A 144,179-nucleotide genomic window follows, 5' to 3' on the forward strand; every position below is an offset into this window, starting at 1 on the left:
AGTTGAAAAATTTTTTTTTTTTGGACGTTGTCATTTTTCGGCGTTTATCAGACTTTCAGATAGGGGAAATGTCAGTGAGTGTTCCGATTTCAGTTCCCGAGCGATTCGCCCAATGAGTCCTTGATATTTAGTCGTTTTCAGCCAATATTTTGGATTTTTGAAAATTTCACTTTTTTGTGAAAATATCCACTAAATGAGGGAATAATATGTGTGAGGATACCCCAGGAGAGTTCCAAATGTGTGTGGGTAGAATATATATCACACGGGGGTAAAATTGAAAAAAGTTGAAAACATTTTTTTTTTGTACTTAGTCATTTTTCCAGCGTTTATCAGACTTTCAGATAGGGGAAATGTCAGTGAGCGTTCCGATTTCAGTTCCAGAGCGATTCGCCCAATGAGTCCTTGATATTTAGTCGTTTTCAGCCAATATTTTGGATTTTTGAAAATTTCACTTTTTTGTGAAAATATCCACTAAATGAGGGACTAATATGTGTGAGGATACCCCAGGAGAGTTCCAAATGTGTGTGGGTAGAATATATATCCCACGGGGGTAAAATTGAAAAAAGTTGAAAACATTTTTTTTTTGGACTTAGTCATTTTTCCGGCGTTTATCAGACTTTCAGATAGGGGAAATGTCAGTGAGCGTTCCGATTTCAGTTCCAGAGCGATTCGCCCAATGAGTCCTTGATATTTAGTCGTTTTCAGCCAATATTTTGGATTTTTGAAAATTTCACTTTTTTGTGAAAATATCCACTAAATGAGGGAATAATATGTGTGAGGGTGCCCCAGGAGAGTTCCAAATGTGTGTGGGTAGAATATATATCCCACGGGGGTAAAATTGAAAAAAGTTGAAAAATTTTTTTTTGGGGACTTAGTCATTTTTCCGGCGTTTATCAGACTTTCAGATAGGAGAAATGTCAGTGAGCGTTCCGATTTCAGTTCCAGAGCGATTCGCCCAATGAGTTCTTGATATTTAGTCGTTTTCAGCCAATATTTTGGATTTTTGAAAATTTCACTTTTTTGTGAAAATATCCACTAAATGAGGGAATAATATGTGTGAGGGTACCCCAGGAGAGTTCCAAATGTGTGTGGGTAGAATATATATCCCACGGGGGTAAAATTGAAAAAAGTTGAAAAATTTTTTTTTTTTGGACGTTGTCATTTTTCGGCGTTTATCAGACTTTCAGATAGGGGAAATGTCAGTGAGTGTTCCGATTTCAGTTCCCGAGCGATTCGCCCAATGAGTCCTTGATATTTAGTCGTTTTCAGCCAATATTTTGGATTTTTGAAAATTTCACTTTTTTGTGAAAATATCCACTAAATGAGGGACTAATATGTGTGAGGATACCCCAGGAGAGTTCCAAATGTGTGTGGGTAGAATATATATCCCACGGGGGTAAAATTGAAAGAAGTTGAAAACATTTTTTTTTTGGACTTAGTCATTTTTCCGGCGTTTATCAGACTTTCAGATAGGGGAAATGTCAGTGAGCGTTCCGATTTCAGTTCCAGAGCGATTCGCCCAATGAGTCCTTGATATTTAGTCGTTTTCAGCCAATATTTTGGATTTTTGAAAATTTCACTTTTTTGTGAAAATATCCACTAAATGAGGGACTAATATGTGTGAGGATACCCCAGGAGAGTTCCAAATGTGTGTGGGTAGAATATATATCCCACGGGGGTAAAATTGAAAAAAGTTGAAAACATTTTTTTTTTGGACTTAGTAATTTTTCCGGCGTTTATCAGACTTTCAGATAGGGGAAATGTCAGTGAGCGTTCCGATTTCAGTTCCAGAGCGATTCGCCCAATGAGTCCTTGATATTTAGTCGTTTTCAGCCAATATTTTGGATTTTTGAAAATTTCACTTTTTTGTGAAAATATCCACTAAATGAGGGAATAATATGTGTGAGTGTACCCCAGGAGAGTTCCAAATGTGTGTGGGTAGAATATATATCCCACGGGGGTAAAATTGAAAAAAGTTGAAAAATTTTTTTTTTTTGGACGTTGTCATTTTTCGGCGTTTATCAGACTTTCAGATAGGGGAAATGTCAGAGAGTGTTCCGATTTCAGTTCCAGAGCGATTCGCCCAATGAGTCCTTGATATTTAGTCGTTTTCAGCCAATATTTTGGATTTTTGAAAATTTCACTTTTTTGTGAAAATATCCACTAAATGACGGAATAATATGTGTGAGGGTGCCCCAGGAGAGTTCCAAATGTGTGTGGGTAGAATATATATCCCACGGGGGTAAAATTGAAAAAAGTTGAAAAATTTTTTTTTGGGGACTTAGTCATTTTTCCGGCGTTTATCAGACTTTCAGATAGGGGAAATGTCAGTGAGCGTTCCGATTTCAGTTCCAGAGCGATTCGCCCAATGAGTCCTTGATATTTAGTCGTTTTCAGCCAATATTTTGGATTTTTGAAAATTTCACTTTTTTGTGAAAATATCCACTAAATGAGGGAATAATATGTGTCAGGATACCCCAAGAGAGTTCCAAATGTGTGGGTAGAATATATATCCCACGGGGGTAAAATTGAAAAAAGTTGAAAAATTTTTTTTTGGGGACTTAGTCATTTTTCCAGCGTTTATCAGACTTTCAGAGAGGTGAAATGTCAGTGAGCGCTCCGATTTCAGCTCCAGAGCGATTTGCCCAATGAGTCCTTGATATTTAGTCGTTTTCAGCCAATATTTTGTATTTTTGAAAATTTCACTTTTTTGTGAAAATATCCACTAAATGAGGGAATAATATGTGTCAGGATACCCCAAGAGAGTTCCAAATGTGTGTGGGTAGAATATATATCCCACGGGGGTAAAATTGAAAAAGGTTGAAAAATTAATTTTTTTTGGACTTTGTTATTTTTTCGGTATTTATCAGACTTTCAGAGAGGTGAAATGTCAGTGAGCATTCCGATTTCAGCTCCAGAGCGATTCGCCCAATGAGTCCTTGTTATTTAGTCGTTTTCAGCCAATATTTTGGATTTTTGAAAATTTCACTTTTTTGTGAAAATATCCACTAAATGAGGGAATAATATGTGTGAGGGTACCCCAGGAGAGTTCCAAATGTGTGTGGGTAGAATATATCACACGGGGGTAAAATTGAAAAAAGTTGAAAACATTTTTTTTTTGGACTTTAGTCATTTTTCCGGCGTTTATCAGACTTTCAGAGAGGGAAAATGTCAGTGAGTGTTCCGATTTCAGTTCCAGAGCAATTCGCCCAATGAGTCCTTGATATTTAGTTGTTTTCAGCCAATATTTTGGATTTTTGAAAATTTCACTTTTTTGTGAAAATATCCACTAAATGAGGGAATAATATGTGTGAGTGTACCCCAGGAGAGTTCCAAATGTGTGTGGGTAGAATATATATCCCACGGGGGTAAAATTGAAAAAAGTTGAAAAATTTTTTTTTTTTGGACGTTGTCATTTTTCGGCGTTTATCAGACTTTCAGATAGGGGAAATGTCAGTGAGTGTTCCGATTTCAGTTCCAGAGCGATTCGCCCAATGAGTCCTTGATATTTAGTCGTTTTCAGCCAATATTTTGGATTTTTGAAAATTTCACTTTTTTGTGAAAATATCCACTAAATGACGGAATAATATGTGTGAGGGTGCCCCAGGAGAGTTCCAAATGTGTGTGGGTAGAATATATATCCCACGGGGGTAAAATTGAAAAAAGTTGAAAAATTTTTTTTTGGGGACTTAGTCATTTTTCCGGCGTTTATTAGACTTTCAGATAGGGGAAATGTCAGTGAGCGTTCCGATTTCAGTTCCAGAGCGATTCGCCCAATGAGTCCTTGATATTTAGTCGTTTTCAGCCAATATTTTGGATTTTTGAAAATTTCACTTTTTTGTGAAAATATCCATTAAATGAGGGAATAATATGTGTCAGGATACCCCAAGAGAGTTCCAAATGTGTGTGGGTAGAATATATATCCCACGGGGGTAAAATTGAAAAAAGTTGAAAAATTTTTTTTTGGGGACTTAGTCATTTTTCCGGCGTTTATCAGACTTTCAGAGAGGTGAAATGTCAGTGAGCGCTCCGATTTCAGCTCCAGAGCGATTTGCCCAATGAGTCCTTGATATTTAGTCGTTTTCAGCCAATATTTTGTATTTTTGAAAATTTCACTTTTTTGTGAAAATATCCACTAAATGAGGGAATAATATGTGTCAGGATACCCCAAGAGAGTTCCAAATGTGTGTGGGTAGAATATATATCCCACGGGGGTAAAATTGAAAAAGGTTGAAAAATTAATTTTTTTTGGACTTTGTTATTTTTTCGGTATTTATCAGACTTTCAGAGAGGTGAAATGTCAGTGAGCATTCCGATTTCAGCTCCAGAGCGATTCGCCCAATGAGTCCTTGATATTTAGTCGTTTTCAGCCAATTTTCTGGATTTTTGAAAATTTCACTTTTTTGTGAAAATATCCACTAAATGAGGGAATAATATGTGTGAGGGTACCCCAGGAGAGTTCCAAATGTGTGTGGGTAGAATATATATCCCACGGGGGTAAAATTGAAAAAAGTTGAAAAATTTTTTTTTTTTGGACGTTGTCATTTTTCGGCGTTTATCAGACTTTCAGATAGGGGAAATGTCAGTGAGTGTTCCGATTTCAGTTCCAGAGCGATTCGCCCAATGAGTCCTTGATATTTAGTCGTTTTCAGCCAATATTTTGGATTTTTGAAAATTTCACTTTTTTGTGAAAATATCCACTAAATGAGGGAATAATATGTGTGAGGGTGCCCCAGGAGAGTTCCAAATGTGTGTGGGTAGAATATATATCCCACGGGGGTAAAATTGAAAAAAGTTGAAAAATTTTTTTGGGGGGACTTAGTCATTTTTCCGGCGTTTATCAGACTTTCAGATAGGAGAAATGTCAGTGAGCGTTCCGATTTCAGTTCCAGAGCGATTCGCCCAATGAGTTCTCGATATTTAGTCGTTTTCAGCCAATATTTTGGATTTTTGAAAATTTCACTTTTTTCTGAAAATATCCACTAAATGAGGGAATAATATGTGTGAGGGTACCCCAGGAGAGTTCCAAATGTGTGTGGGTAGAATATATATCCCACGGGGGTAAAATTGAAAAAAGTTGAAAAATTTTTTTTTTTTTGGACGTTGTCATTTTTCGGCGTTTATCAGACTTTCAGATAGGGGAAATGTCAGTGAGTGTTCCGATTTCAGTTCCAGAGCGATTCGCCCAATGAGTCCTTGATATTTAGTCGTTTTCAGCCAATATTTTGGATTTTTGAAAATTTCACTTTTTTGTGAAAATATCCACTAAATGAGGGAATAATATGTGTGAGGATACCCCAGGAGAGTTCCAAATGTGTGTGGGTAGAATATATATCCCACGGGGGTAAAATTGAAAAAAGTTTAAAAAAATTTTTTTTTGGACTTAGTCATTTTTCCGGCGTTTATCAGACTTTCAGATAGGGGAAATGTCAGTGAGCGTTCCGATTTCAGTTCCAGAGCGATTCGCCCAATGAGTTCTTGATATTTAGTCGTTTTCAGCCAATATTTTGGATTTTTGAAAATTTCACTTTTTTGTGAAAATATCCACTAAATGAGGGAATAATATGTGTGAGGGTATCCCAGGAGAGTTCCAAATGTGTGTGGGTAGAATATATATCCCACGGGGGTAAAATTGAAAAAAGTTGAAAATTTTTTTTTTTTGGACGTTGTCATTTTTCGGCGTTTATCAGACTTTCAGATAGGGGAAATGTCAGTGAGTGTTCCGATTTCAGTTCCAGAGCGATTCGCCCAATGAGTCCTTGATATTTAGTCGTTTTCAGGAAATATTTTGGATTTTTGAAAATTTCACTTTTTTGTGAAAATATCCACTAAATGAGGGAATAATATGTGTGAGGATACCCCAGGAGAGTTCCAAATGTGTGTGGGTAGAATATATATCCCACGGGGGTAAAATTGAAAAAAGTTAAAAAAAATTTTTTTTTGGACTTAGTCATTTTTCCGGCGTTTATCAGACTTTCAGATGGGGGAAATGTCAGTGAGCGTTCCGATTTCAGTTCCAGAGCGATTCGCCCAATGAGTCCTTGATATTTAGTCGTTTTCAGCCAATATTTTGGATTTTTGAAAATTTCACTTTTTTGTGAAAATATCCACTAAATGAGGGAATAATATGTGTGAGGGTACCCCAGGAGAGTTCCAAATGTGTGTTTGTAGAATATATATCCCACGGGGGTAAAATTGAAAAAAGTTGAAAAATTTTTTTTGGGGACTTAGTCATTTTTCCGGCGTTTATCAGACTTTCAGATAGGGGAAATGTCAGTGAGCGTTCCGATTTCAGTTCCAGAGCGATTCGCCCAATGAGTCCTTGATATTTAGTCGTTTTCAGCCAATATTTTGGATTTTTGAAAATTTCACTTTTTTGTGAAAATATCCACTAAATGAGGGAATAATATGTGTCAGGATACCCCAAGAGAGTTCCAAATGTGTGTGGGTAGAATATATATCCCACGGGGGTAAAATTGAAAAAAGTTGAAAAATTTTTTTTTGGGGACTTAGTCATTTTTCCGGCGTTTATCTGACTTTCAGAGAGGTGAAATGTCAGTGAGCGCTCCGATTTCAGCTCCAGAGCGATTTGCCCAATGAGTCCTTGATATTTAGTCGTTTTCAGCCAATATTTTGTATTTTTGAAAATTTCACTTTTTTGTGAAAATATCCACTAAATGAGGGAATAATATGTGTCAGGATACCCCAAGAGAGTTCCAAATGTGTGTGGGTAGAATATATATCCCACGGGGGTAAAATTGAAAAAGGTTGAAAAATTTATTTTTTTTGGACTTTGTTATTTTTTCGGTATTTATCAGACTTTCAGAGAGGTGAAATGTCAGTGAGCATTCCGATTTCAGCTCCAGAGCGATTCGCCCAATGAGTCCTTGATATTTAGTCGTTTTCAGCCAATTTTCTGGATTTTTGAAAATTTAACTTTTTTGTGAAAATATCCACTAAATGAGGGAATAATATGTGTGAGGGTACCCCAGGAGAGTTCCAAATGTGTGTGGGTAGAATATATATCCCACGGGGGTAAAATTGAAAAAAGTTGAAACATTTTTTTTTTTTGGACGTTGTCATTTTTCGGCGTTTATCAGACTTTCAGATAGGGGAAATGTCAGTGAGTGTTCCGATTTCAGTTCCAGAGCGATTCGCCCAATGAGTCCTTGATATTTAGTCGTTTTCAGCCAATATTTTGGATTTTTGAAAATTTCACTTTTTTGTGAAAATATCCACTAAATGAGGGAATAATATGTGTGAGGGTATCCCAGGAGAGTTCCAAATGTGTGTGGGTAGAATATATATCCCACGGGGGTAAAATTGAAAAAAGTTGAAAAATTTTTTTTTTTTGGACGTTGTCATTTTTCGGCGTTTATCAGACTTTCAGATAGGGGAAATGTCAGTGAGTGTTCCGATTTCAGTTCCAGAGCGATTCGCCCAATGAGTCCTTGATATTTAGTCGTTTTCAGGAAATATTTTGGATTTTTGAAAATTTCACTTTTTTGTGAAAATATCCACTAAATGAGGGAATAATATGTGTGAGGATACCCCAGGAGAGTTCCAAATGTGTGTGGGTAGAATATATATCCCACGGGGGTAAAATTGAAAAAAGTTAAAAAAAATTTTTTTTTGGACTTAGTCATTTTTCCGGCGTTTATCAGACTTTCAGATGGGGGAAATGTCAGTGAGCGTTCCGATTTCAGTTCCAGAGCGATTCGCCCAATGAGTCCTTGATATTTAGTCGTTTTCAGCCAATATTTTGGATTTTTGAAAATTTCACTTTTTTGTGAAAATATCCACTAAATGAGGGAATAATATGTGTGAGGGTACCCCAGGAGAGTTCCAAATGTGTGTTTGTAGAATATATATCCCACGGGGGTAAAATTGAAAAAAGTTGAAAAATTTTTTTTGGGGACTTAGTCATTTTTCCGGCGTTTATCAGACTTTCAGATAGGGGAAATGTCAGTGAGCGTTCCGATTTCAGTTCCAGAGCGATTCGCCCAATGAGTCCTTGATATTTAGTCGTTTTCAGCCAATATTTTGGATTTTTGAAAATTTCACTTTTTTGTGAAAATATCCACTAAATGAGGGAATAATATGTGTGAGGGTATCCCAGGAGAGTTCCAAATGTGTGTGGGTAGAATATATATCCCACGGGGGTAAAATTGAAAAAAGTTGAAAAATTTTTTTTTTTTGGACGTTGTCATTTTTCGGCGTTTATCAGACTTTCAGATAGGGGAAATGTCAGTGAGTGTTCCGATTTCAGTTCCAGAGCGATTCGCCCAATGAGTCCTTGATATTTAGTCGTTTTCAGGAAATATTTTGGATTTTTGAAAATTTCACTTTTTTGTGAAAATATCCACTAAATGAGGGAATAATATGTGTGAGGATACCCCAGGAGAGTTCCAAATGTGTGTGGGTAGAATATATATCCCACGGGGGTAAAATTGAAAAAAGTTAAAAAAAATTTTTTTTTGGGGACTTAGTCATTTTTCCGGCGTTTATCTGACTTTCAGAGAGGTGAAATGTCAGTGAGCGCTCCGATTTCAGCTCCAGAGCGATTTGCCCAATGAGTCCTTGATATTTAGTCGTTTTCAGCCAATATTTTGTATTTTTGAAAATTTCACTTTTTTGTGAAAATATCCACTAAATGAGGGAATAATATGTGTCAGGATACCCCAAGAGAGTTCCAAATGTGTGTGGGTAGAATATATATCCCACGAGGGTAAAATTGAAAAAGGTTGAAAAATTTATTTTTTTTGGACTTTGTTATTTTTTCGGTATTTATCAGACTTTCAGAGAGGTGAAATGTCAGTGAGCATTCCGATTTCAGCTCCAGAGCGATTCGCCCAATGAGTCCTTGATATTTAGTCGTTTTCAGCCAATTTTCTGGATTTTTGAAAATTTAACTTTTTTGTGAAAATATCCACTAAATGAGGGAATAATATGTGTGAGGGTACCCCAGGAGAGTTCCAAATGTGTGTGGGTAGAATATATATCCCACGGGGGTAAAATTGAAAAAAGTTGAAACATTTTTTTTTTTTGGACGTTGTCATTTTTCGGCGTTTATCAGACTTTCAGATAGGGGAAATGTCAGTGAGTGTTCCGATTTCAGTTCCAGAGCGATTCGCCCAATGAGTCCTTGATATTTAGTCGTTTTCAGCCAATATTTTGGATTTTTGAAAATTTCACTTTTTTGTGAAAATATCCACTAAATGAGGGAATAATATGTGTGAGGGTATCCCAGGAGAGTTCCAAATGTGTGTGGGTAGAATATATATCCCACGGGGGTAAAATTGAAAAAAGTTGAAAAATTTTTTTTTTTTGGACGTTGTCATTTTTCGGCGTTTATCAGACTTTCAGATAGGGGAAATGTCAGTGAGTGTTCCGATTTCAGTTCCAGAGCGATTCGCCCAATGAGTCCTTGATATTTAGTCGTTTTCAGGAAATATTTTGGATTTTTGAAAATTTCACTTTTTTGTGAAAATATCCACTAAATGAGGGAATAATATGTGTGAGGATACCCCAGGAGAGTTCCAAATGTGTGTGGGTAGAATATATATCCCACGGGGGTAAAATTGAAAAAAGTTAAAAAAAATTTTTTTTTGGACTTAGTCATTTTTCCGGCGTTTATCAGACTTTCAGATGGGGGAAATGTCAGTGAGCGTTCCGATTTCAGTTCCAGAGCGATTCGCCCAATGAGTCCTTGATATTTAGTCGTTTTCAGCCAATATTTTGGATTTTTGAAAATTTCACTTTTTTGTGAAAATATCCACTAAATGAGGGAATAATATGTGTGAGGGTACCCCAGGAGAGTTCCAAATGTGTGTTTGTAGAATATATATCCCACGGGGGTAAAATTGAAAAAGGTTGAAAAATTTTTTTTGGGGACTTAGTCATTTTTCCGGCGTTTATCAGACTTTCAGATAGGGGAAATGTCAGTGAGCGTTCCGATTTCAGTTCCAGAGCGATTCGCCCAATGAGTCCTTGATATTTAGTCGTTTTCAGCCAATATTTTGGATTTTTGAAAATTTCACTTTTTTGTGAAAATATCCACTAAATGAGGGAATAATATGTGTGAGGGTATCCCAGGAGAGTTCCAAATGTGTGTGGGTAGAATATATATCCCACGGGGGTAAAATTGAAAAAAGTTGAAAAATTTTTTTTTTTTGGACGTTGTCATTTTTCGGCGTTTATCAGACTTTCAGATAGGGGAAATGTCAGTGAGTGTTCCGATTTCAGTTCCAGAGCGATTCGCCCAATGAGTCCTTGATATTTAGTCGTTTTCAGGAAATATTTTGGATTTTTGAAAATTTCACTTTTTTGTGAAAATATCCACTAAATGAGGGAATAATATGTGTGAGGATACCCCAGGAGAGTTCCAAATGTGTGTGGGTAGAATATATATCCCACGGGGGTAAAATTGAAAAAAGTTAAAAAAAATTTTTTTTTGGGGACTTAGTCATTTTTCCGGCGTTTATCTGACTTTCAGAGAGGTGAAATGTCAGTGAGCGCTCCGATTTCAGCTCCAGAGCGATTTGCCCAATGAGTCCTTGATATTTAGTCGTTTTCAGCCAATATTTTGTATTTTTGAAAATTTCACTTTTTTGTGAAAATATCCACTAAATGAGGGAATAATATGTGTCAGGATACCCCAAGAGAGTTCCAAATGTGTGTGGGTAGAATATATATCCCACGAGGGTAAAATTGAAAAAGGTTGAAAAATTTATTTTTTTTGGACTTTGTTATTTTTTCGGTATTTATCAGACTTTCAGAGAGGTGAAATGTCAGTGAGCATTCCGATTTCAGCTCCAGAGCGATTCGCCCAATGAGTCCTTGATATTTAGTCGTTTTCAGCCAATTTTCTGGATTTTTGAAAGTTTAACTTTTTTGTGAAAATATCCACTAAATGAGGGAATAATATGTGTGAGGGTACCCCAGGAGAGTTCCAAATGTGTGTGGGTAGAATATATATCCCACGGGGGTAAAATTGAAAAAAGTTGAAACATTTTTTTTTTTTGGACGTTGTCATTTTTCGGCGTTTATCAGACTTTCAGATAGGGGAAATGTCAGTGAGTGTTCCGATTTCAGTTCCAGAGCGATTCGCCCAATGAGTCCTTGATATTTAGTCGTTTTCAGCCAATATTTTGGATTTTTGAAAATTTCACTTTTTTGTGAAAATATCCACTAAATGAGGGAATAATATGTGTGAGGGTATCCCAGGAGAGTTCCAAATGTGTGTGGGTAGAATATATATCCCACGGGGGTAAAATTGAAAAAAGTTGAAAAATTTTTTTTTTTTGGACGTTGTCATTTTTCGGCGTTTATCAGACTTTCAGATAGGGGAAATGTCAGTGAGTGTTCCGATTTCAGTTCCAGAGCGATTCGCCCAATGAGTCCTTGATATTTAGTCGTTTTCAGGAAATATTTTGGATTTTTGAAAATTTCACTTTTTTGTGAAAATATCCACTAAATGAGGGAATAATATGTGTGAGGATACCCCAGGAGAGTTCCAAATGTGTGTGGGTAGAATATATATCCCACGGGGGTAAAATTGAAAAAAGTTAAAAAAAATTTTTTTTTGGACTTAGTCATTTTTCCGGCGTTTATCAGACTTTCAGATGGGGGAAATGTCAGTGAGCGTTCCGATTTCAGTTCCAGAGCGATTCGCCCAATGAGTCCTTGATATTTAGTCGTTTTCAGCCAATATTTTGGATTTTTGAAAATTTCACTTTTTTGTGAAAATATCCACTAAATGAGGGAATAATATGTGTGAGGGTACCCCAGGAGAGTTCCAAATGTGTGTTTGTAGAATATATATCCCACGGGGGTAAAATTGAAAAAAGTTGAAAAATTTTTTTTGGGGACTTAGTCATTTTTCCGGCGTTTATCAGACTTTCAGATAGGGGAAATGTCAGTGAGCGTTCCGATTTCAGTTCCAGAGCGATTCGCCCAATGAGTCCTTGATATTTAGTCGTTTTCAGCCAATATTTTGGATTTTTGAAAATTTCACTTTTTTGTGAAAATATCCACTAAATGAGGGAATAATATGTGTCAGGATACCCCAAGAGAGTTCCAAATGTGTGTGGGTAGAATATATATCCCACGGGGGTAAAATTGAAAAAAGTTGAAAAATTTTTTTTTGGGGACTTAGTCATTTTTCCGGCGTTTATCTGACTTTCAGAGAGGTGAAATGTCAGTGAGCGCTCCGATTTCAGCTCCAGAGCGATTTGCCCAATGAGTCCTTGATATTTAGTCGTTTTCAGCCAATATTTTGTATTTTTGAAAATTTCACTTTTTTGTGAAAATATCCACTAAATGAGGGAATAATATGTGTCAGGATACCCCAAGAGAGTTCCAAATGTGTGTGGGTAGAATATATATCCCACGGGGGTAAAATTGAAAAAGGTTGAAAAATTTATTTTTTTTGGACTTTGTTATTTTTTCTGTATTTATCAGACTTTCAGAGAGGTGAAATGTCAGTGAGCATTCCGATTTCAGCTCCAGAGCGATTCGCCCAATGAGTCCTTGATATTTAGTCGTTTTCAGCCAATTTTCTGGATTTTTGAAAATTTCACTTTTTTGTGAAAATATCCACTAAATGAGGGAATAATATGTGTGAGGGTACCCCAGGAGAGTTCCAAATGTGTGTGGGTAGAATATATATCCCACGGGGGTAAAATTGAAAAAAGTTTAAAAATTATTTTTTTTTGGACGTTGTCATTTTTCGGCGTTTATCAGACTTTCAGATAGGGGAAATGTCAGTGAGCGTTCCGATTTCAGTTCCAGAGCGTTTCGCCGAATGAGTCCTTGATATTTAGTCGTTTTCAGCCAATATTTTGGATTTTTGAAAATTTCACTTTTTTGTGAAAATATCCACTAAATGAGGGAATAATATGTGTGAGGGTACCCCAGGAGAGTTCCAAATGTGTGTGGGTAGAATATATATCCCACGGGGGTAAAATTAAAAAAAGTTGAAAAATTTTTTTTTTTTGGACGTTGTCATTTTTCGGCGTTTATCAGACTTTCAGATAGGGGAAATGTCAGTGAGTGTTCCGATTTCAGTTCCAGAGCGATTCGCCCAATGAGTCCTTGATATTTAGTCGTTTTCAGCCAATATTTTGGATTTTTGAAAATTTCACTTTTTTGTGAAAATATCCACTAAATGAGGGAATAATATGTGTGAGGGTGCCCCAGGAGAGTTCCAAATGTGTGTCGGTAGAATATATATCCCACGGGGGTAAAATTGAAAAAAGTTGAAAAATTTTTTTTTGGGGACTTAGTCATTTTTCCGGCGTTTATCAGACTTTCAGATAGGAGAAATGTCAGTGAGCGTTCCGATTTCAGTTCCAGAGCGATTCGCCCAATGAGTTCTTGATATTTAGTCGTTTTCAGCCAATATTTTGGATTTTTGAAAATTTCACTTTTTTGTGAAAATATCCACTAAATGAGGGAATAATATGTGTGAGGGTACCCCAGGAGAGTTCCAAATGTGTGTGGGTAGAATATATATCCCACGGGGGTAAAATTGAAAAAAGTTGAAAAATTTTTTTTTTTTGGACGTTGTCATTTTTCGGCGTTTATCAGACTTTCAGATAGGGGAAATGTCAGTGAGTGTTCCGATTTCAGTTCCAGAGCGATTCGCCCAATGAGTCCTTGATATTTAGTCGTTTTCAGCCAATATTTTGGATTTTTGAAAATTTCACTTTTTTGTGAAAATATCCACTAAATGAGGGAATAATATGTGTGAGGATACCCCAGGAGAGTTCCAAATGTGTGTGGGTAGAATATAAATCCCACGGGAGTAAAATTGAAAAAAGTTGAAATTTTTTTTTGGGGTGACTTAGTCATTTTTCCGGCATTTATCAGACTTTCAGATAGGGGAAATTTCAGTGAGCGTTCCGATTTCAGTTCCAGAGCGATTCGCCCAATGAGTCCTTGATATTTAGTCGTTTTCAGCCAATTTTCTGGATTTTTGAAAATTTCACTTTTTTCTGAAAATATCCACTAAATGAGGGAATAATATGTGTGAGGGTACCCCAGGAGAGTTCCAAATGTGAGTGGGTAGAATATATATCCCACGGGGGTAAAATTGAAAAAAGTTGAAAAAAAAATTTTTTTGGACTTAGTCATTTTTCCGGCGTTTATCAGACTTTCAGATAGGGGAAATGTCAGTGAGCGTTCCGATTTCAGTTCCAGAGCGATTCGCCCAAGGAGTTCTTGATATTTAGTCGTTTTCAGCCAATATTTTGGATTTTTGAAAATTTCACTTTTTTGTGAAAATATCCACTAAATGACGGAATAATATGTGTGAGGGTGCCCCAGGAGAGTTCCAAATGTGTGTGGGTAGAATATATATCCCACGGGGGTAAAATTGAAAAAAGTTGAAAAATTTTTTTTTGGGGACTTAGTCATTTTTCCGGCGTTTATCAGACTTTCAGATAGGGGAAATGTCAGTGAGCGTTCCGATTTCAGTTCCAGAGCGATTCGCCCAATGAGTTCTTGATATTTAGTCGTTTTCAGCCAATATTTTGGATTTTTGAAAATTTCACTTTTTTGTGAAAATATTCACTAAATGAGGGAATAATATGTGTGAGGGTATCCCAGGAGAGTTCCAAATGTGTGTGGGTAGAATATATATCCCACGGGGGTAAAATTGAAAAAAGTTTAAAAAAAATTTTTTTTGGACTTAGTCATTTTTCCGGCGTTTATCAGACTTTCAGATAGGGGAAATGTCAGTGAGCGTTCCGATTTCAGTTCCAGAGCGATTCGCCCAATGAGTCCTTGATATTTAGTCGTTTTCAGCCAATATTTTGGATTTTTGAAAATTTCACTTTTTTGTGAAAATATCCACTAAATGAGGGAATAATATGTGTCAGGATACCCCAAGAGAGTTCCAAATGTGTGTGGGTAGAATATATATCCCACGGGGGTAAAATTGAAAAAAGTTGAAAAATTTTTTTTTGGGGACTTCGTCATTTTTCCGGCGTTTATCAGACTCTCAGAGAGGTGAAATGTCAGTGAGCGCTCCGATTTCAGCTCCAGAGCGATTTGCCCAATGAGTCCTTGATATTTAGTCGTTTTCAGCCAATATTTTGTATTTTTGAAAATTTCACTTTTTTGTGAAAATATCCACTAAATGAGGGAATAATATGTGTGAGGGTGCCCCAGGAGAGTTCCAAATGTGTGTGGGTAGAATATATATCCCACGGGGGTAAAATTGAAAAAAGTTGAAAAATTTTTTTTTGGGGACTTCGTCATTTTTCCGGCGTTTATCAGACTTTCAGATAGGAGAAATGTCAGTGAGCGTTCCGATTTCAGTTCCAGAGCGATTCGCCCAATGAGTTCTCGATATTTAGTCGTTTTCAGCCAATATTTTGGATTTTTGAAAATTTCACTTTTTTGTGAAAATATCCACTAAATGAGGGAATAATATGTGTGAGGGTACCCCAGGAGTGTTCCAAATGTGTGTGGGTAGAATATATATCCCACGGGGGTAAAATTGAAAAAAGTTGAAAAATTTTTTTTTTTTGGACGTTGTCATTTTTCGGCGTTTATCAGACTTTCAGATAGGGGAAATGTCAGTGAGAGTTCCGATTTCAGTTCCAGAGCGATTCGCCCAATGAGTCCTTGATATTTAGTCGTTTTCAGCCAATATTTTGGATTTTTGAAAATTTCACTTTTTTGTGAAAATATCCACTAAATGAGGGAATAATATGTGTGAGGATACCCCAGGAGAGTTCCAAATGTGTGTGGGTAGAATATATATCCCACGGGGGTAAAATTGAAAAAAGTTGAAAAATTTTTTTGGGGGACTTAGTCATTTTTCCGGCGTTTATCAGACTTTCAGATAGGGGAAATGTCAGTGAGCGTTCCGATTTCAGTTCCAGAGCGATTCGCCCAATGAGTTCTTGATATTTAGTCGTTTTCAGCCAATATTTTGGATTTTTGAAAATTTCACTTTTTTGTGAAAATATCCACTAAATGAGGGAATAATATGTGTGAGGGTATCCCAGGAGAGTTCCAAATGTGTGTGGGTAGAATATATATCCCACGGGGGTAAAATTGAAAAAAGTTGAAAAATTTTTTTTTTTTGGACGTTGTCATTTTTCGGCGTTTATCAGTCTTTCAGATAGGGGAAATGTCAGTGAGTGTTCCGATTTCAGTTCCAGAGCGATTCGCCCAATGAGTCCTTGATATTTAGTCGTTTTCAGCCAATATTTTGGATTTTTGAAAATTTCACTTTTTTGTGAAAATATCCACTAAATGAGGGAATAATATGTGTGAGGATACCCCAGGAGAGTTCCAAATGTGTGTGGGTAGAATATATATCCCACGGGGGTAAAATTGAAAAAAGTTTAAAAAAATTTTTTTTTGGACTTAGTCATTTTTCCGGCGTTTATCAGACTTTCAGATAGGGGAAATGTCAGTGAGCGTTCCGATTTCAGTTCCAGAGCGATTCGCCCAATGAGTCCTTGATATTTAGTCGTTTTCAGCCAATATTTTGGATTTTTGAAAATTTCACTTTTTTGTGAAAATATCCACTAAATGAGGGAATAATATGTGTGAGTGCAACCCAGGAGAGTTCCAAATGTGTTTGGGTAGAATATATATCCCACGGGAGTAAAATTGAAAACAGTTGAAATTTTTTTTGGGGGGGACTTAGTCATTTTTCCGGCATTTATCAGACTTTCAGATAGGGGAAATGTCAGTGAGCGTTCCGATTTCAGTTCCAGAGCGATTCGCCCAATGAGTCCTTGATATTTAGTCGTTTTCAGCCAATTTTCTGGATTTTTGAAAATTTCACTTTTTTGTGAAAATATCCACTAAATGAGGGAATAATATGTGTGAGGGTACCCCAGGAGAGTTCCAAATGTGAGTGGGTAGAATATATATCCCACGGGGGTAAAATTGAAAAAAGTTGAAAAAAAAATTTTTTTGGACTTAGTCATTTTTCCGGCGTTTATCAGACTTTCAGATAGAGGAAATGTCAGTGAGCGTTCCGATTTCAGTTCCAGAGTGATTCGCCCAATGAGTCCTTGATATTTAGTAGTTTTCAGCCAATTTTCTGGATTTTTGAAAATTTCACTTTTTGTGAAAATATCCACTAAATGAGGGAATAATATGTGTGAGGGTACCCCAGGAGAGTTCCAAATGTGTGTGGGTAGAATATATATCCCACGGGGGTAAAATTGAAAAAAGTTGAAACATTTTTTTTTTTTGGACGTTGTCATTTTTCGGCGTTTATCAGACTTTCAGATAGGGGAAATGTCAGTGAGTGTTCCGATTTCAGTTCCAGAGCGATTCGCCCAATGAGTCCTTGATATTTAGTCGTTTTCAGCCAATATTTTGGATTTTTGAAAATTTCACTTTTTTGTGAAAATATCCACTAAATGAGGGAATAATATGTGTGAGGGTACCCCAGGAGAGTTCCAAATGTGTGTGGGTAGAATATATATCCCACGGGGGTAAAATTGAAAAAAGTTGAAACATTTTTTTTTTTTGGACGTTGTCATTTTTCGGCGTTTATCAGACTTTCAGATAGGGGAAATGTCAGTGAGTGTTCCGATTTCAGTTCCAGAGCGATTCGCCCAATGAGTCCTTGATATTTAGTCGTTTTCAGCCAATATTTTGGATTTTTGAAAATTTCACTTTTTTGTGAAAATATCCACTAAATGAGGGAATAATATGTGTGAGGGTGCCCCAGGAGAGTTCCAAATGTGTGTGGGTAGAATATATATCCCACGGGGGTAAAATTGAAAAAAGTTTAAAAATTTTTTTTTGGGGACTTCGTCATTTTTCCGGCGTTTATCAGACTTTCAGATAGGGGAAATGTCAGTGAGCGTTCCGATTTCAGTTCCAGAGTGATTCGCCGAATGAGTCCTTGATATTTAGTCATTTTCAGCCAATATTTTGGATTTTTGAAAATTTCACTTTTTTGTGAAAATATCCACTAAATGAGGGAATAATATGTGTGAGGGTACCCCAGGAGAGTTCCAAATGTGTGTGGGTAGAATATATATCCCACGGGGGTAAAATTGAAAAAAGTTGAAAAAATTTTTTTTGGGGACTTAGTCATTTTTCCGGCGTTTATCAGACTTTCAGATAGGGGTAATGTCAGTGAGCGTTCCGATTTCAGTTCCAGAGCGATTCGCCTAATGAGTCCTTGATATTTAGTCGTTTTCAGCCAATATTTTGTATTTTTGAAAATTTCTCTTTTTTGTGAAAATATCTACTAAATGAGGGAATAATATGTGTCAGGATACCCCAAGAGAGTTCCAAATGTGTGTGGGTAGAATATATATCCCACGGGGGTAAAATTGAAAAAGGTTGAAAAATTAATTTTTTTTGGACTTTGTTATTTTTTCGGTATTTATCAGACTTTCAGAGAGGTGAAATGTCAGTGAGCATTCCGATTTCAGCTCCAGAGCGATTCGCCCAATGAGTCCTTGATATTTAGTCGTTTTCAGCCAATTTTCTGGATTTTTGAAAATTTCACTTTTTTGTGAAAATATCCACTAAATGAGGGAATAATATGTGTGAGTGCAACCCAGGAGAGTTCCAAATGTGTTTGGGTAGAATATATATCCCACGGGAGTAAAATTGAAAACAGTTGAAATTTTTTTTTGGGGGGACTTAGTCATTTTTCCGGCATTTATCAGACTTTCAGATAGGGGAAATGTCAGTGAGCGTTCCGATTTCAGTTCCAGAGCGATTCGCCCAATGAGTCCTTGATATTTAGTCGTTTTCAGCCAATTTTCTGGATTTTTGAAAATTTCACTTTTTTGTGAAAATATCCACTAAATGAGGGAATAATATGTGTGAGGGTACCCCAGGAGAGTTCCAAATGTGAGTGGGTAGAATATATATCCCACGGGGGTAAAATTGAAAAAAGTTGAAAAAAAAATTTTTTTGGACTTAGTCATTTTTCCGGCGTTTATCAGACTTTCAGATAGGGGAAATGTCAGTGAGCGTTCCGATTTCAGTTCCAGAGTGATTCGCCCAATGAGTCCTTGATATTTAGTAGTTTTCAGCCAATTTTCTGGATTTTTGAAAATTTCACTTTTTGTGAAAATATCCACTAAATGAGGGAATAATATGTGTGAGGGTACCCCAGGAGAGTTCCAAATGTGTGTGGGTAGAATATATATCCCACGGGGGTAAAATTGAAAAAAGTTGAAAACATTTTTTTTTTGGACTTAGTCATTTTTCCAGCGTTTATCAGACTTTCAGATAGGGGAAATGTCAGTGAGCGTTCCGATTTCAGTTCCAGAGCGATTCGCCCAATGAGTCCTTGATATTTAGTCGTTTTCAGCCAATATTTTGGATTTTTGAAAATTTCACTTTTTTGTGAAAATATCCACTAAATGAGGGAATAATATGTGTGAGGACACCCCAAGAGAGTTCCAAATGTGTGTGTGTAGAATATATATCCCACGGGGGTAAAATTGAAAAAAGTTGAAAAATTTTTTTTTGGACTTAGTCATTTTTCCGGCGTTTATCTGACTTTCAGAGAGGTGAAATGTCAGTGAGCGCTCCGATTTCAGCTCCAGAGCGATTTGCCCAATGAGTCCTTGATATTTAGTCGTTTTCAGCCAATATTTTGTGTTTTTGAAAATTTCTCTTTTTTGTGAAAATATCCACTAAATGAGGGAATAATATGTGTCAGGATACCCCAAGAGAGTTCCAAATGTGTGTGGGTAGAATATATATCCCACGGGGGTAAAATTGAAAAAGGTTGAAAAATTAATTTTTTTTGGACTTTGTTATTTTTTCGGTATTTATCAGACTTTCAGAGAGGTGAAATGTCAGTGAGCATTCCGATTTCAGCTCCAGAGCGATTCGCCCAATGAGTCCTTGATATTTAGTCGTTTTCAGCCAATTTTCTGGATTTTTGAAAACTTCACTTTTTTGTGAAAATATCCACTAAATGAGGGAATAATATGTGTGAGGGTACCCCAGGAGAGTTCCAAATGTGTGTGGGTAGAATATATATCCCACGGGGGTAAAATTGAATAAAGTTGAAAAAAATTTTTTTTTGGACTTAGTCATTTTTCCGGCGTTTATCAGACTTTCAGATAGGGGAAATGTCAGTGAGTGTTCCGATTTCAGTTCCAGAGCGATTCGCCCAATGAGTCCTTGATATTTAGTCGTTTTCAGCCAATATTTAGGATTTTTCAAAATTTCATTTTTTTGTGAAAATATCCACTAAATTAGGGAATAATATGTGTGAGGGTACCCCAGGAGAGTTCCTAATGTGTTTGGGTAGAATATATATCCCACGGGGGTAAAATTGAAAAAAGTTGAAAACATTTTTTTTTTGGACTTAGTCATTTTTCCGGCGTTTATCAGACTTTCAGATAGGGGAAATGTCAGTGAGCGTTCCGATTTCATTTCCAGAGCGAATCGCCCAATGAGTCCTTGATATTTAGTCGTTTTCAGCCAATATTTTGGATTTTTGAAAATTTCACTTTTTTGTGAAAATATCCACTAAATGAGGGAATAATATGTGTGAGGATACCCCAGGAGAGTTCCAAATGTGTGTGGGTAGAGTATATATCCCACGGGGGTAAAATTGAAAAAAGTTGAAAACAATTTTTTTTTGGACTTAGTCATTTTTCCGGCGTTTATCAGACTTTCAGATAGGGGAAATGTCAGTGAGCGTTCCGATTTCAGTTCCAGAGCGATTCGCCCAATGAGTCCTTGATATTTAGTCGTTTTCAGCCAATTTTCTGGATTTTTGAAAATTTCACTTTTTTGGGAAAATATCCACTAAATGAGGGAATAATATGTGTGAGGGTACCCCAGGAGAGTTCCAAATGTGTGTGGGTAGAATATATATCCCACGGGGGTAAAATTGAATAAAGTTGAAAACATTTTTTTTTTGGACTTAGTCATTTTTCCGGCGTTTATCAGACTTTCAGATAGTGGAAATGTCAGTGAGCATTCCGATTTCAGTTCCAGAGCGATTCGTCCAATGAGTCCTTGATATTTAGTCGTTTTCAGCCAATATTTAGGATTTTTCAAAATTTCACTTTTTTGTGAAAACATCCACTAAATGAGGGAATAATATGTGTGAGGGTACCCCAGGAGAGTTCCAAATGTTTGTGGGTAGAATATATATCCCACGGGGGTAAAATTGAAAAAAGTTGAAAACATTTTTTTTTTGGACTTAGTCATTTTTCCGGCGTTTATCAGACTTTCAAATAGGGGAAATGTCAGTGAGCGTTCCGATTTCAGTTCCAGAGCGATTCGCCGAATGAGTCCTTGATATTTAGTCGTTTTCAGCCAATATTTTGGATTTTTGAAAATTTCACTTTTTTGTGAAAATATCCACTAAATGAGGGAATAATATGTGTGAGGATACCCCAGGAGAGTTCCAAATGTGTGTGGGTAGAATATATATCCCACGGGGGTAAAATTGAAAAAAGTTGAAAAAAATTGTTTTTTTGGACTTTGTCATTTTTCCGGCGTTTATCAGACTTTCAGATAGGGGAAATGTCAGTGAGCGTTCCGATTTCAGTTCCAGAGCGATTCGCCCAATGAGTCCTTGATATTTAGTCGTTTTCAGCCAATTTTCTGGATTTTTGAAATTTTCACTTTTTTGTGAAAATATCCACTAAATGAGGGAATAATATGTGTGAGGATACCCCAGGAGAGTACCAAATGTGTGTAAGTAGAGTATATATCCCACGGGGGTAAAATTGAAAAAAGTTGAAAACAATTTTTTTTTGGACTTAATCATTTTTCCGGCGTTTATCAGACTTTCAGTTAGGGGAAATGTCAGTGAGCGTTCCGATTTCAGTTCCAGAGCGATTCTCCCAATTAGTCTTTGATATTTAGTCGTTTTCAGCCAATATTTTGGATTTTTGAAAATTTCACTTTTTTGTGAAAATATCCACTAAATGAGGGAATAATATGTGTGAGGATACCCCAAGATAGTTCCAAATGTGTGTGGGTAGAGTATATATCCCACGGGGGTAAAATTGAAAAAAGTTGAAAACAATTTTTTTTTGGACTTAGTCATTTTTCCGGCGTTTATCAGACTTTCAGATAGGGGAAATGTCAGTGAGCGTTCCGATTTCAGTTCCAGAGTGATTCGCCCGATGAGTCCTTGATATTTAGTCGTTTTCAGCCAATTTTATGGATTTTTGAAAATTTCACTTTTTTGTGAAAATATCCACTAAATGAGGGAATAATATGTGTGAGGGTACCCCAGGAGAGTTCCAAATGTGTGTTGGTAGAATATATATCCCACGGGGGTAAAATTGAAAAAAATTGAAAAATTTTTTTTTGGGGACTTAGTCATTTTTCCGGCGTTTATCAGACTTTCAGATAGTGGAAATGTCAGTGAGCATTCCGATTTCAGTTCCAGAGCGATTCGCCCAATGAGTCCTTGATATTTAGTCGTTTTCAGCCAATATTTAGGATTTTTCAAAATTTCACTTTTTTGTGAAAACATCCACTAAATGAGGGAATAATATGTGTGAGGGTACCCCAGGAGAGTTCCAAATGTTTGTGGGTAGAATATATATCCCACGGGGGTAAAATTGAAAAAAGTTGAAAACATTTTTTTTTTGGACTTAGTCATTTTTTCGGCGTTTATCAGACTTTCAGATAGGGGAAATGTCAGTGAGCGTTCCGATTTCATTTCCAGAGTGAATCGCCCAATGAGTCCTTGATATTTAGTCGTTTTCAGCCAATATTTTGGATTTTTGAAAATTTCACTTTTTTGTGAAAATATCCACTAAATGAGGGAATAATATGTGTGAGGATACCCCAGGAGAGTTCCAAATGTGTGTGGGTAGAGTATATATCCCACGGGGGTAAAATTGAAAAAAGTTGAAAACAATTTTTTTTTGGACTTAGTCATTTTTCCGGCGTTTATCAGACTTTCAGATAGGGGAAATGTCAGTGAGCGTTCCGATTTCAGTTCCAGAGCGATTCGCCCAATGAGTCCTTGATATTTAGTCGTTTTCAGCCAATTTTCTGGATTTTTGAAAATTTCACTTTTTTGGGAAAATATCCACTAAATGAGGGAATAATATGTGTGAGGGTACCCCAGGAGAGTTCCAAATGTGTGTGGGTAGAATATATATCCCACGGGGGTAAAATTGAATAAAGTTGAAAACATTTTTTTTTTGGACTTAGTCATTTTTCCGGCGTTTATCAGACTTTCAGATAGTGGAAATGTCAGTGAGCATTCCGATTTCAGTTCCAGAGCGATTCGTCCAATGAGTCCTTGATATTTAGTCGTTTTCAGCCAATATTTAGGATTTTTCAAAATTTCACTTTTTTGTGAAAACATCCACTAAATGAGGGAATAATATGTGTGAGGGTACCCCAGGAGAGTTCCAAATGTTTGTGGGTAGAATATATATCCCACGGGGGTAAAATTGAAAAAAGTTGAAAACATTTTTTTTTTGGACTTAGTCATTTTTCCGGCGTTTATCAGACTTTCAAATAGGGGAAATGTCAGTGAGCGTTCCGATTTCAGTTCCAGAGCGATTCGCCGAATGAGTCCTTGATATTTAGTCGTTTTCAGCCAATATTTTGGATTTTTGAAAATTTCACTTTTTTGTGAAAATATCCACTAAATGAGGGAATAATATGTGTGAGGATACCCCAGGAGAGTTCCAAATGTGTGTGGGTAGAATATATATCCCACGGGGGTAAAATTGAAAAAAGTTGAAAAAAATTGTTTTTTTGGACTTTGTCATTTTTCCGGCGTTTATCAGACTTTCAGATAGGGGAAATGTCAGTGAGCGTTCCGATTTCAGTTCCAGAGCGATTCGCCCAATGAGTCCTTGATATTTAGTCGTTTTCAGCCAATTTTCTGGATTTTTGAAATTTTCACTTTTTTGTGAAAATATCCACTAAATGAGGGAATAATATGTGTGAGGATACCCCAGGAGAGTACCAAATGTGTGTAAGTAGAGTATATATCCCACGGGGGTAAAATTGAAAAAAGTTGAAAACAATTTTTTTTTGGACTTAATCATTTTTCCGGCGTTTATCAGACTTTCAGTTAGGGGAAATGTCAGTGAGCGTTCCGATTTCAGTTCCAGAGCGATTCTCCCAATTAGTCTTTGATATTTAGTCGTTTTCAGCCAATATTTTGGATTTTTGAAAATTTCACTTTTTTGTGAAAATATCCACTAAATGAGGGAATAATATGTGTGAGGATACCCCAAGATAGTTCCAAATGTGTGTGGGTAGAGTATATATCCCACGGGGGTAAAATTGAAAAAAGTTGAAAACAATTTTTTTTTGGACTTAGTCATTTTTCCGGCGTTTATCAGACTTTCAGATAGGGGAAATGTCAGTGAGCGTTCCGATTTCAGTTCCAGAGTGATTCGCCCGATGAGTCCTTGATATTTAGTCGTTTTCAGCCAATTTTATGGATTTTTGAAAATTTCACTTTTTTGTGAAAATATCCACTAAATGAGGGAATAATATGTGTGAGGGTACCCCAGGAGAGTTCCAAATGTGTGTTGGTAGAATATATATCCCACGGGGGTAAAATTGAAAAAAATTGAAAAATTTTTTTTTGGGGACTTAGTCATTTTTCCGGCGTTTATCAGACTTTCAGATAGTGGAAATGTCAGTGAGCATTCCGATTTCAGTTCCAGAGCGATTCGCCCAATGAGTCCTTGATATTTAGTCGTTTTCAGCCAATATTTAGGATTTTTCAAAATTTCACTTTTTTGTGAAAACATCCACTAAATGAGGGAATAATATGTGTGAGGGTACCCCAGGAGAGTTCCAAATGTTTGTGGGTAGAATATATATCCCACGGGGGTAAAATTGAAAAAAGTTGAAAACATTTTTTTTTTGGACTTAGTCATTTTTCCGGCGTTTATCAGACTTTCAGATAGGGGAAATGTCAGTGAGCGTTCCGATTTCATTTCCAGAGCGAATCGCCCAATGAGTCCTTGATATTTAGTCGTTTTCAGCCAATATTTTGGATTTTTGAAAATTTCACTTTTTTGTGAAAATATCCACTAAATGAGGGAATAATATGTGTGAGGATACCCCAGGAGAGTTCCAAATGTGTGTGGGTAGAGTATATATCCCACGGGGGTAAAATTGAAAAAAGTTGAAAACAATTTTTTTTTGGACTTAGTCATTTTTCCGGCGTTTATCAGACTTTCAGATAGGGGAAATGTCAGTGAGCGTTCCGATTTCAGTTCCAGAGCGATTCGCCCAATGAGTCCTTGATATTTAGTCGTTTTCAGCCAATTTTCTGGATTTTTGAAAATTTCACTTTTTTGGGAAAATATCCACTAAATGAGGGAATAATATGTGTGAGGGTACCCCAGGAGAGTTCCAAATGTGTGTGGGTAGAATATATATCCCACGGGGGTAAAATTGAATAAAGTTGAAAACATTTTTTTTTTGGACTTAGTCATTTTTCCGGCGTTTATCAGACTTTCAGATAGTGGAAATGTCAGTGAGCATTCCGATTTCAGTTCCAGAGCGATTCGTCCAATGAGTCCTTGATATTTAGTCGTTTTCAGCCAATATTTAGGATTTTTCAAAATTTCACTTTTTTGTGAAAACATCCACTAAATGAGGGAATAATATGTGTGAGGGTACCCCAGGAGAGTTCCAAATGTTTGTGGGTAGAATATATATCCCACGGGGGTAAAATTGAAAAAAGTTGAAAACATTTTTTTTTTGGACTTAGTCATTTTTCCGGCGTTTATCAGACTTTCAAATAGGGGAAATGTCAGTGAGCGTTCCGATTTCAGTTCCAGAGCGATTCGCCGAATGAGTCCTTGATATTTAGTCGTTTTCAGCCAATATTTTGGATTTTTGAAAATTTCACTTTTTTGTGAAAATATCCACTAAATGAGGGAATAATATGTGTGAGGATACCCCAGGAGAGTTCCAAATGTGTGTGGGTAGAATATATATCCCACGGGGGTAAAATTGAAAAAAGTTGAAAAAAATTGTTTTTTTGGACTTTGTCATTTTTCCGGCGTTTATCAGACTTTCAGATAGGGGAAATGTCAGTGAGCGTTCCGATTTCAGTTCCAGAGCGATTCGCCCAATGAGTCCTTGATATTTAGTCGTTTTCAGCCAATTTTCTGGATTTTTGAAATTTTCACTTTTTTGTGAAAATATCCACTAAATGAGGGAATAATATGTGTGAGGATACCCCAGGAGAGTACCAAATGTGTGTAAGTAGAGTATATATCCCACGGGGGTAAAATTGAAAAAAGTTGAAAACAATTTTTTTTTGGACTTAATCATTTTTCCGGCGTTTATCAGACTTTCAGTTAGGGGAAATGTCAGTGAGCGTTCCGATTTCAGTTCCAGAGCGATTCTCCCAATTAGTCTTTGATATTTAGTCGTTTTCAGCCAATATTTTGGATTTTTGAAAATTTCACTTTTTTGTGAAAATATCCACTAAATGAGGGAATAATATGTGTGAGGATACCCCAAGATAGTTCCAAATGTGTGTGGGTAGAGTATATATCCCACGGGGGTAAAATTGAAAAAAGTTGAAAACAATTTTTTTTTGGACTTAGTCATTTTTCCGGCGTTTATCAGACTTTCAGATAGGGGAAATGTCAGTGAGCGTTCCGATTTCAGTTCCAGAGTGATTCGCCCGATGAGTCCTTGATATTTAGTCGTTTTCAGCCAATTTTATGGATTTTTGAAAATTTCACTTTTTTGTGAAAATATCCACTAAATGAGGGAATAATATGTGTGAGGGTACCCCAGGAGAGTTCCAAATGTGTGTTGGTAGAATATATATCCCAGGGGGGTAAAATTGAAAAAAATTGAAAAATTTTTTTTTGGGGACTTAGTCATTTTTCCGGCGTTTATCAGACTTTCAGATAGTGGAAATGTCAGTGAGCATTCCGATTTCAGTTCCAGAGCGATTCGCCCAATGAGTCCTTGATATTTAGTCGTTTTCAGCCAATATTTAGGATTTTTCAAAATTTCACTTTTTTGTGAAAACATCCACTAAATGAGGGAATAATATGTGTGAGGGTACCCCAGGAGAGTTCCAAATGTTTGTGGGTAGAATATATATCCCACGGGGGTAAAATTGAAAAAAGTTGAAAACATTTTTTTTTTTGGACTTAGTCATTTTTCCGGCGTTTATCAGACTTTCAGATAGGAGAAATGTCAGTGAGCGTTCCGATTTCAGTTCCAGAGCGATTCGCCCAATGAGTCCTTGATATTTAGTCGTTTTCAGCCAATATTTTGGATTTTTGAAAATTTCACTTTTTTGTGAAAATATCCACTAAATGAGGGAATAATATGTGTGAGGATACCCCAGGAGAGTTCCAAATGTGTGTGGGTAGAGTATATATCCCACGGGGGTAAAATTGAAAAAAGTTGAAAACAATTTTTTTTTGGACTTAGTCATTTTTCCGGCGTTTATCAGACTTTCAGATAGGGGAAATGTCAGTGAGCGTTCCGATTTCAGTTCCAGAGTGATTCGCCCAATGAGTCCTTGATATTTAGTCGTTTTCAGCCAATTTTATGGATTTTTGAAAATTTCACTTTTTTGTGAAAATATCCACTAAATGAGGGAATAATATGTGTGAGGGTACCCCAGGAGAGTTCCAAATGTGTGTGGGTAGAATATATATCCCACGGGGGTAAAATTGAATAAAGTTGAAAAAAATTTTTTTTTGGACTTAGTCATTTTTCCGGCGTTTATCAGACTTTCAGATAGGGGAAATGTCAGTGAGCGTTCCGATTTCAGTTCCAGAGCGATTCGCCCAATGAGTCCTTGATATTTAGTCGTTTTCAGCCAATATTTAGGATTTTTCAAAATTTCATTTTTTTGTGAAAATATCCACTAAATGAGGGAATAATATGTGTGAGGGTACCCCAGGAGAGTTCCTAATGTGTGTGGGTAGAATATATATCCCACGGGGGTAAAATTGAAAAAAGTTGAAAACATTTTTTTTTTGGACTTAGTCATTTTTCCGGCGTTTATCAGACTTTCAGATAGGGGAAATGTCAGTGAGCGTTCCGATTTCATTTCCAGAGCGAATCGCCCAATGAGTCCTTGATATTTAGTCGTTTTCAGCCAATATTTTGGATTTTTGAAAATTTCACTTTTTTGTGAAAATATCCACTAAATGAGGGAATAATATGTGTGAGGATACCCCAGGAGAGTTCCAAATGTGTGTGGGTAGAGTATATATCCCACGGGGGTAAAATTGAAAAAAGTTGAAAACAATTTTTTTTTGGACTTAGTCATTTTTCCGGCGTTTATCAGACTTTCAGATAGGGGAAATGTCAGTGAGCGTTCCGATTTCAGTTCCAGAGCGATTCGCCCAATGAGTCCTTGATATTTAGTCGTTTTCAGCCAATTTTCTGGATTTTTGAAAATTTCACTTTTTTGGGAAAATATCCACTAAATGAGGGAATAATATGTGTGAGGGTACCCCAGGAGAGTTCCAAATGTGTGTGGGTAGAATATATATCCCACGGGGGTAAAATTGAATAAAGTTGAAAACATTTTTTTTTTGGACTTAGTCATTTTTCCGGCGTTTATCAGACTTTCAGATAGTGGAAATGTCAGTGAGCATTCCGATTTCAGTTCCAGAGCGATTCGCCCAATGAGTCCTTGATATTTAGACGTTTTCAGCCAATATTTAGGATTTTTCAAAATTTCACTTTTTTGTGAAAACATCCACTAAATGAGGGAATAATATGTGTGAGGGTACCCCAGGAGAGTTCCAAATGTTTGTGGGTAGAATATATATCCCACGGGGGTAAAATTGAAAAAAGTTGAAAACATTTTTTTTTTTGGACTTAGTCATTTTTCCGGCGTTTATCAGACTTTCAGATAGTGGAAATGTCAGTGAGCATTCCGATTTCAGTTCCAGAGCGATTCGCCCAATGAGTCCTTGATATTTAGACGTTTTCAGCCAATATTTAGGATTTTTCAAAATTTCACTTTTTTGTGAAAACATCCACTAAATGAGGGAATAATATGTGTGAGGGTACCCCAGGAGAGTTCCAAATGTTTGTGGGTAGAATATATATCCCACGGGGGTAAAATTGAAAAAAGTTGAAAACATTTTTTTTTTTGGACTTAGTCATTTTTCCGGCGTTTATCAGACTTTCAGATAGGGGAAATGTCAGTGAGCGTTCCGATTTCAGTTCCAGAGCGATTCGCCCAATGAGTCCTTGATATTTAGTCGTTTTCAGCCAATATTTTGGATTTTTGAAAATTTCACTTTTTTGTGAAAATATCCACTAAATGAGGGAATAATATGTGTGAGGATACCCCAGGAGAGTTCCAAATGTGTGTGGGTAGAATATATATCCCACGGGGGTAAAATTGAAAAAAGTTGAAAAAAATTGTTTTTTTGGACTTAGTCATTTTTCCGGCGTTTATCAGACTTTCAGATAGGGGAAATGTCAGTGAGCGTTCCGATTTCAGTTCCAGAGCGATTCGCCCAATGAGTCCTTGATATTTAGTCGTTTTCAGCCAATTTTCTGGATTTTTGAAATTTTCACTTTTTTGTGAAAATATCCACTAAATGAGGGAATAATATGTGTGAGGATACCCCAGGAGAGTTCCAAATGTGTGTGGGTAGAGTATATATCCCACGGGGGTAAAATTGAAAAAAGTTGAAAACAATTTTTTTTTGGACTTAATCGTTTTTCCGGCGTTTATCAGACTTTCAGATAGGGGAAATGTCAGTGAGCGTTCCGATTTCAGTTCCAGAGCGATTCTCCCAATTAGTCTTTGATATTTAGTCGTTTTCAGCCAATATTTTGGATTTTTGAAAATTTCACTTTTTTGTGAAAATATCCACTAAATGAGGGAATAATATGTGTGAGGATACCCCAAGATAGTTCCAAATGTGTGTGGGTAGAGTATATATCCCACGGGGGTAAAATTGAAAAAAGTTGAAAACAATTTTTTTTTGGACTTAGTCATTTTTCCGGCGTTTATCAGACTTTCAGATAGGGGAAATGTCAGTGAGCGATCCGATTTCAGTTCCAGAGCGATTCGCCCAATGAGTCCTTGATATTTAGTCGTTTTCAGCCAATATTTTGGATTTTTGAAAATTTCACTTTTTTGTGAAAATATCCACTAAATGAGGAAATAATATGTGTGAGGATACCCCAGGAGAGTTCCAAATGTGTGTGGGTAGAATATATATCCCACGGGGGTAAAATTGAAAAAAGTTGAAAACAATTTTTTTTTGGACTTAGTCATTTTTCCGACGTTTATCAGACTTTCAGATAGGGGAAATGTCAGTGAGCGTTCCGATTTCAGTTCCAGAGTGATTCGCCCAATGAGTCCTTGATATTTAGTCGTTTTCAGCCAATTTTCTGGATTTTTGAAAATTTCACTTTTTTGTGAAAATATCCACTAAATGAGGGAATAATATGTGTGAGGGTACCCCAGGAGAGTTCCAAATGTGTGTGGGTAGAATATATATCCCACGGGGGTAAAATTGAAAAAAGTTGAAAACAATTTTTTTTTGGACTTAGTCATTTTTCCGGCGTTTATCAGACTTTCAGATAGGGGAAATGTCAGTGAGGGTTCCGATTTCAGTTCCAGAGCGATTCTCCCAATGAGTCCTTGATATTTAGTCGTTTTCAGACAATATTTTTGATTTTTGAAAATTTCACTTTTTTGTGAAAATATCCACTAAATGAGGGTATAATATGTGTGAGGATACCCCAGGAGAGTTCCAAATGTGTGTGGGTAGAATATATATCCCACGGGGGTAAAATTGAAAAAATTGAAAAAAAATTTTTTTTGGACTAAGTCATTTTTCCGGCGTTTATCAGACTTTCATATAGGGGAAATGTCAGTGAGCGTTCCGATTTCAGTTCCAGAGCGATTTGCCCAATGAGTCCTTGATATTTAGTCGTTTTCAGCCAATATTTTGGATTTTTGAAAACTTCACTTTTTTGTGAAAATATCCACTAAATGAGGGAATAATATGTGTGAGGATACCCCAGGAGAGTTCCAAATGTGTGTGGGTAGAATATATATCCCACGGGGGTAAAATTGAAAAAAGTTGAAAACAATTTTTTTTTGGACTTAGTCATTTTTGCGGCGTTTATCAGACCTTCAGATAGGGGAAATGTCAGTGAGCGTTCCGATTTCAGTTCCAGAGTGATTCGCCCAATGAGTCCTTGATATTTAGTCGTTTTCAGCCCATTTTCTGGATTTTTGAAAATTTCACTTTTTTGGGAAAATATCCACTAAATGAGGGAATAATATGTGTGAGGGTATCACAGGAGACTTCCAAATGTGTGTGGGTAGAATATATATCCCACGGGGGTAAAATTGCAAAAAGTTTAAAAAAAATTTTTTTTGAACTAAGTCATTTTTCCGGCGTTTATCAGACTTTCATATAGGGGAAATGTCAGTGAGCGTTCCGATCAGTTCCAGAGCGATTCGCCCAATGAGTCCTTGATATTTAGTCGTTTTCAGCCCATTTTCTGGATTTTTGAAAATTTCACTTTTTTGGGAAAATATCCACTAAATGAGGGAATAATATGTGTGAGGGTATCACAGGAGACTTCCAAATGTGTGTGGGTAGAATATATATCCCACGGGGGTAAAATTGAAATAATGAATAAAATTTTTTTTTTAACTTAGTCATTTTTCCGGCGTTTATCAGACTTTCAGATAGGGGAAATGTCAGTGAGCGATCCGATTTCAGTTCCAGAGCGATTCGCCCAATGAGTCCTTGATATTTAGTCGTTTTCAGCCAATATTTTGGATTTTTGAAAATTTCACTTTTTTGTGAAAATATCCACTAAATGAGGGTATAATATGTGTGAGGATACCCCAGGAGAGTTCCAAATGTGTGTGGGTAGAATATATATCCCACGGGGGTAAAATTGAAAAAAGTTGAAAACATTTTTTTGGGGGACTTACTCATTTTTCCGGCGTTCATCAGACTTTCAGATAGTTGAAATGTCAGTGAGAGTTCCGATTTAAGTTCCAGAGCCATTCGCCCAATGAGTTCTTGATATTTAGTCGTTTTCAGCCAATTTTCTGGATTTTTGAAAATTTCACTTTTTTGTGAAAATGCTCACTAAATGAGGGAATAATATGTGTGAGGGTACCCCAGGAGAGTTCCAAATTTGTGTGGGTAGAATATATATCCCACTGGGGTAAAATTGAAAAAAGTTGAAAATAATTTTTTTTGGACTTAGTCATTTTTCCGGCGTTTATCAGACTTTCAGATAGGGGAAATGTCAGTGAGCGTTCCGATTTCAGTTCCAGAGCGATTCGCCCAATGAGTCCTTGACATTTAGTCGTTTTCAGGCAATTTTCAAAAATTTCACTTTTTTGTGAAAATATCCACTAAATGAGGGAATAATATGTGTAAGGGTACCCCAGGAGAGTTCCAAATGTGTGTGGGTAGAATATATATCCCACAGGGTTAAAATTGAAAAAAGTTGAAATAATTTTATTTTTGTACTTAGTCATTTTTCCGGCATTTATCAGACTTATAGATAGGGGAAATGTCAGTGAGCGTTCCGATTTCAGTTCCAGAGCGATTCGCCGGGTGAGTATTTGATATTTCGTTGGTTTTGGGCAATTTTCTGAATTTTTGAAAATTTCACTTTTTTGTGAAAATATCCACTAAATGAGGGAATAATATGTGTGAGGGTACCCCAGGAGAGTTCCAAATGTGTGTGGGTAAAATATATATCCCACGGGGGTTAAATTGAAAAAGTTGAAAAAAAATTTTTTTTGGACTTAGTCATTTTTACGGCGTTTATCACACTTTCAGATAGGGGAAATGTCAGTGAGCATTCCGATTTCTGTTCCAGAGCGATTCGCCCAATGAATCCTTGATATTTAGTCGTTTTCAGCCAATTTTCTGGATTTTTGAAAATTTCACTTTTTTGTGAAAATATCCACTAAATGAGGGAATAATATGTGTGAGGGTACCCCAGGAGAGTTCCAAATGTGTGTGGATAGAATATATATCCCACGGGGGTAAAATTGAAAAAAGTTGAAAACATTTTTTTTTTTGGACTTAGTCATTTTTCCGGCGTTTATCAGACTTTCAGATAGTGGAAATGTCAGTGAGCATTCCGATTTCAGTTCCAGAGCGATTCGCACAATGAGTCCTTGATATTTAGACGTTTTCAGCCAATATTTAGGATTTTTCAAAATTTCACTTTTTTGTGAAAACATCCACTAAATGAGGGAATAATATGTGTGAGGGTACCCCAGGAGAGTTCCAAATGTTTGTGGGTAGAATATATATCCCACGGGGGTAAAATTGAAAAAAGTTGAAAACATTTTTTTTTTTGGACTTAGTCATTTTTCCGGCGTTTATCAGACTTTCAGATAGGGGAAATGTCAGTGAGCGTTCCGATTTCAGTTCCAGAGCGATTCGCCCAATGAGTCCTTGATATTTAGTCGTTTTCAGCCAATATTTTGGATTTTTGAAAATTTCACTTTTTTGTGAAAATATCCACTAAATGAGGGAATAATATGTGTGAGGATACCCCAGGAGAGTTCCAAATGTGTGTGGGTAGAATATATATCCCACGGGGGTAAAATTGAAAAAAGTTGAAAAAAATTGTTTTTTTGGACTTAGTCATTTTTCCGGCGTTTATCAGACTTTCAGATAGGGGAAATGTCAGTGAGCGTTCCGATTTCAGTTCCAGAGCGATTCGCCCAATGAGTCCTTGATATTTAGTCGTTTTCAGCCAATTTTCTGGATTTTTGAAATTTTCACTTTTTTGTGAAAATATCCACTAAATGAGGGAATAATATGTGTGAGGATACCCCAGGAGAGTTCCAAATGTGTGTGGGTAGAGTATATATCCCACGGGGGTAAAATTGAAAAAAGTTGAAAACAATTTTTTTTTGGACTTAATCGTTTTTCCGGCGTTTATCAGACTTTCAGATAGGGGAAATGTCAGTGAGCGTTCCGATTTCAGTTCCAGAGCGATTCTCCCAATTAGTCTTTGATATTTAGTCGTTTTCAGCCAATATTTTGGATTTTTGAAAATTTCACTTTTTTGTGAAAATATCCACTAAATGAGGGAATAATATGTGTGAGGATACCCCAAGATAGTTCCAAATGTGTGTGGGTAGAGTATATATCCCACGGGGGTAAAATTGAAAAAAGTTGAAAAAAAAATTTTTTTGGACTAAGTCATTTTTCCGGCGTTTATCAGACTTTCATATAGGGGAAATGTCAGTGAGCGTTCCGATTTCAGTTCCAGAGCGATTCGCCCAATGAGTCCTTGATATTTAGTCGTTTTCAGCCAATATTTTGGATTTTTGAAAACTTCACTTTTTTGTGAAAATATCCACTAAATGAGGGAATAATATGTGTGAGGATACCCCAGGAGAGTTCCAAATGTGTGTGGGTAGAATATATATCCCACGGGGGTAAAATTGAAAAAAGTTGAAAAAAATTGTTTTTTTGGACTTAGTCATTTTTCCGGCGTTTATCAGACTTTCAGATAGGGGAAATGTCAGTGAGCGTTCCGATTTCAGTTCCAGAGCGATTCGCCCAATGAGTCCTTGATATTTAGTCGTTTTCAGCCAATTTTCTGGATTTTTGAAATTTTCACTTTTTTGTGAAAATATCCACTATATGAGGGAATAATATGTGTGAGGATACCCCAGGAGAGTTCCAAATGTGTGTGGGTAGAGTATATATCCCACGGGGGTAAAATTGAAAAAAGTTGAAAACAATTTTTTTTTGGACTTAATCGTTTTTCCGGCGTTTATCAGACTTTCAGATAGGGGAAATGTCAGTGAGCGTTCCGATTTCAGTTCCAGAGCGATTCTCCCAATTAGTCTTTGATATTTAGTCGTTTTCAGCCAATATTTTGGATTTTTGAAAATTTCACTTTTTTGTGAAAATATCCACTAAATGAGGGTATAATATGTGTGAGGATACCCCAGGAGAGTTCCAAATGTGTGTGGGTAGAATATATATCCCACGGGGGTAAAATTGAAAAAAGTTGAAAAAAAATTTTTTTTGGACTAAGTCATTTTTCCGGCGTTTATCAGACTTTCATATAGGGGAAATGTCAGTGAGCGTTCCGATTTCAGTTCCAGAGCGATTCGCCCAATGAGTCCTTGATATTTAGTCGTTTTCAGCCAATATTTTGGATTTTTGAAAACTTCACTTTTTTGTGAAAATATCCACTAAATGAGGGAATAATATGTGTGAGGATACCCCAGGAGAGTTCCAAATGTGTGTGGGTAGAATATATATCCCACGGGGGTAAAATTGAAAAAAGTTGAAAACAATTTTTTTTTGGACTTAGTCATTTTTGCGGCGTTTATCAGACCTTCAGATAGGGGAAATGTCAGTGAGCGTTCCGATTTCAGTTCCAGAGTGATTCGCCCAATGAGTCCTTGATATTTAGTCATTTTCAGCCCATTTTCTGGATTTTTGAAAATTTCACTTTTTTGGGAAAATATCCACTAAATGAGGGAATAATATGTGTGAGGGTATCACAGGAGACTTCCAAATGTGTGTGGGTAGAATATATATCCCACGGGGGTAAAATTGCAAAAAGTTGAAAAAAAATTTTTTTTGAACTAAGTCATTTTTCCGGCGTTTATCAGACTTTCATATAGGGGAAATGTCAGTGAGCGTTCCGATTTCAGTTCCAGAGCGATTCGCCCAATGAGTCCTTGATATTTAGTCGTTTTCAGCCCATTTTCTGGATTTTTGAAAATTTCACTTTTTTGGGAAAATATCCACTAAATGAGGGAATAATATGTGTGAGGGTATCACAGGAGACTTCCAAATGTGTGTGGGTAGAATATATATCCCACGGGGGTAAAATTGAAATAATGAATAAATTTTTTTTTTTAACTTAGTCATTTTTCCGGCGTTTATCAGACTTTCAGATAGGGGAAATGTCAGTGAGCGTTCTGATTTCAGTTCCAGAGCGATTCGCCCAATGAGTCCTTGATATGTAGTCGTTTTCAGCCAATTTTCTGGATTTTTGAAAATTTCACTTTTTTGTGAAAATATCCACTAAATGAGGGAATAATATGTGTGAGGGTACCCCAGGAGAGTTCCAAATGTGTGTGGGCAGAATATGTATCCCACGGGAGTAAAATTGAAAAAAGTTGAAAACATTTTTTTGGGGGACTTACTCATTTTTCCGGCGTTCATCAGACTTTCAGATAGTTGAAATGTCAGTGAGAGTTCCGATTTAAGTTCCAGAGCCATTCGCCCAATGAGTTCTTGATATTTAGTCGTTTTCAGCCAATTTTCTGGATTTTTGAAAATTTCACTTTTTTGTGAAAATGCTCACTAAATGAGGGAATAATATGTGTGAGGGTACCCCAGGAGAGTTCCAAATTTGTGTGGGTAGAATATATATCCCACAGGGGTAAAATTGAAAAAAGTTGAAAATAATTTTTTTTGGACTTAGTCATTTTTCCGGCGTTTATCAGACTTTCAGATAGGGGAAATGTCAGTGAGCGTTCCGATTTCAGTTCCAGAGCGATTCGCCCAATGAGTCCTTGACATTTAGTCGTTTTCAGGCAATTTTCAAAAATTTCACTTTTTTGTGAAAATATCCACTAAATGAGGGAATAATATGTGTAAGGGTACCCCAGGAGAGTTCCAAATGTGTGTGGGTAGAATATATATCCCACAGGGTTAAAATTGAAAAAAGTTGAAATAATTTTATTTTTGTACTTAGTCATTTTTCCGGCATTTATCAGACTTATAGATAGGGGAAATGTCAGTGAGCGTTCCAATTTCAGTTCCAGAGCGATTCGCCGGGTGAGTATTTGATATTTCGTTGGTTTTGGGCAATTTTCTGAATTTTTGAAAATTTCACTTTTTTGTGAAAATATCCACTAAATGAGGGAATAATATGTGTGAGGGTACCCCAGGAGAGTTCCAAATGTGTGTGGATAGAATATATATCCCACGGGGGTTAAATTGAAAAAGTTGAAAAAAAATTTTTTTTGGACTTAGTCATTTTTACGGCGTTTATCACACTTTCAGATAGGGGAAATGTCAGTGAGCATTCCGATTTCTGTTCCAGAGCGATTCGCCCAATGAATCCTTGATATTTAGTCGTTTTCAGCCAATTTTCTGGATTTTTGAAAATTTCACTTTTTTGTGAAAATATCCACTAAATGAGGGAATAATATGGGTGAGGGTACCCCAGGAGAGTTCCAAATGTGTGTGGATAGAATATATATCCCACGGGGGTAAAATTGAAAAAAGTTGAAAATATTTTTTTTTTGGGACTTAGTCATTTTTACGGCGTTTATCAGACTTTCAGATAGGGGAAATGTCAGTGAGCGTTCCGATTTCAGTTCCAGAGCGATTCGCCCAATGAGTCCTTGATATTTAGTCGTTTTCAGCCAATATTTTGGATTTTTGAAAATTTCACTTTTTTGTGAAAATATCCACTAAATGAGGGAATAATATGTGTGAGGGTACCCCAGGAGAGTTCCAAATGTGTGTGGGTAGAATATATATTCCACGGGGGTAAAATTTAAAAATGTGAAAAAAAAATTTTTTTTGTACTTAGTCATTTTTACGCCGTTTATCAGACTTTCAGATAGGGGAAATGTCAGTGAGAGTTCCGATTTCAGTACCAGAGCGATTCGCCCAATGAGTCCTTGATATTTAGTAGTTTTCAGCCAATTTTCTTGATTTTTGAAAATTTCACTTTTTTGTGAAAATATCCACTAAATGAGGGAATAATATGTGTGAGGATACCCCAGGAGAGTTCCAAATGTGTGTGGGTAGAATATATATCACACGGGAGTAAAATTGAAAAAAGTTGAAAAAAATTTTTTTTGGACTTAGTCATTTTTCCGGCGTTTATCAGACTTTCAGATAGGGGAAATGTCAGTGAGCATTTCGATTTCAGTTCCAGACCAATTCGAACAATGAGTCCTTCATAATTAGTCGTTTTCAGCCAATTTTCTGGATTTTTGAAAATTTCACTTTTTTGTGAAAATATCCACTAAATGAGGGAATAATATGTGTGAGGGTACCCCAGGAGAGTTCCAAATGTGTGTGGGTAGAATATATATCCCACGGGGGTAAAATTGAAAAAAGTTGAAAAAATTTTTTTTGGGTCTTAGTCATTTTTCCGGCGTTTATCAGACTTTCAGATAGAGGAAATGTCAGTGAGAGTTCCGATTTCAGTTCCAGAGCGATTCGCCCAATGAGTCCTTGATATGTAGTAGTTTTCAGCCAATTTTCTGGATTTTTGAAAATTTCACTTTTTTGTGAAAATATCCACTAAATGATGGAATAATATGTGTGAGGGTACCCCAGGAAAGTTCCAAATGTGTGTGGGTAGAATATATATCCCACAGGGTTAAAATTGAAAAAAGTTGAAAAAAAATTTTTTTTTGCACTTAGTCATTTTTCCGACGTTTATCAGACTTTTAGATAGAGGAAATGTCAGTGAGCGTTCCGATTTCAGTTCCAGAGCGATTCGCCGGATGAGTCCTTGATATTTAGTCATTTTCAGCCAATTTTCTGGATTTTTGAAAATTTCACTTTTTTGGGAAAATATCCACTAAATGAGGGAATAATAAGTGTGAGGGTACCCCAGGAGAGTTCCAAATGCGTGTGGGTAGAATATATATCCCACAGGTTTAAAATTTTAAAAAGTTGAAAAAAAATTTTTTTTGGACGTAGTCATTTTTCCGGCGTTTATCACACTTTCAGATAGCGAAAATGTCAGTGAGCGTTCCGATTTCAGTTCCATAGCGATGCGCCCAATGAGTCCTTGATATTTAGTTGTTTTCAGCCAATTTTCTGGATTTTTGAAAATTTCACTTTTTTTTGTGAAAATATCCACTAAATGAGGGACTAATATGTGTGAGGGTACCCCAGGAAAGTTCCAAATGTGTGTGTGTAGAATATATATCCCACAGGGTTAAAATTGAAAAATGTGGAAAAAAAATTTTTTTTTGCACTTAGTCATTTTTCCGGCGTTTTTCAGACTTTCAGATAGGGGAAATGTCAGTGAGCATTCCAATTTCAGTTCCAGAGCGATTCGCCGGATGAGTCCTTGATATTTAGTCGTTTTCAGCCAATTTTCTGGATTTTTGAAAAATTCACTTTTTTTGTGAAAATATCCCCTAAATAAGGGAATAATATGTGTAAGGGTGCCCCAGGAGAGTTCCAAATGTGAGTGGGTAGAATATATATCCCACGGGGGTAAAATTGAAAAAAGTTGAAAAAAATTTTTTTTTTGTACTTAGTCATTTTTCCGGCGTTTATCAGACTTTCAGATAGGGGAAATGTCAGTGAGCGTTCAGATTTCAGTTCCAGAGCGATTCGCCCAATGATTCCTTGATATTTAGTCGTTTTCCGCCAATTTTCTGGATTTTTGAAAATTTCACTTTTTTGTGAAAATATCCACTAAATGATGGAATAATATGTGTGAGGGTACCCCAGGAAAGTTCCAAATGTGTGTGGGTAGAATATATATCCCACGGGGGTAAAATTGAAAAAAGTTGAAAAAAATATTTTTTTGGACGTAGTCATTTTTCCGGCGTTTATCAGACTTTTAGATAGAGGAAATGTCAGTGAGCGTTCCGATTTCAGTTCCAGAGCGATTCGCCGGATGAGTCCTTGATATTTAGTCGTTTTCAGCCAATTTTCTGGATTTTTGAAAATTTCACTTTTTTTGTGAAAATATCCCCTAAATAAGGGAATAATATGTGTAAGGGTGCCCCAGGAGAGTTCCAAATGTGTGTGGGTAGAATATATATCCCACGGGGGTAAAATTGAAAAAAGTTGAAAAAAATTTTTTTTTGTACTTAGTCATTTTTCCGGCGTTTATCAGACTTTCAGATAGGGGAAATGTCAGTGAGCGTTCAGATTTCAGTTCCAGAGCGATTCGCCCAATGATTCCTTGATATTTAGTCGTTTTCCGCCAATTTTCTGGATTTTTGAAAATTTCACTTTTTTGTGAAAATATCCACTAAATGAGGGAATAATATGTGTGGGGGTACCCCAGGAGAGTTCCAAATGTGTGTGGGTAGAATATATATCCCACGGGGGTAAAATTGAAAAAAGTTGAAAAAATTTTTTTTTGGGACTTAGTCATTTTTCCGGCGCTTATCAGACTTTCAGATAGGGGAAATGTCAGTGAGCGTTAAAATTTCAGTTCCAGAGCGATTCGCCGGGTGAGTCCTTGATATTTCGTTGGTTTTAGGCAATTTTCTGAATTTTTGAAAATTTCTCTTTTTTGTGAAAAAATCCACTAAATGAGGGAATAATATGTGTGAGGGTACCCCAGGAAAGTTCCAAATGTGTGGGTAGAATATATATCCCAGGGGGGTAAAATTGAAAAAAGTCGAAAAACATTTTTTTTTGGACTTAGTAATTTTTACGGCGCTTATCAGACTTTCAGATAGGGGAAATGTCAGTGAGCATTCCAATTTCAATTCCAGAGCGATTCGCCTGGTGAGTCCTTGATATTTCGTTGGTTTTAGGCAATTTTCTGAATTTTTGAAAATTTCACTTTTTTGTGAAAATATCCACTTAATGAGGGAATAATATGTGTGAGGGTACCCCAGGAAAGTTCCAAATGTGTGTTGGTAGAATATTTATTCCACGGGGGTAAAATTGAAAAAAAATTTTTTAGGGACTTAGTCATTTTTCCGGCGTTTATCAGACTTATAGATAGGGGAAATGTCAGTGAGCGTTCCGATTACAGTTCCAGAGCGATTCTCCGGGTGAGTCCTTGATATTTCGTTGGTTTTAGGCAATTTTCAGAATTTTTGAAAATTTCACTTTTTTGTGAAAATATCCACTAAATGAGGGAATAATATGTGTGAGGGTACCCCAGGAGAGTTCCAAATGTGTGTGGGTAGAATATATATCCCATGGGGGTAAAATGGAAAAAAGTTGAAAAAATTTTTTTTTGGACCTAGTCATTTTTCCAGCGTTTATCACACTTTCAGATAGGGGAAATGTCAGTAAGCGTTCCGATTTCAGTTCCAGAGCGATTAGCCTAATGAGTCCTTGATATTTAGTCGTTTTCAGCCAATTTTCTGGATTTTTGAAAATGTCACTTTTTTATGAAAATATCTACTAAATGAGGGAATAATATGTGTGAGGGTACCCCAGGAGAGTTCAAAATGTGTGTGGGTAGAATATATATCCCACGGTGGTAAAATTGAAAAAAGTTGAAAAAATATTTTTTTTTGACTTAGTAATTTTTCCGGCGTTTATCACACTTTCAGATAGGGGAAATGTCAGTGAGCGTTCCGATTTCAGTTCCAGAGTGATGCACCCAATGAGTCTTGATATTTAGTCGTTTTCAGCCAATTTTCTGTATTTTTGAAAATTTCACTTTTTTGTGAAAATATCCACTAAATGAGTGAATAATATGTGTGAGGGTACCCCAGGAGAGTTCCAAATGTGTGTGGGTAGAATATATATCCCACAGGGTTAAAATTGAAAAAAGTTGAAAAATACTTTTTTTTTGCAATTACTCATTTTTCCCGCGTTTATCAGACTTTCAGATAGGGGAAATGTCAGTGAGCATTCCGATTTCAGTTCCAGAGCGATTCGCCCAATGAGTCCTTGATATTTAGTCGTTTTCAGCCAATTTTCTGGATTTTTGAAAATTTCACTTTTTTGTGAAAATATCCACTAAATGAGGGAATAATATGTGTGAGGGTACCCCAAGAGAGTTCCAATTGTGTGTGGGTAGAATATATATCCCACGGGGGTAAAATTGAAAAAAGTTGAAATAATTTTTTAGGGGGACTTAGTCATTTTTCCGGCGTTTATCAGACTTTCAGATAGGGGAAATGTCAGTGAGCATTCCGATTTCAGTTCCAGAGCGATTTGCTAATGAGTCCTTGATATTTAGCTGTTTTCAGCCAATTTTCTGGATTTTTGAAAATTGCACTTTTTTGTGAAAATATCCACTAAATGAGGGAATAATATGTGTGAGGGTACCCAAGGAGAGTTCCAAATGTGTGTGGGTAGAATATATATCTCACGGGGGTAAAATTGAAAAAAGTTGAAAAAAAATTTTTTTGGACTTAGTCATTTTTCCAGCGTTTATCAGACTTTCAGATAGGGAAATGTCAGTGAGCATTCCAATTTCAGTTCCAGAGCGATTCGCCCAAAGAGTCCTTGATATTTAGTCGTTTTCAGTCAATTTTCTGGATTTTTGAAAATGTCACTTTTCTGTGAAAATATCCACTAAATGAGGGAATAATATGTGTGAGGGTACCCCAGGAGAGTTTCAAATGTGTGTGAGTAGAATATATATCCCGCAGGGTTAAAATTGAAAAAAATATTTTTTTCCACTTAGTCATTTTTCCGGCGTTTATCAACTTTCAGATAGGGGAAATGTCAGTGAGCATTCCGATTTCAGTTCCAGAGCGATTCGCCCAATGAGTCCTTGATATTTAGTCGTTTTCAGCCAATTTTCTGGATTTTTGAAAATTTCACTTTTTTGTGAAAATATCCACTAAATGAGGGAATAATATGTGTGAGGGTACCCCAGAATAGTTCAAAATGTATGTGGTTAGAATCTATATCCCACAGGGTTATAATTGAAAAAAGTTGAAAAAAAAATTTTTTTTGCACTTAGTCATTTTTCCGTCGTTTATCAGACTTTCAGATAGGGGAAATGTCAGTGAGCATTCCAATTTCCAGTGCGATTCGCCGGATGAGTCCTTGATATTTAGTCGTTTTCAGACAATTTTCTGGATTTTTGAAAATTTCTCTTTTTTGTGAAAAAATCCACTAAATGAGGGAATAATATGTGTGAGGGTACCCCAGAATAGTTCAAAATGTATGTGGTTAGAATCTATATCCCACAGGGTTATAATTGAAAAAAGTTGAAAAAAAATATTTTTTTGCGCTTAGTCATTTTTCCGGCGTTTATAAGACTTTCAGATACGGGAAATGTCAGTGAGCATTCCAATTTCAGTTCCAAAGCGATTCGCCCAATGAGTCCTTGATATTTATTCGTTTTCAGACAATTTGCTGGATTTTTGAAAATTTCACTTTTTGGTGAAAATATCCAATAATTGAGGGAATAATATGTGTGAGAGTACCCCAGGAGAGTTCCAAATGTGTGTGGGTAGAATATATATCCCACAGGGTTAAAATTGTAAAAAGTTGAAAGAAAAATATTTTTTGCACTTAGTCATTTTTCCAGCGTTTATCAGACTTTCAGATAGGGGAAATGTCAGTGAGCATTCCGATTTCAGTTCCAGAGTGATTCGCCCAATGAGTCCTTGATATTTAGTCGTTTTCAGCCAATTTTCTGGATTTTTGAAAATTTCACTTTTTTGTGAAAATATCCACTAAATGAGGGAATATTATGTGTGAGGGTACCTCAGGAGAGTGCCAAATGTGTGTGGGTAGAAGATATATCCCACAGGGTTAAAATTGAAAAAAGTTGAAAAAAATTTTTTTGGGACTTAGTCATTTTTCTGGTGTTTATCAGACTTTCAGATAGGGGAAATGTCAGTGAGCATTCCGATTTCAGTTCCAGAGCGATTCGCCCAATGAGTCCTTGATATTTAGTCGTTTTCAGCCAATTTTCTGGATTTTTGAAAATTTCACTATTTTGTGAAAATATCCACTAAATGAGGGAATAATATGTGTGAGAGTACCCCAGGAGAGTTCCAAATGTGTGTGGGTAGAAGATATATCCCACAGGGTTAAATTTGAAAAAAGTTTAAAAAAAAATTTTTTTTGCACTTATTAATTTTTGCAGCGTTTATCAGACTTTCAGATAGGGGAAATGTCAGTGAGCATTCCAATTTCAGTTTCAGAGCGATTCGCCCATAAGTCCTTGATATTTAGTCGTTTTCAGCCAATTTTCTGGATTTTTGAAAATTTCACTTTTTTGTGAAAATATCCACTAAATGAGGGAATAATATGTGTGAGGGTACCCCAGGAGAGTTCCAAATGTGTGTGGGTAGAATATATATCCCACAGGGTTAAAATTGAAAAAAGTTGAAAAAAAAATTTTTTTTGGACTTAGTCATTTTTCCAGCGTTTATCAGACTTTCAGATAGGGGAAATGTCAGTGAGCATTCCGATTTCAGTTCCAGAGCGATTCGCCCAATGAGTCCTTGATATTTAGTCGTTTTCAGCCAATTTTCTGGATTTTTGAAAATTTCACTTTTTTGTGAAAAAATCCACTAAATGAGGGAATAATATGTGTGAGGGTACCCCAGGAGAGTTCCAAATGTGTGTGGGTAGAAGATATATCCCACGGGGGTAAAATTGAAAAAAGTTGAAAAAAATTTTTTTTGGGACTTAGTCATCTTTCCGGTGTTTATCAGACTTTCAGATAGTGGAAATGTTAGTGAGCATTCCCATTTCAGTTCCAGAGCGATTCGCCCAATGAGTCCTTGATATTTAGTCGTTTTCAGCCAATTTTCTGGATTTTTGAAAATTTCACTTTTTGGCGAAAATATCCACTAAATAAGGGAATAATATGTGTGAGGGTACCCCAGGAGAGTTCCAAATGTGTGTGGGTAGAAGATATATCCCACAGGGTTAAAATTGAAAAAAGTTTAAAAAATTTTTTTTTTTGCACTTAATCATTTTTCCGACGTTTATCAGACTTTCAGATACGGGAAATGTCATTGCGAATTCCAATTTCAGTTCCAGAGCGATTCGCCGGATGAGTTCTTGATATTTATTCGTTTTTAGCCAGTTTTCTGGATTTTTGTAAATTTCACTTTTTTGTGAAAAAATCCACTAAATGAGGGAATAATATGTGTGAGGGTACCCCAGGAGAGTTCCAAATGTGTGTGGGTAGAAGATATATCCCACAGGGTTAAAATTGAAAAAAGTTGAAAAAAAAATTTTTTTTGCACTTAGTCATTTTTCCGGCGTTTATCAGACTTTCAGATAGGGGAAATGTCAGTGAGCATTCCAATTTCAGTTCCAGCGCGATTTGCCAGATGAGTCCTTGATATTTAGTCGTTTTCAGCCAAATTTCTGGATTTTTGAAAATTTCACCTTTTTGTGAAAAAATCCACTAAATGAGGGAATAATATGTGTGAGGGTACACCAGGAGAGTTCCAAATGTGTGTGGGTAGAATATATATCCCACAGGGTTAAAATTGAAAAAAGTTGAAAAAAAATTTTTTTGCACTTAGTCATTTTTCCGGCGTTTATCAGACTTTCAGATAGGGGAAATGTCAGTGAGCATTCCAATTTCAGTTCCAGAGCCATTCGCCAGATCAGTCCTTGATATTTAGTCGTTTTCAGACAATTTTCTGGATTTTTGAAAATTCCACTTTTTGGTGAAAATATCCACTAAATTAGGGAATAATATGTGTGAGGGTACCCCAGGAAAGTTCCAAATGTGTGTGGGTAGAATATATATCCCACGGGGGTAAAAGTTAAAAAAGTTGAAAAAAAAATTTTTTTAGACTGTCATTTTTCCGGCGTTTATCAGACTTTCAGATAGGGGAAATGTCAGTGAGCATTCCAATTTCAGTTCCAGAGCCATTCGCCAGATCAGTCCTTGATATTTAGTCGTTTTCAGCCAATTTTCTGGATTTTTGAAAATTTCACTTTTTTGTGAAAATATCCACTAAATGAGGGAATAATATGTGTGAGGGTTCCCCAGGAGAGTTCCAAATGTGTGTGGGTAGACTATATATCCCACAGGGTTAAAATTGAAAAAAGTTGAAAAAAAAATTTTTTTTGGACTTAGTCATTTTTCCAGCGTTGATCAGACTTTCAGATAGGGGAAATATCAGTGAGCATTCCAATTTCAGTTCCAAAGCGATTTGCCAGATGAGTCGTTGATATTTAGTCGTTTTCAGCCAATTTTCTGGATTTTTGAAAATTTCACTTTTTTGTGAAAAAATCCACTAAATGAGGGAATATTATGTGTGAGGGTACCCCAGGAGAGTGCCAAATGTGTGTGGGTAGAATATATATCCCACAGGGTTAAAATTGAAAAAAGTTGAAAAAAAAATTTTTTTTGGACTTAGTCATTTTTCCAGCGTTTATCAGACTTTCAGATAGGGGAAATGTCAGTGAGCGTTCTGATTTCAGTTCCAGAGCGATTCGCCCAATGAGTCCTTGATATTTAGTCGTTTTCAGCCAATTTTCTGGATTTTTGAAAATTTCACTTTTTTGTGAAAAAATCCACTAAATGAGGGAATAATATGTGTGAGGGTACACCAGGAGAGTTCCAAATGTGTATGGGTAGAATATATATCCCACGGGGGTAAAATTGAAAAAAGTTGAAAAAAAATTTTTTTGGGACTTAGTCATCTTTCCGGTGTTTATCAGACTTTCATATAGTGGAAACGTTAGTGAGCATGCCGATTTCAGTTCCAGAGCGATTCGCCCAATGAGTCCTTGATATTTAGTCGTTTTCAGCCAATTTTCTGGATTTTTGAAAATTTCACTTTTTGGCGAAAATATCCACTAAATGAGGGAATAATATGTGTGAGGGTACCCCAGGAGAGTTCCAAATGTGTGTGGGTAGAATATATATCCCACGGGGGTAAAATTGAAAAAAGTTGAAAAAAATTTTTTTTTTGGACTTAGTCATTTTTCTGGCGTTTATCAGACTTTCAGATAGGGGAAATGTCAGTGAGCATTCCAATTTCCAGTGCGATTCGCCGGATGAGTCCTTGATATTTAGTCGCTTTCAGACAATTTTCTGGATTTTTGAAAATTTCACTTTTATGTGAAAAATCCACTAAATGAGGGAATAATATGTGTGAGGGTACCCCAGGAGAGTTCCAAATGTGTGTGGTTAGAATATATATCCCACAGGGTTAAAATTGAAAAAAGTTGAAAAAAAATGTTTTTTTGCACTTAGTCATTTTTCCGGCGTTTATAAGACTTTCAGATAGTAGAAATGTCAGTGAGCGTTCTGATTTCAGTTCCAGAGCGTTTCGCCCAATGAGTCTTTGATATTTAATCGTTTTCAGACAATTTTCTGGATTTTTTAAAATTTCACTTTTTTGTGAAAATATCCACTAAATGAGGGAATAATATGTGTGAGGGTACCCCAGGAGAGTTCCAAATGTGTGTGGGTAGAATATATATCCCACGGGGGTAAAATTGAAATAAGTTTAAAAAAATTTTTTTGGGGACTTAGTCATTTTTCCAGCGTTTATCAGACTTTCAGATAGGGGAAATGACAGTGAGCATTCCGATTTCAGTTCCAGAGCGATTCGCCCAATGAGTATTAGATATTTAGTCGTTTTCAGACAATTTTCTGGATTTTTGAAAATTTCACTTTTTTGTGAAAATATCCACTAAATGAGGGAATAATATGTGTGAGGGTACCCCAGGAGAGTTCCAAATGTGTGTGGGTAGAATATAAATCCCATGGGGGTAAAATTTAAAAAAGTTGAAAAATTTTTTTTGGGGTACTTAGGCATTTTTCCGGCGTTTATCAGACTTTCAGATAGGGGAAATGTCAGTGAGCGTTGCGATTTCAATTCCAGAGCGATGTGCCCAATGAGTATTAGATATTTAGTCGTTTTCAGCCAATTTTCTGGATTTTTGAAAATTTCACTTTTTTGTGAAAATATCCACTAAATGAGAGAATAATATGTGTGAGGGTACCCCAGGAGAGTTCCAAATGTGTGTGGTTAGAATATATATCCCACAGGGTTAAAATTGAAAAAAGTTGAAAAAAAATTTTTTTTTGCACTTAGTCATTTTTGCGGCGTTTATCAGACTTTCAGGTAGGGGAAATGTCAGTGAGTGTTCCAGTTTCAGTTCCAGAGCGATTCGCCCAATGAGTCCTTGATATTTAGTCGTTTTCAGCCAATTTTCTGGATTTTTGAAAATTTCCCTTTTTTGTGAAAATATCCACTAAATGAGGGAATAATATGTGTGAGGGTACCCCAGGAGAGTTCCAAATGTGTGTGGGTAGAATATATATTTCACGGGGGTAAAATTGAAAAAAGTTGAAAAACATTTTTTTTGGACTTAGTCATTTTTCCGGCGTTTATCACACTTTCAGATAGGGGAAATGTCAGTGATCGTTCCGATTTCAGTTCCAGAGCGATTCGCCCAATGAGTCCTTGATAGTGTTGAGCGAACATGCTCGACACTGCTCGGTACTCGCCCGAGCATCACGCTACTCGGGATATTCGGCGAGCACCGAGCATTTCCGGGTTACTCGGTCGGGAGCTCAGGTCTCCGCCCTACATGTTTGGCGCTCTTTACAGAGCCAATGAACATGCAGGGATTGCCAGCCAGTCACTGTAATGCCGCAGCCATGTTGTTTGTGGGCATTACAGTCATTGGCTGGCCGCACAGCGTCACCTCGAGTATTTAAAATCGGGCGCCGCCATCTTGGACACAGTTGCTCCGGATCAGACAGTGTAGGGACAGCGCTGCTGATTTAGGGAGAGATATATCCTGCAAAATAGTTAGAGTAGAGTCTGTAAAGGCTGCCAGATCAAACAAACAGTCCTTCTCAGGACTAACATCCATCCCAGGTATATCAGGCAGGCAGGCAGGCAGGCTGTATAGGAGACGCAGTGGTTATACCAGCAAACGCTGCATTACAGTCCTGTGTACTGCTCCTGTTGCTGAAATTGCTGGACTTAGCTCCAGGTCCCGGGGGCCAGGAAAAATCCTTTTTTTTTATCCTCCTTCACAATGTACAAATACCCATCTTATTAACCTTTTGGTGTCCCCCCCCACCCAAAAAAAAAAGTGTGCCTCTGATTTTTCAGACACAAATATATCTGTTGAAAATAGTCTGGTGTAGGCCAGAGAAACAGAAGTGTGGTTTTACAGTTCTATGGGCCATTTGTATCTAAAAAAAACAGTTTGAGTGTGTCGCTCACTGTTCAGCCGCAAATATATATATATTTTAAAAAGCCTGGTATACACCAGTAAATTATTACTGTGGTTTTGATGTTCCACGGTAAAACATCTCTATTATCCTGTTTTTGGCATTTTTTTGCTGTATTAAAATAATAATAGTGTCTCCCTGATTTTTCAGACACAAATATATCTGTTGAAAATAGTCTGGTGTAGGCCAGAGAGACAGAAGTGTGCTTTTGCTGTTCCACGGTAAAAAATCTCTATCATCCTGCTTTTTGCATTTTTTGCTGTAAAAAAAAAAAAAAAATAGTGTCTCCCTGATTTTTCAGACACAAATATATCTGTTGAAAATAGTCTGGTGCAGGCCCGAGAAGTACAAGTGTGGTTTTGCAGTTCCACGGTACAAACCTCTGTATTATCCACTTTTGGGCCATTTGTATCTAAAAAAAACAGTTTGAGTGTGTCGCTCACTGTTCAGCCGCAAATATATATATATTTTAAAAAGCCTGGTATACACCAGTAAATTATTACTGTGGTTTTGATGTTCCACGGTAAAACATCTCTATTATCCTGTTTTTGGCATTTTTTGCTGTATAAAAATAATAATAGTGTCTCCCTGATTTTTCAGACACAAATATATCTGTTGAAAATAGTCTGGTGTAGGCCCGAGAAATACAAGTGTGGTTTTGCAGTTCCACGGTACAAACCTCTGTATTATCTACTTTTGGGCCATTTGTATCTAAAATAAACAGTTTGAGTGTGTCGCTCACTGTTCAGCCGCAAATATATATATATTTTAAAAAGCCTGGTATACACCAGTAAATTATAACTGTGGTTTTGCTGTTCCACGGTAAAAAATCTCTATTATTCAGGTTTTGGTAGTTTTTTCCGTAAAGAAAAACAGTAGTGTCTCCTGACTGTTGTGACACAAAAATATATCTGTTGAAAATAGTCTTGTGTAGGCCCGACATCCCAGTGTGGTTTCGCAGTTCCACGGGTCAAATCGCTGTACTATCCAGTTTTGGGCCTTTGGTATCTAAAAAAAAAGCAGTTTGAGTGTGTCGCTCACTGTTCAGCCGCAGATATCTCTATTTAAAAAAGTGTGGTATGCCCCAGTAAACAATAACTGTGGTTTTCCTCTTCCACGGTTCTAATCTACTCTTTATTACCCTTTTTCCATTGATAGTGCAAGTGTAAGCTATTTTACTTCATTTACAATGGGCAAGGCGCGTGGCAAGTGACGTGGAAGTGGACGTTCTGATGATGGTTCGTGCAGAGGACGGGGCCATGGCCAAGGTGAAAATGTGCCACAACCAACAACCACATCTTCTCGCTCCCACTTCTTGACCGAATTACTAGGGAAGCACAGAACAACACCAGTATTGAGAACTGATCAGTGTGAACAGGTTATTAATTGGATAGCAGACAATACTTCCAGTTACCTGGGCACCACCACCTCCGGTCTGTCTTCCACACGGTCAACTCTTAGTAGCCGTGAATCTCGACCGCATACTCCTCCTCACCCTGATGCTCCTTCCTCCCACCATGCCGAGTGTCGTCAGACAGCAAGTGATCCCACACTTGGACACTCTGAAGAGCTGTTCACTGGTCCATTTCCATATTTGGGCCCCTCGCCTGATACGCTTGAAGTGGTGGCAGAGGAGATCCCATGTTGCGATGCCCAAATATTTGAACAGCCACGGCCACAGGAAGTCGACGTTGGCAATCTGTCACAAGAGGTGGACGATGACGAGACACAATTGCCAGGAAGTGAGGAGAAGGATCGTGGTGCGCAAGTGGAAGAGGAGGAGGTGGTGGATGATCTAGTAACTGACCCAACGTGGAAGGAGGACATGCAGAGTGAGGCCAGCAGCACACAGGGGGAGGGAGGCAGAGAACCCCAACAGGCAGGAAGAAGCAGTGTGGTGGCCGCAGACAGAAGGCAGGCAACCGTTCCCCGTAACACCAACACGAGGGACGTTGCCAGCACAAGCGGTAGGTCTTCCAGAGTCTGGAATTTTTTTAAAGACTCTGCTGATAACCCCAAAAAGGCCATATGTTCAACCTGCCATGCTAGCATCAGCAGGGGTGACAAAACTACCAGCCTGACCACCACCAGCATGATCAGGCACATGGCAGCAAAGCACCCGACTTTGTGGGGCGAAACCCAGGGTCCACGACCAGTGTCAGCGGGTGTCACCACTGCTTCTTCCACTGTTGTGCGTGCAATAGAACCCCCTGTTGTGTGTGCAAGGCAATCCCCTGTCCATACTGCATGTAAAAATGCCCCCTCCTCTCAGTCTTCACTTGTTATGGCAGTTTCTCAAGAAACAGCATCAACGTCCACGTCCACGTCCCACCGCAGCGTTCAATTGTCCATATCCCAGACCTTTGAACGAAAGCGGAAATTTGCAGCTAACGCCCCACAGGCCACAGTCCTAAATTCGCACATTTCACGACTGCTTGCATTGGAAATGCTGCCTTTTAGGCTGGTGGAGACGGAATCCTTCCGCAATCTTATGGCGGTGGCCGTCCCTCGGTACTTGGTCCCCAGCCGACACTATTTTGCCCGGTGTGCCATCCCCGCACTACACAAGCACGTGTCCCAAAGCATCTGCCGTGCCCTCAGCAACGCAGTTACTGGGAGAGTCCACCTGACAACGGACACATGGACAAGTGCTTGTGGCCAGGGACGGTACATTTCTCTGACGGCACACTGGGTAAACATAGTGAAAGCCGGGACCCAGTCGGACCTTGGGACGGAACACATCCTCCCCACACCGAGGATTGCGGGCCCTATGTCAGTCAGAGTTGCCCCCACAGTGTACAGCTCCTGCGCATCCTCCTCCTCCTCCTCATGTTCAGCCTCCATCTCAGATATCACCACATCAGTTACAAGCTGGAAGCATTGCAGTACTGCCTCCGCCAAGCGGCAACAGGCTGTGCTGAAACTCATAAGCTTAGGTGATAAACCTCACACTGCTTGTGAGTTGTGGACAGCTGTGAAAGAGCAGGCAGATCTGTGGCTGAGACCGCTGAACCTACATCCCGGCATGGTCATGTGTGACAATGGCCGTAACCTGGTGGCGGCTCTGAGGCGAGGTGAGATCACACACGTACCATGCCTGGCTCATGTGCTTAACCTCGTGGTTCAGCGGTTTCTTAAATCGTACCCCGAGTTGCCAGATCTGCTCGTGAAAGTACGCCGCCTGTCAGCTCATTTTCGCAAGTCAGCTACAGCTTCCGCCGCCCTTGCTGTGTTGCAGCAGCGTTTGCAGCTTCCGGCACACCGACTGGTGTGTGATGTCCCCACACGTTGGAACTCTACCCTCCACATGTTGCAAAGGATTTGTGAGCAGAAGAGAGCAGTTGTGGAGTACCAGCTGCAACAAGGCCGTCGATATTCAGGTCAGACTCCACACATAAGACCTCAGGAGTGGACCTGGATGTCTGACATATGTACCATCCTGACAAACTTTGAGGAGGCCACCAACATGGTGAGTGGCGATGACGCCATCATTAGTGTCAGCATCCCACTTGTCTGTCTTTTGCAACGCTCTCTGCAGAGAATTAAAGAGGAGGCATTGCAGCCAGAGTATGATGAGATGGATCAAGAAGCTGTAGCGGGTGATTACACACAGCCCAGCCTCATCTCATCCCAACGTGCATTGGGGGACAATGAGGGAGAGGAGGAGGAGGAGGAGGAGGAGGAAGAACAGGAGCTGCTATCATGCGTTGTAGACGGTAGTACCTGTACAAGTGTCATACCGTCGGTTCAGCGTGGGTGGCCTGAAGACAGGGGGGAGGAAGAAGAGGAGGAGGAGGAGAGCATGGTCAGTTGTCATCTTTGTGAGGACACGGAAATCTTGCCCGTTACCAGTCTGGCACGCATGGCTGACTTTATGTTACGCTGCCTTAACCGTGACCCTCGCGTTGTCAAAATGTTGGGTGACAGTCATTACTGGTTGGTGACACTTGTAGACCCCCGCTACAAGGAGAACTTTCACTCTCTTATTCCTGAGGTGGAGAGGTCTACAAAAATGGGGCAATACCAGAAGGCCCTTGCTGCAGAACTCTTAAAAAAATTCCCATCTGAACACGCTAGCGGCAGAGGTTACAGTTCGTTGCCCAACCAAGGCGTACAGGCGAGAGAGATGCAACTCCAATCCAGCAGAGGCAGGGGAACACTGTCAACGTTCTGGGACAGTTTTCTGAAACCCGCCCAGCTTACAGGCCCTGAGGCGCGGGGTACTCTCACAAGGAGTGGAAAGTTTCAAAAGATGGTGAGGGAGTACCTTGCCGATCGTACCAGCATCCTCCGTGTTTCCTCTGTGCCTTTTAATTATTGGGTATCCAAGCTGGACACTTGGAATGAACTCGCTCTGTACGCCTTGGAGGTCCTGGCCTGCCCTGCCGCTAGCGTGTTATCTGAGCGTGTTTTTAGTGCCGCTGGGGGAATTATAACTGATAAGCGCACTCGCCTGTCAACTGACAATGCTGACAAGCTGACCCTTATCAAAATGAACAAGGGCTGGATTGGGCCAGACTTCTCATCACCACCAAATGACAGCAGAGCAACATAAAGTCAAATACATTGTGTTATTTCGGGAGGTGTATTCACATGCACCCCTTCACACCCACACATGGGTATACGCTTCCTCATTTCGGCTGCTTAATCTTCTTCTCCTTATCCTCAGCCCTCACCACCACTATATCACCAGGGTGCCAGCATTGCAAGTTCCTCCGTCCTAATTTTTGACAGCTTTTGCTGGGAAAGCATAAGCAAATACTATGGGAGACCCACTCCCCAATAATGGGACTTATGTTTGTAATATGCTGTACTGCATGGCTCCTGTCCTGTAAGGGGCATTGCAAGTTGCTCCGTCCTAATTTTTGGCAGCTTTTGCTTGCAAGGCATAAGCAAATACTATGGGACACCCACTTCCCAATAATGGGACTTATGTTTGTAATATGCTGTACTGCATGGCTCTTTTAAGGGGCTTTGCAGTGCAGTTCAGGGTCTTTACTGATGATTATAAGGTAGACCCTCCCGGGAGTACTGGCTAGTATAAGAGGCCTGGTCAGTCTGTGAGCAAGCAGGAGTTCCCCTGGCCAGGTGGAGTTGTAGGCCTCCCCGTCTGTCTGCACTCTTCCTGGCTACCTTGCTGTAAGCGGGTAGAAGTAGCCCACGTCCCTGAGTGTACCGTGTAGTGCTCACCCGTATGGCTGGTGACTTGGGGCCTTCTGTTAGCCTCCGCTCCACGACAGCGGTGCTGGTCCCTTGCTTGTGACTGAGCCTCCGGGCTTCTATGGCCAGAGGACCTGAAATCCCCTGCTGGCTGGTTTCTGCTGCTGGATATATAAGTCCTCACAGCTTCGCACTCCTGTGTCCGGTTCCTATTGTCTTCTGCCAGGGCGAGCTCTGCTCAGCTTCCAGCCCCTCGTCTTTAGCTCCTAGCTCCTACAGAGCTCCTTGCTGTTACTTTCCCTTGCTCTCACTCGGACTCTGACTGTTCTCTGTTCTCTGACTCACTCAACCCCACCCCAGATCCAGTTTATAAGGGCAGAGTTCTCCCCTCCCAGGACTGGGGCATGAGGATGTTGCATGTTTAAGGGATCCTGACCAGGAAACCTCCCACTTGCTCTCCGACGTAATCTGTATTACTGTGGTGACCAGACCCCTGGGGTGCCACACATGGCTCTTGTAAGGGGCATTGCAGTACCTCATAATTTTTGGAAAGCCTTCCATTCACTGCTTAGGCCAACAGTGCACAGGAGACCCAGTTGCTATAAATGGAAAAAAAGGTTTAGTTAACGCCCTCTGACCTCCATGTCATTTCCAAGGGGCATTGGAGTGCCTCGAAATTTTTGGTAGGCATTGCACTCACTGTATGCCCTATAACTGTGTAGCCGAACCGCTCCTTTTGTTACAGAAACATATCCTACAAGACATATCTGGTTGACTGGCCTGATATTGATGTGAATGGTCCCTGTTCCTCCTGCTCTTTCTCCTTTGCCACTACCCCATCCATCATTTATCACCTGAAGCTTTGTTTTAACGGGAGTCATAGAACTTGGATAGTAGCAGGAAAACATCCAGCAATCCTCGAAGGAGGTAGGATATGCGCCAAAACGCTGACCTCCTCAGGCCTAGCCGCTACTACATACATGCGCTTGCATTACAACAAAACAAAGCAGATGCTAACTTCTATCATCCTCATGATGCTCCTTACCTTGGCACTTTCAACTCCCCTGATGGAGAAGCCAGGGCCCACCGGAAGAGTCTGATAGTCCGGTGGGCTCAGCCAATGCTGCCCTAAAGCAGGCCAGGCTAAGAAAAGTGTGGGAAAGGTTACCGGTACAAATAGGGATGGCTGGGGACCGAGTATGGACACCCGGCCACCCCCTGGAGGCTGGGGAGCAAGCGGGGACACCCGTCCACCAGTCGGCTGGGGACTGAGTATGGATACCAGGCCGCCGACACAGCCATGGCGTGGTGGCCAGATTCCGCCTCCACATGCCTAAAAGGCCCAATTTAAAGTGCAAGCAAGCAAGCAGTATGGTATTGCAGCCTGGGGGTGGGTGGGTGGCAGGCTGCATACTTGCGCTTGCATTGCAAGGAATGGGAGAGGTACAATTGAACACTGCCCTGGGACAAGGACTTGAATGGGGATAGTTGCAAGTCTGCAACGACAGGTGCAAGGTGGGAGGCATCTTCGCATGTACCATGAACAGGGGTTTGGCATGCACACACTACAGCGGAATAGGCTCTCCTTCCCACTAAATGCACTGGGGAGGGCACAGGTAATGTTTTGGTATACGCGCTTAATCTTATGTATAAGGCACACCAGGACAAATAGGGGCGGCTGGGGACTGAGTATGGATACCTCGCTGCCGAAAGCAGCCATGAGGTAGTGGCCAGCTTCGGCCTCCTCTAAACTAAAAGGCCCCATTTCAAGTGCAAGCTAGCAGTATGGAATTGCAGTCTAGGGGTGGGTGGGTGGCAGGCTGCACACTTACACTTGCATTAAAAGAAAACATAGCAGATGCTAACTTCTGTCATCATCATCATGCTCCTCACCTTGGCACTCTCAACTCCACCGATGGAGAAGTCAGGGCCCACCGGAGGAGTCTGGTTCTCTGGTGGGTTCGTCCAATGCTGCCTAAAGCAGGCCGGGCTAAGAAAAGTGTGTGGGGGATGTTCCAAGGAGAAATGGGGGCGGCTGGGGACCGTTTATGGACACCCGACTGCCCCCAGGCGGCTGGGGACCGTGTGGACACTCGGCAGCAGGGCGGCTGGGGACAGAGTATGGACACCCGGCCGCCGGGCGGCTGGGGACTGAGTATGGATTCCAGGCCGCCAACACAGCCATGACGTGGTGGCCAGATTCCGCCTCCACATGCCTAAAAGGCCCAATTTCAAGTTCAAGCAAGCAAGCAGTATGGTATTGCAGCCTGGGGGTGGGTGGGTGGCAGGCTGCATACTTGCGCTTGTATTGCAAGGAATGGGGGAGGTACAATTGAACACTGCCCTGGGACTAGAACTTGCATGGGGATAGTTGCAAGTCTGCATCTTCTGATGCGGCAAGGATCACTTATGATGGGTACACTTTTAAACAGTGACCTGGGAGTCAGAGATGCTGGGGTCTTCCCCATGCTGTTCCCATGTCTTTTCAGCACTTTATGCATGTGTCACACAACACAGCACATGGCCAGATAAGGTTGTAAAATGTTAAAATGACATTTCCCGGTGAATGCATTTGTCATAGTTGAAAGCAATACAAAAGAGCAAAAACGCATAAAAAATGCTACTTGTGAACATAGCCGAAGGTGTGCAGGAGTATTTTTGTTTTTGGTCATTTATTTTAACTTATACACAAGTCTTTTCCCTGGAAAGAATGTTCCTTAACATATTTCACAGGAAAAAAGTTTCACTTTCGTTTTATTGTGAGCCTGTAAAAGTGGCTTAATACCTCTGACCACGTTGTTGACAGCAGTGACCTGGGGGTCAAAAATGCTTCCTGGGGCGATCCCCATGCTGTCCCCATGTCATTTGAGCACTGTCACTATCGTTTTGGGCACTTGTTAGGCTTTTAAAAGACTGCCGGGGGTGCCACCGCAAAAATGCTCGAGTCTCCCATAGACTAACATTGGGCTCGTTGCTCGGGTCGAGCACCCGAGTATCACGGCGAGCTCGGCCCGAGCTTCGAGCACCCGAGCATTTTAGTGCTTGCTCAACACTAGTCCTTGATATTTAGTCGTTTTCAGACAATTTTCTGGATTTTTGAAAATTTCACTTTTTTGTGAAAATATCCACTAAATGAGGGAATAATATGTGTGAGGGTACCCCAGGAGAGTTCCAAATGTGTGTGGGTAGAATATAAATCCCACGGGGGTAAAATTGAAAAAAGTTGAAAAATAATTTTTTTTGGACTTACTCATTTTTCCGGCGTTTATCAGACTTTCAGATAGGGGAAATGTCAGTGAGCGTTCCGATTTCAGTTCCAGAGCGATGCGCCCAATGAGTCCTTGATATTTAGTCGTTATCAGCCAATTTTCTGGATTTTTGAAAATTTCACTTTTTTGTGAAAATATCCACTAAATGAGGGAATAATATGTGTGATGGTACCCCAGGAGATTTCCAAATGTGTGTGGGTAGAATATATATCCCACGGGGGTAAAAATGAAAAAAGTTGAAAAAAATTTTTTTTTTGCCTTAGTCATTTTTCTGGCGTTTATCAGACTTTCAGATAGGGGAAATGTCAGTGAGCATTCCGATTTCAGTTCCAGAGTGATTCGCCCAATGAGTCCTTAATATTTAGTCGTTTTCAGCCAATTTTCTGGATTTTTGAAAATTTCACTTTTTTGTGAAAATATCCACTAAATGAGGGAATAATATGTGTGAGGGTACCCCAGGAGAGTTCCAAATGTGTGTGGGTAGAATATAAATCCCACGGGGGTAAAATTGAAAAAAGTTGAAAAATAATTTTTTTTGGACTTAGTCATTTTTCCGGCGTTTATCAGACTTTCAGATAGGGGAAATGTCAGTGAGCATTCCGATTTCAGTTCCAGAGCGATTCGCCCAATGAGTCCTTGATATTTAGTCATTTTCAGCCAATTTTCTGGATTTTTGAAAATTTTACTTTTTTGTGAAAATATCCACTAAATGAGGGAATAATATGTTTGAGGGTACCCCAGGAGAGTTCCAAATGTGTGTGGGTAGAATAAATATCTCACGGGGGTAAAATTGAAGAAATTTGAAAAAATTTTTTTTTGGACTTAGTCATTTTTCCGCCGTTTACCAGACTTTCAGATAGGGCAAATGTCAGTGAGCGTTCCGATTTCAGTTCCAGAGCAATTCTCCCAATGAGTCCTTGATATTTAGTCGTTTTCAGCCAATTTTCTGGATTTTTGAATTTTTCACTTTTTGCGAAAATATCTACTAAATGAAGCAATAATATGTGTGAGGGTACCCCAGGAGAGTTCCAAATGTGTGTGGGTAGAACATATATCCCACGGGGGTAAAATTGAAAAAAGTTGAAAAACATTTTTTTTTTTACTTAGTCATTTTTCCGGCGTTCATCATACTTTCAGATAGGGGAAATGTCAGTGAGCGTTCCGATTTCAGTTCCAGAGCGATTCGCCCAATGAGTCCTTGATTTTTAGTCGTTTTCAGCCAATTTTCTGGATTTTTGAAAATTTCACTTTTTTGTGAAAATATCCACTAAATGAGGGAATAATATGTGTGAGGCTACATCAGGAGAGTTCCAAATGTGTGTGGGTAGAATATATATCCCACGGGGGTAAAATTGAAAAAAGTTGCAAAAATTTATTTTTTGGACTTAGTCATTTTTCCGGCGTTTATCAGACTTTCAGACAGGGGAAATGTCAGTGAGTGTTCCGATTTCTGTTCCAGAGCGATTCGCCCAATGAGTCCTTGATATTTAGTCGTTTTCAGCCAATATTCTGGATTTTTGAAAATTTCACTTTTTTGTGAAAATATCCACTAAATGAGGGAATAATATCTGTGAGTGCAACCCAGGAGAGTTCCAAATGTGTGTGGGTAGAATATATATCCCACGGGGGTAAAATTGAAAAAAGTTTAAAACAATTTTTTTTTGGACTTAGTCATTTTTCCGGCGTTTATCAGACTTTCAGATAGGGGAAATATCAGTGAGCGTTCCGATTTCAGTTCCAGAGCGATTCGCCCAATGAGTCCTTGATATTTAGTCGTTTTCAGCCAATACTTTGGATTTTTGATAATTTCACTTATTTGTGAAAATATCCACTAAATGAGGGAATAATATGTGTTAGGGTACCCCAGGAGATTTCCAAATGTGTGTGGGTAGAATATATATGCCACGGGGTTAAAATTGAAAAAAGTTGAAAAATTAATTTTTTCTGGACTTTGTTATTTTTTCGGCATTTATCAGACTTTCAGAGAGGTGAAATGTCAGTGAGCATTCCGATTTCAGCTCCTGAGCGATTCGCACAATGAGTCCTTGATATTTAGTCGTTTTCAGCCAATTTTCTGGATTTTTGAAAATTTCACTTTTTTGTGAAAATATCCACTAAATGAGGGACTAATATGTGTGAGGATACCCCAGGAGAGTTCCAAATGTGTGTGGGTAGAATATATATCCCACGGGGGTAAAATTGAAAAAAGTTGAAAACAATTTTTTTGGGGATTTAGTCATTTTTCCGGCGTTTATCAGACTTTCAGAGAGGGGAAATGTCAGTGAGTGTTCCGATTTCAGTTCCAGAGTGATTCGCCCAGTGAGTCCTTGATATTTAGTCGTTTTCAGCCAATATTTTGGATTTTTGAAAATTTCACTTTTTTGTGAAAATATCCACTAAATGAGGGAATAATATGTGTGAGGATACCCCAGGAGAGTTCCAAATGTGTGTGGGTAGAATATATATCCCACGGGGGTAAAATTGAAAAAAGTTGAAAAATATTTTTTTGTGGACTTAGTCATTTTTCCGGCGTTTATCAGACTTTCAGATAGGGGAAATGTCAGTGAGCGTTCCGATTTCAGTTCCAGAGCGATTTGCCCAATGAGTCCTTGATATTTAGTCGTTTTCAGCCAATATTTTGGATTTTTGAAAATTTCACTTTTTTGTGAAAATATCCGCTAAATGAGGGAATAATATGTGTGAGGGTACCCCAGGAGAGTTCCAAATGTGTGTGGGTAGAATATATATCCCACGGGGGTAAAATTGAAAAAAGTTGAAAAATTATTTTTTTTTGGACGTTGTCATTTTTACGGAATTTATCAGACTTTCGGAGAAGGGGAAATGTCAGTGAGCATTCCGATTTCAGTTCCAGAGCGATTCGCCCAATGAGTCCTTGATATTTAGTCGTTTTCAGCCAATTTTCTGGATTTTTGAAAATTTTACTTTTTTGTGAAAATATCCACTAAATGAGGGAATAATATGTTTGAGGGTACCCCAGGAGAGTTCCAAATGTGTGTGGGTAGAATAAATATCTCACGGGGGTAAAATTGAAGAAATTTGAAAAAATTTTTTTTTGGACTTAGTCATTTTTCCGCCGTTTACCAGACTTTCAGATAGGGCAAATGTCAGTGAGCGTTCCGATTTCAGTTCCAGAGCAATTCTCCCAATGAGTCCTTGATATTTAGTCGTTTTCAGCCAATTTTCTGGATTTTTGAATTTTTCACTTTTTGCGAAAATATCTACTAAATGAAGCAATAATATGTGTGAGGGTACCCCAGGAGAGTTCCAAATGTGTGTGGGTAGAACATATATCCCACGGGGGTAAAATTGAAAAAAGTTGAAAAACATTTTTTTTTTTACTTAGTCATTTTTCCGGCGTTCATCATACTTTCAGATAGGGGAAATGTCAGTGAGCGTTCCGATTTCAGTTCCAGAGCGATTCGCCCAATGAGTCCTTGATTTTTAGTCGTTTTCAGCCAATTTTCTGGATTTTTGAAAATTTCACTTTTTTGTGAAAATATCCACTAAATGAGGGAATAATATGTGTGAGGCTACATCAGGAGAGTTCCAAATGTGTGTGGGTAGAATATATATCCCACGGGGGTAAAATTGAAAAAAGTTGCAAAAATTTATTTTTTGGACTTAGTCATTTTTCCGGCGTTTATCAGACTTTCAGACAGGGGAAATGTCAGTGAGTGTTCCGATTTCTGTTCCAGAGCGATTCGCCCAATGAGTCCTTGATATTTAGTCGTTTTCAGCCAATATTCTGGATTTTTGAAAATTTCACTTTTTTGTGAAAATATCCACTAAATGAGGGAATAATATCTGTGAGTGCAACCCAGGAGAGTTCCAAATGTGTGTGGGTAGAATATATATCCCACGGGGGTAAAATTGAAAAAAGTTTAAAACAATTTTTTTTTGGACTTAGTCATTTTTCCGGCGTTTATCAGACTTTCAGATAGGGGAAATATCAGTGAGCGTTCCGATTTCAGTTCCAGAGCGATTCGCCCAATGAGTCCTTGATATTTAGTCGTTTTCAGCCAATACTTTGGATTTTTGATAATTTCACTTATTTGTGAAAATATCCACTAAATGAGGGAATAATATGTGTTAGGGTACCCCAGGAGATTTCCAAATGTGTGTGGGTAGAATATATATGCCACGGGGTTAAAATTGAAAAAAGTTGAAAAATTAATTTTTTCTGGACTTTGTTATTTTTTCGGCATTTATCAGACTTTCAGAGAGGTGAAATGTCAGTGAGCATTCCGATTTCAGCTCCTGAGCGATTCGCACAATGAGTCCTTGATATTTAGTCGTTTTCAGCCAATTTTCTGGATTTTTGAAAATTTCACTTTTTTGTGAAAATATCCACTAAATGAGGGACTAATATGTGTGAGGATACCCCAGGAGAGTTCCAAATGTGTGTGGGTAGAATATATATCCCACGGGGGTAAAATTGAAAAAAGTTGAAAACAATTTTTTTGGGGATTTAGTCATTTTTCCGGCGTTTATCAGACTTTCAGAGAGGGGAAATGTCAGTGAGTGTTCCGATTTCAGTTCCAGAGTGATTCGCCCAGTGAGTCCTTGATATTTAGTCGTTTTCAGCCAATATTTTGGATTTTTGAAAATTTCACTTTTTTGTGAAAATATCCACTAAATGAGGGAATAATATGTGTGAGGATACCCCAGGAGAGTTCCAAATGTGTGTGGGTAGAATATATATCCCACGGGGGTAAAATTGAAAAAAGTTGAAAAATATTTTTTTGTGGACTTAGTCATTTTTCCGGCGTTTATCAGACTTTCAGATAGGGGAAATGTCAGTGAGCGTTCCGATTTCAGTTCCAGAGCGATTTGCCCAATGAGTCCTTGATATTTAGTCGTTTTCAGCCAATATTTTGGATTTTTGAAAATTTCACTTTTTTGTGAAAATATCCGCTAAATGAGGGAATAATATGTGTGAGGGTACCCCAGGAGAGTTCCAAATGTGTGTGGGTAGAATATATATCCCACGGGGGTAAAATTGAAAAAAGTTGAAAAATTATTTTTTTTTGGACGTTGTCATTTTTACGGAATTTATCAGACTTTCGGAGAAGGGGAAATGTCAGTGAGCATTCCGATTTCAGTTCCAGAGCGATTCGCCCAATGAGTCCTTGATATTTAGTCGTTTTCAGCCAATTTTCTGGATTTTTGAAAATTTCACTTTTTTGTGAAAATATCCACTAAATGAGGGAATAATATGTGTGAGGGTACCCCAGGAGAGTTCCAAATGTGTGTGGGTAGAATATATATCCGACAGGGGTTAAATTGAAAAAAGTTTAAAAAATTTTTTTTTTGGACTTAGTCATTTTTCCGGCGTTTATCAGACTTTCAGACAGGGGAAATGTCAGTCAGCGTTCCGATTTCAGTTCCAGAGCGATTCGCCCAATGAGTCCCTGATATTTAGTCGTTTTCAGCCAATATTTCGGATTTTTGAAAATTTCACTTTTTTGTGAAAACATCCACTAAATGAGGGAATAATATGTGTGAGGGTACCCCAGGAGAGTTCCAAATGTGTGTGGGTAGAATATATATCCCACGGGGGTAAAATTGAAAAAAGTTTAAAAAATTTTTTTTGGGGACTTAGTCATTTTTGCGGCGTTTATCAGACTTTCGGATAGGGGAAATGTCAGTGAGCGTTCCGATTTCAGTTCCAGAGCGATTCGCCCAATGAGTCCTTGATATTTAATCGTTTTCAGCCAATATTTTGGATTTTTGAAAATCTCACTTTTTTGTGAAAATATCCACTAAATGAGGGAATAATATGTGTGAGGATACCCCAAGAGAGTTCCAAATGTGTGTCGAGAGAATATATATCCTACGGGGGTAAAATTGAAAAAAGTTAAAAAAAATTTTTTTTTGGACTTATTCATTTTTCTGGCGTTTATCAGACTTTCAGATAGGAGAAATGTCAGTGAGCGTTCCGATTTCAGTTCCAGAGCGATTCGCCCAATGAGTCCTTGATATTTAGTCGTTTTCAGCCAATATTTTGGATTTTTGGAAATTTCACTTTTTTGTGAAAATATCCACTAAATGAGGGAATAATATGTGTGAGGGTACCCCAGGAGAGTTCCAAATGTGTGTGGGTAGAATATATATCCCACGGGGGTAAAATTGAAAAAAGTTAAAAAAATTTTTTTTTGGGACTTAGTCTTTTTTCCGGCGTTTATCAGACTTTCAGATAGGGGAAATGTCAGTGAGTGTTCCGATTTCAGTTCCAGAGCGATTCGCCCAATGAGTCCTTGATATTTAGTCATTTTCAGCCAATAGTTTGGATTTTTGAAAATTTCACTTTTTTGTGAAAATATCCACTAAATGAGGGAATAATATGTGTGAGGATACCCCAGAAGAGTTCCAAATGTGTGTGGGTAGATTATATATCCCACGGGGTAAAATTGAAAAAAGTTGAAAAAAATTTTTTTTTGGACTTAGTCATTTTTCCGGCGTTTATCAGACTTTCAGATAGGGGAAATGTCAGTGAGTGTTCTGATTTCAGTTCCAGAGCGATTCGCCCAATGAGTCCTTGATATTTAGTCGTTTTCAGCAAATATTTTGGATTTTTGAAAATTTCACTTTTTTGTGAAAATATCCACTAAATGAGGGAATAATATGTGTGAGGATACCCCAAGAGAGTTCCAAATGTGTGTCGGGAGAATATATATCCCACGGGGGTAAAATTGAAAAAAGTTAAAAAAAATTTTTTTTTGGACTTAGTCATTTTTCTGGCGTTTATCAGACTTTCAGATAGGAGAAATGTCAGTGAGCGTTCCGATTTCAGTTCCAGAGCGATTCGCCCAATGAGTCCTTGATATTTAGACGTTTACAGCCAATATTTAGGATTTTTGAAAATTTCACTTTTTTGTGAAAATATCCACTAAATGAGGGAATAATATGTGTGAGGATACCCCAGGAGAGTTCCAAATGTGTGTGGGTAGAATATATATTCCACGTGGGTAAAATTGAAAAAAGTTGAAAAAAATATTTTTTTGGACTTAGTCATTTTTCCGGCGTTTGTCAAACTTTCAGATAGGGGAAATGTCTGTGAGCGTTCCGATTTCAGTTCCAGAGCGATTCGCCCAATGAGTCCGTGATATTTAGACGTTTTCAGCCAATATTTTGGATTTTTGAAAATTTCACTTTTTTGTGAAAATATCCACTAAATGAGGGAATAATATCTGTGAGTGCAACCCAGGAGAGTTCCAAATGTGTGTGGGTAGAATATATATCCCACGGGGTAAAAGTTAAAAAAGTTGAAAAATTTTTTTTTTTTGGACGTTGTCATTTTTCCGGCATTTATCAGACTTTCAGAGAAGGGGAAATGTCAGTCAGTGTTCCGATTTCAGTTCCAGAGCGATTCGCCCAATGAGTCCTTGATATTTAGACGTTTTCAGCCAATATTTTGGATTTTTGAAAATTTCACTTTTTTGTGAAAATATCCACTAAATGAGGGAATAATATGTGTGAGGGTACCCCAGGAGAGTTCCAAATGTGTGTGGGTAGAATATATATCCCACGGGGGTAAAATTGAAAAAAGTTGAAAACAATTTTTTTTTGGGGACTTAGTCATTTTTCCGGAATTTATCAGACTTTCGGATAGGGGAAATGTTAGTGAGCGTTCCGATTTCAGTTCCAGAGCGATTTGCCCAATGAGTCCTTGATATTTAGTCGTTTTCAGCCAATATTTTGGATTTTTGAAAATTTCACTTTTTTGTGAAAATATCCACTAAATGAGAGAATAATATGTGTGAGGATACCCCAAGAGAGTTCCAAATGTGTGTGGGTAGAATATATATCCCACGGGGGTAAAATTGAAAAAAGTTGAAAAATTTTTTTTTGGGGACTTAGTCATTTTTCCGGCGTTTATCAGACTTTCAGATAGGGGAAATGTCAGTGAGCGTTCTGATTTCAGTTCCAGAGCGAATCGCCCAATGAGTCCTTGATATTTAGTCGTTTTCAGCCAATATTTTGGATTTTTGAAAATTTCACTTTTTTGTGAAAATATCCACTAAATGAAGGAATAATATCTGTGAGTGCAACCCAGGAGAGTTCCAAATGTGTGTGGGTAGAATATATATCCCACGGGGGTAAAATTGAAAAAAGTTGAAAAAAATTTTTTTTTTGGACGTTGTCATTTTTCCTGCATTTATCAGACTTTCAGAGAAGGGGAAATGTCAGTGAGCGTTCTGATTTCAGTTCCAGAGCGATTCGCGCAATTAGTCATTGATATTTAGTCATTTTCAGTCAATTTTCTGGATTTTTGAAAATTTCACTTTTTTGTGAAAGTATCCACTAAATGAGGGAAAAATATGTGTGAGGATACCCCAGGAGAGTTCCAAATGTGTGTGGGTAGAATATATATTCCACGTGGGTAAAATTGAAAAAAGTTGAAAAAAATATTTTTTTGGACTTAGTCATTTTTCCGGCGTTTATCAGACTTTCAGATAGGGGAAATGTCAGTGATCGATCCAATTTCAGCTCCAGAGCGATTCGCCCAATGAGTCCTTGATATTTAGTCGTTTTCAGCCAATAGTTTGGATTTTTGAAAATTTCACTTTTTTGTGAAAATATCCACTAAATGAGGGAATAATATGTGTGAGGATACCCCAGAAGAGTTCCAAATGTGTGTGGGTAGAATATATATCCCACGGGGGTAAAATTGAAAAAAGTTGAAAAATTTTTTTTTGGGGACTTAGTCATTTTTCCGGCATTTATCAGACTTTCGGATAGGGGAAATGTCAGTGAGCGTTCCGATTTCAGTTCCAGAGCGATTCACCCAATGAGTCCTTGATATTTAGTCGTTTTCAGCCAATATTTTGGACTTTTGAAAATTTCACTTTTTTGTGAAAATATCCACTAAATGAGGGAATAATATGTGTGAGGATACCCCAAGAGAGTTCCAAATGTGTGTGGGTAGAATATATATCACACGGGGGTAAAATTGAAAAAAGTTAAAAAATTTTTTTTTTTGGACTTAGTTATTTTTCCGGCGTTTATCAGGCTTTCAGATAGGAGAAATGTCAGTGAGCGTTCCGATTTCAGTTCCAGAGCGATTTGCCCAATGAGTCCTTGATATTTAGTCGTTTTCAGCCAATATTTTGGATTTATGAAAATTTCACTTTTTTGTGAAAATATCCACTAAATGAGAGAATAATATGTGTGAGGGTACCCCAGGAGAGTTCCAAATGTGTGTGGGTAGAATATATATCCCACGGGGGTAAAATTGAAAAAAGTTGAAAACATTTTTTTTTTGGACTTAGTCATTTTTCCGGCGTTTATCAGACTTTCGGATAGGGGAAATGTCAGTGAGCGTTCCGATTTCAGTTCCAGAGCGATTCGCCCAATGAGTCCTTGATATTTAGTCGTTTTCAGCCAATATTTTGGATTTCTGAAAATTTCACTTTTTTGTGAAAATATCCACTAAATGAGGGAATAATATCTGTGAGTGCAACCCAGGAGAGTTCCAAGAGTGTGTGGGTAGAATATATATCCCAAGGGGGTAAAATTGAAAAAAGTTGAAAAAAATTTTTTTTTTGGACGTTGTCATTTTTCCGGCATTTATCAGACTTTCAGAGAAGGGGAAATGTCAGTGAGCGTTCCGATTTCAGTTCCAGAGCGATTCGCCCAATTAGTCCTTGATATTTAGTCATTTTCAGCCAATTTTCTGGATTTTTGAAAATTTCACTTTTTTGTGAAAACATCCAATAAATGAGGGAATAATATGTGTGAGGATACCCCAGGAGAGTTCCAAATGTGTGTGGGTAGAATATATATTCCACGGGGGTAAAATTGAAAAAAGTTGAAAAAAATATTTTTTTTGGACTTAGTCATTTTTCCGGCGTTTATCAGACTTTCAGATAGGGGAAATGTCAGTGATCGATCCAATTTCAGCTCCAGAGCGATTCGCCCAATGAAGTCCTTGATATTTAGTCGTTTTCAGCCAATAGTTTGGATTTTTGAAAATTTCACTTTTTTGTGAAAATATCCACTAAATGAGGGAATAATATGTGTGAGGATACCCCAGAAGAGTTCCAAATGTGTGTGGGTAGAATATATATCCCACGGGGGTAAAATTGAAAAAAGTTGAAAAAATTTTTTTTTGGACTTAGTTATTTTTCCGGCGTTTATCAGGCTTTCAGATAGGAGAAATGTCAGTGAGCGTTCCGATTTCAGTTCCAGAGCGATTTGCCCAATGAGTCCTTGATATTTAGTCGTTTTCAGCCAATATTTTGGATTTATGAAAATTTCACTTTTTTGTGAAAATATCCACTAAATGAGAGAATAATATGTGTGAGGGTACCCCAGGAGAGTTCCAAATGTGTGTGGGTAGAATATATATCCCACGGGGGTAAAATTGAAAAAAGTTGAAAACATTTTTTTTTTGGACTTAGTCATTTTTCCGGCGTTTATCAGACTTTCGGATAGGGGAAATGTCAGTGAGCGTTCCGATTTCAGTTCCAGAGCGATTCGCCCAATGAGTCCTTGATATTTAGTCGTTTTCAGCCAATATTTTGGATTTTTGAAAATTTCACTTTTTTGTGAAAATATCCACTAAATGAGGGAATAATATGTGTGAGGGTACCCCAGGAGAGTTCCAAATGTGTGTGGGTAGAATATATATCCCACGGGGGTAAAATTGAAAAAAGTTGAAAAATTTTTTTTTGGGGACTTAGTCATTTTTCCGGCATTTATCAGACTTTCGGATAGGGGAAATGTCAGTGAGCGTTCCGATTTCAGTTCCAGAGCGATTCACCCAATGAGTCCTTGATATTTAGTCGTTTTCAGCCAATATTTTGGATTTTTGAAAATTTCACTTTTTTGTGAAAATATCCACTAAATGAGGGAATAATATGTGTGAGGATACCCCAAGAGAGTTCCAAATGTGTGTGGGTAGAATATATATCACACGGGGGTAAAATTGAAAAAAGTTAAAAAAATTTTTTTTTTGGACTTAGTTATTTTTCCGGCGTTTATCAGGCTTTCAGATAGGAGAAATGTCAGTGAGCGTTCCGATTTCAGTTCCAGAGCGATTTGCCCAATGAGTCCTTGATATTAAGTCGTTTTCAGCCAATATTTTGGATTTATGAAAATTTCACTTTTTTGTGAAAATATCCACTAAATGAGAGAATAATATGTGTGAGGGTACCCCAGGAGAGTTCCAAATGTGTGTGGGTAGAATATATATCCCACGGGGGTAAAATTGAAAAAAGTTGAAAACATTTTTTTTTTGGACTTAGTCATTTTTCCGGCGTTTATCAGACTTTCGGATAGGGGAAATGTCAGTGAGCGTTCCGATTTCAGTTCCAGAGCGATTCGCCCAATGAGTCCTTGATATTTAGTCGTTTTCAGCCAATATTTTGGATTTCTGAAAATTTCACTTTTTTGTGAAAATATCCACTAAATGAGGGAATAATATCTGTGAGTGCAACCCAGGAGAGTTCCAAGAGTGTGTGGGTAGAATATATATCCCAAGGGGGTAAAATTGAAAAAAGTTGAAAAAATTTTTTTTTTTGGACGTTGTCATTTTTCCGGCATTTATCAGACTTTCAGAGAAGGGGAAATGTCAGTGAGCGTTCCGATTTCAGTTCCAGAGCGATTCGCCCAATTAGTCCTTGATATTTAGTCATTTTCAGCCAATTTTCTGGATTTTTGAAAATTTCACTTTTTTGTGAAAACATCCACTAAATGAGGGAATAATATGTGTGAGGATACCCCAGGAGAGTTCCAAATGTGTGTGGGTAGAATATATATTCCACGGGGGTACAATTGAAAAAAGTTGAAAAAAATATTTTTTTGGACTTAGTCATTTTTCCGGCGTTTATCAGACTTTCAGATAGGGGAAATGTCAGTGATCGATCCAATTTCAGCTCCAGAGCGATTCGCCCAATGAGTCCTTGATATTTAGTCGTTTTCAGCCAATAGTTTGGATTTTTGAAAATTTCACTTTTTTGTGAAAATATCCACTAAATGAGGGAATAATATGTGTGAGGATACCCCAGAAGAGTTCCAAATGTGTGTGGGTAGATTATATATCCCACGGGAGTAAAATTGAAAAAAGTTGAAAAAAATTTTTTTTTGGACTTAGTCATTTTTCCGGCGTTTATCAGACTTTCAGATAGGGGAAATGTCAGTGAGTGTTCCGATTTCAGTTCCAGAGCGATTCGCCCAATGAGTCCTTGATATTTAGTCGTATTTAGCCAATTTTCTGGATTTTTGAAAATTTCACTTTTTTGTGAAAATATCCACTAAATGAGGGAATAATATGTGTGAGGGTACCCCAGGAGAGTTCCAAATGTGTGTGGGTAGAATATATATCCCACGGGGGTAAAATTGAAAAAGTTGAAAAAATTTTTTTGGGGGACTTAGTCATTTTTCCGGCGTTTATCAGACTTTCAGATAGGGGAAATGTCAGTGAGTATTCAGATTTCAGTTCCAGAGCGATTCGCCCAATGAGTCCTTGATATTTAGTCGTTTTCAGCCAATATTTTGGATTTTTGAAAATTTCACTTTTTTGTGAAAATATCCACTAAATGAGGGAATAATATGTGTGAGGGTACCCCAGGAGAGTTCCAAATGTGTGTGGGTAGAATATATATCCCACGGGGGTAAAATTGAAAAAAGTTGAAAACATTTTTTTTTGTACTTAGTCATTTTTCCGGCATTTATCAGACTTTCAGATAGGGGAAATGTCAGTGAGCGTTCCGATTTCAGTTCCAGAGCGATTCGCCAATGAGTCCTTGATATTTAGTCGTTTTCAGCCAATATTTTGGATTTTTGAAAATTTCACTTTTTTGTGAAAATATCCACTAAATGAGGGAATAATATGTGTGAGGGTACCCCAGGAGAGTTCCAAATGTGTGTGGGTAGAATATATATCCCACGGGGGTAAAATTGAAAAAAGTTGAAAAATTTTTTTTTGGGTACTTAGTCATTTTTCCGGCATTTATCAGACTTTCGGATAGGGGAAATGTCAGTGAGCGTTCCGATTTCAGTTCCAGAGCGATTCACCCAATGAGTCCTTGATATTTAGTCGTTTTCAGCCAATATTTTGGATTTTTGAAAATTTCACTTTTTTGTGAAAATATCCACAAAATGAGGGAATAATATGTGTGAGGATACCCCAAGAGAGTTCCAAATGTGTGTGGGTAGAATATATATCCCACGGGGGTAAAATTGAAAAAAGTTGAAAAAATTTTTTTTTGGACTTAGTTATTTTTCCGGCGTTTATCAGGCTTTCAGATAGGAGAAATGTCAGTGAGCGTTCCGATTTCAGTTCCAGAGCGATTTGCCCAATGAGTCCTTGATATTTAGTCGTTTTCAGCCAATATTTTGGATTTATGAAAATTTCACTTTTTTGTGAAAATATCCACTAAATGAGAGAATAATATGTGTGAGGGTACCCCAGGAGAGTTCCAAATGTGTGTGGGTAGAATATATATCCCACGGGGGTAAAATTGAAAAAAGTTGAAAACATTTTTTTTTTGGACTTAGTCATTTTTCCGGCGTTTATCAGACTTTCGGATAGGGGAAATGTCAGTGAGCGTTCCGATTTCAGTTCCAGAGCGATTCGCCCAATGAGTCCTTGATATTTAGTCGTTTTCAGCCAATATTTTGGATTTTTGAAAATTTCACTTTTTTGTGAAAATATCCACTAAATGAGGGAATAATATGTGTGAGGGTACCCCAGGAGAGTTCCAAATGTGTGTGGGTAGAATATATATCCCACGGGGGTAAAATTGAAAAAAGTTGAAAAATTTTTTTTTGGGGACTTAGTCATTTTTCCGGCATTTATCAGACTTTCGGATAGGGGAAATGTCAGTGAGCGTTCCGATTTCAGTTCCAGAGCGATTCACCCAATGAGTCCTTGATATTTAGTCGTTTTCAGCCAATATTTTGGATTTTTGAAAATTTCACTTTTTTGTGAAAATATCCACTAAATGAGGGAATAATATGTGTGAGGATACCCCAAGAGAGTTCCAAATGTGTGTGGGTAGAATATATATCACACGGGGGTAAAATTGAAAAAAGTTAAAAAAATTTTTTTTTTGGACTTAGTTATTTTTCCGGCGTTTATCAGGCTTTCAGATAGGAGAAATGTCAGTGAGGGTTCCGATTTCAGTTCCAGAGCGATTTGCCCAATGAGTCCTTGATATTAAGTCGTTTTCAGCCAATATTTTGGATTTATGAAAATTTCACTTTTTTGTGAAAATATCCACTAAATGAGAGAATAATATGTGTGAGGGTACCCCAGGAGAGTTCCAAATGTGTGTGGGTAGAATATATATCCCACGGGGGTAAAATTGAAAAAAGTTGAAAACATTTTTTTTTTGGACTTAGTCATTTTTCCGGCGTTTATCAGACTTTCGGATAGGGGAAATGTCAGTGAGCGTTCCGATTTCAGTTCCAGAGCGATTCGCCCAATGAGTCCTTGATATTTAGTCGTTTTCAGCCAATATTTTGGATTTCTGAAAATTTCACTTTTTTGTGAAAATATCCACTAAATGAGGGAATAATATCTGTGAGTGCAACCCAGGAGAGTTCCAAGAGTGTGTGGGTAGAATATATATCCCAAGGGGGTAAAATTGAAAAAAGTTGAAAAAATTTTTTTTTTTGGACGTTGTCATTTTTCCGGCATTTATCAGACTTTCAGAGAAGGGGAAATGTCAGTGAGCGTTCCGATTTCAGTTCCAGAGCGATTCGCCCAATTAGTCCTTGATATTTAGTCATTTTCAGCCAATTTTCTGGATTTTTGAAAATTTCACTTTTTTGTGAAAACATCCACTAAATGAGGGAATAATATGTGTGAGGATACCCCAGGAGAGTTCCAAATGTGTGTGGGTAGAATATATATTCCACGGGGGTACAATTGAAAAAAGTTGAAAAAAATATTTTTTTGGACTTAGTCATTTTTCCGGCGTTTATCAGACTTTCAGATAGGGGAAATGTCAGTGATCGATCCAATTTCAGCTCCAGAGCGATTCGCCCAATGAGTCCTTGATATTTAGTCGTTTTCAGCCAATAGTTTGGATTTTTGAAAATTTCACTTTTTTGTGAAAATATCCACTAAATGAGGGAATAATATGTGTGAGGATACCCCAGAAGAGTTCCAAATGTGTGTGGGTAGATTATATATCCCACGGGAGTAAAATTGAAAAAAGTTGAAAAAAATTTTTTTTTGGACTTAGTCATTTTTCCGGCGTTTATCAGACTTTCAGATAGGGGAAATGTCAGTGAGTGTTCCGATTTCAGTTCCAGAGCGATTCGCCCAATGAGTCCTTGATATTTAGTCGTATTTAGCCAATTTTCTGGATTTTTGAAAATTTCACTTTTTTGTGAAAATATCCACTAAATGAGGGAATAATATGTGTGAGGGTACCCCAGGAGAGTTCCAAATGTGTGTGGGTAGAATATATATCCCACGGGGGTAAAATTGAAAAAGTTGAAAAAATTTTTTTTGGGGACTTAGTCATTTTTCCGGCGTTTATCAGACTTTCAGATAGGGGAAATGTCAGTGAGCATTCCGATTTCAGTTCCAGAGCGATTCGCCCAATGAGTCCTTGATATTTAGTCGTTTTCAGCCAATATTTTGGATTTTTGAAAATTTCACTTTTTTGTGAAAATATCCACTAAATGAGGGAATAATATGTGTGAGGGTACCCCAGGAGAGTTCCAAATGTGTGTGGGTAGAATATATATCCCACGGGGGTAAAATTGAAAAAGTTGAAAAAATTTTTTTTGGGGACTTAGTCATTTTTCCGGCGTTTATCAGACTTTCAGATAGGGGAAATGTCAGTGAGCATTCCGATTTCAGTTCCAGAGCGATTCGCCCAATGAGTCCTTGATATTTAGTCGTTTTCAGCCAATATTTTGGATTTTTGAAAATTTCACTTTTTTGTGAAAATATCCACTAAATGAGGGAATAATATGTGTGAGGGTACCCCAGGAGAGTTCCAAATGTGTGTGGGTAGAATATATATCCCACGGGGGTAAAATTGAAAAAAGTTGAAAAATTTTTTTTTGGGGACTTAGTCATTTTTCCGGCATTTATCAGACTTTCGGATAGGGGAAATGTCAGTGAGCGTTCCGATTTCAGTTCCAGAGCGATTCACCCAATGAGTCCTTGATATTTAGTCGTTTTCAGCCAATATTTTGGATTTTTGAAAATTTCACTTTTTTGTGAAAATATCCACTAAATGAGGGAATAATATGTGTGAGGATACCCCAGAAGAGTTCCAAATGTGTGTGGGTAGATTATATATCCCACGGGGGTAAAATTGAAAAAAGTTAAAAAAAATTTTTTTTTGGACTTAGTCATTTTTCCGGCGTTTATCAGACTTTCAGATAGGGGAAATGTCAGTGAGTGTTCCGATTTCAGTTCCAGAGCGATTCGCCCAATGAGTCCTTGATATTTAGTCGTATTTAGCCAATTTTCTGGATTTTTGAAAATTTCACTTTTTTGTGAAAATATCCACTAAATGAGGGAATAATATGTGTGAGGGTACCCCAGGAGAGTTCCAAATGTGTGTGGGTAGAATATATATCCCACGGGGGTAAAATTGAAAAAGTTGAAAAAATTTTTTTTGGGGACTTAGTCATTTTTCCGGCGTTTATCAGACTTTCAGATAGGGGAAATGTCAGTGAGCATTCCTATTTCAGTTCCAGAGCGATTCGCCCAATGAGTCCTTGATATTTAGTCGTTTTCAGCCAATATTTTGGATTTTTGAAAATTTCACTTTTTTGTGAAAATATCCACTAAATGAGGGAATAATATGTGTGAGGGTACCCCAGGAGAGTTCCAAATGTGTGTGGGTAGAATATATATCCCACGGGGGTAAAATTGAAAAAAGTTGAAAAATTTTTTTTGGGGGACTTAGTCATTTTTCCGGCATTTATCAGACTTTCGGATAGGGGAAATGTCAGTGAGCGTTCCGATTTCAGTTCCAGAGCGATTCACCCAATGAGTCCTTGATATTTAGTCGTTTTCAGCCAATATTTTGGATTTTTGAAAATTTCACTTTTTTGTGAAAATATCCACAAAATGAGGGAATAATATGTGTGAGGATACCCCAAGAGAGTTCCAAATGTGTGTGGGTAGAATATATATCCCACGGGGGTAAAATTGAAAAAAGTTGAAAAAATTTTTTTTTGGACTTAGTTATTTTTCCGGCGTTTATCAGGCTTTCAGATAGGAGAAATGTCAGTGAGCGTTCCGATTTCAGTTCCAGAGCGATTTGCCCAATGAGTCCTTGATATTTAGTCGTTTTCAGCCAATATTTTGGATTTATGAAAATTTCACTTTTTTGTGAAAATATCCACTAAATGAGAGAATAAAATGTGTGAGGGTACCCCAGGAGAGTTCCAAATGTGTGTGGGTAGAATATATATCCCACGGGGGTAAAATTGAAAAAAGTTGAAAACATTTTTTTTTTGGACTTAGTCATTTTTCCGGCGTTTATCAGACTTTCGGATAGGGGAAATGTCAGTGAGCGTTCCGATTTCAGTTCCAGAGCGATTCGCCCAATGAGTCCTTGATATTTAGTCGTTTTCAGCCAATATTTTGGATTTTTGAAAATTTCACTTTTTTGTGAAAATATCCACTAAATGAGGGAATAATATGTGTGAGGATACCCCAAGAGAGTTCCAAATGTGTGTGGGTAGAATATATATCCCACGGGGGTAAAATTGAAAAAAGTTGAAAAAAATTTTTTTTTGGACTTAGTCATTTTTCCGGCGTTTATCAGACTTTCAGATAGGGGAAATGTCAGTGAGTGTTCCGATTTCAGTTCCAGAGCGATTCGCCCAATGAGTCCTTGATATTTAGTCGTATTTAGCCAATTTTCTGGATTTTTGAAAATTTCACTTTTTTGTGAAAATATCCACTAAATGAGGGAATAATATGTGTGAGGGTACCCCAGGAGAGTTCCAAATGTGTGTGGGTAGAATATATATCCCACGGGGGTAAAATTGAAAAAGTTGAAAAAATTTTTTTTGGGGACTTAGTCATTTTTCCGGCGTTTATCAGACTTTCAGATAGGGGAAATGTCAGTGAGCATTCCGATTTCAGTTCCAGAGCGATTCGGCCAATGAGTCCTTGATATTTAGTCGTTTTCAGCCAATATTTTGGATTTTTGAAAATTTCACTTTTTTGTGAAAATATCCACTAAATGAGGGAATAATATGTGTGAGGGTACCCCAGGAGAGTTCCAAATGTGTGTGAGTAGAATATATATCCCACGGGGGTAAAATTGAAAAAAGTTGAAAACATTTTTTTTTGTACTTAGTCATTTTTCCGGCATTTATCAGACTTTCATATAGGGGAAATGTCAGTGAGCGTTCCGATTTCAGTTCCAGAGCGATTCGCCAATGAGTCCTTGATATTTAGTCGTTTTCAGCCAATATTTTGGATTTTTGAAAATTTCACTTTTTTGTGAAAATATCCACTAAATGAGGGAATAATATGTGTGAGGGTACCCCAGGAGAGTTCCAAATGTGTGTGGGTAGAATATATATCCCACGGGGGTAAAATTGAAAAAAGTTGAAAAATTTTTTTTTGGGGACTTAGACATTTTTCTGGCATTTATCAGACTTTCGGATAGTGGAAATGTCAGTGAGCGTTCCAATTTCAGTTCCAGAGCGATTCACCCAATGAGTCCTTGATATTTAGTCGCTTTCAGCCAATATTTTGGATTTTTGAAAATTTCACTTTTTTGTGAAAATATCCACTAAATGAGGGAATAATATGTGTGAGGGTACCCCAGGAGAGTTCCAAATGTGGTGGGTAGAATATATATCCCACGGGGGTAAAATTGAAAAAAGTTGAAAAATTTTTTTTTGGGGACTTAGACATTTTTCCGGCATTTATCAGACTTTCGGATAGGGGAAATGTCAGTGAGCGTTCCGATTTCAGTTCCAGAGCGATTCACCCAATGAGTCCTTGATATTTAGTCGTTTTCAGCCAATATTTTGGATTTTTGAAAATTTCACTTTTTTGTGAAAATATCCACAAAATGAGGGAATAATATGTGTGAGGATACCCCAAGAGAGTTCCAAATGTGTGTGGGTAGAATATATATCCCACGGGGGTAAAATTGAAAAAAGTTGAAAAAATTTTTTTTTGGACTTAGTTATTTTTCCGGCGTTTATCAGGCTTTCAGATAGGAGAAATGTCAGTGAGCGTTCCGATTTCAGTTCCAGAGCGATTTGCCCAATGAGTCCTTGATATTTAGTCGTTTTCAGCCAATATTTTGGATTTATGAAAGTTTCACTTTTTTGTGAAAATATCCACTAAATGAGAGAATAATATGTGTGAGGGTACCCCAGGAGAGTTCCAAATGTGTGTGGGTAGAATATATATCCCACGGGGGTAAAATTGAAAAAAGTTGAAAACATTTTTTTTTTGGACTTAGTCATTTTTCCGGCGTTTATCAGACTTTCGGATAGGGGACATGTCAGTGAGCGTTCCGATTTCAGTTCCAGAGCGATTCGCCCAATGAGTCCTTGATATTTAGTCGTTTTCAGCCAATATTTTGGATTTTTGAAAATTTCACTTTTTTGTGAAAATATCCACTAAATGAGGGAATAATATGTGTGAGGATACCCCAAGAGAGTTCCAAATGTGTGTGGGTAGAATATATATCCCACGGGGGTAAAATTGAAAAAAGTTGAAAAATTTTTTTTTGGGGACTTAGTCATTTTTCCGGCGTTTATCAGACTTTCAGATAGGGGAAATGTCAGTGAGCGTTCCGATTTCTGTTCCAGAGCGATTCGCCCAATGAGTCCTTGATATTTAGTCGTTTTCAGCCAATATTTTGGATTTTTGAAAATTTCACTTTTTTGTGAAAATATCCACTAAATGAGGGAATAATATCTGTGAGTGCAACCCAGGAGAGTTCCAAGTGTGTGTGGGTAGAATATATATCCCACGGGGGTAAAATTGAAAAAAGTTGAAAAAAATTTTTTTTTTGGACGTTGTCATTTTTCCGGCATTTATCAGACTTTCAGAGAAGGGGAAATGTCAGTGAGCGTTCCGATTTCAGTTCCAGAGCGATTCGCCCAATTAGTCCTTGATATTTAGTCATTTTCAGCCTATTTTCTGGATTTTTGAAAATTTCACTTTTTTGTGAAAACATCCACTAAATGAGGGAATAATATGTGTCAGGATACCCCAGGAGAGTTCCAAATGTGTGTGGGTAGAATATATATTCCACGGGGGTAAAATTGAAAAAAGTTGAAAAAAATATTTTTTTGGACTTAGTCATTTTTCCGGCGTTTATCAGACTTTCAGATAGGGGAAATGTCAGTGATCGATCCAATTTCAGCTCCAGAGCGATTCGCCCAATGAGTCCTTGATATTTAGTCGTTTTCAGCCAATAGTTTGGATTTTTGAAAATTTCACTTTTTTGTGAAAATATCCACTAATTGAGGGAATAATATGTGTGAGAATACCCCAGAAGAGTTCCAAATGTGTGTGGGTAGATTATATATCCCACGGGGGTAAAATTGAAAAAAGTTGAAAAAAATTTTTTTTTGGACTTAGTCATTTTTCCGGCGTTTATCAGACTTTCAGATAGGGGAAATGTCAGTGAGTGTTCCGATTTCAGTTCCAGAGCGATTCGCCCAATGAGTCCTTGATATTTAGTCGTATTTAGCCAATTTTCTGGATTTTTGAAAATTTCACTTTTTTGTGAAAATATCCACTAAATGAGGGAATAATATGTGTGAGGGTACCCCAGGAGAGTTCCAAATGTGTGTGGGTAGAATATATATCCCACGGGGGTAAAATTGAAAAAGTTTAAAAAATTTTTTTTGGGGACTTAGTCATTTTTCCGGCGTTTATCAGACTTTCAGATAGGGGAAATGTCAGTGAGCATTCCGATTTCAGTTCCAGAGCGATTCGGCCAATGAGTCCTTGATATTTAGTCGTTTTCAGCCAATATTTTGGATTTTTGAAAATTTCACTTTTTTGTGAAAATATCCACTAAATGAGGGAATAATATGTGTGAGGGTACCCCAGGAGAGTTCCAAATGTGTGTGAGTAGAATATATATCCCACGGGGGTAAAATTGAAAAAAGTTGAAAACATTTTTTTTTGTACTTAGTCATTTTTCCGGCATTTATCAGACTTTCATATAGGGGAAATGTCAGTGAGCGTTCCGATTTCAGTTCCAGAGCGATTCGCCAATGAGTCCTTGATATTTAGTCGTTTTCAGCCAATATTTTGGATTTTTGAAAATTTCACTTTTTTGTGAAAATATCCACTAAATGAGGGAATAATATGTGTGAGGGTACCCCAGGAGAGTTCCAAATGTGTGTGGGTAGAATATATATCCCACGGGGGTAAAATTGAAAAAAGTTGAAAAATTTTTTTTTGGGGACTTAGACATTTTTCTGGCATTTATCAGACTTTCGGATAGTGGAAATGTCAGTGAGCGTTCCAATTTCAGTTCCAGAGCGATTCACCCAATGAGTCCTTGATATTTAGTCGCTTTCAGCCAATATTTTGGATTTTTGAAAATTTCACTTTTTTGTGAAAATATCCACTAAATGAGGGAATAATATGTGTGAGGGTACCCCAGGAGAGTTCCAAATGTGGTGGGTAGAATATATATCCCACGGGGGTAAAATTGAAAAAAGTTGAAAAATTTTTTTTTGGGGACTTAGACATTTTTCCGGCATTTATCAGACTTTCGGATAGGGGAAATGTCAGTGAGCGTTCCGATTTCAGTTCCAGAGCGATTCACCCAATGAGTCCTTGATATTTAGTCGTTTTCAGCCAATATTTTGGATTTTTGAAAATTTCACTTTTTTGTGAAAATATCCACAAAATGAGGGAATAATATGTGTGAGGATACCCCAAGAGAGTTCCAAATGTGTGTGGGTAGAATATATATCCCACGGGGGTAAAATTGAAAAAAGTTGAAAAAATTTTTTTTTGGACTTAGTTATTTTTCCGGCGTTTATCAGGCTTTCAGATAGGAGAAATGTCAGTGAGCGTTCCGATTTCAGTTCCAGAGCGATTTGCCCAATGAGTCCTTGATATTTAGTCGTTTTCAGCCAATATTTTGGATTTATGAAAGTTTCACTTTTTTGTGAAAATATCCACTAAATGAGAGAATAATATGTGTGAGGGTACCCCAGGAGAGTTCCAAATGTGTGTGGGTAGAATATATATCCCACGGGGGTAAAATTGAAAAAAGTTGAAAACATTTTTTTTTTGGACTTAGTCATTTTTCCGGCGTTTATCAGACTTTCGGATAGGGGACATGTCAGTGAGCGTTCCGATTTCAGTTCCAGAGCGATTCGCCCAATGAGTCCTTGATATTTAGTCGTTTTCAGCCAATATTTTGGATTTTTGAAAATTTCACTTTTTTGTGAAAATATCCACTAAATGAGGGAATAATATGTGTGAGGATACCCCAAGAGAGTTCCAAATGTGTGTGGGTAGAATATATATCCCACGGGGGTAAAATTGAAAAAAGTTGAAAAATTTTTTTTTGGGGACTTAGTCATTTTTCCGGCGTTTATCAGACTTTCAGATAGGGGAAATGTCAGTGAGCGTTCCGATTTCTGTTCCAGAGCGATTCGCCCAATGAGTCCTTGATATTTAGTCGTTTTCAGCCAATATTTTGGATTTTTGAAAATTTCACTTTTTTGTGAAAATATCCACTAAATGAGGGAATAATATCTGTGAGTGCAACCCAGGAGAGTTCCAAGTGTGTGTGGGTAGAATATATATCCCACGGGGGTAAAATTGAAAAAAGTTGAAAAAAATTTTTTTTTTGGACGTTGTCATTTTTCCGGCATTTATCAGACTTTCAGAGAAGGGGAAATGTCAGTGAGCGTTCCGATTTCAGTTCCAGAGCGATTCGCCCAATTAGTCCTTGATATTTAGTCATTTTCAGCCAATTTTCTGGATTTTTGAAAATTTCACTTTTTTGTGAAAACATCCACTAAATGAGGGAATAATATGTGTCAGGATACCCCAGGAGAGTTCCAAATGTGTGTGGGTAGAATATATATTCCACGGGGGTAAAATTGAAAAAAGTTGAAAAAAATATTTTTTTGGACTTAGTCATTTTTCCGGCGTTTATCAGACTTTCAGATAGGGGAAATGTCAGTGAGTGTTCCGATTTCAGTTCCAGAGCGATTCGCCCAATGAGTCCTTGATATTTAGTCGTATTTAGCCAATTTTCTGGATTTTTGAAAATTTCACTTTTTTGTGAAAATATCCACTAAATGAGGGAATAATATGTGTGAGGGTACCCCAGGAGAGTTCCAAATGTGTGTGAGTAGAATATATATCCCACGGGGGTAAAATTGAAAAAAGTTGAAAACATTTTTTTTTGTACTTAGTCATTTTTCCGGCATTTATCAGACTTTCATATAGGGGAAATGTCAGTGAGCGTTCCGATTTCAGTTCCAGAGCGATTCGCCAATGAGTCCTTGATATTTAGTCGTTTTCAGCCAATATTTTGGATTTTTGAAAATTTCACTTTTTTGTGAAAATATCCACTAAATGAGGGAATAATATGTGTGAGGGTACCCCAGGAGAGTTCCAAATGTGTTTGGGTAGAATATAAATCCCACGGGGGTAAAATTGAAAAAAGTTGAAAAATTTTTTTTTGGGGACTTAGACATTTTTCTGGCATTTATCAGACTTTCGGATAGTGGAAATGTCAGTGAGCGTTCCAATTTCAGTTCCAGAGCGATTCACCCAATGAGTCCTTGATATTTAGTCGCTTTCAGCCAATATTTTGGATTTTTGAAAATTTCACTTTTTTGCGAAAATATCCACTAAATGAGGGAATAATATGTGTGAGGGTACCCCAGGAGAGTTCCAAATGTGGTGGGTAGAATATATATCCCACGGGGGTAAAATTGAAAAAAGTTGAAAAATTTTTTTTTGGGGACTTAGACATTTTTCCGGCATTTATCAGACTTTCGGATAGGGGAAATGTCAGTGAGCGTTCCGATTTCAGTTCCAGAGCGATTCACCCAATGAGTCCTTGATATTTAGTCGTTTTCAGCCAATATTTTGGATTTTTGAAAATTTCACTTTTTTGTGAAAATATCCACAAAATGAGGGAATAATATGTGTGAGGATACCCCAAGAGAGTTCCAAATGTGTGTGGGTAGAATATATATCCCACGGGGGTAAAATTGAAAAAAGTTGAAAAATTTTTTTTTTGGACTTAGTTATTTTTCCGGCGTTTATCAGGCTTTCAGATAGGAGAAATGTCAGTGAGCGTTCCGATTTCAGTTCCAGAGCGATTTGCCCAATGAGTCCTTGATATTTAGTCGTTTTCAGCCAATATTTTGGATTTATGAAAATTTCACTTTTTTGTGAAAATATCCACTAAATGAGAGAATAATATGTGTGAGGGTACCCCAGGAGAGTTCCAAATGTGTGTGGGTAGAATATATATCCCACGGGGGTAAAATTGAAAAAAGTTGAAAACATTTTTTTTTTGGACTTAGTCATTTTTCCGGCGTTTATCAGACTTTCGGATAGGGGACATGTCAGTGAGCGTTCCGATTTCAGTTCCAGAGCGATTCGCCCAATGAGTCCTTGATATTTAGTCGTTTTCAGCCAATATTTTGGATTTTTGAAAATTTCACTTTTTTGTGAAAATATCCACTAAATGAGGGAATAATATGTGTGAGGATACCCCAAGAGAGTTCCAAATGTGTGTGGGTAGAATATATATCCCACGGGGGTAAAATTGAAAAAAGTTGAAAAATTTTTTTTTGGGGACTTAGTCATTTTTCCGGCGTTTATCAGACTTTCAGATAGGGGAAATGTCAGTGAGCGTTCCGATTTCTGTTCCAGAGCGATTCGCCCAATGAGTCCTTGATATTTAGTCGTTTTCAGCCAATATTTTGGATTTTTGAAAATTTCACTTTTTTGTGAAAATATCCACTAAATGAGGGAATAATATCTGTGAGTGCAACCCAGGAGAGTTCCAAGTGTGTGTGGGTAGAATATATATCCCACGGGGGTAAAATTGAAAAAAGTTGAAAAAAATTTTTTTTTTGGACGTTGTCATTTTTCCGGCATTTATTAGACTTTCAGAGAAGGGGAAATGTCAGTGAGCGTTCCGATTTCAGTTCCAGAGCGATTCGCCCAATTAGTCCTTGATATTTAGTCATTTTCAGCCAATTTTCTGGATTTTTGAAAATTTCACTTTTTTGTGAAAACATCCACTAAATGAGGGAATAATATGTGTGAGGATACCCCAGGAGAGTTCCAAATGTGTGTGGGTAGAATATATATTCCACGGGGGTAAAATTGAAAAAAGTTGAAAAAAATTTTTTTTGGACTTAGTCATTTTTCCGGCGTTTATCAGACTTTCAGATAGGGGAAATGTCAGTGATCGATCCAATTTCAGCTCCAGAGCGATTCGCCCAATGAGTCCTTGATATTTAGTCGTTTTCAGCCAATAGTTTGGATTTTTGAAAATTTCACTTTTTTGTGAAAATATCCACTAAATGAGGGAATAATATGTGTGAGGATACCCCAGAAGAGTTCCAAATGTGTGTGGGTAGATTATATATCCCACGGGGGTAAAATTGAAAAAAGTTGAAAAAAATTTTTTTTTGGACTTAGTCATTTTTCCGGCGTTTATCAGACTTTCAGTTAGGGGAAATGTCAGTGAGTGTTCCGATTTCAGTTCCAGAGCGATTCACCCAATGAGTCCTTGATATTTAGTCGTATTTAGCCAATTTTCTGGATTTTTGAAAATTTCACTTTTTTGTGAAAATATCCACTAAATGAGGGAATAATATGTGTGAGGGTACCCCAGGAGAGTTCCAAATGTATGTGGGTAGAATATATATCCCACGGGGGTAAAATTGAAAAAGTTGAAAAAAATTTTTTTGGGGACTTAGTCATTTTTCTGGCGTTTATCAGACTTTCAGATAGGGGAAATGTCAGTGAGCATTCCGATTTCAGTTCCAGAGCGATTCGGCCAATGAGTCCTTGATATTTAGTCGTTTTCAGCCAATATTTTGGATTTTTGAAAATTTCACTTTTTTGTGAAAATATCCACTAAATGAGGGAATAATATGTGTGAGGGTACCCCAGGAGAGTTCCAAATGTGTGTGAGTAGAATATATATCCCATGGGGGTAAAATTGAAAAAAGTTGAAACCATTTTTTTTTGTACTTAGTCATTTTTCCGGCATTTATCAGACTTTCAGATAGGGGAAATGTCAGTGAGCGTTCCGATTTCAGTTCCAGAGCGATTCGCCATTGAGTCCTTGATATTTAGTCGTTTTCAGCCAATATTTTGGATTTTTGAAAATTTCACTTTTTTGTGAAAATATCCACTAAATGAGGGAATAATATGTGTGAGGGTACCCCAGGAGAGTTCCAAATGTGGTGGGTAGAATATATATCCCACGGGGGTAAAATTGAAAAAAGTTGAAAAATTTTTTTTTGGGGACTTAGTCATTTTTCCGGCGTTTATCAGACTTTCAGATAGGGGAAATGTCAGTGAGCGTTCCGATTTCAGTTCCAGAGCGATTCGCCCAATGAGTCCATGATATTTAGTCGTTTTCAGCCAATATTTTGGATTTTTGAAAATTTCACTTTTTTGTGAAAATATCCACTAAATGAGGGAATAATATCTGTGAGTGCAACCCAGGAGAGTTCCAAGTGTGTGTGGGAAGAATATATATCCCACGGGGGTAAAATTGAAAAAAGTTGAAAAAATTTTTTTTTTTGGACGTTGTCATTTTTCCGGCATTTATCAGACTTTCAGAGAAGGGGAAATGTCAGTGAGCGTTCCGATTTCAGTTCCAGAGCGATTCGCCCAATTAGTCCTTGATATTTAGTCATTTTCAGCCAATTTTCTGGATTTTTGAAAATTTCACTTTTTTGTGAAAATATCCACTAAATGAGGGAATAATATGTGTGAGGATACCCCAGAAGAGTTCCAAATATGTGTGGGCAGATTATATATCCCACGGGGGTAAAATTGAAAAAAGTTGAAAAAAATTTTTTTTTGGACTTAGTCATTTTTCTGGCGTTTATCAGACTTTCAGACAGGGGAAATGTCAGTGAGCGTTTCGATTTCAGCTCCAGAGCGATTCGCCCAATGAGTCCTTGATATTTAGTTGTTTTCAGCCAATATTTTGGATTTTTGAAAATTTTACTTTTTTGTGAAAATATCCACTAAATGAGGGAATAATATGTGTGAGGATACCCCAGGAGAGTTCCAAATGTGTGTGGGTAGAATATATATCCCACGGGGGTAAAATTTAAAAAGTTGAAAAAAATTTTTTTTTGGACCTAGTCATTTTTCCGGCGTTTATAAGACTTTCAGATAGGGGAAATGTCAGTGAGTGTTCCGATTTCAGTTCCAGAGCGATTCGCCCAATGAGTCCTTGATATTTAGTCGTTTTCAGCCAATATTTTGGATTTTTGAAAATTTCACTTTTTTGTGAAAATATCCACTAAATGAGGGAATAATATGTGTGAGGATACCCCAGGAGAGTTCCAAATGTGTGGGTAGAATATATATCCCACGGGGGTAAAATTGAAAAAAGTTGAAAACAATTTTTTTTTGGACCTAGTCATTTTTCCGGCATTTATCAGACTTTCAGACAGGGGAAATGTCAGTGAGTGTTCCGATTTCAGTTCCAGAGCGATTCGGCCAATGAGTCCTTGATATTTAGTCGTTTTCAGCCAATTTTCTGGATTTTTGAAAATTTCATTTTTTTGTGAAAATATCCACTAAATGAGGGAATAATATCTGTGAGTGCAACCCAGGAGAGTTCCAAATGTGTGTGGGTAGAATATATATCCCACGGGGGTAAAATTGAAAAAAGTTGAAACATTTTTTTTTTTTGGACGTTGTCATTTTTCCGGCATTTATCAGACTTTCAGAGAAGGGGAAATGTCAGTGAGCGTTCCGATTTCAGTTCCAGAGCGATTCGCCCAATGAGTCCTTGATATTTAGTCATTTTCAGCCAATTTTCTGGATTTTTCAAAATTTCACTTTTTTGTGAAAATATCCACTAAATGAGGGAATAATATGTGTGAGTGTACCCCAGGAGAGTTCCAAATGTGTGTGGGTAGAATATATATCCCACGGGGGTAAAATTGAAAAAGTTGAAAAAATTTTTTTTGGGGACTTAGTCATTTTTCCGGCGTTTATCAAACTTTCAGATAGGGGAAATGTCAGTGAGCATTCTGATTTCAGTTCCAGAGCGATTCGCCAATGAGTCCTTGATATTTAGTCGTTTTCAGCCAATATTTTGGATTTTTGAAAATTTCACTTTTTTGTGAAAATATCCACTAAATGAGGGAATAATATGTGTGAGGGTACCCCAGGAGAGTTCCAAATGAGTGTGGGTAGAATATATATCCCACGGGGGTAAAATTGAAAAAAGTTGAAAAATTTTTTTTTGGGGACTTATTCATTTTTCCGGCATTTATCAGACTTTCGGATAGGGGAAATGTCAGTGAGCGTTCCGATTTCAGTTCCAGAGCGATTTGCCCAATGAGTCCTTGATATTTAGTCGTTTTCAGCCAATATTTTGGGTTTTTGAAAATTTCACTTTTTTGTGAAAATATCCACTAAATGAGGGAATAATATGTGTGAGGATACCCCAAGAGAGTTCCAAATGTGTGTGGGTAGAATATATATCCCACGGGGGTAAAATTGAAAAAAGTTGAAAAATTTTTTTTTGGGGACTTAGTCATTTTTCCGGTGTTTATCAGACTTTCAGATAGGGGAAATGTCAGTGAGCATTCCGATTTCAGTTCCAGAGCGATTCGCCCAATGAGTCCTTGATATTTAGTCGTTTTCAGCCAATATTTTGGATTTCTGAAAATTTCACTTTTTTGTGAAAATATCCACTAAATGAGGGAATAATATCTGTGAGTGCAACCCAGGAGAGTTCCAAGTGTGTGTGGGTAGAATATATATCCCAAGGGGGTAAAATTGAAAAAAGTTGAAAAAATTTTTTTTTTTGAACGTTGTTATTTTTCCGGCATTTACCAGACTTTCAGAGAAGGGGAAATGTCAGTGAGCGTTCCGATTTCAGTTCCAGAGCGATTCGCCCAATTAGTCCATGATATTTAGTCATTTTCAGCCAATTTTCTGGATTTTTGAAAATTTCACTTTTTTGTGAAAACATCCACTAAATGAGGGAATAATATGTGTGAGGATACCCCAGGAGAGTTCCAAATGTGTGTGGGTAGAATATATATTCCACGGGGGTAAAATTGAAAAAAGTTGAAAAAAATATTTTTTTGGACTTAGTCATTTTTCCGGCGTTCATCAGACTTTCAGATAGGGGAAATGTCAGTGATCGATCCAATTTCAGCTCCAGAGCGATTCGCCCAATGAGTCCTTGATATTTAGTCGTTTTCAGCCAATAGTTTGGATTTTTGAAAATTTCACTTTTTTGTGAAAATATCCACTAAATGAGGGAATAATATGTGTGAGGGTACCCCAGGAGAGTTCCAAATGTGTGTGGGTAGAATATATATCCCACGGGGGTAAAATTTAAAAAAAGTTGAAAAATTTTTTTTTGGGGACTTAGACATTTTTCCGGCATTTATCAGACTTTCGGATAGGGGAAATGTCAGTGAGCGTTCCGATTTCAGTTCCAGAGCGATTCACCCAATGAGTCCTTGATATTTAGTCGTTTTCAGCCAATATTTTGGATTTTTGAAAATTTCACTTTTTTGTGAAAATATCCACAAAATGAGGGAATAATATGTGTGAGGATACCCCAAGAGAGTTCCAAATGTGTGTGGGTAGAATATATATCCCACGGGGGTAAAATTGAAAAAAGTTGAAAAAATTTTTTTTTGGACTTAGTTATTTTTCCGGCGTTTATCAGGCTTTCAGATAGGAGAAATGTCAGTGAGCGTTCCGATTTCAGTTCCAGAGCGATTTGCCCAATGAGTCCTTGATATTTAGTCGTTTTCAACCAATATTTTGGATTTATGAAAATTTCACTTTTTTGTGAAAATATCCACTAAATGAGAGAATAATATGTGTGAGGGTACCCCAGGAGAGTTCCAAATGTGTGTGGGTAGAATATATATCCAACGGGGGTAAAATTGAAAAAAGTTGAAAACATTTTTTTTTTGGACTTAGTCATTTTTCCGGCGTTTATCAGACTTTCGGATAGGGGAAATGTCAGTGAGCGTTCCGATTTCAGTTCCAGAGCGATTCGCCCAATGAGTCCTTGATATTTAGTCGTTTTCAGCCAATATTTTGGATTTTTGAAAATTTCACTTTTTTGTGAAAATATCCACTAAATGAGGGAATAATATGTGTGAGGATACCCCAAGAGAGTTCCAAATGTGTGTGGGTAGAATATATATCCCACGGGGGTAAAATTGAAAAAAGTTGAAAAATTTTTTTTTGGGGACTTAGTCATTTTTCCGGCGTTTATCAGACTTTCAGATAGGGGAAATGTCAGTGAGCGTTCCGATTTCTGTTCCAGAGCGATTCGCCCAATGAGTCCTTGATATTTAGTCGTTTTCAGCCAATATTTTGGATTTTTGAAAACTTCACTTTTTTGTGAAAATATCCACTAAATGAGGGAATAATATCTGTGAGTGCAACCCAGGAGAGTTCCAAGTGAGTGTGGGTAGAATATATATCCCACGGGGGTAAAATTGAAAAAAGTTGAAAAAATTTTTTTTTTTGGACGTTGTCATTTTTCCGGCATTTATCAGACTTTCAGAGAAGGGGAAATGTCAGTGAGCGTTCCGATTTCAGTTCCAGAGCGATTCGCCCAATTAGTCCTTGATATTTAGTCGTTTTCAGCCAATATTTTGGATTTTTGAAAATTTCACTTTTTTGTGAAAATATCCACTAAATGAGGGAATAATATGTGTGAGGGTACCCCAGGAGAGTTCCAAATGTGTGTGAGTAGAATATATATCCCACGGGGGTAAAATTGAAAAAAGTTGAAAACATTTTTTTTGTACTTAGTCATTTTTCCGGCATTTATCAGACTTTCAGATAGGGGAAATGTCAGTGAGCGTTCCGATTTCAGTTCCAGAGCGATTCGCCCAATGAGTCCTTGATATTTAGTCGTTTTCAGCCAATATTTTGGATTTTTGAAAACTTCACTTTTTTGTGAAAATATCCACTAAATGAGGGAATAATATGTGTGAGGGTACCCCAGGAGAGTTCCAAATGTGTGTGGGTAGAATATATATCCAACGGGGGTAAAATTGAAAAAAGTTGAAAACATTTTTTTTTTGGACTTAGTCATTTTTCCGGCGTTTATCAGACTTTCGGATAGGGGAAATGTCAGTGAGCGTTCCGATTTCAGTTCCAGAGCGATTCGCCCAATGAGTCCTTGATATTTAGTCGTTTTCAGCCAATATTTTGGATTTTTGAAAATTTCACTTTTTTGTGAAAATATCCACTAAATGAGGGAATAATATGTGTGAGGATACCCCAAGAGAGTTCCAAATGTGTGTGGGTAGAATATATATCCCACGGGGGTAAAATTGAAAAAAGTTGAAAAATTTTTTTTGGGGGACTTAGTCATTTTTCCGGCGTTTCTCAGACTTTCAGATAGGGGAAATGTCAGTGAGCGTTCCGATTTCTATTCCAGAGCGATTCACCCAATGAGTCCTTGATATTTAGTCGTTTTCAGCCAATATTTTGGATTTTTGAAAATTTCACTTTTTTGTGAAAATATCCACTAAATGAGGGAATAATATCTGTGAGTGCAACCCAGGAGAGTTCCAAGTGAGTGTGGGTAGAATATATATCCCACGGGGGTAAAATTGAAAAAAGTTGAAAAAATTTTTTTTTTTGGACGTTGTCATTTTTCCGGCATTTATCAGACTTTCAGAGAAGGGGAAATGTCAGTGAGCGTTCCGATTTCAGTTCCAGAGCGATTCGCCCAATTAGTCCTTGATATTTAGTCGTTTTCAGCCAATATTTTGGATTTTTGAACATTTCTCTTTTTTGTGAAAATATCCACTAAATGAGGGAATAATATGTGTGAGGGTACCCCAGGAGAGTTCCAAATGTGTGTGAGTAGAATATATATCCCACGGGGGTAAAATTGAAAAAAGTTGAAAACATTTTTTTTGTACTTAGTCATTTTTCCGGCATTTATCAGACTTTCAGATAGGGGAAATGTCAGTGAGCGTTCCGATTTCAGTTCCAGAGCGATTCGCCCAATGAGTCCTTGATATTTAGTCATTTTCAGCCAATATTTTGGATTTTTGAAAACTTCACTTTTTTGTGAAAATATCCACTAAATGAGGGAATAATATGTGTGAGGATACCCCAGGAGAGTTCCAAATGTGTGTGGGTAGAATATATATCCCACGGGGGTAAAATTGAAAAAAGTTAAAAAATTTTTTTTTTTGGACTTAGTTATTTTTCCGGCGTTTATCAGGCTTTCAGATAGGAGAAATGTCAGTGAGCGTTCCGATTTCAGTTCCAGAGCGATTTGCCCAATGAGTCCTTGATATTTAGTCGTTTTCAGCCAATATTTTGGATTTATGAAAATTTCACTTTTTTGTGAAAATATCCACTAAATGAGGGAATAATATGTGTGAGGGTACCCCAGGAGAGTTCCAAATGTGTGTGGGTAGAATATATATCCCACGAGGGTAAAATTGAAAAAAGTTGAAAACATTTTTTTTTTGGACTTAGTCATTTTTCCGGCGTTTATCAGACTTTCGGATAGGGGAAATGTCAGTGAGCGTTCCAATTTCAGTTCCAGAGCGATTTGCCCAATGAGTCCTTGATATTTAGTCGTTTTCAGCCAATATTTTGGATTTTTGAAAATTTCACTTTTTTGTGAAAATATCCACTAAATGAGGGAATAATATGTGTGAGGATACCCCAAGAGAGTTCCAAATGTGTGTGGGTAGAATATATATCCCACGGGGGTAAAATTGAAAAAAGTTGAAAAATTTTTTTTGGGGACTTAGTCATTTTTCCGGCGTTTATCAGACTTTCAGATAGGGGAAATGTCAGTGAGCGTTCCGATTTCAGTTCCAGAGCGATTCGCCCAATGAGTCCTTGATATTTAGTCGTTTTCAGCCAATATTTTGGATTTTTGAAAATTTCACTTTTTTGTGAAAATATCCACTAAATGAGGGAATAATATCTGTGAGTGCAACCCAGGAGAGTTCCAAGTGTGTGTGGGTAGAATATATATCCCACGGGGGTAAAATTGAAAAAAGTTGAAAAAATTTTTTTTTTTGGACGTTGTCATTTTTCCGGCATTTATCAGACTTTCAGAGAAGGGGAAATGTCAGTCAGCGTTCCGATTTCAGTTCCAGAGCGATTCGCCCAATGAGTCCTTGATATTTAGTCATTTTCAGCCAATTTTCTGGATTTTTGAAAATTTCACTTTTTTGTGAAAATATCCACTAAATGAGGGAATAATATGTGTGAGGGTACCCCAGGAGAGTTCCAAATGTGTGTGGGTAGAATATATATCCCACGGGGGTAAAATTAAAAAAAGTTGAAAAAAAAATTTTTTTGGACTTAGTAATTTTTCCGGCGTTTATCAGATTTTCAGATAGGGGAAATGTCAGTGAGTGCTCCGATTTCAGTTCCAGAGCGATTCGCCCAATGAGTCCTTGATATTTAGTCATTTTCAGCCAATATTTTGGATTTTTAAAATTTCACTTTTTTGTGAAAATATCCACTAAATGAGGGAATAATATGTGTGAGGATACCCCAGGAGAGTTCCAAATGTGTGTGGGTAGAATATATATCCCACGGGGGTAAAATTGAAAAAAGTTGAAAACAATTTTTTTTTGGACTTAGTCATTTTTCCGGCGTTTATCAGACTTTCAGATAGGGGAAATATCAGTGAGCGTTCCGATTTCAGTTCCAGAGCGATTCGCCCAATGAGTCCTTGATATTTAGTCGTTTTCAGCCAATACTTTGGATTTTTGATAATTTCACTTTTTTGTGAAAATATCCACTAAATGAGGGAATAATATGTGTGAGGGTACCCCAGGAGAGTTCCAAATGTGTGTGGGTAGAATATATATCCCACGGGGGTAAAATTTAAAAAGTTGAAAAAAATTTTTTTTTGGACCTAGTCATTTTTCCGGCGTTTATCAGACTTTCAGATAGGGGAAATGTCAGTGAGTGTTCCGATTTCAGTTCCAGAGCGATTCGCCCAATGAGTCCTTGATATTTAGTCGTTTTCAGCCAATATTTTGGATTTTTGAAAATTTCACTTTTTTGTGAAAATATCCACTAAATGAGGGAATAATATGTGTGAGGATACCCCAGGAGAGTTCCAAATGTGTGGGTAGAATATATATCCCAAGGGGGTAAAATTGAAAAAAGTTGAAAACAATTTTTTTTTGGACCTAGTCATTTTTCCGGCATTTATCAGACTTTCAGATAGGGGAAATGTCAGTGAGTGTTCCGATTTCAGTTCCAGAGCGATTCGGCCAATGAGTCCTTGATATTTAGTCGTTTTCAGCCACTTTTCTGGATTTTTGAAAATTTCATTTTTTTGTGAAAATATCCACTAAATGAGGGAATAATATCTGTGAGTGCAACCCAGGAGAGTTCCAAATGTGTGTGGGTAGAATATATATCCCACGGGGGTAAAATTGAAAAAAGTTGAAAAATTGTTTTTTTTTGGACGTTGTCATTTTTCCGGCATTTATCAGGCTTTCAGAGAAGGGGAAATGTCAGTGAGCGTTCCGATTTCAGTTCCAGAGCGATTCGCCCAATGAGTCCTTGATATTTCGTCATTTTCAGCCAATATTTTGGATTTTTGAAAATTTCACTTTTTTGTGAAAATATCCACTAAATGAGGGAATAATATGTGTGAGGATACCCCAAGAGAGTTCCAAATGTGTGTGGGTAGAATATATATCCCACGGGGGTAAAATTGAAAAAAGTTGAAAAATTTTTTTTTTGGACTTAGTCATTTTTCCGGCGTTTATCAGACTTTCGGATAGGGGAAATGTCAGTGAGCGTTCCAATTTCAGTTCCAGAGCGATTCGCCCAATGAGTCCTTGATATTTAGTCGTTTTCAGCCAATATTTTGGATTTTTGAAAATTTCACTTTTTTGTGAAAATATCCACTAAATGAGGGAATAATATGTGTGAGGATACCCCAAGAGAGTTCCAAATGTGTGTGGGTAGAATATATATCCCACGGGGGTAAAATTGAAAAAAGTTGAAAAATTTTTTTTTTGGACTTAGTCATTTTTCCGGCGTTTATCAGACTTTCGGATAGGGGAAATGTCAGTGAGCGTTCCAATTTCAGTTCCAGAGCGATTCGCCCAATGAGTCCTTGATATTTAGTCGTTTTCAGCCAATATTTTGGATTTTTGAAAATTTCACTTTTTTGTGAAAATATCCACTAAATGAGGGAATAATATCTGTGAGTGCAACCCAGGAGAGTTCCAAGTGTGTGTGGGTAGAATATATATCCCACGGGGGTAAAATTGAAAAAAGTTGAAAAAATTTTTTTTTTTGGACGTTGTCATTTTTCCGGCATTTATCAGACTTTCAGAGAAGGGGAAATGTCAGTGAGCGTTCCGATTTCAGTTCCAGAGCGATTCGCCCAATTAGTCCTTGATATTTAGTCATTTTCAGCCAATTTTCTGGATTTTTGAAAATTTCACTTTTTTGTGAAAATATCCACTAAATGAGGGAATAATATGTGTGAGGATACCCCAGAAGAGTTCCAAATGTGTATGGGCAGATTATATATCCCACGGGGGTAAAATTGAAAAAAGTTGAAAAAATTTTTTTTTTGGACTTAGTCATTTTTCTGGCCTTTATCAGACTTTCAGACAGGGGAAATGTCAGTGAGCGTTCCGATTTCAGTTCCAGAGCGATTCGCCCAATGAGTCCTCGATATTTAGTCGTTTTCAGCCAATTTTCTGGATTTTTGAAAATTTCACTTTTTTGTGAAAATATCCACTAAATTAGGGAATAATATGTCTGAGGGTACCCCAGGAGAGTACCAAATGTGTGTGGGTAGAATATATATCCCACGGGGGTCAAATTGAAAAAAGTTGAAAAATTATTTTTTTTTGGACGTTGTAATTTTTCCGGCATTTATCAGACTTTCAGAGAAGGGGAAATGTCAGTGAGCGTTTCGATTTCAGTTCCAGAGCGATTCGCCCAATGAGTCCTTGATATTTAGTCATTTTCAGCCAATTTTCTGGATTTTTGAAAATTTCACTTTTTTGTGAAAATATCCACTAAATGAGGGAATAATATGTGTGAGGGTACCCCAGGAGAGTTCCAAATGTGTGTGGGTAGAATATATATCCCACGGGGGTAAAATTAAAAAAAGTTGAAAAAAAAATTTTTTTGGACTTAGTAATTTTTCCGGCGTTTATCAGATTTTCAGATAGGGGAAATGTCAGTGAGTGCTCCGATTTCAGTTCCAGAGCGATTCGCCCAATGAGTCCTTGATATTTAGTCATTTTCAGCCAATATTTTGGATTTTTAAAATTTCACTTTTTTGTGAAAATATCCACTAAATGAGGGAATAATATGTGTGAGGATACCCCAGGAGAGTTCCAAATGTGTGTGGGTAGAATATATATCCCACGGGGGTAAAATTGAAAAAAGTTGAAAACAATTTTTTTTTGGACTTAGTCATTTTTCCGGCGTTTATCAGACTTTCAGATAGGGGAAATATCAGTGAGCGTTCCGATTTCAGTTCCAGAGCGATTCGCCCAATGAGTCCTTGATATTTAGTCGTTTTCAGCCAATACTTTGGATTTTTGATAATTTCACTTTTTTGTGAAAATATCCACTAAATGAGGGAATAATATGTGTGAGGGTACCCCAGGAGAGTTCCAAATGTGTGTGGGTAGAATATATATCCCACGGGGGTAAAATTTAAAAAGTTGAAAAAAATTTTTTTTTGGACCTAGTCATTTTTCCGGCGTTTATCAGACTTTCAGATAGGGGAAATGTCAGTGAGTGTTCCGATTTCAGTTCCAGAGCGATTCGGCCAATGAGTCCTTGATATTTAGTCGTTTTCAGCCAATTTTCTGGATTTTTGAAAATTTCATTTTTTTGTGAAAATATCCACTAAATGAGGGAATAATATCTGTGAGTGCAACCCAGGAGAGTTCCAAATGTGTGTGGGTAGAATATATATCCCACGGGGGTAAAATTGAAAAAAGTTGAAACATTTTTTTTTTTTGGACGTTGTCATTTTTCCGGCATTTATCAGACTTTCAGAGAAGGGGAAATGTCAGTGAGCGTTCCGATTTCAGTTCCAGAGCGATTCGCCCAATGAGTCCTTGATATTTAGTCATTTTCAGCCAATTTTCTGGATTTTTGAAAATTTCACTTTTTTGTGAAAATATCCACTAAATGAGGGAATAATATGTGTGAGGGTACAACAGGAGAGTTCCAAATGTGTGTGGGTAGAATATATATCCCACGGGGGTAAAATTGAAAAAAGTTGAAAAATTTTTTTTTTGGACTTAGTCATTTTTCCGGCGTTTATCAGACTTTCAGACAGGGGAAATGTCACTGAGCGTTCCGATTTCAGTTCCACAGCGATTCGCCCAATGAGTCCTTGATAATTAGTCGTTTTCAGCCACTTTTCTGGATTTTTGAAAATTTCATTTTTTTGTGAAAATATCCACTAAATGAGGGAATAATATCTGTGAGTGCAACCCAGGAGAGTTCCAAATGTGTGTGGGTAGAATATGTATCCAACGGGGGTAAAATTGAAAAAAGTTGAAAAATTGTTTTTTTTTGGACGTTGTCATTTTTCCGGCATTTATCAGGCTTTCAGAGAAGGGGAAATGTCAGTGAGCGTTCCAATTTCAATTCCAGAGCGATTCTCCCAATGAGGCCTTGATATTTAGTCGTTTTCAGCCAATATTTTGGATTTTTGAAAATTTCACTTTTTTGTGAAAATATCCACTAAATGAGGGAATAATATGTGTGAGGATACCCCAAGATAGTTCCAAATGTGTGTGGGTAGAATATATATCCCACGGGGGTAAAATTGAAAAAAGTTGAAAAATTTTTTTTTGGGGACTTAGTCATTTTTCCAGCGTTTATCAGACTTTCAGATAGGGGAAATGTCAGTGAGCATTCCGATTTCAGTTCCAGAGCGATTCGCCCAATGAGTCCTTGATATTTAGTCGTTTTCAGCCAATTTTCTGGACTTTTGAAAATTTCACTTTTTTGTGAAAATATCCACTAAATTAGGGAATAATATGTGTGAGGGTACCCCAGGAGAGTTCCAAATGTGTGTGGGTAGAAGACATATCCCACGGGGGTAAAATTGAAAAAAGTTGAAAAAAATTTTTTTTTTGGACTTAGTCATTTTTCCGGCGTTTATCAGACTTTCAGATAGGGGAAATGTCAGTGAGCGTTCCGATTTCAGTTCCAGAGCGATTCTCCCAATGAGTCCTTGATATTTAGTCGTTTTCAGCCAATATTTTGGATTTTTGAAAATTTCACTTTTTTGTGAAAATATCCACTAAATGAGGGAATAATATGTGTGAGGATACCCCAGGAGAGTTCCAAATGTATGTGGGTAGAATATATATCCCACAGGAGTGAAATTGAAAAAAGTTGAAAAAAATTTTTTTTTTGGACTTAGTCATTTTTCCGGCGTTTATCAGACTTTCAGATAGGGGAAATGTCAGTGAGCGTTCCGATTTCAATTCCAGAGCGATTCTCCCAATGAGGCCTTGATATTTAGTCGTTTTCAGCCAATATTTTGGATTTTTGAAAATTTCACTTTTTTGTGAAAATATCCACTAAATGAGGGAATAATATGTGTGACGATACCCCAAGATAGTTCCAAATGTGTGTGGGTAGAATATATATCCCACGGGGGTAAAATTGAAAAAAGTTGAAAAAATTTTTTTTGGGGACTTAGTCATTTTTCCAGCGTTTATCAGACTTTCAGATAGGGGAAATGTCAGTGAGCATTCCGATTTCAGTTCCAGAGCGATTCGCCCAATGAGTCCTTGATATTTAGTCGTTTTCAGCCAATTTTCTGGATTTTTGAAAATTTCACTTTTTTGTGAAAATATCCACTAAATTAGGGAATAATATGTGTGAGGGTACCCCAGGAGATTTCCAAATGTGTGTGGGTAGAAGACATATCCCACGGGGGTAAAATTGAAAAAAGTTGAAAAAAATTTTTTTTTTGGACTTAGTCATTTTTCCGGCGTTTATCAGACTTTCAGATAGGGGAAATGTCAGTGAGCGTTCCGATTTCAGTTCCAGAGCGATTCTCCCAATGAGTCCTTGATATTTAGTCGTTTTCAGCCAATATTTTGGATTTTTGAAAATTTCACTTTTTTGTGAAAATATCCACTAAATGAGGGAATAATATGTGTGAGGATACCCCAAGATAGTTCCAAATGTGTGTGGGTAGAATATATATCCCACGGGGGTAAAATTGAAAAAAGTTGAAAAATTTTTTTGGGGGGACTTAGTCATTTTTCCCGCGTTTATCACACTTTCAGATAGGGGAAATGTCAGTGAGTGTTCTGATTTCAGTTCCAGAGCGATTCGCCCAATGAGCCCTTGATATTTAGTCGTTTTCAGCCAATATTTTGGATTTTTGAAAATTTCACTTTTTTGTGAAAATATCCACTAAATGAGGGAATAATATGTGTGAGGATACCCCAGGAGAGTTCCAAATGTGTGTGGGTAGAATATATATCCCACGGGGGTAAAATTGAAAAAAGTTGAAAAAATTTTTTTTTTGTACTTAGTCATTTTTCCGGCGTTTATCAGACTTTCAGATAGGGGAAATGTCAGTGAGTGTTCCAATTTCAGTTCTAGAGCGATTCGCCCAATGAGTCCTTGATATTTAGTCGTTTTCAGCCAATATTTTGGATTTTTGAAAATTTCACTTTTTTGTGAAAAGATCCACTAAATGAGGGAATAATATGTGTGAGGATACCCCAGGAGAGTTCCAAATGTGTGTGGGTAGAATATATATCCCACGGGGGTAAAATTGAAAAAAGTTAAAAAATTTTTTTTTTTTGGACTTAGTCATTTTTCCGGCGTTTATCACACTTTCAGATAGGGGAAATGTCAGTGAGTGTTCTGATTTCAGTACCAGAGCGATTCGCCCAATGAGTCCTTGATATTTAGTCGTTTTCAGCCAATATTTTGGATTTTTGAAAATTTCACTTTTTTGTGAAAATATCCACTAAATGAGGGAATAATATGTGTGAGGATACCCCAGGAGAGTTCCAAATGTGTGTGGGTAGAATATATATCCCACGGGGGTAAAATTGAAAAAAGTTAAAAAAATTTTTTTTTTGGACTTAGTCATTTTTCTGGCGTTTATCAGACTTTCAGATAAGGGAAATGTCAGTGAGTGTTCTGATTTCAGTTCCAGAGCGATTCGCCCAATGAGTCCTTGATATTTAGTCGTTGTCAGCCAATATTTTGGATTTTTGAAAATTTCACTTTTTTGTGAAAATATCCACTAAATGAGGGAATAATATGTGTGAGGATACCCCAGGAGAGTTCCAAATGTGTGTGGGTAGAATATATATCCCACGGGGGTAAAATTGAAAAAAGTTGAAAACAAATTTTTTTTGGATTTAGTCATTTTTCCGGCGTTTATCAGAATTTCAGATAGGGGAAATGTCAGTGAGCGTTCCGATTTCAGTTCCAGAGCGATTCGCCCAATGAGTCCTTGATATTTAGTCGTTTTCAGCCAATATTTTGTATTTTTGAAAATTTCACCTTTTGTGAAAATATCCACTAAATGAGGGAATAATATGTGTGAGGGTACCCCAGGAGAGTTCCAAATGTGTGTGGGTAGAATATATATCCCACGGGGGTAAAATTGAAAAAAGTGGAAAACATTTTTTTTTTGGACTTAGTCATTTTTCCGGCGTTTATCAGACTTTCAGATAGGGGAAATGTCAGTGAGTGTTCCGATTTCAGTTCCAGATCGATTCGCCCAATGAGTCCTTGATATTTATTCGTTTTCAGGCAATTTTCTGGATTTTTGAAAATGTCACTTTTTTGTGAAAATATCCACTAAATGAGGGAATAATATGTGTGAGGGTACCCCAGGAGAGTTCCAAATGTGTGTGGGTAGAATATATATCCCACGGGGGTAAAATTGAAAAAAGTTGAAAACATTTTTTTTTTTTGGACGTTGTCTTTTTTCCGGCATTTATCAGACTTTCAGAGAAGGGGAAATGTCAGTGAGCGTTCCGATTTCAGTTCCAGAGCCATTCGCCCAATGAGTCCTTGATATTTAGTCGTTTTCAGCCAATATTTTGGATTTTTGAAAATTTCACTTTTTTGTGAAAATATCCACTAAATGAGGGAATAATATGTGTGAGGATACCCCAGGAGAGTTCCAAATGTATGTGGGTAGAATATATATCCCACAGGAGTGAAATTGAAAAAAGTTGAAAAAAATTTTTTTTTTGGACTTAGTCATTTTTCCGGCGTTTATCAGACTTTCAGATAGGGGAAATGTCAGTGAGCGTTCCAATTTCAATTCCAGAGCGATTCTCCCAATGAGGCCTTGATATTTAGTCGTTTTCAGCCAATATTTTGGATTTTTGAAAATTTCACTTTTTTGTGAAAATATCCACTAAATGAGGGAATAATATGTGTGAGGATACCCCAAGATAGTTCCAAATGTGTGTGGGTAGAATATATATCCCACGGGGGTAAAATTGAAAAAAGTTGAAAAATTTTTTTTTGGGGACTTAGTCATTTTTCCAGCGTTTATCAGACTTTCAGATAGGGGAAATGTCAGTGAGCATTCCGATTTCAGTTCCAGAGCGATTCGCCCAATGAGTCCTTGATATTTAGTCGTTTTCAGCCAATTTTCTGGACTTTTGAAAATTTCACTTTTTTGTGAAAATATCCACTAAATTAGGGAATAATATGTGTGAGGGTACCCCAGGAGAGTTCCAAATGTGTGTGGGTAGAAGACATATCCCACGGGGGTAAAATTGAAAAAAGTTGAAAAAAATTTTTTTTTTGGACTTAGTCATTTTTCCGGGGTTTATCAGACTTTCAGATAGGGGAAATGTCAGTGAGCGTTCCGATTTCAGTTCCAGAGCGATTCTCCCAATGAGTCCTTGATATTTAGTCGTTTTCAGCCAATATTTTGGATTTTTGAAAATTTCACTTTTTTGTGAAAATATGCACTAAATGAGGGAATAATATGTGTGAGGATACCCCAGGAGAGTTCCAAATGTATGTGGGTAGAATATATATCCCACAGGAGTGAAATTGAAAAAAGTTGAAAAAAATTTTTTTTTTGGACTTAGTCATTTTTCCGGCGTTTATCAGACTTTCAGATAGGGGAAATGTCAGTGAGCGTTCCGATTTCAATTCCAGAGCGATTCTCCCAATGAGGCCTTGATATTTAGTCGTTTTCAGCCAATATTTTGGATTTTTGAAAATTTCACTTTTTTGTGAAAATATCCACTAAATGAGGGAATAATATGTGTGACGATACCCCAAGATAGTTCCAAATGTGTGTGGGTAGAATATATATCCCACGGGGGTAAAATTGAAAAAAGTTGAAAAAATTTTTTTTGGGGACTTAGTCATTTTTCCAGCGTTTATCAGACTTTCAGATAGGGGAAATGTCAGTGAGCATTCCGATTTCAGTTCCAGAGCGATTCGCCCAATGAGTCCTTGATATTTAGTCGTTTTCAGCCAATTTTCTGGATTTTTGAAAATTTCACTTTTTTGTGAAAATATCCACTAAATGAGGGAATAATATGTGTGAGGATACCCCAAGATAGTTCCAAATGTGTGTGGGTAGAATATATATCCCACGGGGGTAAAATTGAAAAAAGTTGAAAAAATTTTTTTTTTGTACTTAGTCATTTTTCCGGCGTTTATCAGACTTTCAGATAGGGGAAATGTCAGTGAGTGTTCCAATTTCAGTTCTAGAGCGATTCGCCCAATGAGTCCTTGATATTTAGTCGTTTTCAGCCAATATTTTGGATTTTTGAAAATTTCACTTTTTTGTGAAAAGATCCACTAAATGAGGGAATAATATGTGTGAGGATACCCCAGGAGAGTTCCAAATGTGTGTGGGTAGAATATATATCCCACGGGGGTAAAATTGAAAAAAGTTGAAAAATTTTTTTTTTTTGGACTTAGTCATTTTTCTTGCGTTTATCAGACTTTCAGATAGGGGAAATGTCAGTGAGTGTTCTGATTTCAGTTCCAGAGCGATTCGCCCAATGAGTCCTTGATATTTTGTCGTTTTCAGCCAATATTTTGCATTTTTGAAAATTTCACTTTTTTGTGAAAATATCCACTAAATGAGGGAATAATATGTGTGAGGATACCCCAGGAGAGTTCCAAATGTATGTGGGTAGAATATATATCCCACGGGGGTAAAATTGAAAAATTTTTTTTTTTGGACTTAGTCATTTTTCCGGCGTTTATCAGACTTTCAGATAAGTGAAATGTCAGTGAGTGTTCCGATTTCAGTTCCAGAGCGATTCGCCCAATGACTCCTTGATATTTAGTCGTTTTCAGCCAATATTTTGGATTTTTGAAAATTTCACTTTTTTGTGAAAATATCCACTAAATGAGGGAATAATATGTGTGAGGTTACCCCAGGAGAGTTCCAAATGTGTGTGGGTAGAATATATATCCCACGGGGGTAAAATTGAAAAAAGTTAAAAAAATTTTTTTTTTGGACTTAGTCATTTTTCTGGCGTTTATCAGACTTTCAGATAAGGGAAATGTCAGTGAGTGTTCTGATTTCAGTTCCAGAGCGATTCGCCCAATGAGTCCTTGATATTTAGTCGTTGTCAGCCAATATTTTGGATTTTTGAAAATTTCACTTTTTTGTGAAAATATCCACTAAATGAGGGAATAATATGTGTGAGGATACCCCAGGAGAGTTCCAAATGTGTGTGGGTAGAATATATATCCCACGGGGGTAAAATTGAAAAAAGTTGAAAACAAATTTTTTTTGGATTTAGTCATTTTTCCGGCGTTTATCAGAATTTCAGATAGGGGAAATGTCAGTGAGCGTTCCGATTTCAGTTCCAGAGCGATTCGCCCAATGAGTCCTTGATATTTAGTCGTTTTCAGCCAATATTTTGTATTTTTGAAAATTTCACTTTTTTTGTGAAAATATCCACTAAATGAGGGAATAATATGTGTGAGGATACCCCAAGATAGTACCAAATGTGTGTGGGTAGAATATATATCCCACGGGGTTAAATTGAAAAAAGTTTAAAAAATTTTTTTTTGGGGACTTAGTCATTTTTCCAGCGTTTATCAGACTTTCAGATAGGGGAAATGTCAGTGAGCGTTCCGATTTCAGTTCCAGAGCGATTCGCCCAATGAGTCCTTGATATTTAGTCGTTTTCAGCCAATATTTTGGATTTTTGAAAATTTCACTTTTTTGTGAAAAGATCCACTAAATGAGGGAATAATATGTGTGAGGATACCCCAGGAGAGTTCCAAATGTGTGTGGGTAGAATATATATCCCACGGGGGTAAAATTTAAAAAATTTTTTTTTTGGACTTAGTCATTTTTTCCTGCGTTTATCAGACTTTCAGATAAGGGAAATGTCAGTGAGTGTTCCGATTTCAGTTCCAGAGCGATTCGCCCAATGAGTCCTTGATATTTAGTCGTTTCCAGCCAATATTTTGGATTTTTGAAAATTTCACTTTTTTGTGAAAATATCCACTAAATGAGGGAATAATATGTGTGAGGTTAACCCAGGAGAGTTCCAAATGTGTGTGGGTAGAATATATATCCCACGGGGGTAAAATTGAAAAAAGTTGAAAAATTTTTTTTTGGGGACTTAGTCATTTTTCCAGCGTTTATCAGACTTTCAGATAGGAGAAATGTCAGTGAGCGTTTCGATTTCAGTTCCAGAGCGATTCGTCCAATGAGTCCTTGATATTTAGTCGTTTTCAGCCAATATTTTGGATTTTTGAAAATTTCACTTTTTTTGTGAAAATATCCACTAAATGAGGGAATAATATGTGTGAGGGTACCCCAGGAGAGTTCCAAATGTGTGTGGGTAGAATATATATCCCACGGGGGTAAAATTGAAAAAAGTTAAAAAATTTTTTTTTTTTGGACTTAGTCATTTTTCCGGCGTTTATCAAACTTTCAGATAGGGGAAATGTCAGTGAGTGTTCTGATTTCAGTTCCAGAGCGATTCGCCCAATGAGTCCTTGATATTTAGTCGTTTTCAGCCAATATTTTGGATTTTTGAAAATTTCACTTTTTTGTGAAAATATCCACTAAATGAGGGAATAATATGTGTGAGGATACCCCAGGAGAGTTCCAAATGTGTGTGGGTAGAATATATATCCCACGGGAGTAAAATTGAAAAAAGTTGAAAACAAATTTTTTTTGGACTTAGTCATTTTTCCGGCGTTTATCAGAATTTCAGATAGGGGAAATGTCAGTGAGCGTTCCGATTTCAGTTCCAGAGCGATTCGCCCAATGAGTCCTTGATATTTAGTCGTTTTCAGCCAATATTTTGTATTTTTGAAAATTTCACTTTTTTTGTGAAAATATCCACTAAATGAGGGAATAATATGTGTGAGGATACCCCAAGATAGTACCAAATGTGTGTGGGTAGAATATATATCCCACGGGGTTAAATTGAAAAAAGTTTAAAAAATTTTTTTTTGGGGACTTAGTCATTTTTCCAGCGTTTATCAGACTTTCAGATAGGGGAAATGTCAGTGAGCGTTCCGATTTCAGTTCCAGAGCGATTCGCCCAATGAGTCCTTGATATTTAGTCGTTTTCATCCAATATTTTGGATTTTTGAAAATTTCACTTTTTTGTGAAAAGATCCACTAAATGAGGGAATAATATGTGTGAGGATACCCCAGGAGAGTTCCAAATGTGTGTGGGTAGAATATATATCCCACGGGGGTAAAATTGAAAAAAGTTAAAAAATTTTTTTTTTTTGGACTTAATCATTTTTCCGGCGTTTATCAAACTTTCAGATAGGGGAAATGTCAGTGAGTGTTCTGATTTCAGTTCCAGAGCGATTCGCCCAATGAGTCCTTGATATTTAGTCGTTTTCAGCCAATATTTTGTATTTTTGAAAATTTCACTTTTTTGTGAAAATATCCACTAAATGAGGGAATAATATGTGTGAGCATACCCCAGGATAGTACCAAATGTGTGTGGGTAGAATATATATCCCACGGGGGTAAAATTGAAAAAAGTTTAAAAAATTTTTTTTTTGGACTTAGTCATTTTCAGGCGTTTATCAGACTTTCAGATAAGTGAAATGTCAGTGAGTGTTCCGATTTCAGTTCCAGAGCGATTCGCCCAATGACTCCTTGATATTTAGTCGTTTTCAGCCAATATTTTGGATTTTTGAAAATTTCACTTTTTTGTGAAAATATCCACTAAATGAGGGAATAATATGTGTGAGGTTACCCCAGGAGAGTTCCAAATGTGTGTGGGTAGAATATATATCCCACGGGGGTAAAATTGAAAAAAGTTAAAAAAATTTTTTTTTTGGACTTAGTCATTTTTCTGGCGTTTATCAGACTTTCAGATAGGGGAAATGTCAGTGAGTGTTCCGATTTCAGTTCCAGAGCGATTCGCCCAATGAGTCCTTGATATTTAGTCGTTGTCAGCCAATATTTTGGATTTTTGAAAATTTCACTTTTTTGTGAAAATATCCACTAAATGAGGGAATAATATGTGTGAGGATACCCCAGGAGAGTTCCAAATGTGTGTGGGTAGAATATATATCCCACGGGGGTAAAATTGAAAAAAGTTGAATACAAATTTTTTTTGGATTTAGTCATTTTTCCGGCGTTTATCAGAATTTCAGATAGGGGAAATGTCAGTGAGCATTCCGATTTCAGTTCCAGAGCGATTCGCCCAATGAGTCCTTGATATTTAGTCGTTTTCAGCCAATATTTTGTATTTTTGAAAATTTCACTTTTTTTGTGAAAATATCCACTAAATGAGGGAATAATATGTGTGAGGATACCCCAAGATAGTACCAAATGTGTGTGGGTAGAATATATATCCCACGGGGTTAAATTGAAAAAAGTTTAAAAAATTTTTTTTTGGGGACATAGTCATTTTTCCAGCGTTTATCAGACTTTCAGATAGGGGAAATGTCAGTGAGAGTTCCGATTTCAGTTCCAGAGCGATTCGCCCAATGAGTCCTTGATATTTAGTCGTTTTCAGCCAATATTTTGTATTTTTGAAAATTTCACTTTTTTGTGAAAATATCCACTAAATGAGGGAATAATATGTGTGAGCATACCCCAGGATAGTACCAAATGTGTGTGGGTAGAATATATATCCCACGGGGGTAAAATTGAAAAAAGTTTAAAAAAATTTTTTTTTGGACTTAGTCATTTTTCCGGCGTTTATCAGACTTTCAGATAGGGGAAATGTCAGTGAGTGTTCCGATTTCAGTTCCAGAGCGATTCGCCCAATGAGTCCTTGATATTTAGTCGTTTTCAGCCAATATTTTGGATTTTTGAAAATTTCACTTTTTTGTGAAAATATCCACTAAATGAGGGAATAATATGTGTGAGGATACCCCAAGATAGTTCCAAATGTGTGTGGGTAGAATATATATCCCACGGGGATAAAATTGAAAAAAGTTGAAAATTTTTTTTTTTTTGGACTTAGTCATTTTTCTGGCGTTTATCAGACTTTCAGATAGGGGAAATGTCAGTGAGTGTTCTGATTTCAGTTCCAGAGCGATTCGCCCAATGAGTCCTTGATATTTTGTCGTTTTCAGCCAATATTTTGCATTTTTGAAAATTTCACTTTTTTGTGAAAATATCCACTAAATGAGGGAATAATATGTGTGAGGATACCCCAGGAGAGTTCCAAATGTGTGTGGGTAGAATATATATCCCACGGGGGTAAAATTGAAAAAATTTTTTTTTTGGACTTAGTCATTTTTCCGGCGTTTATCAGACTTTCAGATAAGTGAAATGTCAGTGAGTGTTCCGATTTCAGTTCCAGAGCGATTCGCCCAATGAGTCCTTGATATTTAGTCGTTTTCAGCCAATATTTTCTATTTTTGAAAATTTCACTTTCTTGTGAAAATATCCACTAAATGAGGGAATAATATGTGTGAGGTTACCCCAGGAGAGTTCCAAATGTGTGTGGGTAGAATATATATCCCACGGGGGTAAAATTGAAAAAAGTTAAAAAATTTATTTTTTTGGACATAGTCATTTTTCTGGCGTTTATCAGACTTTCAGATAGGGGAAATGTCAGTGAGTGTTCTGATTTCAGTTCCAGAGCGATTCGCCCAATGAGTCCTTGATATTTAGTCGTTTTCAGCCAATATTTTGGATTTTTGAAAATTTCACTTTTTTGTGAAAATATCCACTAAATGAGGGAATAATATGTGTGAGGATACCCCAGGAGAGTTCCAAATGTGTGTGGGTAGAATATATGTCCCACGGGGGTAAAATTGAAAAAATTTTTTTTTTGGACTTAGTCATTTTTTCCGGCGTTTATCAGACTTTCAGATAAGGGAAATGTCAGTGAGTGTTCCGATTTCAGTTTCAGAGCGATTCGCCCAATGAGTCCTTGATATTTAGTCGTTTTCAGCCAATATTTTCTATTTTTGAAAATTTCACTTTCTTGTGAAAATATCCACTAAATGAGGGAATAATATGTGTGAGGTTACCCCAGGAGAGTTCCAAATGTGTGTGGGTAGAATATATATCCCACGGGGGTAAAATTGAAAAAAGTTGAAAACATTTTTTTTGGACTTAGTCATTTTTCCAGCGTTTATCAGACTTTCAGATACGGGAAATGTCAGTGAGCGTTCCGATTTCAGTTCCAGAGCGATTCGCCCAATGAGTCCTTGATATTTAGTCGTTTTCAGCCAATTTTCTGGATTTTTGAAAATTTCACTTTTTTGTGAAAATATCCACCTAATGAGGGAATAATATGTGTGAGGATACCCCAGGAGAGTTCCAAATGTGTGTGGGTAGAATATATATCCCACGGGGGTAAAATTGAAAAAAGTTGAAAACAAATTTTTTTTGGACTTAGTCATTTTTCCGGCGTTTATCAGAATTTCAGATAGGGGAAATGTCAGTGAGCGTTCCGATTTCAGTTCCAGAGCGATTCGCCCAATGAGTCCTTGATATTTAGTCGTTTTCAGCCAATATTTTGTATTTTTGAAAATTTCACTTTTTTTGTGAAAATATCCACTAAATGAGGGAATAATATGTGTGAGGATACCCCAAGATAGTACCAAATGTGTGTGGGTAGAATATATATCCCACGGGGTTAAATTGAAAAAAGTTTAAAAAATTTTTTTTTGGGGACTTAGTCATTTTTCCAGCGTTTATCAGACTTTCAGATATGGGAAATGTCAGTGAGCGTTCCGATTTCAGTTCCAGAGCGATTCGCCCAATGAGTCCTTGATATTTAGTCGTTTTCAGCCAATTTTCTGGATTTTTGAAAATTTCACTTTTTTGTGAAAATATCCACCTAATGAGGGAATAATATGTGTGAGGATACCCCAGGAGAGTTCCAAATGTGTGTGGGTAGAATATATATCCCACGGGGGTAAAATTGAAAAAAGTTGAAAACAAATTTTTTTTGGACTTAGTCATTTTTCCGGCATTTATCAGAATTTCAGATAGGGGAAATGTCAGTGAGCGTTCCGATTTCAGTTCCAGAGCGATTCGCCCAATGAGTCCTTGATATTTAGTCGTTTTCAGCCAATATTTTGTATTTTTGAAAATTTCACTTTTTTTGTGAAAATATCCACTAAATGAGGGAATAATATGTGTGAGGATACCCCAAGATAGTACCAAATGTGTGTGGGTAGAATATATATCCCACGGGGTTAAATTGAAAAAAGTTTAAAAAATTTTTTTGGGGAGACTTAGTCATTTTTCCAGCGTTTATCAGACTTTCAGATAGGTGAAATGTCAGTGAGCGTTCCGATTTCAGTTCCAGAGCGATTCGTCCAATGAGTCCTTGATATTTAGTCGTTTTCAGCCAATATTTTGGATTTTTGAAAATTTCACTTTTTTGTGAAAATATCCACTAAATGAGGGAATAATATGTGTGAGGATACCCCAGGAGAGTTCCAAATGTGTGTGGGTAGAATATATATCCCACGGGGGTAAAATTGAAAAATTTTTTTTTTTGGACTTAGTCATTTTTTCCGGCGTTTATCAGACTTTCAGATAAGGGAAATGTCAGTGAGTGTTCCGATTTCAGTTACAGAGCGATTCGCCCAATGAGTCCTTGATATTTAGTCGTTTTCAGCCAATATTTTGGATTTTTGGAAATTTCACTTTTTTGTGAAAATATCCACTAAAAGAGGGAATAATATGTGTGAGGTTACCCCAGGAGAGTTCCAAATGTGTGTGGGTAGAATATATATCCCACGGGGGTAAAATTGAAAAAAGTTGAAAACATTTTTTTTTTTGTACTTAGTCATTTTTCCGGCGTTTATCAGACTTTCAGAGAGGGGAAATGTCAGTGAGTGTTCCGATTTCAGTTCCAGAGCGATTCGCCCAATGAGTCCTTGATATTTAGTCGTTTTCAGCCAATATTTTGTATTTTTGAAAATTTCACTTTTTTGTGAAAATATCCACTAAATGAGGGAATAATATGTGTGAGCATACCCCAGGATAGTACCAAATGTGTGTGGGTAGAATATATATCCCACGGGGGTAAAATTGAAAAAAGTTTAAAAAAATTTTTTTTTGGACTTAGTCATTTTTCCGGCGTTTATCAGACTTTCAGATAGGGGAAATGTCAGTGAGTGTTCCGATTTCAGTTCCAGAGCGATTCGCCCAATGAGTCCTTGATATTTAGTCGTTTCCAGCCAATATTTTGGATTTTTGAAAATTTCACTTTTTTGTGAAAATATCCACTAAATGAGGGAATAATATGTGTGAGGATACCCCAAGATAGTTCCAAATGTGTGTGGGTAGAATATATATCCCACGGGGGTAAAATTGAAAAAAGTTGAAAATTTTTTTTTTTTTGGACTTAGTCATTTTTCTGGCGTTTATCAGACTTTCAGATAGGGGAAATGTCAGTGAGTGTTCTGATTTCAGTTCCAGAGCGATTCGCCCAATGAGTCCTTGATATTTTGTCGTTTTCAGCCAATATTTTGCATTTTTGAAAATTTCACTTTTTTGTGAAAATATCCACTAAATGAGGGAATAATATGTCTGAGGATACCCCAGGAGAGTTCCAAATGTGTGTGGGTAGAATATATATCCCACGGGGGTAAAATTGAAAACATTTTTTTTTTGGACTTAGTCATTTTTCCGGCGTTTATCAGACTTTCAGATAAGTGAAATGTCAGTGAGTGTTCCGATTTCAGTTCCAGAGCGATTCGCCCAATGAGTCCTTGATATTTAGTCGTTTTCAGCCAATATTGTCTATTTTTGAAAATTTCACTTTCTTGTGAAAATATCCACTAAATGAGGGAATAATATGTGTGAGGTTACCCCAGGAGAGTTCCAAATGTGTGTGGGTAGAATATATATCCCACGGGGGTAAAATTGAAAAAAGTTAAAAAATTTATTTTTTTGGACATAGTCATTTTTCTGGCGTTTATCAGACTTTCAGATAGGGGAAATGTCAGTGAGTGTTCTGATGTCAGTTCCAGAGCGATTCGCCCAATGAGTCCTTGATATTTAGTCGTTTTCAGCCAATTTTCTGGATTTTTGAAAATTTCACTTTTTTGTGAAAATATCCACCTAATGAGGGAATAATATGTGTGAGGATACCCCAGGAGAGTTCCAAATGTGTGTGGGTAGAATATATATCCCACGGGGGTAAAATTGAAAAAAGTTGAAAACAAATTTTTTTTGGATTTAGTCATTTTTCCGGCGTTGATCAGAATTTCAGATAGGGGAAATGTCAGTGAGCGTTCCGATTTCAGTTCCAGAGCGATTCGCCCAATGAGTCCTTGATATTTAGTCGTTTTCAGCCAATATTTTGTATTTTTGAAAATTTCACTTTTTTTGTGAAAATATCCACTAAATGAGGGAATAATATGTGTGAGGATACCCCAAGATAGTACCAAATGTGTGTGGGTAGAATATATATCCCACGGGGTTAAATTGAAAAAAGTTTTAAAAATTTTTTTTTGGGGACTTAGTCATTTTTCCAGCGTTTATCAGACTTTCAGATACGGGAAATGTCAGTGAGCGTTCCGATTTCAGATCCAGAGCGATTCGCCCAATGAGTCCTTGATATTTAGTCGTTTTCAGCCAATTTTCTGGATTTTTGAAAATTTCACTTTTTTGTGAAAATATCCACCTAATGAGGGAATAATATGTGTGAGGATACCCCAGGAGAGTTCCAAATGTGTGTGGGTAGAATATATATCCCACGGGGTTAAATTGAAAAAAGTTTAAAAAATTTTTTTGGGGGGACTTAGTCATTTTTCCAGCGTTTATCAGACTTTCAGATAGGGGAAATGTCAGTGAGAGTTCCGATTTCAGTTCCAGAGCGATTCGCCCAATGAGTCCTTGATATTTAGTCGTTTTCAGCCAATATTTTGGATTTTTGAAAATTTCACTTTTTTGTGAAAATATCCACTAAATGAGGGAATAATATGTGTGAGGATACCCCAAGATAGTACCAAATGTGTGTGGGTAGAATATATATCCCACGGGGTTAAATTGAAAAAAGTTTAAAAAATTTTTTTGAGGGGACTTAGTCATTTTTCCAGCGTTTATCAGACTTTCAGATAGGGGAAATGTCAGTGAGCGTTCCGATTTCAGTTCCAGAGCGATTCGCCCAATGAGTCCTTGATATTTAGTCGTTTTCAGCCAATATTTTGGATTTTTGAAAATTTCACTTTTTTGTGAAAATATCCACTAAATGAGGGAATAATATGTGTGAGGATACCCCAGGAGAGTTCCAAATATGTGTGGGTAGAATATATATCCCACGGGGGTAAAATTGAAAAATTTTTTTTTTTGGACTTAGTCATTTTTTCCGGCGTTTATCAGACTTTCAGATAAGGGAAATGTCAGTGAGTGTTCCGATTTCAGTTCCAGAGCGATTCGCTCAATGAGTCCTTGATATTTAGTCGTTTTCAGCCAATATTTTGGATTTTTGGAAATGTCACTTTTTTGTGAAAATATCCACTAAAAGAGGGAATAATATGTGTGAGGTTACCCCAGGAGAGTTCCAAATGTGTGTGGGTAGAATATATATCCCACGGGGGTAAAATTGAAAAAAGTTGAAAACATTTTTTTTTTGTACTTAGTCATTTTTCCGCCGTTTATCAGACTTTCAGAGAGGGGAAATGTCAGTGAGTGTTCCGATTTCAGTTCCAGAGCGATTCGCCCAATGAGTCCTTGATATTTAGTCGTTTTCAGCCAATTTTCTGGATTTTTGAAAATTTCACTTTTTTGTGAAAATATCCACCTAATGAGGGAATAATATGTGTGAGGATACCCCAGGAGAGTTCCAAATGTGTGTGGGTAGAATATATTTCCCACGGGGGTAAAATTGAAAAAAGTTGAAAACAAATTTTTTTTGGACTTATTCATTTTTCCGGCGTTTATCAGAATTTCAGATAGGGGAAATGTCAGTGAGCGTTCCGATTTCAGTTCCAGAGCGATTCGCCCAATGAGTCCTTGATATTTAGTCGTTTTCAGCCAATATATTGTATTTTTGAAAATTTCACTTTTTTGTGAAAATATCCACTAAATGAGGGAATAATATGTGTGAGGATACCCCAAGATAGTACCAAATGTGTGTGGGTAGAATATATATCCCACGGGGTAAAATTGAAAAAAGTGAAAATTTTTTTTTTTTGGACTTAGTAATTTTTCTGGCGTTTATCAGACTTTCAGATAGGGGAAATGTCAGTGAGTGTTCTGATTTCAGTTCCAGAGCGATTCGCCCAATGAGTCCTTGATATTTAGTCGTTTTCAGCCAATATTTTGGATTTTTGAAAATTTCACTTTTTTGTGAAAATATCCACTAAATGAGGGAATAATATGTGTGAGGATACCCCAGGAGAGTTCCAAATGTGTGTGGGTAGAATATATATCCCACGGGGGTAAAATTGAAAAAATTTTTTTTTTGGACTTAGTCATTTTTTCCGCCGTTTATCAGACTTTCAGATAAGGGAAATGTTAGTGAGTGTTCCGATTTCAGTTCCAAAGCGATTCGCCCAATGAGTCCTTGATATTTAGTCGTTTTCAGCCAATATTTTGGATTTTTGAAAATTTCACTTTTTTGTGAAAATATCCACTAAATGAGGGAATAATATGTGTGAGGTTACCCCAGGAGAGTTCCAAATGTGTGTGGGTAGAATATATATCCCACGGGGGTAAAATTGAGAAAAGTTGAAAACATTTTTTTTTTGTACTTAGTCATTTTTCCGGCGTTTATCAGACTTTCAGAGAGGGGAAATGTCAGTGAGTGTTCCGATTTCAGTTCCAGAGCGATTCGCCCAATGAGTCCTTGATATTTAGTCGTTTTCAGCCAATATTTTGGATTTTTGAAAATTTCACTTTTTTGTGAAAATATCCACTAAATGAGGGAATAATATGTGTGAGGGTACCCCAGGAGAGTTCCAAATGTGTGTGGGTAGAATATATATCCCACGGGGGTAAAATTGAAAAAAGTAAAAAAATTTTTTTTTTTTGGACTTAGTCATTTTTCTGGCGTTTATCAGACTTTCAGATAGGGGAAATGTCAGTGAGTGTTCTGATTTGAGTTCCAGAGTGATTCGCCCAATGAGTCCTTGATATTTAGTCGTTTTCAGCCATTATTTTGGATTTTTGAAAATTTCACTTTTTTGTGAAAATATCCACTAAATGAGGGAATAATATGTGTGAGGATACCCCAGGAGAGTTCCAAATGTGTGTGGGTAGAATATATATCCCACGGGGGTAAAATTGAAAAACATTTTTTTTTGGACTTAGTCATTTTTCCGGCGTTTATCAGACTTTCAGATAGGGGAAATGTCAGTGAGTGTTCTGTTTTCAGTTCCAGAGCGATTCGCCCAATGAGTCCTTGATATTTAGTCGTTTTCAGCCAATATTTTGGATTTTTGAAAATTTCACTTTTTTGTGAAAATATCCACTAAATGAGGGAATAATATGTGTGAGGATACCCCAGGAGAGTTCCAAATGTGTGTGGGTAGAATATATATCCCACGGGGGTAAAATTGAAAAAAGTTGAAAACATTTTTTTTTGTACTTAGTCATTTTTCCGGCGTTTATCAGACTTTCAGATAGGGGAAATGTCAGTGAGTGTTCTGATTTCAGTTCCAGAGCGATTCGCCCAATGAGTCCTTGATATTTAGTCGTTTTCAGCCAATATTTTGGATTTTTGAAAATTTCACTTTTTTGTGAAAATATCCACTAAATGAGGGAATAATATGTGTGAGGATACCCCAGGAGAGTTCCAAATGTGTGTGGGTAGAATATATATCCCACGGGGGTAAAATTGAAAAAATTTTTTTTTTCGACTTAGTCATTTTTTCCGCCGTTTATCAGACTTTCAGATAAGGGAAATGTTAGTGAGTGTTCCGATTTCAGTTCCAGAGCGATTCGCCCAATGAGTCCTTGATATTTAGTCGTTTTCAGCCAATATTTTGGATTTTTGAAAATTTCACTTTTTTGTGAAAATATCCACTAAATGAGGGAATAATATGTGTGAGGTTACCCCAGGAGAGTTCCAAATGTGTGTGGGTAGAATATATATCCCACGGGGGTAAAATTGAAAAAAGTTGAAAACATTTTTTTTTTGTACTTAGTCATTTTTCCGGCGTTTATCAGACTTTCAGAGAGGGGAAATGTCAGTGAGTGTTCTGATTTGAGTTCCAGAGCGATTCGCCCAATGAGTCCTTGATATTTAGTCGTTTTCAGCCATTATTTTGGATTTTTGAAAATTTCACTTTTTTGTGAAAATATCCACTAAATGAGGGAATAATATGTGTGAGGATACCCCAGGAGAGTTCCAAATGTGTGTGGGTAGAATATATATCCCACGGGGGTAAAATTGAAAAACATTTTTTTTTGGACTTAGTCATTTTTCCGGCGTTTATCAGACTTTCAGATAGGGGAAATGTCAGTGAGTGTTCTGTTTTCAGTTCCAGAGCGATTCGCCCAATGAGTCCTTGATATTTAGTCGTTTTCAGCCAATATTTTGGATTTTTGAAAATTTCACTTTTTTGTGAAAATATCCACTAAATGAGGGAATAATATGTGTGAGGATACCCCAGGAGAGTTCCAAATGTGTGTGGGTAGAATATATATCCCACGGGGGTAAAATTGAAAAAAGTTGAAAACATTTTTTTTTGTACTTAGTCATTTTTCCGGCGTTTATCAGACTTTCAGATAGGGGAAATGTCAGTGAGTGTTCCGATTTCAGTACCAGAGCGATTCGCCCAATGAGTCCTTGATATTTAGTCGTTTTCAGCCAATTTTCTGGATTTTTGAAAATTTAACTTTTTTGTGAAAATATCCACTAAATGAGGGAATAATATGTGTGAGGATACCCCAGGAGAGTTCCAAATGTGTTTGGGTAGAATATATATCCCACGGGGGTAAAATTGAAAAAAGTTGAAAACAATTTTTTTTTGGACTTAGTCATTTTTCCGGCGTTTATCAGACTTTCAGATAGGGGAAATGTCAGTGAGCGTTCCGATTTCAGTTCCAGAGCGATTCTCCCAATGAGTCCTTGATATTTAGGCCTTTTCAGGCAATATTTTGGATTTTTGAAAATTTCACTTTTTTGTGAAAATATCCACTAAATGAGGGAATAATATGTGTGAGGATACCCCAAGATAGTTCCAAATGTGTGTGGGTAGAATATATATCCCACGGGGGTAAAATTGAAAAAAGTTGAAAAATTTTTTTGGGGGGACTTAGTCATTTTTCCAGCGTTTATCAGACTTTCAGATAGGGGAAATGTCAGTGAGCGTTCCGATTTCAGTTCCAGAGCGATTCGCCCAATGTGTCCTTGATATTTAGTTGTTTTCAGCCAATATTTTGGATTTTTGAAAATTTCACTTTTTTGTGAAAATATCCACTAAATGAGGGAATAATATGTGTGAGGATACCCCAGGAGAGTTCCAAATGTGTGTGGGTAGAATATATATCACACGGGGGTAAAATTGAAAAAAGTTAAAAAATTTTTTTTTTTTGGACTTAGTCATTTTTCTGGCGTTTATCAGACTTTCAGATAGGGGAAATGTCAGTGAGTGTTCTGATTTCAGTTCCAGAGCGATTCGCCCAATGAGTCCTTGATATTTAGTCGTTTTCAGCCAATATTTTGGATTTTTGAAAATTTCACTTTTTTTTGAAAATATCCACTAAATGAGGGAATAATATGTGTGAGGTTACCCCAGGAGAGTTCCAAATGTGTGTGGGTAGAATATATATCCCACGGGGGTAAAATTGAAAAAAGTTGAAAACATTTTTTTTTTGTACTTAGTCATTTTTCCGGCGTTTATCAGACTTTCAGAGAGGGGAAATGTCAGTGAGTGTTCCGATTTCAGTTCCAGAGCGATTCGCCCAATGAGTCCTTGATATTTAGTCGTTTTCAGCCAATATTTAGGATTTTTGAAAATTTCACTTTTTTGTGAAAATATCCACTAAATGAGGGAATAATATGTGTGAGGGTACCCCAGGAGAGTTCCAAATGTGTGTGGGTAGAATATATATCCCACGGGGGTAAAATTGAAAAAAGTAAAAAAATTTTTTTTTTTTGGACTTAGTCATTTTTCTGGCGTTTATCAGACTTTCAGATAGGGGAAATGTCAGTGAGTGTTCTGATTTGAGTTCCAGAGCGATTCGCCCAATGAGTCCTTGATATTTAGTCGTTTTCAGCCAATATTTTGGATTTTTGAAAATTTCACTTTTTTGTGAAAATATCCACTAAATGAGGGAATAATATGTGTGAGGATACCCCAGGAGAGTTCCAAATGTGTGTGGGTAGAATATATATCCCACGGGGGTAAAATTGAAAAACATTTTTTTTTGGACTTAGTCATTTTTCCGGCGTTTATCAGACTTTCAGATAGGGGAAATGTCAGTGAGTGTTCTGTTTTCAGTTCCAGAGCGATTCGCCCAATGAGTCCTTGATATTTAGTCGTTTTCAGCCAATATTTTGGATTTTTGAAAATTTCACTTTTTTGTGAAAATATCCACTAAATGAGGGAATAATATGTGTGAGGATACCCCAGGAGAGTTCCAAATGTGTGTGGGTAGAATATATATCCCACGGGGGTAAAATTGAAAAAAGTTGAAAACATTTTTTTTTGTACTTAGTCATTTTTCCGGCGTTTATCAGACTTTCAGATAGGGGAAATGTCAGTGAGTGTTCCGATTTCAGTACCAGAGCGATTGGCCCAATGAGTCCTTGATATTTAGTCGTTTTCAGCCAATTTTCTGGATTTTTGAAAATTTAACTTTTTTGTGAAAATATCCACTAAATGAGGGAATAATATGTGTGAGGATACCCAAGGAGAGTTCCAAATGTGTGTGGGTAGAATATATATCCCACGGGGGTAAAATTGAAAAAAGTTGAAAACAATTTTTTTTTGGACTTAGTCATTTTTCCGGCGTTTATCAGACTTTCAGATAGGGGAAATGTCAGTGAGCGTTCCGATTTCAGTTCCAGAGCGATTCTCCCAATGAGTCCTTGATATTTAGGCCTTTTCAGGCAATATTTTGGATTTTTGAAAATTTCACTTTTTTGTGAAAATATCCACTAAATGAGGGAATAATATGTGTGAGGATACCCCAAGATAGTTCCAAATGTGTGTGGGTAGAATATATATCCCACGGGGGTAAAATTGAAAAAAGTTGAAAAATTTTTTTGGGGGGACTTAGTCATTTTTCCAGCGTTTATCAGACTTTCAGATAGGGGAAATGTCAGTGAGCGTTCCGATTTCAGTTCCAGAGCGATTCGCCCAATGTGTCCTTGATATTTAGTTGTTTTCAGCCAATATTTTGGATTTTTGAAAATTTCACTTTTTTGTGAAAATATCCACTAAATGAGGGAATAATATGTGTGAGGATACCCCAGGAGAGTTCCAAATGTGTGTGGGTAGAATATATATCCCACGGGGGTAAAATTGAAAAAAGTTAAAAAATTTTTTTTTTTTGGACTTAGTCATTTTTCTGGCGTTTATCAGACTTTCAGATAGGGGAAATGTCAGTGAGTGTTCTGATTTCAGTTCCAGAGCGATTCGCCCAATGAGTCGTTGATATTTAGTCGTTTTCAGCCAATATTTTGGATTTTTGAAAATTTCACTTTTTTGTGAAAATATCCACTAAATGAGGGAATAATATGTGTGAGGATACCCCAGGAGAGTTCCAAATGTGTGTGGGTAGAATATATATCCCACGGGGGTAAAATTGAAAAAAGTTAAAAAAATTTTTTTTGGGGACTTAGTCATTTTTCCGGCGTTTATCAGACTTTCAGATAGGGGAAATGTCAGTGAGTGTTCCGATTTCAGTACCAGAGCGATTCGCCCAATGAGTCCTTGATATTTAGTCGTTTTCAGCCAATATTTTGGATTTTTGGAAATTTCACTTTTTTGTGAAAATATCCACTAAAAGAGGGAATAATATGTGTGAGGTTACCCCAGGAGAGTTCCAAATGTGTGTGGGTAGAATATATATCCCACGGGGGTAAAATTGAAAAAAGTTGAAAACATTTTTTTTTTTGTACTTAGTCATTTTTCCGGCGTTTATCAGACTTTCAGAGAGGGGAAATGTCAGTGAGTGTTCCGATTTCAGTTCCAGAGCGATTCGCCCAATGAGTCCTTGATATTTAGTCGTTTTCAGCCAATTTTCTGGATTTTTGAAAATTTCACTTTTTTGTGAAAATATCCACCTAATGAGGGAATAATATGTGTGAGGATACCCCAGGAGAGTTCCAAATGTGTGTGGGTAGAATATATATCCCACGGGGGTAAAATTGAAAAAAGTTGAAAACAAATTTTTTTTGGACTTAGTCATTTTTCCGGCGTTTATCAGAATTTCAGATAGGGGAAATGTCAGTGAGCGTTCCGATTTCAGTTCCAGAGCGATTCGCCCAATGAGTCCTTGATATTTAGTCGTTTTCAGCCAATATTTTGTATTTTTGAAAATTTCACTTTTTTGTGAAAATATCCACTAAATGAGGGAATAATATGTGTGAGCATACCCCAGGATAGTACCAAATGTGTGTGGGTAGAATATATATCCCACGGGGGTAAAATTGAAAAAAGTTTAAAAAAATTTTTTTTTGGACTTAGTCATTTTTCCGGCGTTTATCAGACTTTCAGATAGGGGAAATGTCAGTGAGTGTTCCGATTTCAGTTCCAGAGCGATTCGCCCAATGAGTCCTTGATATTTAGTCGTTTCCAGCCAATATTTTGGATTTTTGAAAATTTCACTTTTTTGTGAAAATATCCACTAAATGAGGGAATAATATGTGTGAGGATACCCCAAGATAGTTCCAAATGTGTGTGGGTAGAATATATATCCCACGGGGGTAAAATTGAAAAAATTTTTTTTTTGGACTTAGTCATTTTTCCGGCGTTTATCAGACTTTCAGATAAGTGAAATGTCAGTGAGTGTTCCGATTTCAGTTCCAGAGCGATTCGCCCAATGAGTCCTTGATATTTAGTCGTTTTCAGCCAATATTTTCTATTTTTGAAAATTTCACTTTCTTGTGAAAATATCCACTAAATGAGGGAATAATATGTGTGAGGTTACCCCAGGAGAGTTCCAAATGTGTGTGGGTAGAATATATATCCCACGGGGGTAAAATTGAAAAAAGTTAAAAAATTTATTTTTTTGGACATAGTCATTTTTCTGGCGTTTATCAGACTTTCAGATAGGGGAAATGTCAGTGAGTGTTCTGATGTCAGTTCCAGAGCGGTTCGCCCAATGAGTCCTTGATATTTAGTCGTTTTCAGCCAATTTTCTGGATTTTTGAAAATTTCACTTTTTTGTGAAAATATCCACCTAATGAGGGAATAATATGTGTGAGGATACCCCAGGAGAGTTCCAAATGTGTGTGGGTAGAATATATATCCCACGGGGGTAAAATTGAAAAAAGTTGAAAACAAATTTTTTTTGGATTTAGTCATTTTTCCGGCGTTGATCAGAATTTCAGATAGGGGAAATGTCAGTGAGCGTTCCGATTTCAGTTCCAGAGCGATTCGCCCAATGAGTCCTTGATATTTAGTCGTTTTCAGCCAATATTTTGTATTTTTGAAAATTTCACTTTTTTTGTGAAAATATCCACTAAATGAGGGAATAATATGTGTGAGGATACCCCAAGATAGTACCAAATGTGTGTGGGTAGAATATATATCCCACGGGGTTAAATTGAAAAAAGTTTTAAAAATTTTTTTTTGGGGACTTAGTCATTTTTCCAGCGTTTATCAGACTTTCAGATACGGGAAATGTCAGTGAGCGTTCCGATTTCAGATCCAGAGCGATTCGCCCAATGAGTCCTTGATATTTAGTCGTTTTCAGCCAATTTTCTGGATTTTTGAAAATTTCACTTTTTTGTGAAAATATCCACCTAATGAGGGAATAATATGTGTGAGGATACCCCAGGAGAGTTCCAAATGTGTGTGGGTAGAATATATATCCCACGGGGGTAAAATTGAAAAAAGTTGAAAACAAATTTTTTTTGGACTTAGTCATTTTTCCGGCGTTTATCAGAATTTCAGATAGGGGAAATGTCAGTGAGCGTTCCGATTTCAGTTCCAGAGCGATTCGCCCAATGAGTCCTTGATATTTAGTCGTTTTCAGCCAATATTTTGTATTTTTGAAAATTTCACTTTTTTTGTGAAAATATCCACTAAATGAGGGAATAATATGTGTGATAATACCCCAAGATAGTACCAAATGTGTGTGGGTAGAATATATATCCCACGGGGTTAAATTGAAAAAAGTTTAAAAAATTTTTTTGGGGGGACTTAGTCATTTTTCCAGCGTTTATCAGACTTTCAGATAGGGGAAATGTCAGTGAGCGTTCCGATTTCAGTTCCAGAGCGATTCGCCCAATGAGTCCTTGATATTTAGTCGTTTTCAGCCAATATTTTGGATTTTTGAAAATTTCACTTTTTTGTGAAAATATCCACTAAATGAGGGAATAATATGTGTGAGGATACCCCAGGAGAGTTCCAAATGTGTGTGGGTAGAATATATATCCCACGGGGGTAAAATTGAAAAAAATTTTTTTTTGGACTTAGTCATTTTTTCCGCCGTTTATCAGACTTTCAGATAAGGGAAATGTTAGTGAGTGTTCCGATTTCAGTTCCAGAGCGATTCGCCCAATGAGTCCTTGATATTTAGTCGTTTTCAGCCAATATTTTGGATTTTTGAAAATTTCACTTTTTTGTGAAAATATCCACTAAATGAGGGAATAATATGTGTGAGGTTACCCCAGGAGAGTTCCAAATGTGTGTGGGTAGAATATATATCCCACGGGGGTAAAATTGAAAAAAGTTGAAAACATTTTTTTTTTGTACTTAGTCATTTTTCCGGCGTTTATCAGACTTTCAGAGAGGGGAAATGTCAGTGAGTGTTCCGATTTCAGTTCCAGAGCGATTCGCCCAATGAGTCCTTGATAATTAGTCGTTTTCAGCCAATATTTTGGATTTTTGAAAATTTCACTTTTTTGTGAAAATATCCACTAAATGAGGGAATAATATGTGTGAGGGTACCCCAGGAGAGTTCCAAATGTGTGTGGGTAGAATATATATCCCACGGGGGTAAAATTGAAAAAAGTAAAAAAATTTTTTTTTTTTGGACTTAGTCATTTTTCTGGCGTTTATCAGACTTTCAGATAGGGGAAATGTCAGTGAGTGTTCTGATTTGAGTTCCAGAGCGATTCGCCCAATGACTCCTTGATATTTAGTCGTTTTCAGCCATTATTTTGGATTTTTGAAAATTTCACTTTTTTGTGAAAATATCCACTAAATGAGGGAATAATATGTGTGAGGATACCCCAGGAGAGTTCCAAATGTGTGTGGGTAGAATATATATCCCACGGGGGTAAAATTGGAAAACATTTTTTTTTTGTACTTAGTCATTTTTCCAGCGTTTATCAGACTTTCAGATAGGGGAAATGTCAGTGAGTGTTCCGATTTCAGTACCAGAGCGATTCGCCCAATGAGTCCTTGATATTTAGTCGTTTTCAGCCAATTTTCTGGATTTTTGAAAATTTAACTTTTTTGTGAAAATATCCACTAAATGAGGGAATAATATGTGTGAGGATACCCCAGGAGAGTTCCAAATGTGTGTGGGTAGAATATATATCCCACGGGGGTAAAATTGAAAAAAGTTGAAAACAATTTTTTTTTGGACTTAGTCATTTTTCCGGCGTTTATCAGACTTTCAGATAGGGGAAATGTCAGTGAGCGTTCCGATTTCAGTTCCAGAGCGATTCTCCCAATGAGTCCTTGATATTTAGGCCTTTTCAGGCAATATTTTGGATTTTTGAAAATTTCACTTTTTTGTGAAAATATCCACTAAATGAGGAAATAATATGTGTGAGGATACCCCAAGATAGTTCCAAATGTGTGTGGGTAGAATATATATCCCACGGGGGTAAAATTGAAAAAAATTGAAAAATTTTTTTTGGGGGACTTAGTCATTTTTCCAGCGTTTATCAGACTTTCAGATAGAGGACATGTCAGTGAGCGTTCCTATTTCAGTTCCAGAGCGATTCGCCCAATGAGTCCTTGATATTTAGTCGTTTTCAGCCAATTTTCTGGATTTTTGAAAATTTCACGTTTTTGTGAAAATATCCACTAAATGAGGGAATAATATGTGTGAGGATACCCCAGGAGAGTTCCAAATGTGTGTGGGTAGAATATATATCCCACGGGGGTAAAATTGAAAAAAGTAAAAAAATTTTTTTTTTTGGACTTAGTCATTTTTCTGGCGTTTATCAGACTTTCAGATAGGGGAAATGTCAGTGAGTGTTCTGATTTGAGTTCCAGAGCGATTCGCCCAATGAGTCCTTGATATTTAGTCGTTTTCAGCCAATATTTTGGATTTTTGAAAATTTCACTTTTTTGTGAAAATATCCACTAAATGAGGGAATAATATGTGTGAGGATACCCCAGGAGAGTTCCAAATGTGTGTGGGTAGAATATATATCCCACGGGGGTAAAATTGAAAAAAGTTGAAAACATTTTTTTTTGGACTTAGTCATTTTTCCGGCGTTTATCAGACTTTCAGATAGGGGAAATGTCAGTGAGTGTTCCGATTTCAGTACCAGAGCGATTCGCCCAATGAGTCCTTGATATTTAGTCGTTTTCAGCCAATTTTCTGGATTTTTGAAAATTTAACTTTTTTGTGAAAATATCCACTAAATGAGGGAATAATATGTGTGAGGATACCCCAGGAGAGTTCCAAATGTGTGTGGGTAGAATATATATCCCACGGGGGTAAAAATGAAAAAAGTTGAAAACAATTTTTTTTTGGACTTAGTCATTTTTCCGGCGTTTATCAGACTTTCAGATAGGGGAAATGTCAGTGAGCGTTCCGATATCAGTTCCAGAGCGATTCTCCCAATGAGTCCTTGATATTTAGGCCTTTTCAGGCAATATTTTGGATTTTTGAAAATTTCACTTTTTTGTGAAAATATCCACTAAATGAGGGAATAATATGTGTGAGGATACCCCAAGATAGTTCCAAATGTGTGTGGGTAGAATATATATCCCACGGGGGTAAAATTGAAAAAAGTTGAAAAATTTTTTTTGGGGGACTTAGTCATTTTTCCAGCGTTTATCAGACTTTCAGATAGGGGAAATGTCAGTGAGTGTTCTGTTTTCAGTTCCAGAGCGATTCGCCCAATGAGTCCTTGATATTTAGTCGTTTTCAGCCAATATTTTGGATTTTTGAAAATTTCACTTTTTTGTGAAAATATCCACTAAATGAGGGAATAATATGTGTGAGGATACCCCAGGAGAGTTCCAAATGTGTGTGGGTAGAATATATATACCACGGGGGTAAAATTGAAAAAAGTTGAAAACATTTTTTTTTGTACTTAGTCATTTTTCCGGCGTTTATCAGACTTTCAGATAGGGGAAATGTCAGTGAGTGTTCCGATTTCAGTACCAGAGCGATTCGCCCAATGAGTCCTTGATATTTAGTCGTTTTCAGCCAATTTTCTGGATTTTTGAAAATTTAACTTTTTTGTGAAAATATCCACTAAATGAGGGAATAATATGTGTGAGGATACCCCAGGAGAGTTCCAAATGTGTGTGGGTAGAATCTATATCCCACGGGGGTAAAAATGAAAAAAGTTGAAAACAATTTTTTTTTGGACTTAGTCATTTTTCCGGCGTTTATCAGTCTTTCAGATAGGGGAAATGTCAGTGAGCGTTCCGATTTCAGTTCCAGAGCGATTCTCCCAATGAGTCCTTGATATTTAGGCCTTTTCAGGCAATATTTTGGATTTTTGAAAATTTCACTTTTTTGTGAAAATATCCACTAAATGAGGGAATAATATGTGTGAGGATACCCCAAGATAGTTCCAAATGTGTGTGGGTAGAATATATATCCCACGGGGGTAAAATTGAAAAAAGTTGAAAAATTTTTTTTGGGGGACTTAGTCATTTTTCCAGCGTTTATCAGACTTTCAGATAGGGGAAATGTCAGTGAGTGTTCTGATTTCAGTTCCAGAGCGATTCGCCCAATGAGTCCTTGATATTTAGTCGTTTTCAGCCAATATTTTGGATTTTTGAAAATTTCACTTTTTTGTGAAAATATCCACTAAATGAGGGAATAATATGTGTGAGGATACCCCAGGAGAGTTCCAAATGTGTGTGGGTAGAATATATATCCCACGGGGGTAAAATTGAAAAAAGTAAAAAAAAATTTTTTGGGGGACTTAGTCATTTTTCCGGCGTTTATCAGACTTTCAGATAGGGCAAATGTCAGTGAGCGTTCCGATTTCAGTTCCAGAGCGATTCGCCCAATGAGTCCTTGATATTTAGTCGTTTTCAGCCAATATTTTGGATTTTTGAAAATTTCACTTTTTTGTGAAAATATCCACTAAATGAGGGAATAATATGTGTGAGGGTACCCCAGGAGAGCTGCAAATGTGTGTGGGTAGAATATATATCCCACGGGGGTAAAATTGAAAAAAGTTAAAAAAATTTTTTTTTTGGACTTAGTCATTTTTCCGGCGTTTATCAGACTTTCAGATAGGGGAAATGTCAGTGAGGGTTCCGATTTCAGTTCCAGAGCGATTCGCCCAATGAGTCCTTGATATTTAGTCGTTTTCAGCCAATATTTTGGATTTTTGAAAATTTCACTTTTTTGTGAAAATATCCACTAAATGAGGGAATAATATGTGTGAGGATACCCCAGGAGAGTTCCAAATGTGTGTGGGTAGAATATATATCCCACGGGGGTAAAATTGAAAAAAGTTGAAAACATTTTTTTTTTGTACTTAGTCATTTTTCCAGCGTTTATCAGACTTTCAGATAGAGGAAATGTCAGTGAGCGTTCCGATTTCAGTTCCAGAGCGATTCGCCCAATGAGTCCTTGATATTTAGTCGTTTTCAGCCAATTTTCTGGATTTTTGAAAATTTCACGTTTTTGTGAAAATATCCACTAAATGAGGGAATAATATGTGTGAGGATACCCCAGGAGAGTTCCAAATGTGTGTGGGTAGAATATATATCCCACGGGGGTAAAATTGAAAAAAGTTGAAAACATTTTTTTTTTGTACTTAGTCATTTTTCCGGCGTTTATCAAACTTTCAGATAGGGGAAATGTCAGTGAGTGTTCTGATTTCAGTTCCAGAGCGATTCGCCCAATGAGTCCTTGATATTTAGTCGTTTTCAGCCAATATTTTGGATTTTTGAAAATTTCACTTTTTTGTGAAAATATCCACTAAATGAGGGAATAATATGTATGAGGATACCCCAGGAGAGTTCCACATGTGTGTGGGTAGAATATATATCCCACGGGGGTAAAATTGAAAAAAGTTGAAAACATTTTTTTTTTGTACTTAGTCATTTTTCCGGCGTTTATCAGACTTTCAGATAGGGGAAATGTCAGTGAGTGTTCCGATTTCAGTTCCAGAGCGATTCGCCCAATGAGTCCTTGATATTTAGTCGTTTTCAGCCAATATTTTGTATTTTTGAAAATTTCACTTTTTTGTGAAAATATCCACTAAATGAGGGAATAATATGTGTGAGGATACCCCAGGAGAGTTCCAAATGTGTGTGGGTAGAATATATATCCCACGGGGGTAAAAATGAAAAAAGTTGAAAACAATTTTTTTTTGGACTTAGTCATTTTTCCGGCGTTTATCAGACTTTCAGATAGGGGAAATGTCAGTGAGCGTTCCGATTTCAGTTCCAGAGCGATTCTCCCAATGAGTCCTTGATATTTAGGCCTTTTCAGGCAATATTTTGGATTTTTGAAAATTTCACTTTTTTTGAAAATATCCACTAAATGAGGGAATAATATGTGTGAGGATACCCCAAGATAGTTCCAAATGTGTGTGGGTAGAATATATATCCCACGGGGGTAAAATTGAAAAAAGTTGAAAAATTTTTTTGGGGGACTTAGTCATTTTTCCAGCGTTTATCAGACTTTCAGATAGGGGAAATGTCAGTGAGTGTTCTGATTTCAGTTCCAGAGCGATTCGCCCAATGAGTCCTTGATATTTAGTCGTTTTCAGCCAATATTTTGGATTTTTGAAAATTTCACTTTTTTGTGAAAATATCCACTAAATGAGGGAATAATATGTGTGAGGATACCCCAGGAGAGTTCCAAATGTGTGTGGGTAGAATATATATCCCACGGGGGTAAAATTGAAAAAAGTTAAAAAAATTTTTTTTGGGGACTTAGTCATTTTTCCGGCGTTTATCAGACTTTCAGATAGGGCAAATGTCAGTGAGCGTTCCGATTTCAGTTCCAGAGCGATTCGCCCAATGAGTCCTTGATATTTAGTCGTTTTCAGCCAATATTTTGGATTTTTGAAAATTTCACTTTTTTGTGAAAATATCCACTAAATGAGGGAATAATATGTGTGAGGATACCCCAGGAGAGTTCCAAATGTGTGTGGGTAGAATATATATCCCACGGGGGTAAAATTGAAAAAAGTTAAAAAAAATTTTTTTGGGGACTTAGTCATTTTTCCGGCGTTTATCAGACTTTCAGATAGGGCAAATGTCAGTGAGCGTTCCGATTTCAGTTCCAGAGCGATTCGCCCAATGAGTACTTGATATTTAGTCGTTTTCAGCCAATATTTTGGATTTTTGAAAATTTCACTTTTTTGTGAAAATATCCACTAAATGAGGGAATAATATGTGTGAGGGTACCCTAGGAGAGCTGCAAATGTGTGTGGGTAGAATATATATCCCACGGGGGTAAAATTGAAAAAAGTTAAAAAATTTTTTTTTTTGGACTTAGTCATTTTTCCGGCGTTTATCACACTTTCAGATAGGGGAAATGTCAGTGAGTGTTCTGATTTCAGTTCCAGAGCGATTCGTCCAATGAGTCCTTGATATTTAGTCGTTTTCAGCCAATATTTTGGATTTTTGAAAATTTCACTTTTTTGTGAAAATATCCACTAAATGAGGGAATAATATGTATGAGGATACCCCAGGAGAGTTCCAAATGTGTGTGGGTAGAATATATATCCCACGGGGGTAAAATTGAAAAAAGTTGAAAACATTTTTTTTTTTGTACTTAGTCATTTTTCCGGCGTTTATCAGACTTTCAGATAGGGGAAATGTCAGTGAGGGTTCCGATTTCAGTTCCAGAGCGATTCGCCCAATGAGTCCTTGATATTTAGTCGTTTTCAGCCAATATTTTGGATTTTTGAAAATTTCACTTTTTTGTGAAAATATCCACTAAATGAGGGAATAATATGTGTGAGGATACCCCAGGAGAGTTCCAAATGTGTGTGGGTAGAATATATATCCCACGGGGGTAAAATTGAAAAAAGTTGAAAACATTTTTTTTTGTACTTAGTCATTTTTCCAGCGTTTATCAGACTTTCAGATAGAGGAAATGTCAGTGAGCGTTCCGATTTCAGTTCCAGAGCGATTCGCCCAATGAGTCCTTGATATTTAGTCGTTTTCAGCCAATTTTCTGGATTTTTGAAAATTTCACGTTTTTGTGAAAATATCCACTAAATGAGGGAATAATATGTGTGAGGATACCCCAGGAGAGTTCCAAATGTGTGTGGGTAGAATATATATCCCACGGGGGTAAAATTGAAAAAAGTTGAAAACATTTTTTTTTTGTACTTAGCCATTTTTCCGGCGTTTATCACACTTTCAGATAGGGGAAATGTCAGTGAGTGTTCTGATTTCAGTTCCAGAGCGATTCGCCCAATGAGTCCTTGATATTTAGTCGTTTTCAGCCAATATTTTGGATTTTTGAAAATTTCACTTTTTTGTGAAAATATCCACTAAATGAGGGAATAATATGTATGAGGATACCCCAGGAGAGTTCCACATGTGTGTGGGTAGAATATATATCCCACGGGGGTAAAATTGAAAAAAGTTGAAAACATTTTTTTTTTGTACTTAGTCATTTTTCCGGCGTTTATCAGACTTTCAGATAGGGGAAATGTCAGTGAGTGTTCCGATTTCAGTTCCAGAGCGATTCGCCCAATGAGTCCTTGATATTTAGTCGTTTTCAGCCAATATTTTGTATTTTTGAAAATTTCACTTTTTTGTGAAAATATCCACTAAATGAGGGAATAATATGTGTGAGGATACCCCAGGAGAGTTCCAAATGTGTGTGGGTAGAATATATATCCCACGGGGGTAAAAATGAAAAAAGTTGAAAACAATTTTTTTTTGGACTTAGTCATTTTTCCGGCGTTTATCAGACTTTCAGATAGGGGAAATGTCAGTGAGCGTTCCGATTTCAGTTCCAGAGCGATTCTCCCAATGAGTCCTTGATATTTAGGCCTTTTCAGGCAATATTTTGGATTTTTGAAAATTTCACTTTTTTGTGAAAATATCCACTAAATGAGGGAATAATATGTGTGAGGATACCCCAAGATAGTTCCAAATGTGTGTGGGTAGAATATATATCCCACGGGGGTAAAATTGAAAAAAGTTGAAAAATTTTTTTTGGGGGACTTAGTCATTTTTCCAGCGTTTATCAGACTTTCAGATAGGGGAAATGTCAGTGAGTGTTCTGATTTCAGTTCCAGAGCGATTCGCCCAATGAGTCCTTGATATTTAGTCGTTTTCAGCCAATATTTTGGATTTTTGAAAATTTCACTTTTTTGTGAAAATATCCACTAAATGAGGGAATAATATGTGTGAGGATACCCCAGGAGAGTTCCAAATGTGTGTGGGTAGAATATATATCCCACGGGGGTAAAATTGATAAAAGTTAAAAAAATTTTTTTTGGGGACTTAGTCATTTTTCCGGCGTTTATCAGACTTTCAGATAGGGCAAATGTCAGTGAGCGTTCCGATTTCAGTTCCAGAGCGATTCGCCCAATGAGTCCTTGATATTTAGTCGTTTTCAGCCAATATTTTGGATTTTTGAAAATTTCACTTTTTTGTGAAAATATCCACTAAATGAGGGAATAATATGTGTGAGGATACCCCAGGAGAGTTCCAAATGTGTGTGGGTAGAATATATATCCCACGGGGGTAAAATTGAAAAAAGTTAAAAAAAATTTTTTTGGGGACTTAGTCATTTTTCCGGCGTTTATCAGACTTTCAGATAGGGCAAATGTCAGTGAGCGTTCCGATTTCAGTTCCAGAGCGATTCGCCCAATGAGTCCTTGATATTTAGTCGTTTTCAGCCAATATTTTGGATTTTTGAAAATTTCACTTTTTTGTGAAAATATCCACTAAATGAGGGAATAATATGTGTGAGGGTACCCCAGGAGAGCTGCAAATGTGTGTGGGTAGAATATATATCCCACGGGGGTAAAATTGAAAAAAGTAAAAAAATTTTTTTTTTTGGACTTAGTCATTTTTCCGGCGTTTATCACACTTTCAGATAGGGGAAATGTCAGTGAGTGTTCTGATTTCAGTTCCAGAGCGATTCGCCCAATGAGTCCTTGATATTTAGTCGTTTTCAGCCAATATTTTGGATTTTTGAAAATTTCACTTTTTTGTGAAAATATCCACTAAATGAGGGAATAATATGTATGAGGATACCCCAGGAGAGTTCCAAATGTGTGTGGGTAGAATATATATCCCACGGGGGTAAAATTGAAAAAGTTGAAAACATTTTTTTTTTTGTACTTAGTCATTTTTCCGGCGTTTATCAGACTTTCAGATAGGGGAAATGTCAGTGAGGGTTCCGATTTCAGTTCCAGAGCGATTCGCCCAATGAGTCCTTGATATTTAGTCGTTTTCAGCCAATATTTTGGATTTTTGAAAATTTCACTTTTTTGTGAAAATATCCACTAAATGAGGGAATAATATGTGTGAGGATACCCCAGGAGAGTTCCAAATGTGTGTGGGTAGAATATATATCCCACGGGGGTAAAATTGAAAAAAGTTGAAAACATTTTTTTTTTGTACTTAGTCATTTTTCCAGCGTTTATCAGACTTTCAGATAGAGGAAATGTCAGTGAGCGTTCCGATTTCAGTTCCAGAGCGATTCGCCCAATGAGTCCTTGATATTTAGTCGTTTTCAGCCAATTTTCTGGATTTTTGAAAATTTCACGTTTTTGTGAAAATATCCACTAAATGAGGGAATAATATGTGTGAGGATACCCCAGGAGAGTTCCAAATGTGTGTGGGTAGAATATATATCCCACGGGGGTAAAATTGAAAAAAGTTGAAAACATTTTTTTTTTGTACTTAGTCATTTTTCCGGCGTTTATCACACTTTCAGATAGGGGAAATGTCAGTGAGTGTTCTGATTTCAGTTCCAGAGCGATTCGCCCAATGAGTCCTTGATATTTAGTCGTTTTCAGCCAATATTTTGGATTTTTGAAAATTTCACTTTTTTGTGAAAATATCCACTAAATGAGGGAATAATATGTGTGAGGATACCCCAGGAGAGTTCCAAATGTGTGTGGGTAGAATATATATCCCACGGGGGTAAAAATGAAAAAAGTTGAAAACAATTTTTTTTTGGACTTAGTCATTTTTCCGGCGTTTATCAGACTTTCAGATAGTGGAAATGTCAGTGAGCGTTCCGATTTCAGTTCCAGAGCGATTCTCCCAATGAGTCCTTGATATTTAGGCCTTTTCAGGCAATATTTTGGATTTTTGAAAATTTCACTTTTTTGTGAAAATATCCACTAAATGAGGGAATAATATGTGTGAGGATACCCCAAGATAGTTCCAAATGTGTGTGGGTAGAATATATATCCCACGGGGGTAAAATTGAAAAAAGTTGAAAAATTTTTTTTGGGGGACTTAGTCATTTTTCCAGCGTTTATCAGACTTTCAGATAGGGGAAATGTCAGTGAGTGTTCTGATTTCAGTTCCAGAGCGATTCGCCCAATGAGTCCTTGATATTTAGTCGTTTTCAGCCAATATTTTGGATTTTTCAAATTTCACTTTTTTGTGAAAATATCCACTAAATGAGGGAATAATATGTGTGAGGATACCCCAGGAGAGTTCCAAATGTGTGTGGGTAGAATATATATCCCACGGGGGTAAAATTGAAAAAAGTTAAAAAAATTTTTTTGGGGACTTAGTCATATTTCCGGCGTTTATCAGACTTTCAGATAGGGCAAATGTCAGTGAGCGTTCCGATTTCAGTTCCAGAGCGATTCGCCCAATGAGTCCTTGATATTTAGTCGTTTTCAGCCAATATTTTGGATATTTGAAAATTTCACTTTTTTGTGAAAATATCCACTAAATGAGGGAATAATATGTGTGAGGATACCCCAGGAGAGTTCCAAATGTGTGTGGGTAGAATATATATCCCACGGGGGTAAAATTGAAAAAAGTTGAAAACATTTTTTTTTTGTACTTAGTCATTTTTCCAGCGTTTATCAGACTTTCAGATAGGGGAAATGTCAGTGAGCGTTCCGATTTCAGTTCCAGAGCGATTCGCCCAATGAGTCCTTGATATTTAGTCGTTTTCAGCCAATTTTCTGAATTTTTGAAAATTTCACGTTTTTGTGAAAATATCCACTAAATGAGGGAATAATATGTGTGAGGATACCCCAGGAGAGTTCCAAATGTGTGTGGGTAGAATATATATCCCACGGGAGTAAAATTGAAAAAAGTTGAAAAATTTTTTTTTGGGGACTTAGTCATTTTTCCGGCGTTTATCAGACTTTCAGATAGGGGAAATGTCAGTGAGCGTTCCGATTTCAGTTCCAGAGCGATTCTCCCAATGAGTCCTTGATATTTAGTCGTTTTCAGGCAATATTTTGGATTTTTGAAAATTTCACTTTTTTGTGAAAATATCCACTAAATAAGGGAATAATATGTGTGAGGATACCCCAAGATAGTTCCAAATGTGTGTGGGTAGAATATATATTCCACGGGTGTAAAGTTGAAAACATTTTTTTTTTGTACTTAGTCATTTTTCCAGCGTTTATCAGACTTTCAGATAGGGGAAATGTCAGTGAGTGTTCCGATTTCAGTACCAGAGCGATTCGCCCAATGAGTCCTTGATATTTAGTCGTTTTCAGCCAATTTTCTGGATTTTTGAAAATTTAACTTTTTTGTGAAAATATCCACTAAATGAGGGAGTAATATGTGTGAGGATACCCCAGGAGAGTTCCAAATGTGTGTGGGTAGAATATATATCCCACGGGGGTAAAATTGAAAAAAGTTGAAAACAATTTTTTTTTGGACTTAGTCATTTTTCCGGCGTTTATCAAACTTTCAGATAGGGGAAATGTCAGTGAGCGTTCCGATTTCAGTTCCAGAGCGATTCTCCCAATGAGTCCTTGATATTTAGGCCTTTTCAGGCAATATTTTGGATTTTTGAAAATTTCACTTTTTTGTGAAAATATCCACTAAATGAGGAAATAATATGTGTGAGGATACCCCAAGATAGTTCCAAATGTGTGTGGGTAGAATATATATCCCACGGGGGTAAAATTGAAAAAAGTTGAAAAATTTTTTTTGGGGGACTTAGTCATTTTTCCGGCGTTTATCAGACTTTCAGATAGGGGAAATGTCAGTGAGCGTTCCGATTTCAGTTCCAGAGCGATTCGCCCAATGAGTCCTTGATATTTAGTCGTTTTCAGCCAATATTTTGGATTTTTGAAAATTTCACTTTTTTGTGAAAATATCCACTAAATGAGGGAATAATATGTGTGAGGGTACCCCAGGAGAGCTGCAAATGTGTGTGGGTAGAATATATATCCCACGGGGGTAAAATTGAAAAAAGTAAAAAAATTTTTTTTTTTGGACTTAGTCATTTTTCCGGCGTTTATCACACTTTCAGATAGGGGAAATGTCAGTGAGTGTTCTGATTTCAGTTCCAGAGCGATTCGCCCAATGAGTCCTTGATATTTAGTCGTTTTCAGCCAATATTTTGGATTTTTGAAAATTTCACTTTTTTGTGAAAATATCCACTAAATGAGGGAATAATATGTATGAGGATACCCCAGGAGAGTTCCAAATGTGTGTGGGTAGAATATATATCCCACGGGGGTAAAATTGAAAAAGTTGAAAACATTTTTTTTTTTGTACTTAGTCATTTTTCCGGCGTTTATCAGACTTTCAGATAGGGGAAATGTCAGTGAGGGTTCCGATTTCAGTTCCAGAGCGATTCGCCCAATGAGTCCTTGATATTTAGTCGTTTTCAGCCAATATTTTGGATTTTTGAAAATTTCACTTTTTTGTGAAAATATCCACTAAATGAGGGAATAATATGTGTGAGGATACCCCAGGAGAGTTCCAAATGTGTGTGGGTAGAATATATATCCCACGGGGGTAAAATTGAAAAAAGTTGAAAACATTTTTTTTTTGTACTTAGTCATTTTTCCAGCGTTTATCAGACTTTCAGATAGAGGAAATGTCAGTGAGCGTTCCGATTTCAGTTCCAGAGCGATTCGCCCAATGAGTCCTTGATATTTAGTCGTTTTCAGCCAATTTTCTGGATTTTTGAAAATTTCACGTTTTTGTGAAAATATCCACTAAATGAGGGAATAATATGTGTGAGGATACCCCAGGAGAGTTCCAAATGTGTGTGGGTAGAATATATATCCCACGGGGGTAAAATTGAAAAAAGTTGAAAACATTTTTTTTTTGTACTTAGTCATTTTTCCGGCGTTTATCACACTTTCAGATAGGGGAAATGTCAGTGAGTGTTCTGATTTCAGTTCCAGAGCGATTCGCCCAATGAGTCCTTGATATTTAGTCGTTTTCAGCCAATATTTTGGATTTTTGAAAATTTCACTTTTTTGTGAAAATATCCACTAAATGAGGGAATAATATGTGTGAGGATACCCCAGGAGAGTTCCAAATGTGTGTGGGTAGAATATATATCCCACGGGGGTAAAAATGAAAAAAGTTGAAAACAATTTTTTTTTGGACTTAGTCATTTTTCCGGCGTTTATCAGACTTTCAGATAGTGGAAATGTCAGTGAGCGTTCCGATTTCAGTTCCAGAGCGATTCTCCCAATGAGTCCTTGATATTTAGGCCTTTTCAGGCAATATTTTGGATTTTTGAAAATTTCACTTTTTTGTGAAAATATCCACTAAATGAGGGAATAATATGTGTGAGGATACCCCAAGATAGTTCCAAATGTGTGTGGGTAGAATATATATCCCACGGGGGTAAAATTGAAAAAAGTTGAAAAATTTTTTTTGGGGGACTTAGTCATTTTTCCAGCGTTTATCAGACTTTCAGATAGGGGAAATGTCAGTGAGTGTTCTGATTTCAGTTCCAGAGCGATTCGCCCAATGAGTCCTTGATATTTAGTCGTTTTCAGCCAATATTTTGGATTTTTCAAATTTCACTTTTTTGTGAAAATATCCACTAAATGAGGGAATAATATGTGTGAGGATACCCCAGGAGAGTTCCAAATGTGTGTGGGTAGAATATATATCCCACGGGGGTAAAATTGAAAAAAGTTAAAAAAATTTTTTTGGGGACTTAGTCATTTTTCCGGCGTTTATCAGACTTTCAGATAGGGCAAATGTCAGTGAGCGTTCCGATTTCAGTTCCAGAGCGATTCGCCCAATGAGTCCTTGATATTTAGTCGTTTTCAGCCAATATTTTGGATTTTTGAAAATTTCACTTTTTTGTGAAAATATCCACTAAATGAGGGAATAATATGTGTGAGGATACCCCAGGAGAGTTCCAAATGTGTGTGGGTAGAATATATATCCCACGGGGGTAAAATTGAAAAAAGTTGAAAACATTTTTTTTTTGTACTTAGTCATTTTTCCAGCGTTTATCAGACTTTCAGATAGGGGAAATGTCAGTGAGCGTTCCGATTTCAGTTCCAGAGCGATTCGCCCAATGAGTCCTTGATATTTAGTCGTTTTCAGCCAATTTTCTGAATTTTTGAAAATTTCACGTTTTTGTGAAAATATCCACTAAATGAGGGAATAATATGTGTGAGGATACCCCAGGAGAGTTCCAAATGTGTGTGGGTAGAATATATATCCCACGGGAGTAAAATTGAAAAAAGTTGAAAAATTTTTTTTTGGGGACTTAGTCATTTTTCCGGCGTTTATCAGACTTTCAGATAGGGGAAATGTCAGTGAGCGTTCCGATTTCAGTTCCAGAGCGATTCTCCCAATGAGTCCTTAATATTTAGTCGTTTTCAGGCAATATTTTGGATTTTTGAAAATTTCACTTTTTTGTGAAAATATCCACTAAATAAGGGAATAATATGTGTGAGGATACCCCAAGATAGTTCCAAATGTGTGTGGGTAGAATATATATTCCACGGGTGTAAAGTTGAAAACATTTTTTTTTTGTACTTAGTCATTTTTCCAGCGTTTATCAGACTTTCAGATAGGGGAAATGTCAGTGAGTGTTCCGATTTCAGTACCAGAGCGATTCGCCCAATGAGTCCTTGATATTTAGTTGTTTTCAGCCAATTTTCTGGATTTTTGAAAATTTAACTTTTTTGTGAAAATATCCACTAAATGAGGGAGTAATATGTGTCAGGATACCCCAGGAGAGTTCCAAATGTGTGTGGGTAGAATATATATCCCACGGGGGTAAAATTGAAAAAAGTTGAAAACAATTTTTTTTTGTACTTAGTCATTTTTCCGGCGTTTATCAGACTTTCAGATAGGGGAAATGTCAGTGAGCGTTCCGATTTCAGTTCCAGAGCGATTCTCCCAATGAGTCCTTGATATTTAGGCCTTTTCAGGCAATATTTTGGATTTTTGAAAATTTCACTTTTTTGTGAAAATATCCACTAAATGAGGAAATAATATGTGTGAGGATACCCCAAGATAGTTCCAAATGTGTGTGGGTAGAATATATATCCCACGGGGGTAAAATTGAAAAAAGTTGAAAAATTTTTTTTGGGGGACTTAGTCATTTTTCCAGCGTTTATCAGACTTTCAGATAGGGGAAATGTCAGTGAGTGTTCTGATTTCAGTTCCAGAGCGATTCGCCCAATGAGTCCTTGATATTTAGTCGTTTTCAGCCAATATTTTGGATTTTTGAAAATTTCACTTTTTTGTGAAAATATCCACTAAATGAGGGAATAATATGAATGAGGATACCCCAGGAGAGTTCCAAATGTGTGTGGGTAGAATATATATCCCACGGGGGTAAAATTGAAAAAAGTTGAAAACATTTTTTTTTTGTACTTAGTCATTTTTCCGGCGTTTATCAGACTTTCAGATAGGGGAAATGTCAGTGAGTGTTCCGATTTCAGTTCCAGAGCGATTCGCCCAATGAGTCCTTGATATTTAGTCGTTTTCAGCCAATATTTTGGATTTTTGAAAATTTCACTTTTTTGTGAAAATATCCACTAAATGAGGGAATAATATGTGTGAGGATACCCCAGGAGAGTTCCAAATGTGTGTGGGTAGAATATATATCCCACGGGGGTAAAATTGAAAAAAGTTGAAAACATTTTTTTTTTGTACTTAGTCATTTTTCCAGCGTTTATCAGACTTTCAGATAGAGGAAATGTCAGTGAGCGTTCCGATTTCAGTTCCAGAGCGATTCGCCCAATGAGTCCTTGATATTTAGTCGTTTTCAGCCAATTTTCTGGATTTTTGAAAATTTCACGTTTTTGTGAAAATATCCACTAAATGAGGGAATAATATGTGTGAGGATACCCCAGGAGAGTTCCAAATGTGTGTGGGTAGAATATATATCCCACGGGGATAAAATTGAAAAAAGTTGAAAAATTTTTTTTGGGGGACTTAGTCATTTTTCCGGCGTTTATCAGAATTTCAGATAGGGGAAATGTCAGTGAGCGTTCCGATTTCAGTTCCAGAGCGATTCGCCCAATGAGTCCTTGATAGTTAGTCGTTTTCAGCCAATATTTTGTATTTTTGAAAATTTCACTTTTTTTGTGAAAATATCCACTAAATGAGGGAATAATATGTGTGAGGATACCCCAAGATAGTACCAAATGTGTGTGGGTAGAATATATATCCCACGGGGTTAAATTGAAAAAAGTTTAAAAAATTTTTTTTGGGGGACTTAGTCATTTTTCCAGCGTTTATCAGACTTTCAGATAGGGGAAATGTCAGTGAGCGTTCCGATTTCAGTTCCAGAGCGATTCGCCCAATGAGTCCTTGATATTTAGTCGTTTTCAGCCAATATTTTGGATTTTTGAAAATTTCACTTTTTTGTGAAAATATCCACTAAATGAGGGAATAATATGTGTGAGGATACCCCAGGAGAGTTCCAAATGTGTGTGGGTAGAATATATATCCCACGGGGGTAAAATTGAAAAAAGTTAAAAAAAATTTTTTTGGGGACTTAGTCATTTTTCCGGCGTTTATCAGACTTTCAGATAGGGCAAATGTCAGTGAGCGTTCCGATTTCAGTTCCAGAGTGATTCGCCCAATGAGTCCTTGATATTTAGTCGTTTTCAGCCAATATTTTGGATTTTTGAAAATTTCACTTTTTTGTGAAAATATCCACTAAATGAGGGAATAATATGTGTGAGGATACCCCAGGAGAGTTCCAAATGTGTGTGGGTAGAATATATATCCCACGGGGGTAAAATTGAAAAAAGTTAAAAAAAATTTTTTTGGGGACTTAGTCATTTTTCCGGCGTTTATCAGACTTTCAGATAGGGCAAATGTCAGTGAGCGTTCCGATTTCAGTTCCAGAGCGATTCGCCCAATGAGTCCTTGATATTTAGTCGTTTTCAGCCAATATTTTGGATTTTTGAAAATTTCACTTTTTTGTGAAAATATCCACTAAATGAGGGAATAATATGTGTGAGGGTACCCCAGGAGAGTTGCAAATGTGTGTGGGTAGAATATATATCCCACGGGGGTAAAATTGAAAAAAGTTGAAAACATTTTTTTTTTTGTACTTAGTCATTTTTCCGGCGTTTATCAGACTTTCAGATAGGGGAAATGTCAGTGAGTGTTCCGATTTCAGTTACAGAGCGATTCGCCCAATGAGTCCTTGATATTTAGTCGTTTTCAGCCAATATTTTGGATTTTTGAAAATTTCACTTTTTTGTGAAAATATCCACTAAATGAGGGAATAATATGTGTGAGGATACCCCAGGAGAGTTCCAAATGTGTGTGGGTAGAATATATATCCCACGGGGGTAAAATTGAAAAAAGTTGAAAACATTTTTTTTTTTGTACTTAGTCATTTTTCCAGCGTTTATCAGACTTTCAGATAGAGGAAATGTCAGTGAGCGTTCCTATTTCAGTTCCAGAGCGATTCGCCCAATGAGTCCTTGATATTTAGTCGTTTTCAGCCAATTTTCTGGATTTTTGAAAATTTCACGTTTTTGTGAAAATATCCACTAAATGAGGGAATAATATGTGTGAGGATACCCCAGGAGAGTTCCAAATGTGTGTGGGTAGAATATATATCCCACGGGGATAAAATTGAAAAAAGTTGAAAAATTTTTTTTGGGGGACTTAGTCATTTTTCCGGCGTTTATCAGAATTTCAGATAGGGGAAATGTCAGTGAGCGTTCCGATTTCAGTTCCAGAGCGATTCGCCCAATGAGTCCTTGATAGTTAGTCGTTTTCAGCCAATATTTTGTATTTTTGAAAATTTCACTTTTTTTGTGAAAATATCCACTAAATGAGGGAATAATATGTGTGAGGATACCCCAAGATAGTACCAAATGTGTGTGGGTAGAATATATATCCCACGGGGTTAAATTGAAAAAAGTTTAAAAATTTTTTTTTGGGGGACTTAGTCATTTTTCCAGCGTTTATCAGACTTTCAGATAGGGGAAATGTCAGTGAGCGTTCCGATTTCAGTTCCAGAGCGATTCGCCCAATGAGTCCTTGATATTTAGTCGTTTTCAGCCAATATTTTGGATTTTTGAAAATTTCACTTTTTTGTGAAAATATCCACTAAATGAGGGAATAATATGTGTGAGGATACCCCAGGAGAGTTCCAAATGTGTATGGGTAGAATATATATCCCACGGGGGTAAAATTGAAAAAAGTTAAAAAAATTTTTTTTGGGGACTTAGTCATTTTTCCGGCGTTTATCAGACTTTCAGATAGGGCAAATGTCAGTGAGCGTTCCGATTTTAGTTCCAGAGTGATTCGCCCAATGAGTCCTTGATATTTAGTCGTTTTCAGCCAATATTTTGGATTTTTGAAAATTTCACTTTTTTGTGAAAATATCCACTAAATGAGGGAATAATATGTGTGAGGATACCCCAGGAGAGTTCCAAATGTGTGTGGGTAGAATATATATCCCACGGGGGTAAAATTGAAAAAAGTTAAAAAAAATTTTTTTGGGGACTTAGTCATTTTTCCGGCGTTTATCAGACTTTCAGATAGGGCAAATGTCAGTGAGCGTTCCGATTTCAGTTCCAGAGCGATTCGCCCAATGAGTCCTTGATATTTAGTCGTTTTCAGCCAATATTTTGGATTTTTGAAAATTTCACTTTTTTGTGAAAATATCCACTAAATGAGGGAATAATATGTGTGAGGGTACCCCAGGAGAGTTGCAAATGTGTGTGGGTAGAATATATATCCCACGGGGGTAAAATTGAAAAAAGTTGAAAACATTTTTTTTTTTGTACTTAGTCATTTTTCCGGCGTTTATCAGACTTTCAGATAGGGGAAATGTCAGTGAGTGTTCCGATTTCAGTTCCAGAGCGATTCGCCCAATGAGTCCTTGATATTTAGTCGTTTTCAGCCAATATTTTGGATTTTTGAAAATTTCACTTTTTTGTGAAAATATCCACTAAATGAGGGAATAATATGTGTGAGGATACCCCAGGAGAGTTCCAAATGTGTGTGGGTAGAATATATATCCCACGGGGGTAAAATTGAAAAAAGTTGAAAACATTTTTTTTTTTGTACTTAGTCATTTTTCCAGCGTTTATCAGACTTTCAGATAGAGGAAATGTCAGTGAGCGTTCCTATTTCAGTTCCAGAGCGATTCGCCCAATGAGTCCTTGATATTTAGTCGTTTTCAGCCAATTTTCTGGATTTTTGAAAATTTCACGTTTTTGTGAAAATATCCACTAAATGAGGGAATAATATGTGTGAGGATACCCCAGGAGAGTTCCAAATGTGTGTGGGTAGAATATATATCCCACGGGGATAAAATTGAAAAAAGTTGAAAAATTTTTTTTGGGGGACTTAGTCATTTTTCCGGCGTTTATCAGAATTTCAGATAGGGGAAATGTCAGTGAGCGTTCCGATTTCAGTTCCAGAGCGATTCGCCCAATGAGTCCTTGATAGTTAGTCGTTTTCAGCCAATATTTTGTATTTTTGAAAATTTCACTTTTTTTGTGAAAATATCCACTAAATGAGGGAATAATATGTGTGAGGATACCCCAAGATAGTACCAAATGTGTGTGGGTAGAATATATATCCCACGGGGTTAAATTGAAAAAAGTTTAAAAAATTTTTTTTGGGGGACTTAGTCATTTTTCCAGCGTTTATCAGACTTTCAGATAGGCGAAATGTCAGTGAGCGTTCCGATTTCAGTTCCAGAGCGATTCGCCCAATGAGTCCTTGATATTTAGTCGTTTTCAGCCAATATTTTGGATTTTTGAAAATTTCACTTTTTTGTGAAAATATCCACTAAATGAGGGAATAATATGTGTGAGGATACCCCAGGAGAGTTCCAAATGTGTGTGGGTAGAATATATATCCCACGGGGGTAAAATTGAAAAAAGTTGAAAACATTTTTTTTTTTGTACTTAGTCATTTTTCCGGCGTTTATCAGACTTTCAGATAGGGGAAATGTCAGTGAGTGTTCCGATTTCAGTTCCAGAGCGATTCGCCCAATGAGTCCTTGATATTTAGTCGTTTTCAGCCAATATTTTGGATTTTTGAAAATTTCACTTTTTTGTGAAAATATCCACTAAATGAGGGAATAATATGTGTGAGGGTACCCCAGGAGAGTTGCAAATGTGTGTGGGTAGAATATATATCCCACGGGGGTAAAATTGAAAAAAGTTGAAAACATTTTTTTTTTTGTACTTAGTCATTTTTCCGGCGTTTATCAGACTTTCAGATAGGGGAAATGTCAGTGAGTGTTCCGATTTCAGTTACAGAGCGATTCGCCCAATGAGTCCTTGATATTTAGTCGTTTTCAGCCAATATTTTGGATTTTTGAAAATTTCACTTTTTTGTGAAAATATCCACTAAATGAGGGAATAATATGTGTGAGGATACCCCAGGAGAGTTCCAAATGTGTGTGGGTAGAATATATATCCCACGGGGGTAAAATTGAAAAAAGTTGAAAACATTTTTTTTTTGTACTTAGTCATTTTTCCAGCGTTTATCAGACTTTCAGATAGAGGAAATGTCAGTGAGCGTTCCTATTTCAGTTCCAGAGCGATTCGCCCAATGAGTCCTTGATATTTAGTCGTTTTCAGCCAATTTTCTGGATTTTTGAAAATTTCACGTTTTTGTGAAAATATCCACTAAATGAGGGAATAATATGTGTGAGGATACCCCAGGAGAGTTCCAAATGTGTGTGGGTAGAATATATATCCCACGGGGATAAAATTGAAAAAAGTTGAAAAATTTTTTTTGGGGGACTTAGTCATTTTTCCGGCGTTTATCAGAATTTCAGATAGGGGAAATGTCAGTGAGCGTTCCGATTTCAGTTCCAGAGCGATTCGCCCAATGAGTCCTTGATAGTTAGTCGTTTTCAGCCAATATTTTGTATTTTTGAAAATTTCACTTTTTTTGTGAAAATATCCACTAAATGAGGGAATAATATGTGTGAGGATACCCCAAGATAGTACCAAATGTGTGTGGGTAGAATATATATCCCACGGGGTTAAATTGAAAAAAGTTTAAAAATTTTTTTTTGGGGGACTTAGTCATTTTTCCAGCGTTTATCAGACTTTCAGATAGGGGAAATGTCAGTGAGCGTTCCGATTTCAGTTCCAGAGCGATTCGCCCAATGAGTCCTTGATATTTAGTCGTTTTCAGCCAATATTTTGGATTTTTGAAAATTTCACTTTTTTGTGAAAATATCCACTAAATGAGGGAATAATATGTGTGAGGATACCCCAGGAGAGTTCCAAATGTGTGTGGGTAGAATATATATCCCACGGGGGTAAAATTGAAAAAAGTTAAAAAAATTTTTTTTGGGGACTTAGTCATTTTTCCGGCGTTTATCAGACTTTCAGATAGGGCAAATGTCAGTGAGCGTTCCGATTTCAGTTCCAGAGTGATTCGCCCAATGAGTCCTTGATATTTAGTCGTTTTCAGCCAATATTTTGGATTTTTGAAAATTTCACTTTTTTGTGAAAATATCCACTAAATGAGGGAATAATATGTGTGAGGATACCCCAGGAGAGTTCCAAATGTGTGTGGGTAGAATATATATCCCACGGGGGTAAAATTGAAAAAAGTTAAAAAAAATTTTTTTGGGGACTTAGTCATTTTTCCGGCGTTTATCAGACTTTCAGATAGGGCAAATGTCAGTGAGCGTTCCGATTTCAGTTCCAGAGCGATTCGCCCAATGAGTCCTTGATATTTAGTCGTTTTCAGCCAATATTTTGGATTTTTGAAAATTTCACTTTTTTGTGAAAATATCCACTAAATGAGGGAATAATATGTGTGAGGGTACCCCAGGAGAGTTGCAAATGTGTGTGGGTAGAATATATATCCCACGGGGGTAAAATTGAAAAAAGTTGAAAACATTTTTTTTTTTGTACTTAGTCATTTTTCCGGCGTTTATCAGACTTTCAGATAGGGGAAATGTCAGTGAGTGTTCCGATTTCAGTTCCAGAGCGATTCGCCCAATGAGTCCTTGATATTTAGTCGTTTTCAGCCAATATTTTGGATTTTTGAAAATTTCACTTTTTTGTGAAAATATCCACTAAATGAGGGAATAATATGTGTGAGGATACCCCAGGAGAGTTCCAAATGTGTGTGGGTAGAATATATATCCCACGGGGGTAAAATTGAAAAAAGTTGAAAACATTTTTTTTTTTGTACTTAGTCATTTTTCCAGCGTTTATCAGACTTTCAGATAGAGGAAATGTCAGTGAGCGTTCCTATTTCAGTTCCAGAGCGATTCGCCCAATGAGTCCTTGATATTTAGTCGTTTTCAGCCAATTTTCTGGATTTTTGAAAATTTCACGTTTTTGTGAAAATATCCACTAAATGAGGGAATAATATGTGTGAGGATACCCCAGGAGAGTTCCAAATGTGTGTGGGTAGAATATATATCCCACGGGGATAAAATTGAAAAAAGTTGAAAAATTTTTTTTGGGGGACTTAGTCATTTTTCCGGCGTTTATCAGAATTTCAGATAGGGGAAATGTCAGTGAGCGTTCCGATTTCAGTTCCAGAGCGATTCGCCCAATGAGTCCTTGATAGTTAGTCGTTTTCAGCCAATATTTTGTATTTTTGAAAATTTCACTTTTTTTGTGAAAATATCCACTAAATGAGGGAATAATATGTGTGAGGATACCCCAAGATAGTACCAAATGTGTGTGGGGAGAATATATATCCCACGGGGTTAAATTGAAAAAAGTTTAAAAAATTTTTTTTGGGGGACTTAGTCATTTTTCCAGCGTTTATCAGACTTTCAGATAGGGGAAATGTCAGTGAGCGTTCCGATTTCAGTTCCAGAGCGATTCGCCCAATGAGTCCTTGATATTTAGTCGTTTTCAGCCAATATTTTGGATTTTTGAAAATTTCACTTTTTTGTGAAAATATCCACTAAATGAGGGAATAATATGTGTGAGGATACCCCAGGAGAGTTCCAAATGTGTGTGGGTAGAATATATATCCCACGGGGGTAAAATTGAAAAAAGTTGAAAACATTTTTTTTTTTGTACTTAGTCATTTTTCCGGCGTTTATCAGACTTTCAGATAGGGGAAATGTCAGTGAGTGTTCCGATTTCAGTTCCAGAGCGATTCGCCCAATGAGTCCTTGATATTTAGTCGTTTTCAGCCAATATTTTGGATTTTTGAAAATTTCACTTTTTTGTGAAAATATCCACTAAATGAGGGAATAATATGTGTGAGGATACCCCAGGAGAGTTCCAAATGTGTGTGGGTAGAATATATATCCCACGGGGGTAAAATTGAAAAAAGTTGAAAACATTTTTTTTTTGTACTTAGTCATTTTTCCAGCGTTTATCAGACTTTCAGATAGAGGACATGTCAGTGAGCGTTCCTATTTCAGTTCCAGAGCGATTCGCCCAATGAGTCCTTGATATTTAGTCGTTTTCAGCCAATTTTCTGGATTTTTGAAAATTTCACGTTTTTGTGAAAATATCCACTAAATGAGGGAATAATATGTGTGAGGATACCCCAGGAGAGTTCCAAATGTGTGTGGGTAGAATATATATCCCACGGGGGTAAAATTGAAAAAAGTTGAAAACATTTTTTTTTTGTACTTAGTCATTTTTCCAGCGTTTATCAGACTTTCAGATAGAGGACATGTCAGTGAGCGTTCCTATTTCAGTTCCAGAGCGATTCGCCCAATGAGTCCTTGATATTTAGTCGTTTTCAGCCAATTTTCTGGATTTTTGAAAATTTCACGTTTTTGTGAAAATATCCACTAAATGAGGGAATAATATGTGTGAGGATACCCCAGGAGAGTTCCAAATGTGTGTGGGTAGAATATATATCCCACGGGGGTAAAATTGAAAAAAGTTGAAAACATTTTTTTTTTGTACTTAGTCATTTTTCCGGCGTTTATCACACTTTCAGATAGGGGAAATGTCAGTGAGTGTTCTGATTTCAGTTCCAGAGCGATTCGCCCAATGAGTCCTTGATATTTAGTCGTTTTCAGCCAATATTTTGGATTTTTGAAAATTTCACTTTTTTGTGAAAATATCCACTAAATGAGGGAATAATATGAATGAGGATACCCCAGGAGAGTTCCAAATGTGTGTGGGTAGAATATATATCCCACGGGGGTAAAATTGAAAAAAGTTGAAAACATTTTTTTTTTGTACTTAGTCATTTTTCCGGCGTTTATCAGACTTTCAGATAGGGGAAATGTCAGTGAGTGTTCCGATTTCAGTTCCAGAGCGATTCGCCCAATGAGTCCTTGATATTTAGTCATTTTCAGCCAATATTTTGGATTTTTGAAAATTTCACGTTTTTGTGAAAATATCCACTAAATGAGGGAATAATATGTGTGAGGATACCCCAGGAGAGTTCCAAATGTGTGTGGGTAGAATATATATCCCACGGGGATAAAATTGAAAAAAGTTGAAAAATTTTTTTTGGGGGACTTAGTCATTTTTCCGGCGTTTATCAGAATTTCAGATAGGGGAAATGTCAGTGAGCGTTCCGATTTCAGTTCCAGAGCGATTCGCCCAATGAGTCCTTGATAGTTAGTCGTTTTCAGCCAATATTTTGTATTTTTGAAAATTTCACTTTTTTTGTGAAAATATCCACTAAATGAGGGAATAATATGTGTGAGGATACCACAAGATAGTACCAAATGTGTGTGGGTAGAATATATATCCCACGGGGTTAAATTGAAAAAA

The sequence above is a fragment of the Phyllobates terribilis genome, unplaced genomic scaffold (assembly GCF_046119375.1).
Source record: "Phyllobates terribilis strain yellow unplaced genomic scaffold, ASM4611937v1 Scaffold_106__1_contigs__length_5700502, whole genome shotgun sequence".
NCBI lineage: Eukaryota > Metazoa > Chordata > Amphibia > Anura > Dendrobatidae > Phyllobates > Phyllobates terribilis.